This window comes from Harpia harpyja, chromosome Z (genome assembly GCF_026419915.1).
Source record: "Harpia harpyja isolate bHarHar1 chromosome Z, bHarHar1 primary haplotype, whole genome shotgun sequence".
In the NCBI taxonomy this organism is placed as follows: domain Eukaryota; kingdom Metazoa; phylum Chordata; class Aves; order Accipitriformes; family Accipitridae; genus Harpia; species Harpia harpyja.
In genome coordinates this window covers 27,959,464-28,101,489 of record NC_068969.1, presented here as the reverse complement: position 1 = coordinate 28,101,489, position 142,026 = coordinate 27,959,464, and the positions used below count along the sequence as shown (strand labels likewise).

Genomic DNA, 142,026 nt, shown 5'->3' with positions numbered 1-142,026 from the left:
GTCCATCTATTGTGGATTTGTAACGATCCTGACAAACGAGGAGGTAACAGCCAAACCAAAAAAAAGCCCCTGTACTTCTCCTAGATTAGCACAGAGTGTCACCCTTGCTCCATGTGTTACTCTGCTAGGTTGCATTTGTAAGGAGTTAGAAAGGGGTGTGAACTAGCTGCGTAGGCAAGTAGTTTTCATGTTGGAATCTGACCTTCCTTACTGCTGGCTGGCTTGCTCTTGTTTGGCTGTTCTCCTCTGCAGGAGAATATGCAAAGACTGGAAAAGAGCTCAAAAGTCCTTACGTACATGTACCAACACTTCTTAGTCCTCAAAGCATCTACATAGTTGCAATAAAAGCCTGTAGCATGTATTAAGGATTAGATATTATAAATTGCAAGAAAGGGACAAACGTTGAAAAAGTTGGCATATAACCACGACCCAATACAGCTGCCATATGTCCACTGGAGTCCAGATGTCTCACTTGCAATGACATTGGTGCTTCCAGTGTAAAATAACCAGAATGAAAGAATCAGTTTCATCACTGCATGCAAATTGTTTCATGCAAATTAGATGCAGATTTAGTTTCAATGCATTGACAAGCAGAATGAGAACTGTGATGATAGCTAGAGTTACAGTCGCTCTGGGGGAAACAGCCTGTGTAGTACAATGATATGTTGGTACCACCTAGTATTGGCAATGTATGTGGCTGTTCATCACTGCAGCTGTTTTCTCTTTTGTTCACCAAGAAAAAATGCCTAAAAAATCATCTCATTTGATTTACTTTGAACTATTTCCAAAAAAAAAAAAAAAAAGTTTTGTGAGGTTTTAGTTTAGGCAATAATTCCATTTTTATATTAAGGACCAATGCTGATCGGCATAGTGTTTGTATGTATCCGCTGAGCTCAAAAGCCTCTGAGGGAAAATGCCAGCTTTCCTCTGATTTTTGAACACCAATCTTTGAAATTGAGTCAATATATTCACACTGGAAATGTCATTATGATTTCCTCCCCTTTGCTATTGTAAAGCAGTGACCAGATACATCTCTTAGTGGTCACTAAACAGAAGTAATGCCACAGAAAGTCTAGGAGTGTAAAGTAAATTACTGACAAAATATAACAAGGATCAAGCTTGCTGATGATTTTAAAAAACAAGTTATTTTACACTAAGCAGAAACTACAATTAATTTCCTGGCATGATATAGTTACAAAATATTTATACACTACTGCATGGCTCTGGTGACTACAGCCACAGATATATAGTAGTTGAAAAGGCTTATTCTATAAGCACGTGGGAGAATTCTCACAGTCGCTAGACCTTGTTCTCAGGGGTGACTTCAACTTACCAGATGTCTGCTGGAAATACAATACAGGAGAGAGGAAACAGTCTAGGAGGTTCCTGGAGTGTGTAGAAGATAACCTCCTGCCACAGCTGGTGAGTGAGCCGGCTAGGGAAGGCTGGTCCTGTTGTTTGTGAACAGAGAGGGACTTGTGGGTGATGTGATGGTTGGAGGCCGTCTTGGACACAGCGGTCGCGAAATGATAGAGTTTTTGATTCTTGGAGAAGTAAGGAGGGGGGTCAGCAGAACTGCCACCTTGGACTTCTGGAGGGCAGACTTTGGCCTGTGTAGGGGCCTGGTTGACAGAGTGCCTTGAGAGGCAGTTCTGAAGGGCAAAGCAGTCCAGGAAGGCTGGACATTCTTCAAGAAGGAAATCTTCAAGGTGCAGGAGCAGACTGTCCCCATGTGCTGTAAGACGAGCTGGCAGGGAAGAAGACCAGCCTGGCTGAACAGAGAGCTTTGGCTGGAACTCAGGAAAAAAGGAGAGTTTATGAACTTGAAAGGAAGAAGGGGCAGGCAACTCAGGAGGACTACAAGGATGTCGTGAGGTTATGCAGGGAGAAAATTAGAAGTGCCAAAGCCCAACTAGAACTTCACCTGGCTACTGCCATAAAAGACAATAAGAAATATTTCTATAAATACATTAGCAACAAAAGGAGGGCTAAGAAGAATATGCATCCCTTATTGGACATGGGGGAAAACGTAATGACAAAGCATGAGGAAAAGGCTGAGGTACTTAACGCCTTCTTTGCCTCAGTCTTTAATAAGACCAGTTGTCTTCAGGGTGCCCAGCCCCCTGAGCTGGAAGACAGGGAGAGGGAGCAGAATGAGCCCCCATAATCCAAGGGGAAATTATTAGTGACCTGTTACACCACTTAAACACACCCAAGTCTATGGCTGAATGGGATCCACCCAAGGGTACTGAGGGAGCTGGCAGAAGTGCTCACCAAGCCACTTACTTACCATCAGTTACCAGTTATCCCTGGCTGACCAGGGAGGTCCCAATTGACTGGAGGTTAGCAAATGTGAAGCCCATCTATAAGAAGGGCCAGAAGGAGCATCTGGGGAACTACAAGCCTATCAGCCTCAGTGCTGGGGAACGTCATGGAGTAGATCTTCTTGAGTGCCATCACATGGCACATACAGGACAACCAGGTCATCAGGCCCAGTCAGCATGGGTTTATGAAAGGCAGGTCTTGCTTGACTAACCTGATCTTCTGTGACAAGGTAACCCGCTTAGTGGATGAGGGAAAGGCTGTGGATGTTGTCTACCCAGACTTTAGTAAAGCCTTTGACACCGTTTCCCACAGCACTCTCCTGGATAAACTGGCTGCTCGTGACTTGGATGGGTGTACTGTTTGCTGGGTAAAAAAACTGGCTGGATGGCTGGGCCCAAAGAGTGGTGGTGAATGGAGTGAAATCCAGTTGGTGGCCGGTCGCAAGTGGTGCTCAGTTTTGGGGCCAGTTCTGTTTAATATCTTTATCAATGATCTGGACAAGGGGATCAAGTACACCCTCAGTAAGTTTGCAGATGACACCAAGTTGGGCAGGAGTGTTGATCTGCTTGAATACGAATGGATAGGCTCTGCAGAGGGATCTGGACAGGCTGGATCAATGGGCCAAGGCCAATTGTATGAGGTTCGACAAGTGCTGGGTCCCACACTTGGGTCACAACAACCCCATGCAACGCTACAGGCTTGGGGAAGAGTGGCTGGAAAGTTGCCCAGCAGAAAAGGACCTGGGGGTGCCGGTGGACAGCCGGCTGAATATGAGCCAGCAGTGTGCCCAGGTGGCCACGAAGGCCAACGGCATCCTGGCCTGTATCAGAAATGGTGTGGCCAGCAGGAGCAGGGAAGTGATGGTCCCCCTGTACTCAGCACTGGTGAGGCTGCACCTTGAGTCCTGTGTTCAGTTTTGGGCCCCTCACTGCAGGAAAGACATGGAGGTGCTGGAGCGTGTCCAGAGAAGGGCAACCAAGCTGGTGAGGGGTCTGGAGCACAATGCTTATGAGGAGCGTCTGAGGGAATTGGGGTTGTTCAGCCTGGAGAAAAGGAGGCTGGGGGGAGACCTGATCACTCTCTACAACTACCTGAAAGGGGGTTGTAGTGAGGTGGGTGCTGGTCTCTTCTCCCAAGTAACAAGCGATAGGATGAGAGGAAAGGGCCTCAAGTTGCGGCAGGGGATGTTTAGATTGGATATTAGAAAAAATTTCTTCACTGAAGGGGTTATCAAGCATTGGAACAGGCTGCCCAGGGCAGTGGTGGAGTCACCATCCCTGGAGGTATTTAAAAGACATGTAGACGTGGTGCTTGGGGACATGGTTTAGTGGTGGACCCAGCAGAGCTGGGTTAACGGTTGGACTCGATGTTCTTACAGGTCCTTTTCAACCTAAATGATTCTATGATGCATTTGTCCACCTTCACAAGACACAAACAGAGCCATGGCAGAGGCACAAGCCTCTTCTGTTCTGTGTGTTGGCACTGATAATCTGCCCACAGACTCCTCTCTTTGGAATAATTTAATATCACCCTATGGATTGCTATCTGTTTTACAAGTGCCATCTCTTTTTCAGCCAGACCAGTCTCTTCTTCCCACCTCTACTGTCATAATGCACGTGTGAATCTGCAGATTTGCCCTTTTCCAGGGATATCATTATATTAGAAACAGAGCTTGGTGTGAAACCCAGGGGTGGGTACTTGGGCACATAGAAATATCAGTACTGCAGTCTATGAGCAATGCAGATCTGAGGCTCCTGCACAGCCTTTTTGCTGGCTTTTGGAAGTGTTGTTCTGCAGGCGCAGCATTGCCTCTTCCCACAAAGCCAGAACGGCTCCCCAGGGAGCAATGCAGAGACTTCTGGAGCTGCAGCTCCTGATTACAGCAGTGCTTTTGGGTAGCGGGAGATGAACTGCAGGAGGTGCACGTCACGGACAGAGCCATGCCTCATACCAGCCTGCTCCCGTGCTGGCTTAGGTCAGGATATCCCTGTGATTTCCACCCATCACCTCAGGCTTCCTCAAGGGACCTGCCCCCAGTTCCCCTCGCAGCCCTAAGAAGGTGTTGGGATCAAGAGAGTGTGTGAGTTTGCTTTTCCCTTATGTCCTCTGTTTCTTCAGGTCCTCAGAGGAGGACTCCTCAAGGCAATGAAAAGAAAGTGTTTGGGCTGCCCATATGAATAAAGAGAAACTTATTGGAAACCTTAAGTAAAGGTTTTCATTATGAAATCTTCATTAAGAAATTTTCACTAAGGAGGGTTGCTGCCATAACGAGAAGGTATCTTAAAGGACAACCGGACTAGTGCAAGGTATAACAAATATCTGTAATAACAAACAACAGCAAAAAGCCTAGCAGCAAAATCCCAGGTTGTATGACTCCATCCCTTTAACACCTTTAAGCTTGCTGCTGGAGCAGGATCAAATGCCTTTTTCACCCCAGAATATACATCTTAATGGGACACTTTTTGAGACAGAGAGAATGTGTACCACAGCAAAGGGCTGTTCATGACACCAGCAAACCCAAAGGTTGATAATGGCCCTTCCGAGAAGAATGGACCTGTTCCCCTGCTCAGATTTAATGGGGAGTCTCGTCCAGCGTCTCTGGCCCCGCACCCTGGGTGGATGTGTGGGAGCAGCCCACGAAGGGATGCTGTGGCTCACGAGGGGATGCTGCAGCCCACGAAGGGATGCTGCAGTCCACGAAGGGATGCTCCAGGTTGCTGCGGGTGGGAAGCCGCAGGTAGAGCCAGCTGCGGGGCCTGCCTGTGCCTGGCAGCAAGTTGCCATGGCTACAAGGTAAACCACTATGGGGGAAAAAAAGGAAAGATGAACTCTGGCAGGGCTGCCAGTCTGCAGCCTGCCCTGCGTGCGAGCCGGAGCTGCGGTGATACCTTGTGCGAGGTGGACAAGGGCAGGAGAATCTCTGACCCCTTGAAAAGCTGCTGCCGGCTCCAGGATTCTCAGCTTTGCTGTCGAACATGATTTTCCACATGCAGAGGGACCCCTAGGAAAAAATTATTAATCCAAATATGATTAGTTCATTTTCCTATTCCTCACATGCATTCCTCAGCCTTTCAAACTTAGTTGAAAAGGGAGGTAGAAAGGTTATGCTGGCAAAGGGAGCCCACAGTGTCCTCCTCACAGCAAACACCAGAATTTGCGCTAAAAATAGGGGAAAACAGCCCCCATGTCACAAGGCAGCAAAGACCCTGCTCCTTCCCTATGCTGGATGTCCAAGCCTTGTATGCTGCTGAATCTTCAGTGATCCATAAGTTTGAGGTTGTTGTGCTTTAATTTTATTCTTTTTCTTTTTTTTTAATATTGCATTTTTAAATATATTTAGTGCTGTGAAAACTGTCATGGCATTCACACAGACTCTTTCAGTACAGAATGGGTACCTCCAGTGTGTGGGACAGGAGCATCGCTGAATGTAAAACACCATCGAAGCCAATGAACGGCAGACGAAAAATGCCACTTCTCCTACTCCTAGCAAATGTCAGTAAAATCATTCTGGGTTACCTGGACTGAAACCCATGCAGTGTTTTGCCATTGGACCCCATGGGTTACCCTTCCTCTCCCTGCCTCGGTTTCTTCCCCGGCCTCCTCAGTCTCTCACATTAAGCTCATTTTGCTACAGGGTTGATCCAGCAGAGCCCTGGCCCCCCTGCATAGCAGCATAAATTGACCCAGGGCTCCTGGCAGGAATTTCAACCCCCCAACAGAGTCCAGCAACAGGAGACCACTGCTGCTTTGCTGCAGGCAAGGGGCAGAAAGCAGAGGAGTATGAAGATACAGAGGTTACAGCTGTGGGGATTCAAAACTGTCTGAGGGAAAGATTTCAAGACTAACATCCATCAATCAACAATAAAAAAGACTTAAAACTTCAGGAAATCTTCATCTGATGAAGGAAAATGCAATGGAAAAGGCTATAATCCCATAGCAGTTTTTCAATCCTTTTTTTCCCTTTTCCTCTGTTTTTTTTCCTAACCAGTTCCTATCCAGGACCCTGGTTCTCCTAGAGCATCCACCTCCATTCAGGTTGGAAGCAAAGATCCCTCTTACGGGCACAGCCATTTATCTTCATGCCCCATTACTGGACCTTCAGGAGTGAGACGAAGAGGATGCTCTGAGCTGTCTAGCAGAGGCACTGTCTTCAAATATTCTCTTTGTAAACCCTGACATTCCCCTCTGAAAACCTCTCTCAGTCTTTCTTCAGCAAAGCCAGTGCCTCCCTGAATATTTCTTAAGGACTGAGATGGATTACTTCACATCACCCAGGAATAAACCTCAGCTTTGTCACTGTCTTATTCATATTTGATAGCATGAATTGCTAACGGGCTTATATTTGCATATTAGATTAATGAGATGCTGTCTTCCTGGTCTTGCCTGAAAAACTTTATGATGTGTCAAATTAAAGTCTACACAGATTTGTTTCACGCTTGAGATTTTTTGTAATGTGTGTTTAATTTTCATTTTACTGGAAATTAATTAATGCTGAGTGCAGAGCAGGCAGGTGACAGACACATTGCCTCATGTGAAGGGAGGACGACGAGCGATGCAAAACACACATTTCTCAACCAGACCCACTGCTTCTGCAGGTTACAAGGCTCACACCAGCTGGGTGGATGCCAATAGACATGTGTTACCCATAGGAAGGTCGTGTGGCTGAAATCACAGAGGTCCCCAGCAGTACACACAGAGCACTGCCCAGTTCTAGGGCAGGAGGTTTGCTACAACTGGGTACCTCCGGCTGCCTCTTTCCCCAAGACTGGAGGAGATGGGAACTGATGCACACCCATCTCTCATCCCATGCTTCCCCAGGCTTGTTTTCATCCAGACCTGCTGACTCCATGGCTTGTATGGTAATGCAGTAACTGGCCCATGGTAGATGTTTCCCTGTGTACCAACAAACACAAATGATCCCAAAAACACAGAGGGCAGGAAAACCACGGAGGTCTGACACTAAGCTAGGACAAGAGGATATTTTGCCTCTTATTCACAGTTTTTTCTACTGTGAATATGTATTTACATCACATAGAGAGTCCCTGCCACTACTCCTCTAATGGTCGGGTGGGACAAGGTTCGGGCACAGCAGCCTGCTGCTTTTGACAAAGTATCACAACAAAACACTGATGCTCTGCGTCACTCCTTGGTTTGGGCTTGCACTAGTTGGCAGTTCAGCTAGCCATCTCGTTTGTTTGCTTCTGGAAATCCTTTGGCCATGCCTTCACTGCAGGACAGCTCGTAACTACTACTTCTCCCCAGAAGCCCTTCCTGGGAGGGCAGGTCCTGGGGATGGCGCATTTTTGCCCAACCTATTGATAAATAATGACAAAGAAACTCTGATTATTGCATTGCAGAGAGCCCTGGGGAGTGTAACCCCAGAAGTCCTCCAGGCACACAGAGAGGAAGGACAACATCGTCAGAGGGTTTCCAGTGCTGCTGGTCACCTTGGGCAAATGCTCAAAACGGGCTGCAAATCACGTCAGAAGGCATGGCACTGAAAAAATATTCCTTATTGCCATACTGCCTAGGAATTCACACATCTAAAGCAGTCTATAATCTGTATGTATTTTTAAATGGATTGAAAATAAGCTTTTTCAGTTTTAGGCTTGTAATACTGTTTTTACCTTTAAGGATACGGTGTAAGCACAGACTCTTTAGAAAAGACCACACTCTTCTGTGATGCTCTACCTGACACAGAATGTCAACTGGTAATAATAATAATAATAATAATAATAATCAGATATAATCTATATTTCACAGGGTCTTATCTTCATTGATTACATGGGCCATATATTAGCAGATCCCATCACTCAACCGCAGTTTGAAGCAGTGATTAGTCTATAAAAAGGATCAAGAGAGGACCAAGATTATAATGCCAGATTTCTAATATGATAACTGAGAACAGTCAGGCCAGTATGAAAAGGTCTGTCTGGTGATCCAATGATCACTTTTATTTGGATTGGGGGACCCCGACGTCCTCCTCCCAAAAGCAAGGACAACCTTTTGATATGTCTTAGCTGTCATTGTGAAGGAAATACAGGTTTTAATGGAAGTCCACCTGTGCTATTACACAACGAAAGAAAGAACTGAGCACTTCTTTAAAATGTTTTGTCTTTGGACAATCCAAAAAGACTCTTCCCTTGCCAGCACCTGGCAGTGAAAGAGCAGTGCCTGTCCCCACCAGCTTGCTAAATCTTCTGGGCACCACAAGAGCAGAAGCACAGCAAGAGTCTCCTTGGGCTGGCTCAGAATTGCCAGAGCTCTGCCTCATTTCCCAAAACTGCTTGGCAGGCTCAGCATTTCCCTCACTCCAGAGTGCACCTCTGCCAAAATGCTTTTTCTTGGCTCGCATCAGCAAGAAACCGAAAGCATCTCATCAGGGATGAAATGAGTGCACACACAGAGATGCACATAGGAATCTCCTGGCCATGGATCAGTTTTTAGCTGTTTACCCTGCCTCCAAAAGGAAAGAAAAGAAGAAGAAAAAGAAGAAGAAAAAGAAAAAGAAAAAGAAAAAGGAAAAGAAAAGGAAAAAGAAAAAGAAAAATAGAAGGAAAAAGAAAAAGAGAAAGAGAAAGAGAAAGAGAAAGAGAAAGAGAAAGAGAAAGAAAAAGAAAAAGAAAAAGAAAAAGAAAAAGAAAAAGAAAAAGAAAAAGAAAAAGAAAAAGAAAAAGAAAAAGAAAAAGAAAAAGAAAAAGAAAAAGAAAAAGAGAAGGAAAAAGAAAAAGAAAAAGAGAAGGAGAAAGAAAAAGAAAAAGAGAAAGAAAAAGAGAAGGAGAAAGAAAAAGAAAAAGAGAAGGAGAAAGAAAAAGAAAAAGAGAAGGAGAAAGAAAAAGAAAAAGAGAAAGAAAAAGAAAAAGAAAAAGAAAAAGAAAAAGAAAAAGAAAAAGAAAAAGAAAAAGAAAAAGAAAAAGAAAAAGAAAAAGAAAAAGAAAAAGAGAAAGAAAAAGAAAAGGAAAAGGAAAAAGAAAAAGAAAAAGAGAAAGAAAAAGAAAAAGAGAAAGAAAAAGAAAAAGAAAAAGAAAAAGAAAAAGAAAAAGAAAAAAGCAAACAAAAGCCATGACCCCACCAGATGGCACGTTTCAGTGTTTCAAGAGAAAACAAGGAATGAACTAACAGACTCTGCCAACATGACCTAATCTCTCTTCTGCCAGTTCGACTCCAGTTTATAATTAGTAGTAAATGCATTAAGAGAAATGAAATGGGCTCTGCAGTACTGGCATTTTAGCTGTGTCTTCTCACATATACTGGAAGAACTGCCTCTCTCTGTGCATCAGATTTTAATTGCAATCAGCCTTGAAGTTGGAACCCTGAAGATAAACACACTAGCACAAACATCCCCTCCAAGGAGTTTTCAACCTTGAGAACCACTCCTCTGCTTCTCGTCAGATGTTATTCAGTTTGTTTACCTCCAAGGCACCCTGCAAGTATGATTGATTTATTTGGATGGTTCCTACAGAAGTGAGGTGCCTTGTGTTCCAATTGGACAGTTTTAATTTTCCCAGGCAGCACAAAATTATGTAAATGCACACACACTGAAGCACACTATGGTAGCTCACACTGCTTCAGTCTCACATCTGACCACATCTCTGGTGTTTTTATTTATAGCAGCGAACCTTCACTACTATAGTGCCATGTTTTATCCGTTAAAACTGAACTGAAGGCTGTAAAAAAATGGGATGCATCTGATAGAGACAACAGCAGTTTGTTGTTTCTCAGCGCTAAGGACAGCACATCCATAGGATAGGTAGTTTCCAAATGTGGGTCTCTCCACACAAACTGATGTCAGCCTGGACACTGACTTTGCAGCCCAATTTCCATTTCTGTACCCTTTCACCATCCTGTGCATCATGTGTTAGGCCCAACATGACAACAGTCCTTCAATTCCAGCCACAGCATCCATGAGTGTGTCTCTTTGGATGTGGCAAGGTGTAATAACTTTTCACAGAAGCACAAAAACTCAGTGGCACATCACCAGTGGGCTATTCAAATAGATGAAGAACTGGAAAAAACCCACCCTTATCCTTATTTTCCCCTATAGGGGTAAGAAGCTAAATCCCAGAGTTTAGTTATGCTAAATGAAGATTGCATTATATTCAGATTCCCACCATTGAGGTTTCATTGCCTTCTGTCCTAAAGTTGTTATAAATAATGACACAAACTGCATCTGAGTGACAGGTGAAAAATAATCTAAGAAGGGCAGGAGGATAACTAAAACTTTCTTGTTTTCAATCCCAGAAAGGATTGGTTTCTCTGGTAAAGAAAGGATCACATATCTTGAAAAATATAAAGACTGGATGTCTGCTGTACTATGCATATACGAGGGAAGGGTCTCACACACAGAGCAGGAATGCACACACCCCGATTTCCCTGCCAGCTCGCTTTCGGGAAGCGTGCCTCCCACCACACGGACCGCAGCAGGTGGCACTGCCAACCCAGCGATTTCTGCCCCCACTTGCCACTTCAGATCTTCATTTATACTAAGATTTTGAGACTGAAGTTTGAGGCTACTTGACTTTTTGAGTTATTGTTGCTGGCACCTCTCTGCACATTTGCACAACAGGAATATAAAATGGCTCTATATGCAGATAACTGGATTTTTTCCCCACCTTTCCTTACATATCAGACTGTATATGAAGCCTCACCGAGGTGCCTACAGACAAGGCTCTCTGCATGCTGCGGAAAAAAAAGCAAGATTTTGGACAACATGATAGCTTCACTTGTTTTTGTAACAAGTTTTGCTGCTGCAGAGGGGAAGAGCAAGCTATAAGCTCTGGCAGCAGGCAGGATGAGATGAGCCATACAAGGAAATGAGTCACGGCCCAAGGGGGGCAAGGGAGTTCCCGAGAGAAGAGACAGCAAAAAATCAAAGCCTGCTGTTCTAGTGGGGCATCCTGAACAGGAGGAGATGAGAGCTGGGGCCAAACATACCATGGGACAAGGAGAACCCAGTACCACCATGCAACTGATGTTTGGAGCCATTTTAAGCAATAGAAAGGGCTGTCTAGGTCTTACAGCTTAAACTCCTCCGATTCTGTCTTTCTGCCACATACTTGGACATTTCTCAGTACAGGGGGGTGCTTGAGACTCCCGGGGGGTGCTTGAGACTCCCAGATGTCCTCAGAGTATAAGAAAAAAAGTTGAATAATATTATTTAACCAAATTAATAAATGTTGCTTAGTTGATGCTGTTTTGATTCCCAGTGGGAGTGGTTGAAACCAGGGTACTTCAGAGACCACTTCCGAAGGACTTAAATGATGAGAAGAAGCAAGCCTGTGTACAGCAAACACTAACCTACGTATGTGTCGCCTTGAAAGAACCTGCACTGCCAGTAGGACATTTCTAAGCATCCAGCAGTCCAAAAAGAGGTGAAAATCACTGAGGTGAAATTTATTTAGCAAAACCTAGAAGGGTCTTAACAGAGAGCTGCAACTGTGAAAGGCAAGGGTATAAAACCTGGTACCTCGGGTGGGGATTTCCTGGGTACAGGGTATAGCTGAGGGCTTTTTGGGTGGTTTACAGAGCCCTGGTACACATGGTGGGGAGATGGAGGGGACGGGAGTTGGCACAGCCCCAGCGACTGGCGGGAAATCCCCCCCCAACAGAGCAGGCACAGCAGTGTCCGACTTGCCCCAAACATGCTGTTGCTCCACGCTCAGAAATTCAGAGCCAACCCAGAATGACTCTTGCAAACCTTTCCGTACGAGATTTCTGGAAGACGAACAACAAAAACAAGGAGTGCAAGTGCAGTCACATCAACAGGTCTGTGCAGAGGGACCCAGCTCATCTGCAGAGTCAAGGTACAGAAAGGAAGGTTTTGGGTTTAACAACCCACCACTGCGATAGTCTCTGCACCACCGCAGATGAGTCACGCTTTGTGCATCTCTTAAAGATCTGGTCTGCAACCCTGCTGTCAGTAAACACGCCAGAGTGCAGAGAGAGAGGAGCGGAGGAGAATAGCAGGATTGCAGTCAGAGGGAAGAAAATCAACTGGCAGCCATCCGCCAATTCCAGCAAACCCTGGAAACGGGGCACAAACGAAGTTCTCCCCAGAGACAAGCCATCGCCCTGAAAGAGTGGGGCTGGGCTGAGCAAAGGGCGATTCTACCCCCCATCTCAGACTACCGTCATGATTTCTCCAAGCCCTCCTGTGCTTTGGGAGTCCCTTTCGCATTTCCAGCTTTATAGGCTGTATTCAGTTTCCCCCCTCCGGTGTGTCCTGGTTCCCCAGGGATGGGGGATTATCTCTCTTTGGCATGTGAAGCATGTCCCCTGACTTTAGCTGCAAACCACATGTTTTGGCAGCAGAGGCAGAGGATGTGGAGGAAATGTCTGAGCTGGCATCAGGGCACAGATACAGGCACGCTGACACTTAACTGTTTGTTCACCACAAATATCAGCATGCTAGCAACCTGCTGATAGCGGGTGTGAGTGTGATCGGTCTGTTAGAAAGGATATAGTATCTTCTGACAGCAGTATGCAATGCTGGCAGAGCTTTTTGGAGTTTTGTGTAAAAGGATAATGGACTTTGGTATCCTGCTTTATACAGATTTTTCCAATTTTCCCACTACAAGAAGGAAAGGGGATTTTCATACATGCAGTTATCTGGACCTAGCTCATGTAAAGTACCGTTTACGTACTTTAAAGTTGCAGAAATAATGTTTTTTGGACTTGATCTAAAACTCACTTGGGGCAGTGGGAAGCCATTATTTGCAGTGAGGTTTGAAGCAGGTCCCTGGCAAGCACAAGTGACCACATTTCCTCCAGTTATGCCAGATTCTGAGCGGTGGAGGAGGATTTTAATTTCCCCAGTGCCTGGTGTAGGAGGCAGGCACTTGTGCTCATACACTGTTTGCAAAAATCTCATCTGAGTTTTCAGGGTCTTACGGCAGGGAGTGTTTATTTTCTCACTCGAGGCCATTATTTTTGCCACATTTAACAATCACACATTAATTCTTTGGCTTATTACTCCACCCTGAAGCTGCTGTGCCGCTGGACTGGGGCCCTTCGAGAGCAGAGCAGGACAGATTTTTCATCGGCACTGGCTGGCGGTGAGTCACAGCAGAGGCATGAGGGGAGCAGCAGGCATGGGGCGAGGGCATGATCCACCTCCCAGTGTGGGCGCCCGTGGTCCAGCCCCTCTCTCCTGCCAGGAGACTTCCCTGACTCTCGTCCTGGCCATCAGGAGGTAGCCGGGGCACCTTGGATTTGGGGAACAGTGCAGGGGTGTGCTTCTGGTGGGGGGAGGCAGCTGGGGAGCGGGCAGAGCACACTCGCTGCAGCCAGGAGACAGGCTGGTTTGGGCAGGACAAGCCCGGGCATTGGTGTGGCTGTCCTGGGCAGTGTCACCGCAAGTCACTCCGCAACAAACAAATGCATTTCCTCAGGCGGAGAACTTTCCCTCAGATGTTACTGCTCTGCTGCCCCATGGAGACTTGTAATACTTTGCATTTTGCGATGCTTGGGGCTGATGCATACAAAATGTGAGTTCCTGCAGAGCCGTCGTGCGTTTGCCACCCACCCCCATTTGCTACAGTCGTTGTGCATTTGTAAATGGAGTTTCTGTCGCCCACACCTGGGAGGCCCTGGGCAGCCTGTGTTCTGCGGCAAAGGGCACCCGGACACCCGCGCACAGCGTTCGGATGGTCACTGTCCGGGGGGAGCAGAGCATCGCTTTGGCTGGCGGGGCTGGCTGGCTCCACCAGCCTGCCTTGGGGGAGCATCACAGTCCTCCAGGTAGAAATGACAGATTTGGGGTTTTGTGATGCGCTCGGGACTCTGTTACCTCTCATAAAGATTTGCACATCGGCTGGACTGAGATTGTGCTGGGTTGCTCTACCAAGCGGTTTCACCACAAACCAAGTCCCCTGCGCTCCTGCACTGATGCCTGGTCCTGAACATGCGTGGAAACTGGTCTTGCTGCAACGCAGGGCTACCCCACCGCACATCTCTGGAGAAACATGAAACTAATGTGCAGGTTGAAATAGGAAGGAGAATTAATCCCCAGAGAGAGCGATGCGTGCTGAGGGGAAGTTACCTGCACTTCGGCTCCATTAACGAACGCCGTGTCTGTTTTGAGAGGAGCATGAGCAGGAAGGGGAGCTGTTGCAAGCAGGGATGTCCCTGAGCACCGCACCACAGAGGCTCTCGCCCTGTCACTGCTGCTTCTTGGCCACCCAGGAGAATCAATCGTTTATATGATCGTGCTACTTTGCAGCTACAAAACAGTTGCAATCAGTTACCAAGGTGGGAGCTATCTGTTTAGCACACAGTGAAACAAGCAAAAGGTGAGAGGTTTGGTTTTTTTTTTTCACTTGCTTTGAACTGAATGTCGAGCCATGCTGCACAGAGTGCTGTTGTCCTACTTCCAGATGCTCACTTATATCTGGTTCTGTCCAATGTTAGCCCAATTTGCTTTCTTTTTTTATTATGAAAAATGTATACTGCCTTCAAAACAGCATATGCCTGTAAAATATTTTCTGTGTTATCCACGTTTCCCTTCAGACCAACCCCAGTTTCTTATTTTCTCACAGTTCTGAAACAGGAGAGAATTTCCTGCAAAGCATTGTTGCAATTTTCCATAGAACATTTCTGTACCAGCCTGTACTTACTTTGACTTCCTTTCTGTTGTTTTGACTGGAAGTTATGCTTCTTAAAAGGCACAGATTACAGTATTAATCTAAGAAGAGACCTGTGAGACTCAGTCCTGTAGAAAGCATACAGTCGCCAGTGATGAAGAAGAGCTTTAACCACGCAACTGAGAAAACATTTGAGCAGGGAAGTAATGGCAAAGCAGTAGATGGCTATAATGGATTCAGGGATGTCACGCTGTAAGCAGAGTTATTTTTTGAAGTGGTTATTAACATTAATGCAGCTTTTAACATCTTAGTCTCACTTTCAGATGAGGCAGTAGTCAGCCAAGTTAAGTACAGGATGAACCAGACACTAACAAGGCTGCTAAATGCACAATATCCACCAACCCTGATCAGGCCAATCTGCAATTATTCAGCAATGTGGTGCTCTTCTAAGGAACAGTACTGTCCGCTCTTATCCCTGTTTCTAGGCAAAACATGCAACTCTAATTGGCAAAGTATTTGACAATGTTTTTTTCTAACTCTACAGTGTAATTAATAAATTATTTGTGTGCGTGTGTACATTTGAAATGTGTGTATGATTGCACAAATACATGCGTCTGCATACAAATACATCTTGCAGACATAATTATGCCATTACGCATGAGTGCATGTTTAGTCGAAAACCACAGTTAGGTTTCTCCCAGCCGGCACACTGGAGGGGACAGGCTATGTAGCAACTTTTCTTCCTGGTTGATATAGCCCCCTTTTTAAGCTTGATAATCAGGTCAGAAATGTGTGTGACTGAAAGGACTGTACATAAACAAAACTCAGGGTCAATGCCGTTATCTGCTACAAGCACCCTGTGTGACCCTGGACATCCCGCAGTCCTCCTGAGCCTCAGTTTACCAGCAGCAAAGGCAATAGCCTCCCCCAGAAATGTGAACAAAAGCCTGGGCTCCTCAATCCCTGCCGTTGCAGGGGTTGCATCGCTGTAGGAATGGCATATGTGTTACAGCTCATGAGAGCTGCCAGAGCCCAGCAACATAATTTCCTTCTTCTCAACAGGAATTTCTTGTTTGCCAGAGGTTACTTCATAACCTGTCACAAGTGCAGAGGGAAATACTATGGAAGTACTCTTGTAATTACTGACATCTTGTTTCATAGGCAGCTGCTGAAAGTATATGAGAAGAACCATCACTGCCTAGCCAACACAGCATTGGGGAAGAGTTTTCAAACCCTAGCAGGGAGCAAAAAAGATATTTAGCAGTGTTGGCAAAAGAGCATTTCATGTTTTCTAACAAGCAGTTGTGTCCAGTACGCTCCCAGCAGCATGCTCCTATAGTGCCCCAAAGAACAGCCACAAAAATGACCGTCTTTTGTGGTATTAAAAGTCATGGACACTGTGTGCTGCTTGTGTCACTAGTAGCTGCAAGGGATATCCAAGCACAGGCTTATGCTGTCACTACCTCTTAGGAAAGCTGAGTAGATTCAGGTGGAGGAGGTACTTTTCTCCCTTTCCTGGCCCTAGAGATTCTCTGAAGTTTCTATGAAAATTCTTAATATTTTGTTGTGTAAGTTAATTATATCTTTCAGTGCCGTTTTGCTTTAAATTATTATTGTTTAATCTTTAGTCAGTAGTCTTTTATTTTACCTGGGAATCATGGGAATACTGGTTAGTAATACAGTTCATTACATCAAATACTTGTATAAAATAGTTGCAAGACAGACAGACAGACATGTATGTATGTATGAATGTATATACATACCATATATAAAGTAGTCGAGTGTTGGGGTGGGTTTTGGGGTTTTTTTTTTTGCTTTTGGGTTAGTTGTAAACTATACTTTGATCTGTCTTGGGCTTCTTCAGCCCTAATTGTGTGTGTATCTGTGCATGGGTAAGACAGTGAGAAAAAGAAAACATAAACCAAAATACAAACAGAGATGTTGTGTCGTGTAAAACCTTTTCTTCATTACCCTGGGATGACTCATCACAAGTCACCCACATAAATTATTTACTGCATCTTTGCAAACCAGTACAAACAATTTTTACCTTGTTTTACAGGATGCGTTTCAGAAAACCACGGCTATTTTTCATAACCCTTCCCCTGTGAAGTCTCTATTAATAACAAGAATCTTAGGATTACTTTAATCTGAAGGAAAGTATTGCCCTGAGGGGACCATTGCACACATCGATGATCAGGGGTAAGTGCAGCGTTGCACTGGAGGGAATGCTATTACTCTCAAGGAAAGCATTGTTTCTGTGGTAAATGGAGATTAAGTAAGAAAATATCCAAGTGCATGAAACCTTTAATCTCTTGCATGGGTTTTATGATTTGCAAGATACAGCATTGACAGAGATAAAAACATTTTGCAAAATCCTGCATGTTGAAAATGTAAACTGTGCTTAAAAGGTAAGTATTTTATTTTACTGGCATGATTTTCTACTGATTTTGAAACTTTCTAGTGTATAAAGACTTGAAAGTTTACTTCTAAACACATAGATTTTTTTTGCCTCACCTCACAGAGAGCTCTACAAAGTTTTCCTTATCTGCAGTTTCTAGTTATAGTCTGATCTAAGCCTACAGGTTGAGAATCTGAGAGAAATGGTGTTGTCATTTTCACATACATAAATCTTGCTTTCAGCAGAGTTCCTCCAGGTTTATAAAACTCAGAAATGTCTAGGACATACATTTTACTGTAATTTCATAATTTAGCTTACACTTGAGAGACTAATACCTCGTCTCAGGGAAATTCTTTTTAGACAAAACCAGCAGACAGAAATGAGCTGCAGGTTAGCCACTCCTACATAGCTGCAATGTTTGATATTCATTGGGGTGACGCCTAGCTTGTCGTGCTGTGCTTCCTTCTGGACCTCACATTGGAGTCATAGCCTTGCACTGTTTGCATCTGTATCCAGTCCAGAGAAATGCCTGTGATTTGCTAAAAGCTGAATTTATACTGAAACAAATCAATGACTGGAAACACAAATTCCCAAACCGTTTCCAAATCAGCAGCTAGAACTATTCTGGGGATATGGTGGTCTCACCTTAGCTGCCTCAAATCTCTGCTGACTCCCAAAACTGACAAAACTGTTTGGCTTCCCCAGTAGAAAGTGGCTGTGGAGAAAAGAGAGGACCACACACACAGGGGTGGAACAAAGTCCTGTACCATAAAGGCTACAAACATGTTTTTTTCACTGAGGATTGTATGTGATACATTGTGCCAAAGCTTTGGGATCTGCTCTATTTCAGTGTAACGAAATAGAACTTCTGGATAAATAAAACCTTTTGTGCATATCACCCAAGTTCAGCTCCAGTAATTATTCAAATTTAATTTCAAAGTTGGGTTTTTTTGTTTGTTCGTTTTTTTTGTTGTTGTTTTTTTTTTTTTTATTAAAGCTCGGCTCAGTATTTAGGGATTTACAAAACAAAAAACCCAAAGAAGACTATGGAATCAGTGCTGATTTTCTCGTGGTTGGTGTCAAAGCTTGGGACTTCTGTCTGTGGAAAGGAAATTTCCATTCAGCAGTGGGATGGAGTCCAGCAGGAAATCTTTAAACCACACTAAACAAGCAGAGGACGTACCGTTTATATGATATAAGAGAACATGTTTATAACATGTGCAAATATATGTATCAATATATATGGAAAGAAACCTTTCTTTTCAATAGTAAGGATTTGAATTATTGCTTTATAGAGCAAGGATGCTATCAAACTATTTGCTCTTATCAGCAAATAGGATTTCCATTTACTGAAAATTCCAGCCTCCATTTGCTGAACACTTTGTGAACAAAAACAGTAGAAGAAGAAATGAAATTTACTTGTCTGTCCTCATTACGGTGGTGTGTTAAAACAGGGTGGGACTGCGTGCATCAAATTTAAAAAAAAAAAGTAAATCCTGATAGTTTAGGTTTTGGGAGGAAGAGAACAGAACGAAAAGTTGTGAGAAGTTTCTTGGGAGACCAGAAGAAGAAGAGGAGGAAAGAGATTAAACAAACAACTTGTATGACTGGTTTTTACACTTACTTTTAGACTTTTTTTAACTACCCTAGATAAAAATCCAGTTACACAAGAGACTTTGTGCTTTATTTTGTAAATTTGGTAAATGACTCACAAGCTTGCAGTAGTACTATTATGCAAGTTATACTAATAAAATATGTATGCTTGGCAAAAATTTCATCTGATCCTGCCAGAATTTTGAGCACCTTTTTATTCAGAGGCATTTGATATCAACTGGTGCCCTTTGGAGACAGAGTATGGTGGGGAAAAATGAGTCTGTGAGTCTGGATTCCAATTTTGGACTTCCAATACCTTGAATTACATGTAAACATAACCATGAAATGTATCTCTAAATGACTATTAAAAGCATATGAAATGTTTTTTAAACACTTGTTTACATTACACATTATCACAGTAAAGAACCTGTGTTCCTGACGTGGCCACCTGCTGTTGTTCCAGCCCATATACATTGAACAAAGCTATGTCTGGACTATCCATCATCTCCTGCATCTGTTTCTGATCAGCCCTGCGCAGAACTCCACTACCAATGCCACATAAAAATCTCAGCAGGCATTAGTGGGTTTGTTTGCTTGCAGATGCTGTGAAGGAATAAGTAGAAAATGCAACAGAAAACACAAAGTGACTTTGAAATTGACACACCTGTATGGTACAGAATGCTGCAAGAAAAACGTATTTTTTCCTGGTTACAGATAATAAGTGTCAGACTGACCTGGATAATTAGTAGCAACTCCTCCACTCAAATACTCAAATCTTTACCCAAACAAGCAAACTGTCGGAGTGGTGTTCAGGCCTGCGGTAGTTCAAGAGCTGACTCAGGCACCCATCAGCTGAGATCACTTCTGTTAAGAGGAAGAAGTACCTGCTTTTCCATTCCCTGGTAAATGTGTGCTGTCTACATCCTTCACATATCAAAGCAATCTAAACTAGTTAAGAATAAATTTATGCAGAAATTGCCAATAAACAATGGTTTCTTAAAGCAGTGGCAGACTACAGGAGCCTTCTAATAGAAACACCAGTGCCAACCCTTTCGCCCCAGAGCAAGATTTCCTTGCAAGGCTGGAGCCCAGTTGGTTTCCAAAACAGACGCATGCAGTGGCTTTGGGAACTGGAGTTTAGTGTCCGGGCAGCTCTCCTCCTTCCTGCAGCTACCCAGTGTTCAAATCTCATCTGTATACCTAACTTCTTACTAGGATAGCTTAGAATCGATGATGTGCTTCTGGATCAGCAGAACCCTCAATGCCCAGCATGACACAGACCGACATCACCAAGGATTTCATGTATTACTGCCTCATTACTGCGGAACTCCACAGTTTCAATTACTGTCAGCTCCAGTTGCTTGTCATCAGGCACGTAGCAGTAAGAGTGGTGAAGCTCACTGAAAGCTTCCTGGAGCACTGTGTCAGCAGGGAGGGTCTGCTGCCTGAGGCCGAGGAATGCAGTACAATCTGTTAGACCTGTCAGAGTGACCCTAGATAAAACAGCACACAACAGCCTTGTGTGAAAGCCATGCATTAAACATGGCCCTTGCCTTCACCTCCGCTGGAGCACTTTGCCTAGATGCACACCCTTATAAGACGGTCCTGTGTAACTGCTTTACACTTCCATGGCCAAATGTGATGCAGAGCTCAGGTAAAGGCTGGGTACTTAAAATTTTAGGCAGGTGACCTGTCGAGTGGAATGCAAAACCCGTACATGTCACAGGCTGAAACACTTCAAAGGCCAGCCGTAAACCTGCATGGAGCTAATCAGAAAGGAAGAGCAGGGATGGCTTTAGGCAGACAACACATCTGAACCGTCCTTCCTCTCTGGAGGTTGAAGCCATTCCCCAAGGCCTCGAGGGGTTCACCCACACCCACTCGTCTCCTTCTTTCTGTCTGACAGGAGAGGGCAGAAGCACTAATTGGGTTTACAGACTTCCCACTAAGTGACATAGTCCTACTGCCTCTTCCCCGGAGGAAGCAGGGAGTAGCCGCTTCGGTGGTGAGCACTCCCTAAAGACTCGGGTGCTTTTGCTTCCTCCTGCTGATAGACACGGCCTCCTCGCACGTGCCCGTGTCCAGGAACTGCTGCTGCTGTTACGTCTTCGGAGTAGTACAACTCATCCAATGGCTGTTCCACCCGGCCAGCCTAAACCTGGGATCCCCTAGCACAGAACACCCCGAACGCCTATTTCTTTTACTTAATCTGTGCACAAACAAGACCCAGGGGGAGACAAAGCGGGTGAACCGTGCCAATTCCTGCACACAACCTCGGTGTTTGAGTGTGTGTGCACCTACACGCAGCTAGGCAAGTGTTGCATTTTGGACCCCTTTCACTGCAGGTTGACTTCATGTTATTAATCACATCGTTTGTGCCATAAGGCTTCAAGAATATTTGCCGCACCCCTTCAGTTTCTTTACTGAGGCGGCCTCAGAGAGCCGCTCTCGGTGAATGATGAATTTTTCATTCCAGCTACACATCCACACGAACAGGAGACTTGGCCAAAGCGGGCTCGGGACTGCACCGTTCCTGCTGACGGAGGGTTTTCCAGCTGCTGATCAGGGTGGTTTGGTTGTGCTTAATCTTCCTTCAGCTTTGACTGACCATTACCTGTTCCTGCGGTGTTTTGGAAGAGCCACCAGTACATCTTGGGCAGGTCCTTCTGTGTAAAGACTCACACGGGCCAGGACATTCGGGACTCACTCTTAAAAAACCATCAGACCTCATAAGCTTTCCCATTTCATAACCCCAGCTACGGTAAATCCCCCAGACGTGAGCGTTACCACCACACCGACCCACATGATATGTGACCGACTTCAACACTGAGGGCATTTGCGCGGCGCGAAGGCATCCCTTGCCTTTCGGGCCGGTTCGGGCCGAGGCTGGCGGAGAAGCCGGGCTGCCGCAGCACCTGCCGCCCGGCTCCCTCTCAGGTGAAGCCATGACGGGGCAGGAGCTGCCCCCGGCGCCAACCTCCAGCTGAGGGTGGGCTGTCCGTACCCAACGCTTTTCCAAGGGGAAAGACTTTCATGAGGAAAAGGGAACTGTCTCTGCATTCCCCCCCCCCCCCCCCCCCTTCAACTTCTGAGTAAAGCCACTCTTGTCTCGGGGGAGCGTCGTCGGCCGCCGGGGGCCTCCGCCTCACGCCCCGTACCCGCCCGCCCGCCTTCAGCCCCGCGCCTGAGCCACAGCCGCCGGCTGCCGTCCGCTTCCCCCCCCGGGCCCCCCTCCCGGTCCCAGGCCCCGATCCCGGCCCGGCCCCAGCAGGAAGGGGAGGGACCGGCCGCATTGCGAGAGGCCTGCGGCGCTTGGGACAGCTCCTCGCCCCCCCCCCCCCCCCCCCGCCCCGCTTCGCCCGGCCCCCCGCAGCAGTGCCGGGGGCAGACGGCAAGGAGCCCCGCCGCCATGTCGCAGCCCGGGACGGGGAGGCAGCCGCCCCCCGCCGCGGTAAGGTGGGGCGGGAGCGGGCGGGGGGCTCGGAGGTGGGTGCGTGGGGCGGTGGCGGCCACACCGACGCGACGCGTTGCCCCCGGGCCGCCCCACGGCCTACGGTGGGGCCGCGGACGCCGCCCCGCCGTGGGGCCCGGCGGCGGGAGGCCGCTGGGGCGGCGGGTGCCGCCCTGGGGTGGAGGCGGCTGCCGGGGCGCGGCCCGGGCCGTGGCGTGGCGTGGCGGTGAGGAGCTGCGGGTAGCGCCATGGCCTTCGCGCGGTGGTGGTACGCCATGGTAAATAAGGGATTGCGGCCGCGGGGCGGGCGGGGGCTGCGAGCGGGTGGGCTGCGCTGAAGGGTCCCTCCCCTCGGGGGTATTGAGGCTGGAGGAGGGATAAGGGAAGGTTTTTGTGGGGACCGGAGGCAAATCGGCGCTTTTTTTTAAGCGCTCGTGTAGGGAATAGTCTTTCAGGGCAGATGAGAACGTGGTGTTCTCGGGGCGTACTTCCAGAATCCCTCCGCGGTCTTTTACAAGCGGCACTGAAAAACGGGGTTTTTCGTGCTGTTGGCTGTTTTCGTCATCTTCCGAGTCACGCAAGCTCGCCAACTGACGAAACTGTACCGCCCGGTCAAAACACGGCGATTTTCGACGTAGGGCAGAGTTTGTATGGGATTGTTTCGGCTATGGAAAGAACTCCACCGTGCGCCTTTTTTCAGAAGCATGATCTTAACTGCAGGTGGGTTGTGGAGTTGCCAGGAATAGTCGTCGCTTGCTAGAGCAAACCACAGCTCTCTGATGGCTCCGTGCAGTTTGGCTGGCCTTGGGTTGCTACCCATTACTGTGACAAACCTGCGATTGCTTTAAAAAGTCTTCTTCATAATTTATTGGTCATATGAGGAAATGGTCTCTCTGCGGAGTGGTGAAAAAAGGTTTGCATAAAGTTTTTCAGAAAGTGTGCATTGTGTAAGGTGCCTTTCAGGGAAAACATCACTTTAATGTATTTCCTAAATATATAACTAGGGAGATGAAATCTGTTGAACTTTTAGCTGTACTTTTAAATTGCTCTAAGTAGCTTGGATCAGTGTTAAGTAATCTTTTCAAGTATCATGCATTGTGTCAAGTCAAATCAGTGATACAGCGTGGTGGAGGTGACACAAAGTCACAGGGAAGAAATTTGGGAATTGCCGCATTACGTGATGACACAAATGTTAAAGGCCTTGGTAGTCCTGGGTCACTGAATCCAGGATAGGAAAAGACACTAAGACAACGTGATTCTCTCTGATCAGGTAAGGAAACCTCTCCTCCACATGCTCCGTTGGAAACCCATCGTTACAGTTGTTGGCAGCAGTGTAGGACCTGCTGGCCTCCACGTGAGACTGGAGTCCTCCCTTGTCCAGTGCATGTGCATCACACAGGGCAGTCTCTGCCTGGAAGACCTTACGGTCTAAAGGATGAGTAAGCAAAGCAGAAAAGGTGGGAGAGAGGAACAGATGCAAAAGAGGTTCACCGGTTGCTCTACCAGGGTTTTTACTGGCTGGTTTGTTCAAAGCAGAATGGGATGGCTGTAAGAAGAACCTAATTTTCACCTTTGCATTCCATGCATTGCTTAGTGGTAGTTCCCCGATACCTCTTTCTATCTGGCAGTTCTCTGAGCAGCATCAAAGATCTCCATCTTCTTCCCAATTTCACCTGAAAATGGAAGGTCAAATTCCTGTTCACATAAAATGACATGTCTCCTTTAATATCTGTAATGCAAAGTTGCTTGAATTCAGCTGAGAATCTTGCAGGGAGACTTCCCTTCTCACCCAGTTACCAAGCACGTCGTCACTGCAGTCCTCTGAGATGCTGCACAATGGCTTTGAACCAAAGGCTCATTAATGCTGATGGGGCTCCCGAGGTCTAGAAGGAATTTCTTGAAGCAAGACCTTTAGTTGAGGTCTGATTTTTGGAAGCGCGGGCTGAGAATGTGGTTGTGTGTTCAGTTGTTAGTATTTTGCTCTGTGCTTTTCACCTAGACCAGTTACTTTCTGGTTTACGAATGCTCTTTGAATCAGAAGTTAAAGGTGTGTCTATAAAACAATAGTGTCGTGACATTTTCATGCAGTGTAGGACAGGGTGAAGATCTCAGGATAAACTTTCTTATTCATGATACTTCGTTGTGTATTTTGTGAAGCTGTGATTATGGGTGGGTTTGCATGTTTTGTTTTTAGTTAGTAAAGTTGGAAAATATCTTTGGCCTACTTAACAACTGTAAGGAATTGTTGTTAGCTCGTTAGTTAAACTAGAAATGTAGCTTCAACTGTACGCCCACTGTTTGTGTGCCAGAGCTGGAGCTGGTCCTGTCCACTGGCTTGGTTATGGATATGTTTTTTTGGCATTGTAAGGAAAGATGAGCAGAAAAAGGAAAGAGCGCCCGAACAAAAGGTAGACTCTCTCATCCGCTTGGGAATGTAAAGGAGCAATGCGTGCACACTGTTCCAGAAAACCTGAGCTTAGTCTCTGGCTAAGCAGATTGATTTCTTGGCTTTATTCTATTTAAGTATTTATTTTTTTACTAGAAGGTTCGGTGCTTGGAAATACAGAGCAGAAAAGAGCTGTGGAAGGGCATTTTTGAAACAGGGTCCCTTCTCATACCTAAAGCATCAGCCGTTCGGGGAAACAGCATGGTCTTCTCGGAAGGTGTATTAGGAAGTTGTGCTTTCCAAGATAACCTCCTCAGGATGGCAGACTTTCAAGTGAGGTAATACTTTCATAGGCTGTTTTATAATCTGAGGCCAGAGAGTGTCAGCGCTTAATGTGTACACAGTGCGTGACTCCAACTTACGGGATAAAAAATTACTTTGGTTGAGCCATACGCGCTTTGCTCCCACAGTTCACATAAACAGTATTTGGCCTTTAAGTCAAAGTCTCATTATTATAGGTGCTGTTTGACATAGCCTTCTGGAGGGAAGACGGCATGCATTTAGTCTCTCTCCAACATGAGTTTAGGGGTGGCAAAGTTGTGGTCCTTGTCCTGGTCCATTCCTTCTCCTCTCTGACCAGTGAAGCTGCCCTGGGGTCCCTCAGGGACGTGGAGTTGATATTCTACTTGAAGCGTGGTTGAAGGAATCCTGCCAGCCCCCTTGTCCTGCCCTCTGCAGGCAGCACAGGCTGCTGTACCTGACCGCCTGGTCTGGGGATGGGAAAACAGAAGTGTCTGCCGAGGCGGGCAAACGCAGCAGCCTTGACACCCACGAGGAGATGCTCCAAGCTCTATCCACCAGCTGGGACACAGCGTATCCCCTTCCTCATAATCCTGGACTGGGTGCCCTATTGATGCTGTGTCCTGCCTGGTACGGGTTTCCTTGGTGTGAAGATGATAAGACGGACTTAGGGAGGAAGAGTAACACCAGATTTGGGCCTGGTAAAAGTCTGGCACGCTCAGTAGGAGCTAAGTAAGGCTCCTGTACTCAGTGTCTTGGTTTAATAAAAGAAAAAAAATTAAAACCTGGGCTTTAATTGGCATTGCTGTTTCTAAAGCTATGTCCAAATTTGAAGAAGCAAATGAATAAAAGCAATAAAATACATGCAATGCACAGAAAGTTGTGCTTGCTTTATTAGCTGAATTGCCTGGATTCAGGGCAGCGCTTGGCTTGGCTTTTAGAGTGCTGTGATGCCAAGGGTATCCATTTAGGAAGAGAGCCTGTCCTACACAACGGAGTTTTGCTGGGCAGGTGCTGTAGCTCCTGAGCCTGGCTCTGGAGATACCATTTTGTCAGCAAGAGCACGCTCACTGATGTTGCTTTTACTGGTATGTATGTGGTGTGCTTTTATTGTAGCAATAAAAAGCACAGATAACTGGGTTAATTGTGTCTATACTGAAAGTGCTATTATGGGGCAGTGAATCAATTCATCTCTCACCTGAAAAGACAAACCTGCGGGGCTTGTTATTCCTCTGAAGAGGCACAATTGGAATATGAGAATAGCATTTGCAATTTTAAAACTTGTCAAGTATCTTAGTCATGCCCAAATTAATTTTAAAAACTTGAATTACTAGAGGTTGTCTAACACAATTTTTGAAATTTTTGTCGTGGAACACCATAATGGAAACAGATTAGAGACGTGCTGGTTTTTTTAGTTTTAGTTTTATTTGTTCATTCAGCTATAGTGTTTTCCCAGTCTGTCTGCTGATGTGCTTGAACACATTCCTGTTGAAGATAGTGCAGTGATACATGGATCATTACTTTCTCCCTATAGCCATGTAAAGAAAAATCCATAGGAGCTCATTACTTTAGTGGCTTAGCAAACTTTACCTCCTGCTGCTCAGCCCTCAAAACAGAAGGGGATAAATGGGTCTCAAATCATCTCCTGTCTTTACTTAAAACAAATCAGACATGAATCCTCGTTCCCAGATGTCTCAGTTGCTGTGGGAAGTTACACTAGCTGAGATATTAGATAATAGATATATTATGTTGACTTTTATACTCACGGTAAAATTTCTTGCTTTTTTTTTTTTTTTTTTAATTCTAAAGATTAAACAATATGCTTTTGAAAAAGATTTTTTCAGGGACTGTGTTCACCACTTTTCAGAGATGCAGAGAGTAAAATATGTGCTGGATGCCAGCATCCATGCTGAACAAACTGTATCTTTCTGTACATTGCCGTGCATGGGGAGCAAATGGGATTGCACATCAGATTAGATGAAAACAAGAGGTTTAAAGTCTTGGAGGGGGAGAAAGATGCAAGAGGTTTGGGGAACCTGGAAGAACTGTATTTCCTAAAGTGCACCTGTGCCTGAACTGTTACAGCATTTACTTTTTGTATATCAGCAGCAGAATTCTAGAAATTGTAGTAACAGCTTTCTTCCAGGTAAGGAGGGCTGGGCATAATGAGCATTTTAATGTGTCTGAGGAAAGTTTAAATGTCAGAGTGGGTGCTCATGATTGTGCATGTCGTGTTGGTCTCTCTGAGAGTTGTTGAGTTTCTGCTGAAGCCTGTGGCGCTGACAGTGTTTCTGAAGCAAGTATCGGAGAGTGCTGTGCTGGTGAGGAATGAGTTGATAAGCTTAATATCTTCTAGAACTTTGCACAAGAACAATCATGTTATTACGTGTAGTGCCCTGGAAGTCATGACTTTACGACTGTGATTTCACTTGAAGGTATCCAGCAGGTCATTTAGAAATCCTGTCCATTAGTGAGAAGGGAAGCTTAAAATGTCCCCTTCTGTCATATCGTGGTAGGTGAAAGGAATCACATGTGCACTAAGATGTTTGGGAATTTCTCTACATAGAACGTATAATTTAAGATCTTAATAACTACACATCTATTTTCTCTACTTACAGCATGGTGACAAGAAGGCAAGTGGAGCTTCTTCCAAATTGGGAGAGAAAAAAGCAGAAGTGGCAGAGGTAAATTCAAGTGTGTTAACATATTAAGAAGAAAAGTTGGTAATAAATTTCCTCCTGTACAGATTTTTGTCTTTTGCTATCAAAAGTGCTAGTTTTCAGGTAATTAACTGGTGACTATAGTCACTCATTGTTCATTCCAGGAATGTACAGGTTTTGTCTTGTGCTGCTGTGCAGCCTACTGAAAATATTTCTTTGCTCTGTTCATCCTTTCATGAATACTTCATGTTAGTATTGGTGGAAATGATCTCAGTCGATGTGTCTGTTCTGCAGTGCAGGTACACTGTGGGACACATCTGATGGTTCTGGTTTTTCAACTGTCCAGAAGTATGGATGAAGTGAGTGCGCTGTGATGCTTCCCACCTTGTCTGCATCCTGGCTTTTCTTCCAAAGATACAAATCCAAATTCATACCTAGATGTTGCGTGTCTGGGCCATCTCCTCACACACTTGCAAATATGTGGTCAGTGCTGTATGTTAGAAAAAATACTTATTTTTCAAGATGCTGCCTCCTCAGGAACTGGTATTTACTCCTGGGTTATAACATTGAGCTTACACAAGCAACTTTATAGTCTGAGCATAGCGGCTATTGTTGACAATCAGAAGCCTTGTGGGTTGCAGGCAGTGTTAGGATCAGTACTTGGAAAGGTCACCTCTCTCCCAGCAGCTGCAAGCCCTGTTAGCCACTTGGGGGTAGGTCCTTGTGTGCGACAGTGAGTCAGGCTGGTATCGCAAAGAGGAGGTGCCGGTACTGATCATTAGTTCCCCAACAGCCTCTGCTATTGCAAGCAGGAGCAGTGCTTCCCCAAGGAATGCTGATAGCAGATTCAGAATAAGAAGGAACTCCTAGAAAGGTCTGGTACTGGTTGTCTACTTGTTGGCTTCAAATGTCAATCAGTGGTATAGGGAAGCCAGAAGTAGGTGTGCCTGATACTTTGTTCATAGCAGAAGCTGTTTGGAAAATAACTTTGTCTAAGCTGTGGTGTGTTTAACTGCACTGCAAATCAAGGCCAGTGAGTGCTTTTATTACTGTCCTCTGAAGTAGATGATTAAAGCAATTACCTTTCTTTCCTGTCCAAATACCAAGGAAGGCTTGTCTAGCCTGGGAACATGTTCCTCCTTTTCTCTGTAGACAGTTTAGTTTTTTCTTAAAAAGCATTGTTGTTTTATACATTCTTAGTTCAATGCCAAATTCTTTGCACATTGTTGCTCTTAATATAGAAGTGCTGACTTCTTTGTGGGAAGTGTGGGAGTTGAAGCCTGTGGTACGGGTTGTGGAGTTACTGTTTCTGACCTCTCATTGAGAAGATCTGTTTCTAGCTAGCAAAAGAAGGCTGTTACTAAGTTTATTGTCCTGATGCTTTTGCTTTTTGAGTCCTTAGAGTACTGTGTGTGTGTTTCCTCTTGTGAATTTCTTTGTATATTTGACTTGTTCCATTGACTCTACAATGCTTGAAAGTGAAAGTAGATCAAAACACTTCTCCTTAGGCCCATTGAACAGCATTAGCTCCACCGTGGTTCACATCTACCTTCAGAACACTCTGATTTTTTAAGCAGTTGAGGTAGCAACTCAGAATCTTTGTACAGCTTTCCCAAGAGTCTGCAATGTTACATTTTTGTTTAAAAGTCAGAGGTTATTCCTGTAGTCTTCAATTTTTGAACCTGAAATTTATAATCTGTCTGTAGATAGCTGTGGACAACCTTGTCTAGAATATTGAGTTTGTTCCCTACTAGAAAAGGTTTGGTAATGCATTATAAAAATGACAAGGAAATACAAAGGTCTTTGAAGAGTTCATATTCATATTGAAGGGAAAATTGGAAAAGCCCGTATGCTTATTTAGCTAAAAATAACAATAAACGACTCTGTCTCTCAGATTCTTTGGGTATACAGTCCTGAAGGAGTGAGAGAAGAAGAGTAAAGCGTTGAAAAGTACAGGTATGAGAGGTCTGACACAGACCTTTGAGTAGGAGTTGCTAATTAGGCACGACATCAAGGAGAACTCACAATGAGTACTGTTAAGGTGTAGAATAGGCTTCTTAAACCTTTCCTTCTTGGAGACATAAAAGTAGATTGAAAAAAACACAGCAGGTTTACTGTAAACAGAAACCTGCTTGGTAAGACATGCATGTGTACAGAGGTGCTGAGAAGATTAAATGGCTCCATAAGATTTTTTCCATTTCTAGCATCATAATACAATAAAATAAAATAATGCTTTAAAAGAGTTAGGAGTTACCAGTGTGAATATGATCTGTTTAATAACACTGTAGTTTTGGAATTACATGTAATCATAGCAGGGAGTATGTGCACTTTATCTATCATGTACCAGGAGACATTACTTCCTAAGATTGTTTCTTCAGGAAGTACTTACTTTTTAAGTTTGCAGTGACTTACGGCTTAACTATCACGCAGTACTTTCATCCTTAGATCTTAAAGCACTGTATAAAGGAGACTAGATGCATTACCCGAGTGACATAGATAAAATGTGGGGAAGGGGAGGCGCTGAAGCACAGAGATGGACTTGCCTTACTTAAGGTCATCCAACTGCTCAGTAGGAGAGAAAAGAAACCAGGTCACCAGGTACCAGGCTGGTGCATGCAGCTGTGTGATAAACAGCATCCTCAAAGCTCAGAGGGGAAGCTGTGTACTCACTGAAGGCAGTGAGCCTTTCCCTGTGAATCATGGAGCAGGCTTCCCTTCCTGCGTGGTGTCAGTAGTGTAGCTGGCAGCTGTGGCTTGTATCTACTCCTCACTTAAAAATGAAGCTTCTAAAATCCATTGTGTTGTACTACACTGGAGTGGCTGACAATGAATTCACACAGCTAGAGCTTGCTGACTGGCTGGTAGAGACAGGCATCAGGTGAGTTAAGCAGCTGTTTCCAGCAACCTCCGTTCTGCTTGATGGCTGTCTAGCTTGGAAAGTAAAGGATGCACACAGTCCTTCCCTGCTGCTCTTCCCAAGGGTCCACACTCACCTCTTCTGCTCAGTGGCCAGAAACATAAAGCTTGCCACAGCACTAAGGTTCCAACTGTTCCTTCTAGAATGCTAAATTTAGTCTGTTCAGTTTCTGAAAACAAGAACTAAGATGTGGCCTTAAGGCTATATACCCATTTTACTTTAACCCTGATCCTTCATAGTAGCCTATGGTAGTTACTTGGAAGCGTGTTGGTTACGCTAATATTCAGTGCCATTGCATCTAGCACAGGAGAGAAGTATCATGGAATGGTTTGGTAAGGACAGGACTGTCATACTCTGCTTTTCAGGGCCATGTTCCTCTTGGAAAGATTGATCTCCTCCATTACTTTATATATGTTATCAAAGGAAAGGAAAGAGCAACTGATATCATCTACCTGGACTTGTGCAAAGCATTTTGTCACTGTCCTGCATGACATCCTTGTCTCTAAATTGAAGAGGCATGGATTTGATGGATGGACCACTTGGTGGATAAGGAATTGGCTGGATGATCGCACTCAAAGAGTTGCGGTCAACTGCTCAATGTCCGAGTGGAGACTGGTGACGAGTGGCGTTCCTCAGGGGTTGGTATTGGGATTTGTAATCCAAGTAAGATTTCACAGTACGTTGCAAAAACCCCTCTACTCTGCTCTTGTGAGACCCCATCTGGAGTACTGTGTTCAGCTCTGGGACCCCCAACAGAAGAAGGACATGGACGTGTTGGAACAAGTCCAGAGGAGGGCCGTGAAGATGATCAGGGGGCTAGAGCACCTCTCTGATGAAGGCAGGCTGAGAGAGTTGGGGTTTTTCATCCTGGAGAAGAGAAGGCTCCAGGGAGACCTTACAGTAGCCTTCCAGTATTTAAAGGGGGCCTACAAGAAAGCTGAGAGGGACTTTTTACAAGGGCATGTAGTGATAGGACAAGGGGTAATGGCTTTAAACTGAAAGAGGGTAGATTTAGATTAATCTAAGGAAGAAGTTCTTTACTGTGAGGGTGGTGAGGCACTGGAACAGGTTGCCCAGAGAGGTAATGGATGCCCCATCCCTGGCAGTATTCAAGGCCAGGTTGGATGGGGCTTTGAGCAACCTGGTCTAGTGGAAGGTGTCCCTGCCCATGGCAGGGGGGTTGGAACTAGATGATCTTTAAGGTCCCTTCCAACCCAAACGCTTCTATGACACTGAAATCTAGTTTACCTCATTTCAGCAGTGCCGCTGAAGCTTCAAGTCTAGACAGACTGGGGGAGCTACTTGCTACAGGAATGGTCAGCTTTAGGTTGAGATACACATAATCTGTCAATGTAATGATGAGCAACTGAATATGTATCTGTACATGGTGTCTTGTGGAAGTAGGCAGATTTGCTGGAGGGACAGAGTTGGAAACTGCAGATGTGTTAGAATATGTAATCAAAAGAAGATACAGGCAGTTCTCTATCAGTGTAATGGACAGTGAAAGTGTCCATGTGTTATGGTTGTATTGGGCACTGCTCAAGGACAAAGGTTCAAGTCACAGGGATATACCATAACTCTTTATGTCTTCATTTTCAGAACCTTAGATTTGTTGAATTCACATTCTAAGGAGAATCAGACAGTTTTTGAGAATCTAAATCAGCTTTAATGAAACGTTTTCATTCCTTCTGGATGTGCGTATGGTAGATGTTAACAGAAAAGAATTGATCGTTGCTGGAATTGGTGGTTGCTCTTGCCCTTGAAGCTGTTGCATATGTTTGCAGCTGGGATGCACCTGCCATCCAGTAAAAGTGAGTGATGTGCTGCTATTTTCCAGTATCTGTCTCTCTGTTTTCTCACTGTGTTTTGACATCATGGTCCTGAGTCAACATATTTGTGCCATGCCACTGCAAAGTGTATGAAATGGCAAATTTCCTTTTTTCTCCTTCCCTCCTGATGTTCCAAGGCTTTTAGCAATTTGTATGTAAAGTGTTAGCATGTGAGAGCCAGCTGGTGTGGTTTTCCTTTACCCCTCATCTTGACATCTTCAGCTTACGTGTGCCCCTCCACCAATTTCAGATCACTTCAGATTTTGTATGCCATCAAGGCATTAGTGCTCTAGAAGCTTTTGGATGCTAAAATATAAATACTTTCAAGGGGAGATGGGATGAAATCACTGAAGAGAAACCCAGGACAGTTTATAATATACACTGAAATTAAGAAGTCCCTGGGCCACAAATTGTTTGAATCCGTGAGAGTATTTAGAAGGAGTATCAACATGTACCTGTGTATTTCTACATCACTGTACTGTGTTGTATCTGCTGTTGGCTACTGCTAGAGACAGGGAAATGGGGTAAGTGAAATTTTGGCTGGACTCAGCAAGGCAGGTCTTGTGTTGTAATGAGTTGCATGGTCCTGCTGTCCTGTTCTTGAACGCTGTGTTCAGTATTGCTCCTCAGAGGGCTGCCCTTGGGGGCACAGTATGCTTTAGTATATAACCATGTGTGTAATTTGCAAGATCAATGCAAACCAAACATTGCCATTGTGTGTGATTCTGCTCTGAAAACCCCCTACTCTGTTTTGAATCGATTCATGCTTGTGTTATTAACTGCATATGATCTGGAAAGACCTATCCTCTTTTTACTGTTATAGAGGGGAATACCCAGGAGAGCTTCTGTATCAGTTTAAAAGTCCAGCCTGTGGATTGCTGGTATGAATGTAAAAATGTGATATTAAAAGGAAGATGGAGCCGTATTGTCTAGGAATTTGAAGCCCCAGCTTAGAGTGGAGCCAAGTTTTACCAGATATGGTATGAAACGACCCTCCCTAACACACCCTGCCATGTCGAGTCATGCTTTACAGCGTGTACTATGTGCTGCTTGCTCAGCTCATTATTCATAACAGGAAATACATTCTTTACTTTGAAGAGATGACAGTGATAATTGGCGCTGAAGCATTATTATCCTTATAGAATTGATTCTTTGCTCTGACATCAGGATTTCTGTGACAGTTTTTAATCCTGATGCTTGTTGTGCAGGATTCCTTATCTAGAAAAAGCATTAAGAGTTACTCAGAGTCCAGGGGCATAATGCTGAGTAAAGACATTGTGACTGGTAAAATCCATTGGGGTGCCCACTACTGGTCTGAATTATGGAGGTGCATAAGTAACTTTGATTGGAGCGTTTGTGAGGTTACTTTCTAGTTTGGTACCAAATCGTTCATTTTAAACTGCATTGTTTGTTTGTGTTTTTTTTTCCCCCTGCACTGAGGGCTGGGGGGCTGGCAGGGGTGTCTACCCCCTCGGCCTGGACATGCCAGGGACACCTGGTGGCCGCAGGGTTTCTTCTGCCATCCTTGGTGGAGGTGTGGAGGGCTTCTGAGGACTACAGCACTGGCCGTACTTGCCTGTTTTCCTTTTCTGTTTTTGTTCTTCTTTGGCTGAGGTGCAAAAAGTAGTTGAAAAATAGCATTATTTCAATTAAGCTTTGGTACTCTTTGGGATCTGTTATGATCTGAGGCTCTTCCCACCAAAGGAAGAAATAGAGTGTGATTGCTGCTCAAACAATTCTTGAATGAAAGATTGAAAGGTAGAGGCTGAAATGCTGCTTATGGTTGTCAAAAGCATTTCCAGGACAGAGATTGCATGTTCTTTCCTCATGTGATTTTTTTTTTCCCCACCTATGTGAATGCATGTACCATATGCATTCTCATTGCAGTATTAAAACAAACACTTGAATGTTACAGTCTGAAATGAATATTTAATGTGTATTTCTAGACACCAGTCTTAATGCATGTCTTGCCTTGGAAAACCTACATATCAAAGGGACATGTATTTTATTTGTCCTTTATTAAACATGAGGGAATTAATATTCCACTATGAAACAGTGTTTTGGCTTTTTTTTTTGAAGCACTGCTAATAAAGAAGAGTAGATTATAAGTACCTGTATGCCATGGCTTTTATTCCTTCACACACAATTCTGTACAGGCTTTTGATTCTTCTAATTCATTTCATAAAGAAGATATGCTTTGGTAATTCATTAGCTCTGTTATTACCAGGTTGGGAAGCGAGGTGTGGGTACAGCTGCAACGTGATTTTTCAGCTGATTGTGTCTGAGACTGTCACAGAGAAAAAATACTCTTCCACTTCTTGTAGGGGGAGAAGATGGGAACAGCTCTGATGGATTTGTTGATAAAGGGTGCCAGAGCTAGTTTGCCTGGAGGGAGCATTGTGGAGAGGATGCTGGGAAGCACATAACATCATTATTTTAATAAGCGTAAAAGAAGGATGAACCAAACATTATGTGGCCAATTTTTCTGCTTTTACAGGTGTATTAGGGGGTAGATACCAAAGAAGTTAGTGTTGGAAGATGACCCTGGAAACTAAAATGTATTACTCTACTTAGCCTATCGTGGTCAGTATTCGGTAAAGAATACTGATCTGATGTGGTGGCTTAACTTTCCACGTAGCTTATCTCCAGGTAGTCTCTCTGTACTCCAGAGGAGAATTTATTTGCTTCTTTTTCTTCTCTCTCTCTCCTACCTTTATTGCTGTACCACTTACCATGAAACAGAGAAACATTTGCATTAACAATTTTTTTCTTTATACTGTTTAATTGATTAACATAAGCTCATGCACAGAACAAGGATTTATTTCACTCTTTTAGTTTTTTTTCTAGTTCAGACTGGGGGGAGAAAAAAAGGCTAGCCTTGTGCCTGAAATTTTTGAATATGTTGGCAGGTGTCATAAAAACTCCTTCTGCAAAACAGTACTTTATTTGTGGATTTTCAGAGCATCATAGTTATGTTAGACATAGTCTTAGGTACCAAAGGTAAGTCCTGAACACCATGAACCATGAGGTCCTGAACCAAAGGCTGAGCCTAAGGCGGAAATCGATAGCTGTGGTACTGAAGGCATACCCAGAAAACCGATTGCTCTTCAGAGGTCTGCTCTTTTTTGACGACTTTTTTCTTCTTTTCTTCTTGAAAATGGAAGGGTAGCACTTAAAATTTTGCATTCCTTCAGCAACTTAATAACTTATTTAAAAGTTGAAGCATTTGTGGATAATGCTTATTACTGAGTCTTTAATGCACTACATCAGAGGTAAAACCCAAGGCGTTCTGCATCTCAGTACTGTCGCTACAATATTGTAATGCTTCACACCTCCGTCACCTGCCTTCAGGAGCATTGCCACTTAGGGCTGGAAGACTGCTGCTTTCTTAAGGGAATTTAAAATGTTCATTGTAATGGGGGTTGAAGGGTATGTGGAAGGAGAATGCTCCTTTAAGGGTATCTGGCCAAAGGAGCCATAAGAAGAAAATACCAAGACAAACCTGACCGACATATGATGAGGGAGGCTATGATAAGAATAAACCTGGTCAGTGGCACTAGTTGGACATGTGGAGAGTGAGGATGTTTATCTTCTCAGCTGGGAGGATAAGGAAAGGGAGGGAGACAGATGGGCAGAGACATAAAACCTGAGTAATTAGTGTCAACGAAGGCAACAGCCAGAAGCAAACCTGGTCAGTGGCAGTAGTGGATGGGCTCTTGAGTAACTGCAGCAAACCGGGACTTTGCAACTGGTGAGGCTGGGAAACGCGAGGGTCCAGGGTGTTGGAAGGGGGTGCCAGCTGATGGGGCGATGTGCAGGGCTCACAGCCCAGAGCCTGGTGCCGGCTGCTGGGGGGGGCAAGGGTCTGTGTCCTCTCCAGACCGGGTGTGCGTGTGTATCCACCGGCAAACGTGAAGCCGGGCCAGCGGGTGAGTAGGAGTCCCCAGGTCTGGGCAGGGGTGCCAGTGTTGTCCCACAAGTGGGGTCGTTTACCAGGTGTGCAAAATGCCAATATACACACAGAGCAGAGGTATTTTATTCCAATTCATGTTTGTGCAAAGATGGGGACTAGGTGGTAATCCACAAAGCTAGCACACCTCATGCCTAAACGGGCAAGCAGTTTATACAGTTCAGTTATACATACTCAGTTTCCAAAGTTCTTCCCCAAAACTGTTACTGGTAGTCGCTTATCTAGTACAGTTTCTATTGGGTTAAAGTTTCCCCGCTTCTAATTAAAGGTACAGTGTTCTTTTATTCTACAGCACACGCTCAAGGAGGGGGAGGGGTAAGTCTTTTGGTCTTGAATTGAGTCGGTGGTCGTGATCTCCCCCTGCCGCCTTTACCTTTCCTCCAGTTATCAAAGATTTTTTTTTGCTGACTTCATGCCTATTAGCAATTATTCAACTTCTAGGTGCCTCCTGGGGTGGGATGTTCCCTTCTTATCAGTCTTGTAGTTCTCCTTCAGGGGCACAGTCGTTAGCAAGGCATGCCTTGTGTATGCAAAGGATATCTTATTTCACAGGACCTTTGTGGTCTTCTCAGGTACATCACCAGGGGGACAGGGGGGCCATGCCTGTGCCCAGGGGAACACACAACTGTGCCTGTGCTCGTGACCTCAGGGGGTCCCGAGTGTGTGCTTGCACTAGTGACCTCCTGCCTCTGCCAGGCCCAGAGGAGGGGACGTGGCTGTGGGTGCTGGTGTGTGATGTGGTCCTGTGTAGGGGTGCTGCTGACAGCGATGTAGCTGGCCGTGTCAGTGTCCTGTGTGTGTGTCTGGGATGTGTGCTCGGCTTTGCCAGGCGCTGGGCTGGGCTCCAGCAGCTGGGCAGGTTGGTACTGGGTGGTACTGGTCTGTAGTGGGCAGCACTAGGCTTCAGCAGTGGTGCATGAGGGTCCTGTGCTGGAGCATCTGGTGGAGGCAGCTGTGCTCCTAACATCCCTTTAACAGGAAAAATCACTATTCCACTTGGGTTTTGCAACATACTGTGAAATCTTGGATGTCATTGCTTCCAGTGTGGCCAATACTAAGTGTGAAATCCTTGATGTAAATATCCCAGTTTGTGCCAGTCTGCGCTGTTGGGCCACGTTTTTGTTACGTAAATGGCCACAGAAGGTGGCCCACTGCCCAAGGCTCTGACTGGAGGTTGACTGTTGAATCTGCAGCTTTGTTTCTTCGAGGTGCTCTCCTGGTTTTGGAGCTAAATCAGAAAGAGAACAGGAGGTGGAATTACCTTAATGACAGAGGTCTCTGAGTCTCCCAGTCTGTAACAGTACCTAGTCTCCCATCAATTGCAAACTGGTGCTTCTGACTTTGCATGCAAGTTTGCTGATTGAATCTCTCATCATTCTGCAGACTTCCCTGCTTGTAGAGAGTAATTAAATGGTGAACGCTTTCGTTGTGTTGTGAATCTTGAGCTTCCACTTACCAGAGAAAATGAATAGGTCTTACCCATCTGCTGCCTCCAAAAATCTGATGCTTTTTGCTGTGTTCATTACTAACAGCTTATTTTCCCAGTCTTCATTAGATGTGATTTCAGCAATCGCTGAGTTTTTGCAGTGGTATTTATTGGTACTTGATAATAATGGCATTGCATTGGTCGAAAACTAGAGGTTCAAAGGGGGCGTAATGGTTTTGTTTCAGTTGCAAGAGTATCTATTAACTAGAAAAGCCATCATTTTGCCCTTAGCTTTGTATCTTTACTTCCCTGCCTGAGGTGTAATGTTAACCTTCTGTGTTGTCATTCAAGTTATGTCCGTACAGCAGTAGCTTTCCCATCTTACTTTCACTGAAACTTTTCATTGAAGTATATATGGTTACTGTTGCTTTAAATTAAACGGAGTTGCTCTGCCACAGGAAATAGCACAGATTTATATATTGTCCATAAAACAGTACAAGAGAACTCAGCCTATTGTGGGCTGGGCAAAATTGTCAGAAATGAGTCTATGTGAATTAAAGTTACATAGGAGAATTTATTTTTGGATTACTTGCTTTGCATAAAATGTTCTAATGGACTTTTTTTAGTGTACCTTTTTTCTGTACTGGGGGTTTTGGGGGGGTTTACAGTTTTACTTGGCTTTTCATTTTCTTCATCAACATTTCTGATGTTTATTATGTCTTTCTTTTATTTTGTAGAAGAAACCAGCAAGTGCTAATGTCAGCCAACCCCCCAGAACACAGACAAGTGGAGCACCTTCTGCTGTTAAGGTAATGCATACTTAAGGAAGTGGTCTCTTTTAAAAGTGAAAAGGATATGGTATGACTTCATCCCCTGCAATGGGATAGAAAATGGGTTTGCCAGCATTCAGCAACACTATGATGCTCTTCATGTCTTGCTAGAAATTGTAGTGAATTGAAATGAAAGAGGAACATAGATCAGCAGAATGCCAGCATGGACTTCTTGAGGAGATAGACTTGGTAACACTCCCCCATTTCACTTGTTCTTGTTAGTCTCCTAGTTATTTTAAAAAATCCTGGTCCCATTTATATCAGTGGCAAACTTGATTTGACTGATAGGGTTATGGTTCTTTTTTGAACCTTAGGTATTGTTTGTATGTTTGGATTCTGTTTACTCGGTGGGACCTGATGAGATCCAAGCACCAATAAGCGTCTTTGCTTTCATAGCCCCTGGAACAGTTCAGTCCTTCAGGAAGTTAGTGTAAGAGGTGTTATAAGGATGACTTGCATATTGGAGTGCAGTTGACGCTCCATGAAGAGAAGTGGGGATCACATTAAGTGTGCTCAGGTCTTGCAAATTGTTGAAAAAGTGTGTTGAAAATACACTTTCTGATGGCTGTAGTTGGTAATCCTTGTTATGGATGAGTGGAATGCATGTCACTCAAAAGGGAGAAGCACCGATATATTTTATTGAGGTAAAATAATAATTTGACAGAGTTCAGTAAGTTTGATGGAGTTTAACAAAGTTTAACAGTGGTTTGACATGGTTCAGTAAGATTGTTGGCAAGGTTCACCTTATTAATTACTTCATGGAAGAAACATGCAAAGGAAAATAGAGTTAGAATTGAGTTAGAAGGATTCATAGAGAGACCAGAGATGCAAAGAGTAAGGAGGACCCTCCTGTTGAGTCACAGGGTTCAGAGTGGACCCCCTTGCTTTCTAAACTCCTTATGGGGCCTAGCTGTGGCTAGGTTCAATCTTAAATCTCAGACTTGGTCAATGGTTTATGTCTAATGGAATAATCCATACAATATTTGTAATAATACTGAGTAGCTACATAGATGAGGAATGTTTCATAGTATTAGTTCAGCATGCTACCAGTCACTTACCAAGGATCTGTGTGGGTAGGGGATCTCTCTGCCTTGGGCAAGGAAGGATTTCTTAGTCTCGGGTAAGGAATTTCAAACCTTGAGAGGCGTCCCTGCTCAAAGGGAGACTTACCTAGCATGCAGTCCAGCTGCAATTCAGGGAGAACTCAAATGGGGCCCATCCTGATGGTGCTATTTATAGAGTGAAGTAGTTGGCTGCTAGTCAGTAGTATAGGCAAGAGAGATGCCTTTGTTTTAGCTCTGGTGTCTTGTTCTGTACTTTGGTTGTCTTGCACTTCTGGATTTCCAAACCACCTTTCAAAATATTTTTCAAGACACCTTCACTCTCTTGTATGTGAGCCAGGGGCTTTCCAGCTTGCCAGTTCACCCCCAGGATGTGAGGCCGGTTGCTCCTTAGTCAGCTGAACTAAAGTATGGCGAGGAGTCAGTTGAATCTGCAACAGCATTCCATATCTGGAGATACCCCATCATTTGAAAGATCCTACCAGCAGCAAGTGTTCCTGCTTTTGAATGGGATTTTTTATTTTCTTAATCAATGCTTTTGTAAAATAATACTCCTAAAGATATCTCTATGCTACCTAAGTAATTATTTTTCCTTTCTACTCAATGAAGGAGGACACAAGGATATAAGTCCTGTTGTTCCTTTCTTTCAATGCTTTTGTCACTAAAGACAGCCCAACGTTTTTGTTGCTTTCCTTTCTATTCCTTGCAGTTTGCCAGGGCCTTTCTCCTGCTAGTTAAGCTGGATGTAGTTGTCTGTACGTAGTTCCCCTGACAGCTGTACAGGGTGGGACTGTCTTGCGTATAATCTTTCTGTGTTTCAGTCACCAGCTGCATGGTCCTGTGGGAGCTCACATCTAATTTGCTAACTAACACATCTTTGAGTCTTTTTTTCTGTATGTATTCTTTCTATTATAAGCCTATCTTTTACATTAAGTGTGCAAGGTACAATTTCCAGTGACAGTATTAAGCATAAGAATTGGAAGGTACTGTCATGAAAAAAATGCGACGTAATGCAGTTGTCAGGAATTGCTTTATATTAGGTTATGGCAACTTAGGCTATGTGTTTTAATTCAGTACTTGGTGCTTCTCCAGCTTCTGTGACATCCCAAAATATTTATTAGTAAAGATTACGTACTATGAAAATACTTACCTCATGCTGTCTAATACTGACTCTTAATCAATAGCTATTTTAAGTTTAACCTTTTTAGTTCCCACCTGGCTATGACTACCTTTCTTCAGTTAGGCTAAACCTTCTCTTAACTATATCTTTTAACAATCTCCTGTGATCCTGTGGTGTTATTTAAAGTAGAACAGAACTCAGAGATTTATTGCTCTGGTCTTGCAGTTTGTGCCACCCATATTTTTTTTTAAGCCATTTGGCTAGCTGTATTTTTTTTCTGCCCTTCTTTTTGTCTCTAAAAATACCTATTCTAAAGAAAAATTTTGCAGGGATTTGGTTTTTTTTTTTACAGGAATTTTACAGGAAAGGAAGTATTTCTTGAAAAGGCAAGGCAGCCTTCTCTCTTTTGCTGAAAAAATAGATCAGATCTTTTAATGCAATCAAAGATATTCCACCAGTTTTTAGACATCTTTGGGACTGCTGTTTCTTCCTTTTAATTTTTTCCCTGATGTAGCTTTAATGTGTCCTGCGTGCAAAATCTCTTTTGATTCCATAGTCATTTTGTGAGTCAATAATATTTTTCATTAATGTACCTTATCCCAGATAAATTTCTAACTTCTTTGATTTTTGATGCCTCTATTATGGCCTAAGTAATTTTTCCTTCAGTTAGTATGTAATAATAACTGATGGCTTGCATTCTGCTTGGGTCGCCTGTATTTCTGAGTTTAAGATACGGGAACTTGCGTGATGAATGTTTGTCACTGCTTAATGCCTGGCTAATATGTGGGTAGCTTAATTTTCCTGTGATGCTATCCTGCAATGTGGACTACTCCTAAGAGCAAGCACTTACCTGTCTGGCTTCGTTTTCGTTGCACTGTGTATCTGAACTGCCATTCTCTTTGTGTCTTAATTCTATGCCTGTGCTCTTTATTATTTCACTCTTAAGTTCCTGGCATTGCAGACAGTATTTACTCACAGCTTCTGCTCAGTGTTGACTTACAGGGATTTTATTCAGCTGCGTATGTGTCCATGTGGTATAAGGAATCTTGTCTCCTCTTTTTTTATACCTGTACGGCTTTTGTGTTCTCTGTGTTAAGGGCACCTAGGAAGTTTAATCGGCAACCGTGATGTGCCCAGTTTCTGTATGACGCAAATGTAAATGAATAATTTAAAGATAGTTAACCGAAACAGATGTTCTGACTTCTGTCTGTCACAAGTCTGTCTTTTCTTTTTGATGTGAAGTCCTGTTTGACTGTTACTTTGTACCAGGGTGTTTTCAGTAAACATGTGCCTTGTACTAGTACCCTGTCGGATAAATGGAGTGAAAAGTTAGATTCAAGTAAGGTTATGATCATCAGGAATATTTACTGGTTGCTCATGAGCAGTCTTTTCCATGTATACATGAACTGCCAAGGTGCACAAACCGGGAGGTCATTGCTACCATTATTAGCAGGCAGCAGTGAAGAGGAAAAACTGAACTAACCTTCTTCCTCTGCAGAAGGTACTCTGGAAGCGCTGCTGTGTGTTCTTTTACAGCCTTTTAAATTGTTTTTGCCAGTTCCATAGCCAACAGGAAAGCCAATTTCTAGCTCGGTGTTCAATCATAGCTACTAATAGAAGGCACTAATATTTGAACACAGCTGGATCCAGCTATCTTCCTTGTATCTTTGTGTTCTTATGGTAATTCGATTTGATATCAAATGAAGTTTTGCTGCTTTTTATGTAGCAGATTTTTGGAATTGGTCTTAATGAGTTCTTAATGAGTAATTATTTTCTTTTTGTTGCTGGCTGCTATAGCTTAGTGAGTGAGAATCTTTGTCCATATTCCTTTAATGGACAATTTATTGAAGCAGTGCTGGAAGAAATCAACAACAGTGGAAATTCAGTAAGAATTGTATTTGTTTCAGACTTGACTGATCTTGAATATTTTCAGAAGAAGCTTCTTGATCTTAATGATTTAAGAAATTTAAGGTTAGTTACTTTCAGCTGGCATCCAAATTAACACAGTTTTAAAGGGGGATTCAATCTGCTTTCTTGTGCAATAAACAGGGAAACAACAAGAAAAAAAAAGAGTAATTACTAAATAGCTTTGAGTGAAGTCCCTACTATTTCTGCAGCAGACTGGAAATTCTGTCACAATTTTATCTACATTATGATCAAAAGTGATTCCTACTGTCAGTATATTTGCAGGGTGGGGCGGGGGGGGTTCTGCTACATACCTTACTTAACTGTCACTAAATTTTTATTTTGTGAGTTTTGCACAGGCACCTTGTTGTGAAGGAAGATATTTTTGAGTAGAAGGCATCTGAAGTCACAGTACTGGTTGGGAATGTCCATGGAAATGCGTGAATTTATTCCTGTGTTACCACTTATATTGTGAAGGTTGGAAAGGCTATCTCTAAATTTTGAGGTTATTCAGGAAAATATTTTAAAGGGCTGAGGACTTCCTTTCCATGTTCTCCTTAGAGTAGATGTGTGTCATGGCACACAGATCCCCAATTTATAGGTGTTTTGCAGCAAGACTGTGGCAAATCATGGGGCTGTTCCTACAAGCTGCCCTCAGAGCTGTTGCCAACATGTAGTCCTGCATGTGAAAATCACGAGAACTGTGTCAGTGCGGAGAGCAGTGCTGGTTTTCTTGGTAGCAGAGGCAGGCTAAAAATAGACCACAACATTAAAAATTGGAAGCTGTAGGAGTACAGAAGCTGCCTCCTGCTTGGAATAGCTGGCTTTGTGTAGCGTTACGGGATGTGGCGTCCGTCACCCGAGGTCATCTTCATGTTTGAAAAGTAGGGCTGTAAAAGAAGCCTCGGATACGGAGACCACTGCAAAAGTTGCAAGGTGTAAAGCTATGCAATGGTCAAAATAATACAATCATTTCACAAAAAAAAAAAAAAAATCTGTACTTCACTCAAAAATTGTGTTATTTTCCTCATCAGTCTGTGTCATATCTTTGGGTGTTTTCCCCTTTCTACTTCCCTTCTAGGGCAGACTTTTGTTTCTTGTTCCCTTGAGATAAATGGCAGCATAGAGGCTGTTACGAAAAAATGGTTGAAGGGTTTGTTAGTGGTGGCGGGGCTTTTTCCTTAAAAAAACCCCTACAGCCCCCCGTCCTATACTACAGGTATTGAGAATTTGCTTCTATGGAAAAAAAAATAAAAATTCAAGAGCAGGTCACTATTGGTATTTCCAGAAGCACGTTTTAACTTGGAAACTCACATAAATTATTTGGGTTTGTTACGCTTAAAAATAGTCCTAATCAGCCAGGGTTCAGTGGCGTTAGCTGGTCCAGCCATCTCAGTTTCTTGTGATTAATAACATTTGTGTACTCGGGGGAATTTGGACCATCAGTCCGAATTCAGGGCGGGGGTGCCCCATAAACTTCCACTAAAAATATCGGTCTGCTGAGGGGAGCCGAGCCCGTTCCTTCCCTCAGCCCCAGTGCTACCCACTGAGAAGGCGAAAGAACGAATACCGCTTTCTGGAAGCTAACCGTAAGCTCCCTCCCCGAACCGCGCCATCCCGGCCGGCATTTCGTCCCTGTTTGTGCCGTCGGCTCGGTGACAGCCCCCTCTGGTGGTGCTGGGGGTGGCGGGGAGAACCCGCTCCGGCCACCTCCAGCAGCGCCCTCAGAAGCGGGAGGCGGCTTTCCTCAGCCTCGCCTCGCTCCCGCCGTGAGGGGACCGGGGCGGGGCGGAGGGCCCGGACCCGGCCGTTCGGCTTCCCGCCCTGGCTGCGGGCAGCGGCGGCGGGCTGGGCCGGAGGCGGGACCCCGGCCGCGCCTGCTGGGCGGGCAGCAGCCGCTCGGCACACCGGCTCGCCGAGGGCTGGGCCGGCACTTCCCGCGAACCGAAACCGCAGCGAAAAAGCAGCCCTGTCCTGACGGTCGTGCTGGGAGCGGAACGCACCAAGTAAGTTAGCCGTCGCTGCTGGCTTTGCTTTCCTGCCGCCTCTGCTGTACGCCTGTTGCAGGACACGCCTGTTGCAGTCCTCTTTTTTTTTTTTTTTCTTCCCCCTCTTCTGGGAATTTTGTGGGCTGAAAGAACACGAGCTGCTGACTTCCAGGGCTTCAGATGCGATCCTGACATCGGCAGGCTTGAAGCGCTCCAGAGCTAGCTGTGTGCAGTGAATTGGCTTCTAAAATTCTTTTAGCATGTTGGGAACTGTCTTTTTAGACGCTGTGTAAGACTGCGTGTTTTACACATTACACAACTAGTAGTTTACGTGACATAAGCAGTCTCGAATAAGAGAGGGACAAGGAAGAGCAGACTTTAAAAGTACTGCCTGAGTTATTCTGTATTTATGTCATTTATATTTTTGTTTTGGGCTTGGGTGGTTTTCTTTTGGTTTGGGGTTTGGGTTTTTTTTTTTCCTCATAGCCCACACTGTTCTCACTTCAAAAACCCGTATCATTTTTTTGGCATAAAAATGCAGAGCTTGCTATGCTTATGGCACATACAGAATATTGCATAGTCAGGGTGTGGGGATCTGTAAAAGCAGCTTCTTTGTTGAAGCGTGCTTAGGTATCCATAACGTGTTGACAACAGGAGTTATTACATTGATACCCAAAAGATGCTAAAATACCATATACAACAAACATGGGGAAAATAATACTTTTCAATAAATTGTGTATTATTGTTTTTTCTGTAGTAGTAGAAATTAGATAGACACGTGTTGCTTTGGTTAGGCCACTATGTGATTATTGTTGCCAGTATACTTATTTCTTCTCTTTCTTTCTTCAGAGAAAGTGAAAATAGTGTGTTAACTAACACAGGGCTCTTAAGCATTGCAGACACCTCTGCTGAATTCTTTATCTGTTATCTTCTTTTGACAAGTTTTCTCAATGCTGTATTTTTTTAAATTGATATAAAACATTCTGGATAATAATTTCTTCAATGTAAGACATTTTCTTTTCTAGACAAATGTATTTGCTACTGTCAGGCTGTTGTGTAAAGTGGTGCTTTTTTGGTTTTTGGTTTTTTTTTTTACAGGAGTGATTAGATATGTGGGCTATGTAGAGCTTGCAGAAAATTCTGCAGCTGATCTTGGAGTTTCAGGGACGAGTTCCTTGGCCAGTGTTTCTTACAGCGCTAGTTCTGGAGCTTTGCACCTTAAGCAGACACTCCCAGTTTGAAATCTAGGCAAAGTTGTGTTGCCCTGAAGGTGGTGGCTGTTGGAGGACTGGGAATGGGGGTAGATGAGAAACCTCTGTCTTCAGAAAGTAAAGGAACTGCCTTTTAGTGAGTTGGTCTCCAGGGTGTTCATTCTCCTCGTTTCTGCTCTTTGTTTTCCTGAGGGAGGAAAACCTGCACTCACAAAAGCCTGGGACTTTGTCCAGAGTCTCTTCTGCCAAAGGAAGAACCTCATAGGGATGCAGGGAGGTTGGTGGCCTTGTGAGCTCCTCAGGAGCTCTTTAAGGCTCAGAAACCTTCCTTGTTCTGGAAGAAGTCAGCTCTGTGCCTGCCTTTATGCTTTGCTTAGTAGAAGCGCTTGAACCACCTGGAAAACTCACATTTTTGATCCCTAGGAATGAAGCCTCTGTGAGGCAGGACAAGGCCTCACGAAGGTGGAGATTTTACATTTTTTTAATTGAACAAGGATGTGCTTATTTCTCCACAGCATGCAGAGAGCCCTTCTGAAGCAGTTTTGAGAGATGCTGAGTTAAAAGCCAATGCTGAAGCAAGAAATGCCCAGTCTGGCTCTTTTAAAGTGGGAATAGTAAAACAATGTTGAGTTTTCCTAAAATTATCTAAGAACAAAATCCAACAACACACCCAAAGGTTATGCAATGTTATCTTTAGATTATATTTTAAAACCAAAATTCTATTAAAATTCCTTGACTTGGTGATTTTTGTTTATCCTCCTATCTTATTTTCTGTTCGTTTTCATAGCCAACACCACTGTGACAATGTGTTCATGTGGCTTCATGAGTAATATTTTGTTTCTGCATCCTGGGGGTGAAAAATCGAGTTTCTAACTCAGAGTATCGCTCACTAGCTCTTGTGACTGCCAACTCCCCATTTTAAATATTGTGTAGTTTGATTATTGTAATAAAAATAACCAAGCTTATAACCTCGGAGACCTTCTGTCTTAAGATGAAGTTGTCTTTTATATAACATTTCTATCTTTTTAAACCCCTCTTTAAAGAATACTGGTTTTGTTTGTAATTCGCTATTTCTATTCCAGCTCTGATGAGAAGGGCTTTGCATGCTGTCCCTTGGTGATACTACAGACCAAGTGACACAAATCCTAGCTGAGCTCAGCAGCTGTGTGTGGCATGTAGCTGGCACCTAATCGCGTGTTTTCCTGGTGTTTTCTTATCAGCTTGCAGTTTGGTGCTGCAGATAGCTTTGGAACGTTCTGGTGTTTAAAACATGCAGAAATGGAAGCAGTTAGCTGTAGTAATTACAGCTAAATACTAACCTTCTGCAGGACGTAGAACTGAAAAGAGTTTTTTTGAACTATCTACAAAAAAGGAGACCTCTGCTGCAGTGACCAGCTTGTACGTTACTGTAATGCTCTGTTGTGCAGAGTGGGAACCTGAGAAGAGTGGTGACAGTACTGGTGCGCTGCTTCTAATATTTGAATATGACTAAATGAAAATGAAATTTCAGTATGTGCCGACTTGGAGAATTTATTGTGATGGAAACAGGAAGTTTCCAAAAGGAGGTAATCGAAGAGCTCATTTCAAGGAGAAATAAGAATGGAGAGTTCAAAACAAATTATTGATGTCAGAACTCTTTTCATGACATCTCTCTCTACATGCCCAGTGAGGAGTTTTACCTGATGCTCAAAAGTGTGGCTTTTCTATTTTTCCATGCATAGCTGACAGAAGTTTCAAGTTAGGTAACCCATTCTGTGATCAAGTGGAAATACTGAGATCACTCTTCATCAAAATGACAATAAAATGAACATCTTTGACAATGAAAAGTAAGTTTGAAAAGAAAATGCTTTTATTTGCCTGATAACGTGAGTTGAAAAACTTTTCCAGTGAAACAAAGCCTCTGTTTGATTCTGGAGAGGTATAATCTGGATACAAAACCAGAGCTTTCTTGCAGTCTTTGCTTTTAACTCCATTTAAAAGAAACAAGGAGTGTTTAGCCAGTGATACTGAAGTGGTGGTCTGTTTGCATACATGCAGAATCTGAAGGCAGCAGATGAACTCTGTTACCCTGCTTGGCATATACTGGCTTTCTTTCCAGATCACTTGCAATAATCATGAAAGGACATTAAGGAGAAGTTGCCCTTGTATAGTAAAGGTTATAGAGCAGTAGCCATGCTCCATACTTAAGTCTAAATAATTTCTTTGGGCCACAAACTGAACTGTGTGTATGTAAAGGTTCTTTGTGTTTAGGTATTGTGCATGCATGCTCTGTGACCAACTAGCAAACTCTATTCCTCTGCTTCCAAATGAAGTAAATGACCAAACAAAAAAAACTGTGAAAGCATTAGACGCAGTAGGAGATAGTAAGGAATGTGTAGTGCTTCTTACAGTCAGCTGTGGGATAGTTTGAAATTTTTCTCCATATCTCTGACTTCACATGTGTAAGTAAGCATAAACTGAGGTGTTGGAAGTTTAAAAAAAGAGTCAAAGGGTACAAAAATTATTTAAAGTCAGTTGTCATTCACTGTCCTCGGTTGCTTTTTGTTCAAGCATAAAACTGTTTCATAGTCTTAATAGTGACTTAATAGTGATTAAAATGAAGAAAAGCAAACATACCAGTATTAAGCTTTGGACTTAGCATAGGTTGCTGAAATCCAGAAATCTTAAAACAGACTTCTAACCTAAAGGTTGTTTAGGAGATCAGTTAGTTTCTAGGTGGTATGAAGCCTTGTTCTACACTGTGATAAATATAATACTGATCTTATTCACAGATTGTGCTTGGTAATGCTTGATTTAGTGTGACCAAATTCAAATGCAAATAAGTTATCTCAAAAAACACTGCTTAAAAACCTATTACTTTAAATTTGAGTAGTATAGTTAATCAGCTTTAGCTGATACGTAAAATTCAGTGATTAAATATCGCCAAGTTTATCTTCTCTGCCAAAATGGCAGCAATTTTATTTTAGTAATCAAAATAGAAGAAAACAGTGTGAATCTGTGTTACAGAAGTTGTCTGGGTCAATGTGCTGCGATTGTCAATAAATTTAGCAGCACTCGAGGCTGCAAAAATGCTTCATGAGCTAATCGGCTTTTCAATTTCTTGGTTCAAACCAGTCTCTTTAAAAAATTCGTCATGTTTTTATTTCATGAGAAAATGGGTTTATTTCCGATGTGCTATTTTACCATCTCTAAATGGTGGTTGATCTTGCTCCTGGGTATAGATTAATATTTCTTGCAAATACTTACTCTGTGTGGTGAAAAAATTGCAAAAGAAGGAAATTTCAGGGTTAATCTTTTCCACCATAGTAACCCTGATCATCTTTTGAATTGAGTTTTGCAGAGAGGCATGGTCCTGTGTTACCAGTGGTCTTTGGGTTTTGTCTCTGAATTACTAACAGTCAACTTTCTGATCTGGAAAAAAAGCACCAACATAATCCTACTATTTGTTATTAGTTTTACTATCATTTAGGAGGAGGGCGTGTGTGAAGGTTGAAGGTTGTCAGATAGCAAAGCCACTCCAGGAGCGCTCCAGAGATCGCGCTTCAGACAGGAATGATGTCCTGATGAGGCTCTCCTGATGGTTGAGTTCTCTGCGTAGTCCTCCAGCCACTCATCTCCTCGCACACCGGCCCTTTCCCAGTCTGTACCAAGAGTCATGGTGCAGTTTCGTTTTGATGCCTAGCAAACTTACCTGCTGAGGTTTGTCTGTCCTTGGCAGATGAATGTACTTTAGCTCCACTTCATTTTCTTCTTCACGTTTGCTCTGAACTGAGAGTGCATATTGGAACAGAACAATACTATTTCCAAGTTTCTTAGCTCTAAGGAGGAGTCAGTTTATCTCTAAAATTACTGTTGTTGTTATCTTTGACAAGTTGTGGAAATTTAAACTATTATTATAGTAATAGTTTTTACATATTTTTAGGTTATTTTCACGCCAGCTGAGTTTATGAATGTTAAAAGCACAGGAAGCACCCCTAGAGATAGGGGGTTTTTTGTTGTTGTTTTGGGGTTTTTTTAAGATAGATATTTAAAACCATGGGTACTGAAGAACTGAAGCACAGAAACATGAATTCAACAAACTCTGTATTGAAATGAATCTCCATGCTTACATATAAAAATCCTGTTTGGTATGGTTTGCTTTATGGCAACCAGTGCAGCGTTGGGGGGCTTTGCTAAGTTACAGCTGCAATGAGTTCAGTGACATCACAGTAAGAACACTAGCAAAGAATTTTGGGTTTAATTAGAATTCAGCTACAGAAAAAGTAACTGTCCTCCAAGGATTTTTTTCCCACCCCCTCTCAGTAGCTGGCATGGGCACTAGGCTTTGTTTGTGACATGCAGTGTTTGTGAATTTCAACAGTGATAATAGGCTTTAGAAATGAAAGAGGCATGCTGGTAGTCACATGTGGCAAAGTCATTAGAAATTGCAGTGTAAATTGTTCAGGAAAGAAATCGTGTTGATTACTTCTACAGAGAAACTCATCACAACAGTGTTGTCCCACAAGTGGGGTTTGGTACCTGGTATGCAATAAGCCAATCTTACACACAGAGCCAAGATATTTATTTATTTCTTGTTTGCGCAAAGATGGGTGCTAGGAGATAGTTCCACAAAGCTAGCACACCACATCAAAGAACTGCAATGTATTTATCCTGTTACATGATTAGTAAAAACCTGCCTACATTTACATTCATTGGTTAGTAGTCACCATCTCATCTACTATTGGTTGGTGTCTTGGTTTCGGCTGGGAGAGAGTTAATTTTATTTCTAGTAGCTGGTATAGTGCTATGTTTCGGCTTTAGGATGAGAAGAATGTTGATAACACACTGATGTTTTCAGTTGTTGCTAAGTAATGTTTATTCTGAAGTCAGGGATTTTTCAGCTTCTGATGCCCAGCCAGCAAGAAGGCTGGAGGGGCACAAGAAGTTGGGAGGGGACACAGCCAGGACCCAAACTGGCCAAAGGGGTCTTCCATACCATGTGGTGTCATGCCCAGTATATAGACTGGGGGCAGTTGGGGGGGGGGGGGGGGGTTCAGATCGCTGCTCGAGAACTGACTGAGCATCGGTTGGCGAGTGGTGAGCAATTGCATTGTGCATCACTTGTTCTGTATATTGCAATTCTTTTGTTATCATTATTGTCAATTTATTGTTGTTATTATTTTCTTCCTTTCTGTTCTATTAAACTGTTCTTATCTCAACCCATGAGTTTTACTTTTTTTTCCCTGATTCTTTTCCCCCATCCCACTGGGTAGGGGGGGAAGTGAGTGAGCGTATGCGTGGTGCTTAGTTGCTGGCTGGGGTTAAACCACGACAGTTAGTTATGTATCAATTAGCCTTGCTTGCTTTGTAAATTAGCAAGCATGCTCGTGCAGGTGTGGGTGGGCAAGTCTTTTTGGTCTTGAATTGAGTCTGTGGTTGCGATCTCCCCCTGCTGCCTTTACTTTTCCCCCAGTTCATGCTGCTTTGGCAATCATCCGGCCTTTGGCGCCTTCTGGATCAGGATGTTTCCTTCTTACCAGTCTTCAGTTCCTCTTCGAGGGTATAGTCCTTAGCAAAGCATGCATTATTTAGACAAAGTAACCAGGCCTACACAGTGAAGCTACTGATTAATGGTCATCCTAAATCAAGCAGTGTCACTACGACCTAGGCATTAACCAACATATGGCTTTGCTTAGTTTACATTTTAGCTAAAATCAGATTGCAATATAGTATTGGACAACTATTCAGACAACTATTCAGCAGCATTTCCACATAAAATACTCTCAATGCTAAACTATATAAATTACCCAGACTACAACAGGACAACATAGTGGCATATATAGTAGAAATGTTTCATGTATAGATACCAGGTACTAACTGAAAACCTGCATCTTGCTATTCCATTTCATTAAATTTTTAATATTAAACCTCCAAAAAATTAACTGAGAGCCTGAAATCTGGGAAAGAAGATTTTTCTCTTGGTTGTGTGGGGTTTTTTTATCTTTCTCTTAAAAAGGTGTTGTTTTTCTTAACAACTTAATAGTGGAACTATGTATAAGAACAGTAATTACAAAATAATTGGGTATTTCTGGAATTACTTGGGATGGAAAATTACACATAAACACTCAAATTTGTAATTTTTAACTCGGCTATTATAGGTACTGTAATAATAAAATTTATATAAAGAGGTAGTATCAGTGCTACATTTTTTTCCAGTTTTAAATTACTGCTTATCTTAGCTGCTGTGTAGCTTTAAATATATAAGTTTATATATTTTTATATATATATTTATACATATACACACAGAGAGATGTTGGCTCAGATTGTGTCTTGCAGCTCCACTTGGCTGAATGGAAAATTAATGGAATTGTGTTTATGCCATGGATCGCAGTATTGATTCTTCAGCGTGGATGTTTTTGGACGACTGCGCATTGCTTTGCTCACAGTGTTATGAAGTACACTGTGAGATGCTGGAATGGCCTCTCAGTGCCATCCTTGCCCTACCTTCTGCCTGCTGACAGCCTTTGAGTGTCTGATGGGGAGAGGGTTGCGTAGCCATTACCACGCGCCATCAAAGCAAGTGAGAGATTTAACCTATAACAGCTCAAGTGGGCTTTGAGCAACCTGGTCTAGTGGAAGATGTCCCGGCCCATGGCAGGGGGGCTGGAACTAGATGATCTTTAAGGTCCCTTCCAACCCAAACCATTCTGTGAGATTCTGTGAAGTAGTACTTTACACTTAAGTGAAATAATCCATTATTTTTCACCACAGTTCTCTAAAGAGCAATTGCTGCCTATGTCTTACAAACACTGTTAATTAAAGCTTAGTAACAGAAGCATTCATGTAAAGAAGCAACCATTTGTAGTCAGGCAGATCAGGTTTTGCCTTGCATTACACAGCTGTATTGAAGTAACCCTGTAAGTTAGTAATGCTGAAATAATAAAGTTGATGTTAGCTTTAAGCCTGAGAAGCAATCCCAACTCATTCATATGTAAGGTATGTAAGCCCAAAAGAGTACTCAGGTGGCTCTTCAGTCCTCTGTCCTAGACTGAATACAGCTAGATCACTCAGGAAATATTTATATAAGCTGGGCTAAAGGCTGCCAGGGCTGGAAGTGCCTGGTTCATCTAGGTAGCCTCTGCCACGGAGTGACTCTTCTCACAGGAAGGAAGATCTTTGAGCTCTCACTTGAGAGATTCTTTGCTATAGAATAAGCCAGTTTCTTCTTCTTTTCCTGTTTTCTTGGCCCCCTGCCCAGAGGACAAAACATCAGGTGCTGACTGGCTTTTTCTGTCACTAAGTCCCTCACATACTTTTTCTTATTTTTTTTTTCCTAAACCTGTCCTCAGATCTTTCTTCATTCGTCTGTACTGCAGTGTGATGGCCAAAACTGTCCTAGCACTTGACCTAGAGAAGCTCAAGCCAAAAAGATGGAAAGTTATTCCTGTGTTTTACATTTATATTTATGTTGTCATAGCAACAGATTTTTAACTCTGATTCCTCTTTCCTTGGTTGTTTTTGGCAAGAGTATCTCGGCCTGTGGCATTGTGACCTTACGTGTTTTTGGCAGTATTGCTGCCTGCTTAGCTTTTGGGTTTTTGTGTTGTTGCATCTGATCTCCTTCAACCTACCACCAGCCTGTTGGAGATCCCTTCAGGAACTCCCTGAAACATTCAGGCTGGAAGCTGACTGAAAGCAAGATCATAACCCATTGTTACACACTTATTTCCCTGTTTCATTCGAGCAAATGTCGCCTCAAGTACTGTGAGAAGTTGCAGTGACAGCATGTCCTCCTCTGGAAGCCCATTCATTCTTACCCACCAGGCTTATTTCCATGTTTGAGTGTATTGAGTGTTGCATTGTCTTTACCTGCTTTATTCTTGACCAATCTGTTGATACTTATTTATTCTCTTGTTATCATCTAAGTGTTTCTGTATTGGTTGCTTGGTAAATGATTTCAGTATCTCTTCTGTTTTTGAAGGTAGCCGATTGCTGCGTTGTGCTCCTTTCTAAGGGTGGGCAATGACCTTCCTCAGTCTGATTAATCTTCTCCATGAATTTCCAAAATTTCTAGTTTTAGTTGACAATAGCTCTCGCTACATTGCATAGGGAGTGGTTTCAGTGATTTTCAGCTTTCCATAACCGAGAGCTCTCACAGATTTCTTCACCTACTGTTTTCTTTTTCCAAAGGATGTTTGCATCCAATTCTCTGAACAGTTAAAATTATTTTCTTTTGATGTTCGTCACCTTTACTTTCTTTTTCGTCTCCTGTTGCACTTTCCCTTTTACTTCCAGATTTCTGAGGTACATGCAGTGAGACTAGATAGCCAATTTTTGGTAGGCTTTTTTGTTTTGTTTTACTTTACTAACCCACTTTTTGGCTTTTGTGACTGTTCTCTCTCAACAGTAGCATGAAGACTGTCCCACTAATTTGACAAATGAGTTTCTAAGGGCATTCCTTCTCTTACCAAATTAGATCCCAGGTGTCTTCATCTGCCCTTCCTGGAAAGCCATCCTCTAACTCATGGACAAGAGCACCTGAGATCCGTTGGTCAGTTCCTGTGCTTGTCTGTCTGTCTGTGCTTGTCCTGCCTGCCGAGTGGGCTGGTGAGAGCACGGGCTGTGACACCGCAGCTGTCATGCTGCCTGTCAGCCCTGCTAGCAGGGTGGGGTAATTAACAGGTACCAGTCTTCGCTTAACCAGTGTTAACCTGTAACCTCTTCTCTGAGCCCCTTCTGTGCTGGTCGTGGGGGTCTTGTGCTGTCAGTGGGTTCCTCTGCAGGCAGCACCTCCATGTGTTCCCTGCTGGTGAGCTCCATGTGGTCCTGGATGCTTTGCCGTGGATTTTGCCTCCTGTCCCTTTCTGAAGAGCCATGCAGCAGCCGTCCCCCAGGCCGGGACCCCCGGCTGCCCCTTCACTCACAGGGGACCTTCCCCGTGGGTCAGGACCAGGGCTGGCACGGCATCCTCCACCACCTGTACCTCCGTCCGGGCAGGACCCACGGGGGTGCAGCCGCTGGAGGAACAGGCGTCAGCGCCGATGACGCTCGTTTTTCCATCTGCTGCCGGCTCTGCCCTCCGGTGCACAACAAAAAATTTCCTCTCTCTGTGGGAGCACCTGCCTGGCTTTCTCTGCCGAGGCCCAGCCTCCAAGGCGAGTTGAACTCTCCCTGTTCTTGCTTTTCTATTTGGCAGCGTAGCCCTTTTGCGAGGGCGTGTTTGGCCCAGGCCGCGGCGGGGGTTTGCCACCCGTGGGTGCAAGCAGGGTGTGCCTGCCCGGGACAGCCGGCGGGAGCTGTGTGTCAGGCAGTTATTACGCCGGTTGCTAGGCAGCTTCTTAATATTTACCTCCACGCCTGACACACGTCGGTGTGTTGCTTCTCCCCTTCTGTGGTCCGACTGTCGGCCTGCAGCACAAGCACAGCTGGGCATGGCTGGCCATGGCGCACAGACCTCAGAAGAGGAAGACCAGAACAACCCGCAGTAAAAAGAAGTCTCCCAGAGTCAGGCTGGTGTTGACAGGCAGTGTGGTGTCTACCAACGAGGGGTTGGACCTTGGCAGCTTCTTGTGCTGTCAGTATGCGAGGCTCAGCGGGGTTGCAGACCCCGCGTGCTAAAGGGCTTGGAAGGACAAGGACCCCCTTCTTTGTTGTACTGGCTCTTTTGGGGAAGAGAGTGGAAAATCAGAGGCCTTGAATATTGCAGAATTCAGGCAAAAAGTGCTGTAAATGAGGCGAGGCACACCATGCCCCTGAGGGAGCCAGACGGTCACAGTGGTGCAGCACTGCCTGCTCCCATAAAGGTGGTCTGCTGGAGGGTGCCCTTCCCGCTTCCCCCCTCCAGCTTCCCAGGACAGGGTTTTGTTTCCCCGAATCAACCCTGAGTGTTTACAGGGAGGGTGGCTTGGCATTCTCCATAGCCACTAATCAGCAGCCATGCATTAAACTGTTTTCTATCCCCAAACTACTCTTCTTCCTCCACAAGCATTTAAACTCCTCATCTCTTAGTTTCTGCTAGTTACTGCCATCCAGCTGGACAGGCTAGAAAGAAGCAGCAGCTGGTTTCTTTGGGAGGTTTTCACTAATCTCTGCAGGTTGTAGCGGTGCTGCTGTACTGGAAATTGAGAGAGTTTTTCAGTGTATTGTAAGAAAATGGCTTGGTAGGAGTTTTCTGAGCAGAGGTAGGGAGAAGGGCTCAGGTAAATGTGTTTTTATTAAATGGACAGGGACTAGGGTGACTAATGTGAAGGTGTAGAACAGATACCTACTTCTTAGTCATGTAGAAGGAATTCAGATTAATTCCATGGAGAAGAAAGAAAAGGAAAGGAAAAACTTAAAGAGCAAATTAAGAAAAATACAGTGTTGCCTACAGATCACCTGGTGGTGGTAGTGGAAATACATAAAAAGGTTGTTCAAAACCTTTTGTTCCCTGTCCTGATGTAGGAGGCTCTATACATCCTGCATATGTCTCCGCCTGTACAAAAGTTCCCGTCTATTACTTAATCAGTCTATATGTATATACATATATGGAAGCAGATATTATTTGCTTACATTTCTGTAGTGTGACAATTGCACATTCTCTCTAGTACATATTTAGAGTAGTCAAACCTCTTCCTGAGGTGTGCAAGATACCAGATACGCTGGCGGGGAGAGCATGTCATCGTCATAATGTACCTTTTAAATTCTGTACAACTGTTACCTTATTGTTGAGAAAGGCTTGTACTATGAAAAGTTACGGAAATGAGAAAATTTTCCATGTGGAAGTAAGAAGTCACCCTAGGTGTGGAATAGTAACATGGCTTCTGAGTTCATTCAGACAATGCATTTTCATATAGCAAGTGGCATGGTAAACATGAAGAGAAAATCTAGAAAAATCGATAACTTATGCTGTTCATTTAAATGTAAACTATGAATGTGTTGCTGTGATTGAGATGGCAAATAGAGCTTTGAGCAGAGGAACATGAAGCAGGAGTAGAGAGGTAGTATTACATCTGCATAAAGTATTGATGAAACAATTAGAATATTCATTTCTAGGCTTTGAAGTTTGATACAGTCACAGCAAAATTAAAACATGCTGTTCTTGGATTAACATCACTGAAGCTAGGAGAACAGACCATGTCATTTGCAGCTTTTCCAAAAGGGTCACATGATATCTAGAAACACTTGTGTGTGTGTTACATACAGATTAATTGTTCCTTTTTATGTCAAAAAATTTGATTTTGCTAATTTAGTATTAAATAATTTGTATGACAAACTAGTAAATCCAAAAGTACAGTTTTTGTTGAAAAGAAAAGAAGAAATGTGGACAAATCCTGCACAGTAAGTATATGTGCTTCAGTATGAGAGCAGCATTTGAGTTTGTATTGATCCTTGATATGAAATTTGCTTTCAGTACATGTCAGAGAAACAAAATAATGTTGTGAGAAGATCTATGGACGTTATGTTGTCGAAATCTACATACATGTATTGTAGAAATACAGGCAAGACAGAAGATCTAAAGTCATAACTCTAATTTTCTGTAATAATTTATTCTTAGTTTTTAGCTGGTTAACTAATGAATTCAGGTTGCTTATGCTTGCTTAATAGAAGTATGTCTAACAAAGGTGAAATTAATTAATTTGCTTTTTTTTTTTTTCTCTCAGAAGCAGTCCCCCTCTGCGGATGAATCAAAAACACAAATTATGAAGCCATCTGAAACAAAGGTATGAATTCCTGAGAAACTCATGCTTGCAGTTAAGCACAAATATATGAAGCAATGGAGGTTGGTTTTTTTTTTAACACTTTGATACCGAGTAACTTTACTTTGCATATTTCTTGTCTGCAGCTTAGTTTCCTCTTAAAAAAAAAATCTAAGAAATGCTATATAATGCACTCAGAGGATTTTATGACAGCAGTAAGAAAAATTTTAATTAAAATTTCTAATTTTAGCTCAGTCACACTTTGTTACATGTTTATAGCTCCCCCCAGTGTGATTACAGGGTTATTTACCTAATGATAATTTTTCACATATTCAGAGAATTCAGGGCAAGTTTCAGCTTTCAGTGTACGTACAATTGCATCTTCTCATTCATCTCATATCTTTGCCTGTCTGACAGCTTCCTTTCCTTTGTCCTTTACGCTTGTTCTGTCTTGTCTTATGACTAGAACTTCTTTAGTGTTGAAGCTGTGTCATCAATCATGTACTTTATGTGTTAGAAGACAGTCATAATCCTCCCTTATGCCTCTGTTGCCTAACAGAATTTACGTATATTATTTAAACAAATGATTACTGATTCTCTCCCTCTTTCATTTTCCATAATTGTCGCAGTGAAACCAACAAAAATACTGAATACCAAACTAGACCCGCAGGGACTTGTGCAGTGGTAAAAGTTAGGACTACCTGCACCTTGTGTAAATATGAATAAAGGAACGCTTAGAGTAGTGAGGTTAGTAGAGGCCGCTGGAGATCATCCAGTCCAGCCCTCCAGTCCAGGCAGAGCCAGCTCTGCAGGTAAATCAGACTGCTCAAGGCCTTGCCAGACAAACTTTGAACACCTGCAAGTGTGGATTGCGCAACATCTCTGGGTAGCCAGTTCCGGTGTTTGGTCACCTTCATTATGATGATTTTTTTTTTTCCTTTTATCAAATGGAAAGTTCCTTTGCTACAACTTGTATCTGTTGCCTCTTGTCATTTTAGCATGCATCTCTAGAGACAGCCTAGCTCCATCTTCTCTGTATTTGAAGTTAGCTGTTACATTCCCCTCAACCTTTTAAAACCCTTTTCCTCCATGCATGCATGTAAGACTTAGACTTGTAGCAGTGAGCTGGACGACAATTAAACCTTTTCCATTTGTGTACGTTCATCATTACTCATAAATGAAGGTATCTGCAACTCTCCAGTTTCATCTTCCTGTTACGTTTGTGAGCAAACTCATTTGTATCATGTCTGTTACTGTTGCTGTTCTCCATATGGTTTAACCCAGACAGCTATCTAAAAATCGTTATGGTCTTTCCCTACCTGAAATTTGAAATAACTCAGAAGAATGTGGTGAATTTCTGATCAGATCTTTAAAACTGGTAGTTTTCAAGATGAGACAGAAAGAGAGCAGAGGCATACTTCAGCACTGTGAGACTTGGTAAACACAAATCCCTTTGAAACAATGTCTTGCATTTGCATGTGTAAGACAATTAATGTTTTCTTTTACTGTCTGTTGCATTATTAATGTCTTCCTCCTACTGGATTAAGCAAGACATCTGCATTTTGACAGTAGACTTCTTTGAAAAGAAATAAGGTTGCTGAGTCACTTCCATTTCTAGTCCTAAATTTCTTGCAAATTAACAACTCTTTCCTAATTGCCTGCTATAACCACGTCTCATTTGTCTTAGAATCTCTCTATTGTGCAGCTACTCTTAAACATGCCCTGGACCCCTCTAGCTTTCAGTTCTGTGTGTGTGAATCCTGTGTCTCAAATGAACCCTCAGTATTATGCCCCTCCGAGAAAGCTGTGAGTTACTGCAGCAGAGGAAGGAATGTGGAACTTCTTGTTATATAGGCAAAGCCTATAGGTGGAAAGCTTGGAGGCCCAGGTTGGAGAGCAGGCACCCTGTGGCTTTTGCTGGAGGAACGGAGGAAGCAGGGTGCTGCCACTGTCCTGGCACCCCCTCAAAACAATTCCCATTCAGCTTTCTTCCTTTTGCACACATTTGTGCAACTGCAGTGTAAACTAGGGAACTAGTTAAAAAATATTTTTCTTTTCCAGGCTATTTTCAGTTTCCAGAGTCAGTTTAAAATGCGGCCTCTCAGATAGTGGCACAGTGCAGGTGGAAGCAGGCAGTAGAAGGGGAGGTAGAACGTCTTTTCCTCCATAGGATTTCAGCGTATGCTGTAAAGTGATGCTATGGCTTCAGGCTGTGACTGCTCACAACTGACTCTGTTTAAAGGATGACTGAATGTATGGTCTTATACTAAAATTGTTGGTTTGACTTGCCTGGTAATAAATTTTTTTTATTGGATTTGAACTTTGTTATTGCTAAAAGCGTATCTATATAGATGTGTTTGTGTTTGTATGTGAGAGCATGTGTGTGTTCGTGATCATATGTTTTAATGTGGCCTTAGCATCCTCATGTGTGTGCCAGTCTTGAATCAAAGCATTGCCCATATGAGTCCATATATTCTTCAGCTTTGTCATAGATAAATTCACAGTATGAGCAATTCTGCACATTTTAAAAAGCATACAAGAAAATGAATAATGCATAGCCTACACAAAAAAATACATTAAGTATTTAGTAAAATCATATTTACAATATATTTTTTTTAAAAAAAGGCATGCAGTTGCTAACAGCTAGTTTGATAGGCTCAGAATTTGAATTTATGTTCTGTACAGCTGCTATTGGTTGTTGACAGAAATGCAAGTAAATACATTTTATTGTCCTGCAAAAAAGGTGTGTGTACTTTTCTTCCAAAAAGCACATAAGGAATTTGTGCAGAAGTGGCAGCATATAAAGTATGACTGAACCTGAAAAGTACTGTGTTTTAATCAGGGTAGATGTCAAGAGAAAATCCCAAGGGGGGAATCTGAGTAGTCAAGTGATTTTTTTCTTTATTTTTTTTTTTTCATTCTCTCCCACCACTACTTTGGAGTTTGGGAAATTTTTGTCCTCCCTCTATCAATATTTTACCTGTTGTGACTTACTTGTGTGTGGTATTGTGTTTTTTACTGTGGTCTGCAGCTTTGAGACCTTTGCCAAGCTTATGCCTGGGCATCTACGTTTTTATGCCTGTTCAGGATTTCCCAACCAAGTGTCTGTGGTTCAGTGAGTGGTTGTGAATACTTGCATAACAAATGGTAAACAAATTTAGGAAATTTCTCGATGTGGTAAGCTAGCAAACAGAAGCTGGATATATCTATGTGGTAATTAATGTTCTGCAGCTGAAATTAAAAACATTACAAAGCAATGAAAAAATTTAAATTACTGCCTAATAGTTGGGGGTTTTTTTTTGGTTGTTCACTGACTTTCAATAGGCTACTGGGGAAAAAAACCTATTGTCTCTTAGTAACTTTAAATATGCTCAGTGTATTAGGTTGGAGGAGATAAGGGAGGCTTCCGTCTGTGGCCCCTTATTTCCTAGGTAGAGTTCAAAACTTCTCTGCTGCAGGTGGACAGAGTGCAAGGAGACATGACACTGGTGTCCCCTGCTGGCTCCAGAGGAAGCGTAGGGATGCCAGCCCCAGTGGGGGAAAGGGCCCAGGCTTCAGGGTCTGTATCTCCCACTGTGTATTCTGTGCACCCAATGCTGTTCTAGCAGATCAAATCACGCTCCCCTGGCTGGGTCCGTGTGCTCCCCTGGCCGTGCAGTGGCCAGAGCTGCTGAGGCTCGTGCAGTAGGCAACAGCCTGCTCTTTGGCATCTCTAGATGACTTTCCAGTAGCCACATAGGCTCTTCCTGTGTTAATCATAGCACAGCTGAAGTAGCAATGGCAAGAAAAAATATTAAGAAAAAATACAGTGAGGAGGCTGGCATTTTCATTTCTCTTTCTTCTTATAAAATACAACTCTTCTTTAATTTTTCAGTGTTTGTCCTTACATGTTTCTACTAGTAGTAATTTATTGCGTATTGTACTTTGACTTGAGGTGAATCACAGGAATCAGTTTTGTGGCATGGCTGCAGAAAATTTCCAGGTGTAGATCAAACTGTTCATTACATTTGTTTAATATCTTATTTCCCTCTCTTTTTGATCCTTCATATGAGGAGCATGTGTGCGTGTTTGCACACGTTTCAGTGCTCTTCGATCACTGGAGTGGAGGTCTGTGCCAGGATGTTGTAAACTGCAGGATCAAAGCACTGTATATTAGTTACATAGCATGTGTGCTCACAAGTGTGAGCCTGTCCAATATTCTTCTTTATATAAGCCAACCCTTTAGAAATAACCAAGCATATTAATCTCTGAATATATGTTGCTTATATTTCAGTCCACACCAACAACCAAAACAGAATCTGGAAAAGACACCCAGTCAACCAAGGTAAATACTTACCTTTCACCTTTCACAAGTTGTACTTTGGCCTTCAATTAACTTTGAAAAAAGAGGCTAAACTCTTTGCTACTGCTGTGCCACATGAAACTGCCATGTAATTAGTAAGACACCTGTGTGCAAAAGAGCTAGTTTCTGACTGGTGTGGAAATGCAGTGTTTGGGGGGAACAGTCAGAATGCTTTATTGCTTCACCACAGCTTAAGAAGTGTTCTGTTAACCATCTTTAAATGTCTTGTGCTTGTTTGAACTAGTGTAGATAATGTTCCATAGCATTGAATAGTGGTAAGGTTAAGTGGTCTCAATTTTTTATTTTATGACAGCCAACAGATTCTCAAAATAAACAGCCATCTGAAGAGATGCAAAAGGAACCCAGTGGTGTAAGTTTTTTTTCTCTCTCCCCTTTTTTTTTGTGAGGGCTTCTTGTGGTATTTTTCTTCTTTGTTTCTTTCTTTTATTTAAAAAAAAATAAATTAAAAAACAAAACCAAACAAAGCCAGCCATAAGTATTTCAGTATCTAATGATAATAGTTTATCTCTACACAGGCAAAAAGCCAAACTTCACCTTCTGTGACAACAACTTCTAAACCAAAGAATAAAGGAGAAGTAATTACAACGCAAGCTGACCAGCCTCCACAAGCAACCTCCATAGAGACAGCAAAGGTACAGTAGAAGTAGCAATCCAGTTTTTATTATGTTATTGTAGGTGTTAGAAATCCACATCAAGACAGATTCTTATGCTGAATATTGTAAAGTGAGACTGAGCCCCCAAAAATCACAATGTAGAAAAGCTTAAAAGCTGTCCTGTGTTTAAAGGTGTGTATGACAGACCACCTTGTGGTAGTTTAAAATCTGGGACATAGAAACTTAACACTTCACCCGCTAATTAACTTAAACAACATACTGAATATACCACTTCCAGCTCACCCAGGACAGCATTAATGGATGAGCATCAACTGCAGATAGAGCTGCCCAGCCAGGTGGTATTAGTAGTTTGTGCTGGTTGTTTGGTGATCCTGATGTGCATCAACCTCTTGTGGTCTTCTCCGTACATCTGTTTTCATTGTCCAACACACTCTGGCTGTTAGCCAAGCAAGAGATACTAAGATTATTACAATTGTGGGCCCATTCCCTTGTGTTATGTGTTTGGGTCTCCTCTGTTATTCATGCAAGCTTTTGGCAAGTTCCTTGCAGGTACATGGGTGTAATTGGTTCTCTGTCAGTCTCTTCCCTTGCCCCTTCACTACAGAAGGTAAGCAGAAGGGACTGTCTGGTCAGTCAAGCAAATGTATGGTTTATATGAGCATTGCCATCGTGGAGCTCCTTCACCTGTGGACTTTCAGGCATGTTTGTAGTAGGAATGTTGGCTCCAAATGCAGCAGGTCAGCGGATTATCCGTTTGCAGTAGGGCAGCCCATATGCCCTGACTGCAAGACTCTGAAAAAAAGTGGGAAGAGAAAGGTTGGGGAAAAAGTTGGGGTGGGGTCATTTCAGAGGGACAAGCTGGAGCAAAAGTGTGTAGTAGAGTCAGGATCTAGATCTTTTGGTCTTCTGGTCGGCATGTGTCTGGGTGACAAGGCCAGAGTAACATGAAGGACTCCTGCAGCTCTGCTAGAACCCACTTCTTCTGCAGTAAATGAGAATACAGTAATGCAGAAGTCTTCATTTTATTTTGGTGATGCTCCTGCACCTAACTCCCTGAAGCAGCTTTTCACCCTATGTATTTGAGCAGTATTTGCTGCTGGTGTTAATGGTGTATTGAGAACTATCGGATGTAAATGGAAGCTTTCAAAAGAGACTTGGAAGGGGCCTCATAGTCTTTCTGCACTGCAGATTTCTTTTACTGGCAAAGTAAAAGAAAGAGGTGGAGTACTTAAAATAGCATGTTTTCTTTCTCACAGCAAAATCACACTGGAGACAGAGTATGTCTCCACAGTATTGCAGGTAGATGGTAACTTGCTCTGCCCAAACATCTGGATGTGGTGCAGGTGCATTAGCCAGCTGCTGAGTCAAAAAAAATATGTGTGACCTCAGAGTTGGATGTTTTAGGCTGGGCTCAGTATCATGCAAGCTGCAGCTACTCAACTTCCAGACCACTTGGCCAGTAGGCAGAACGAGCTTATCATTTTTATTCAAAGTGTAGATTAAAAGGGACAATAGATATGCATGCTTGAGTACTGAACATCTCTGTTTTACTTTGTTTTATCTCTAGAATTTTTAACATGGGGCCATATAATAAAGCTGTCTCTTAATTTTTCTCTTACTTCTCCAGCCTAAGTCTGAGAAGATGTCCGTAGCGGCTGGTGCAGGCACAGCTGGTGCAAGTGTGGTTGCTGCAGCTAATAAGTCAAGTACTGAGGTTGGTAAACACAGTCCCAGGCAAATGCTTCCCTCGTAAAAATGTCTCAGAGAGTGTTTCTCTCTCTGAAACACTTCAGTTTCAGAAAAAATAAATTGGTAACTGCTGAAGTATTGCTACTTAGTAGTTATGTATGGTGGTGAAGGACTATCTGAAAGAATAGGTAACAAACTAGTGGTGGGTCATTTGTGTTTTGTCAAATAGGACTTGTTTATAATCACTTTTACCAAAACTAGCATAAAATTAATTACTTTTGATCTTCAGTTATGTTTGTATGCATGTATATCAGCTGGTATATAAATACAAATTATCTTGTTACTGACGCTGGGGAATGAGTTTAAAAACAGTTCTCACTGAAAAATTTGGCAAGTGCAGGACCTACTGAAAGAGAGCTTTTGGTTTGGTTTCCAGGAGTTCTCCACAGATTCACCAGATGATTCAGATTTTTTTTTTTCTTTGTACAGCATGATAAAATCTGTAATGGTTTGCTTACTTTTTAGCCTGGTATGGATGAGTCGGCACTAGATAGCTTAATAGATACCCTTGGTGGACCTGAAGAAGATGTGCCTACTAGTCCTGTTTACACTGGTCCGGAAGTTACGGTATTTTGTATTTTTAATTTTTATTTTTTAGAACATTGTCTCTAAAATATGTCTGTAGTTGCTGACTCCTACATTGATCCAGTATTTGTCGCTTTGAACTGCTAAGAGGTAAAATAGAGTTTGCACAGTTGCATTATAGCGTTGTTTTCAGTAATACAGAAATGATACAGCTATGTATGTATTGCAGTAGAAAACAGTAAAGTGTCAACAAAGAAAGTTTTTTGCTTTTTGAACTGACTTCCAGGCATGGTCTCCAATGGATTTACAAAAGGCAGTGATGAAGGTATAAGAGAATGTAAACAACCTAGGAGATTTCATTTCTACTTGAGAAAGGGTAAAACATTGAGAATTTGGGGAAGAATGCATACTTTTCTGAGTTAGAATGGGAGAGGAACAGATGAAGGATTAAGATTACAAGCTCAATGCCTCAGTGCAGTACTCAGCTGTGATAAAAATTTTGGAATTTATAAATATTTAAAATTCAGTCTAGGTACAGCAGTACATTCTATGGTCTGAGACTCTGAAATGGCTTATGTTAATGCAGAAGGAATCTGGCAATGGAGATGCAGTTTTGCTAGATGACATGCACTGTCGAAGCTAGTCAGGATGCATGTGCGTGACAGTGGGTTCTGAAAGACACTTTATAGTCACGGTCCAGGATTGGCCCTCTGACCTAGTCAACCCTTGCATTTTCTTTCCAGAAGCATCACTGTAGATAGCTCTACATTAGAAATTTCTGTCAATAAACAAGAGTACAAAAACATTCATGTGTGCATTCTATTCATAGGAAGATATATCTTCAAGATACTTGGAAGAAATGGGTAAACGGGAAGGTAGTCTCCCTCCAGAGTATGTTAAATTGTTGAAGGTTAGTGAGTTAAAAAAAAATTACTCTTCATGCATGTTTTCTTTCATATTGTATGGTTTTTGCTTCCCATTTACTATGAAATTAATTCTTGTTTTAGAGCAAAGGGGATGACAAAGATGGAGTCCCACCAAAAGTAGATGAACGAGATGAAGTAAGACTTACTTTTTTATATTGAAAGGTGAAAATAACGCAGTTATCACTGAATTCCTAGGAAAATTTAAATGTCACTTGTCTTCCAAAAATCCCAGGAAGTGGGAGAGGGCTGTGGGGTGCCAGATAACATAGATACTGGTAAAACTAAATAGAACTTGGCACAGATGTTTTTAATAAAGAAGTAGGAATTTTCAGGACACTGACTGAAGCTGGAACAAGTCAAATAAATGCACATAGAGATAATAGTAACAAAGGGAAGAAATAGTAGCTGTGTATGCAGAGGTCTCTTTGTAATATCTTTAGCAAAGATGACTTGAATTTCTATGCTTAGAAAGAGAATTCTGTAAGCCAGCTTAATTTTACTGTTTATAAGCTTAACATATAAAAATGAAAGCTTATCTGAAAAATTAATTGACCAGTGAGGGGAAATATCTTTGTTTTTTCTGTGCTTATGAGGTCATTGTGTGAGTAAGCATGGAGCACATTCAGATTTTAAACCAAGTTTGACAGCTTTGATTTTTGAACTTTAGTAGTCGTAACTTAGTTTGTGATTTCTTGCTCAGAAACCAGTGACAGATGATGAGCTTGCAGAGGCCCTGTCTTCTGACTTTACCTGTAGTACTGCTTCTGCTGAAGAAAAGAAGACAGGTCTGACAGAGGTATCGATATTTTTCTTGCCATTGCATGGCTTTATTGCAATGAAACATTGCCATTATTGTCTAAATACTTCACTTTAAAATGATCTTGACAATTTTCCCCTTCTTTTTATTTTTGCAAATTTGCCTGTAATTTCATATATCTTGTAGAAACCAAGTAAGGAAGGAGAAATTGTGCAAGCACAAGCAGCAAGTTCAGTCAAGACCTCAGTTCCTCCTAAGGAGAAGAAAACAAAATCAAAAGAGGTATACATAGTAATTCTTTGACTAGTCAACTTCTAATTAAAATATACAAGCACTTGTTGCATTTTATATGTGCCTAACCTTGTAAAGATGCTCATCATCCTCATTTTCTGTTGTAAATCCTGTTTATCGTAGAAAGTGTAGGAATAATAGGAATTGCCATTGCTCAGACTCTGCTGTACCTTAAAGATCTGGCCTTTGTGGGTCAGATGATTTTCCTTCTGCATTCTTCTGCAGAATAACTGTGGTTCTTCTGACTAGAGGCAATAGAGTAGAAAAACGTATGTGTTTTCTTAGCTATGAGAGGTATGTTTAAAACTTGGATATGATGTAATTTTCTCATGTTTTACAAACCTTTCTTTTTTCCGATGTAGAGAGCAAGTGTGACCTTACACTTTCTGGGTTTGCCATGTCAAAGCATATGCAATTATGTTATGTGATACTGTGCACTTTTTTGCTTTTCTGGTTTTTGGGGGTTTTTTTTTCCTTTTCCCCTCTCTGTAAGAGGAGATATGTCTTGATTAGACTGTACTAATCGTATCACATAATTTGCTGTATTCTGCAATGTGATGTTAAGGAAATCAGGTAAAGCCAAACAGAAATGACCAGTCTCGTGCTGGCTATTAGCTTCATATACAGTATAAAGGATATGTAAGATAAAACCTGTGTCAGTTTCAAGAAATACTGACATGATTTGCATATTATCTTAAATACAGGAAATTAAAGATGATGCAGTGGAAGCTCTTCTTGATACTCTTGGTGGACCTGAACCTGAACCTGAACCTGAAGAAGATCGTACCCCTGTTGTAGAGGTGTCAGAGGTATAATCTTACTCCTTTTTACAGCAGCTTTCAGGCTCTCCCATGGAATCCAGAGTACTCCTTATTAGATAGTGTACAAATGTGTAAAATAATATCAAAGGCCTAAGGAACGTCTTGAGTCTTACCTGATTAAGAAAATTAAGAAATGAAGAAATCCTGAGTGGGTACTGGTAGAATAGAATATAGTAAAATGGTCTGGAAAATGATAAGCATTTCATTTGGCTATACAAGCATACATACATACACCTTTCCTTGTGTTAGCTATAGTTGCTCTGTTTTTTTCCCCACGCACTGGGTACAATTTATAGCAAGCTTTTGTTTTGCACATATTTGATGTTTGATTTTTAATTAACTTTTTTCGGGTTTTAGTGCATGTACTCCTTTCTCCATCAGACCCCATTACCTTTCTAATTTGGGTCTTGCCTTTTGCTGTGTCTTGTAAGACTGTTTTTCTTCAACAGCTGGACTTTAACAGTAGCCCTGTTTTTGCATGTTAAACTTTGACTTTTTAGTTTAGTTCTGCAAACTCTGCCTATAAGCCTACTAATACCAGTTATTTTCCCCTGTCTTCACTTACAGCTTAGAGCAAATAAATGACAGGGAAATAGTAGAAAATCATTTGTTGCCGAGGGAAGATGTTGGAGCTCAATTTTGACAAAAAAGAGCATGTTGTATTGGCGATTTAGTCAGTCTGGGCCTTCAGATAACTTGGTGGATGGATTGCTTTATGAAGGAGGTCCAGAGAATTAAAAGCTGTGTTTCAGTAGCAGTGATGGAGAAAGAGAGAATTATGGCTTGTGTAATCCAAGTAATGAAATCCAAGGAAAACTGAGGATTTTGTACACCCCAAAAATTCTGAAAGTACCTGCCACAAAGTTACGGCTCTGAATAGCATCCAGAGGTTTTTTAGAATTTAAAATAATATAGCCATATTCACATACGGTACTGATTCTTAAACCATGGTGATTTTACCACAGAAATTTGATATGAAGAAATTGAGGAATTTTAATATCTTGATATATGGAATAATTTTATCTGATGCTAGTACTTCTTCAAACAGTACGCTGAAGAATCTTGATAGTGAAGTTGAATGTACTTCGAGTTTTTATTTTAATTTTTCTAAGTGATTTTTTTTGTTCTTTTAAGGCAAAAGCTAAAGAGAAAAAAGAAAAAAAAGCTGGGGAACGTGATGATACAATACCTCCAGAATACAGGTTAACACCAGAGCTGGTAAGTTTTTCATATCTCCATTGCTTTGTAAATAGGGCACTACATCTGACACTTTCTTTCATCACAGAGAGGGAGAGAACGTGGGGAAAACAAGCAAAACTAGTATTTAATCAGTGGCTTTCTCCTGTTGGTGATTTTTGTGTCTCTAGTTTCCTTCCCTTCCCTTGTGGGCGTGACTGGGTTTTTCAGGTATTCTGAGCAAAGATCTGATCTTCCCAGGTCACATATTCCTTCTCCAAGAGTGGTGTTAGTTGTTTCTGATACTAAACCTCAGTGTTGTAAAATCCATCCCTTTACAGAAGTGCCCTTGGGTATCACTTTGTAATGTAACCTTGAAACACTGTTGTAAAATGGTATGAAAATTACACTCATTTTTTAAGACCATCACTTCAAGTGATGGAGTTTTGTTCAAGGTTAAGCAAAACAACAATAGAACTGAAGTTCATAAAGTCCATAAAGTTCAGAATTTAAAGTTTTTGTGACGGTTGTTAGTATAACTGATATTAGCAGGGTTGCTATGTAAACTGGCCTTTGTTCAAGTGCAAAAGTTTGTCCTTTGCACTCAAAGCTTGTTTTACTACTGGATGAATTGCTGCTGGTTTACTATGGAATTAATTCCTGCCACATATTGATACTGATAGGAATGGACACTTTTTGATCTCTTGGTCCATTTGTTCTGTGCTGACATCACATGTGCTTTTTTTATCCACTTACCTGGCCATGTAAGAATTCCCCATATTTAGGGGAATTCCTCTTACTGTGTCACTGATTTAATCTTGTGTGTATCATTTATTTTATATTGTTTTGCTGGTGATTATGGAGTATGGCATCTCATATAACAATGGAAAAATGTTAATAATACTTACTTTACTTTTAGGATAAAGATGGAAAACCAATATTGCCAAAGCCTGAAGAAAAACCTAAGGTTAGAAAACTGACAGTATTGTAGGAGTGTGAATAGATACCCTGTTTTTTCCCTCTTTGTCATCACTTCTCTCTGTGCCATTATGTAAGTCTCGTGGTCTGCTTGTGTGTTTACTTCCTTGCACAAAAGCTGCTGATCTGAAGTGTCAGGTGAAGATTGGTTTTTTTTGAAATTCACTGGCCGTGAATTAAGAGCTCATAGTAAGAAAAAGGTTTAGAGATTACCAAGATAGGAGAGTTACAGAAATGACTGCTGACACAAAGAAAAGCTGTATGGGGAGTTAGTGTAAGGTATTCCGTAGAAGTCTGTTGGAGCTTTTGAAGGACAGAGAGGCGAGGCAGGAAAATCTTCTGTTTTCTTGACAGTTTCCTCTCATTAGTCATCAAATATAAAGGAACACAACTGGAAAGAAGGAAGAAGCTGCTGTGGACATTTTCCTAATCACAAAGAACAATTTGGACTTTGCAAAAAGTATCCATTGTGGCCTAGAAAGTGCAAGATAGAATGAAAAGATTGAAAGAGAAGGTTAGAAAGATTGATTTAAAATGCAGAGAAAGAAAGAAAAAATTAGGAGAAGCAAAGGAACTGTGCACTGAAGAAACTGAGGGCTTCACTTTGGAAATACTGTCGTCGAGGAGTGCTGCCAAAATTGGAAAAGTACAGAAAACCTCCATTCTTCTGAAACAAGTGTGAAGGTCAGGACCAATCTGAGCAAGAATGACACTGTGCCTTTTTAGCAGAAATGTGAAGTCATTTGTGTTATTCAAGCTTGAAATATGGAGGAATGCAAAGGCAGTGATGAAAAGACTTTAAGTCTCTAAAAATTTGTGTGTCAGGGTGATATATGAGAACTGCACAGAAGGAACACCTGCCAAGCATGTCATAAGGAAAAAAATAGAGAGCAGCTATGCTCAGAGGGAACCAGGCACTAATGTTAGGAGACAAGCCTTTCTGTTTCACAGGGAGCACAAAAGAGATGGCACAGAAAAAAAAAAGAAAAGCTCCAGAAGAGGAATGTGGCATGAGTTAAGGGAGGTTGGTTCATAGTTTGACTAAAGTCCAGTACAAAACCAAAGCAGAAGATAAGCTCAGAATCATGAGGTCTTATGCCAAAAGAATTAAGTGGTTGGTAGGAGAATAAGTATCCCTATCCTCTTCCACCTCTATCAATCAGAGACACACATATAATTGAATAGTTGTTCTGTAAGTGATTTACAGGGGTATTGAAGTCATATGTTACAGTATTTTTCTCAGCCCTATGTCACTATTTGTAATTCGAAGAACGCGATTTTGAACAACATGTGTTTGCCAGTATTGCTGTGATATCACCTGTAGTTTAGATCTGTGAAACCAAAACCAGCAAAACAAAGAAGTTAGGTCAATGGCTGAAAAACCTTCATTCATTTACAGTTCTTCCTTGATGCCTGGTGAATGCAAAGTTCTTCTTCCTTCATGATTTCAACTGGGGTTTCTATTACTTTGGGCCCTGACTCAGCATACCCTTAAGCACATGCAGTGGCATTACTTTTGTGAAAAAAGTTATTATTGCCTAAATGCTTTTTTGATTTAGTGGTTGCAAGAGGAATTCAGACATTATGAAAAGTGGGGCCTTATGTGATGAGACATTTTATAAAGACTTAGGGGCACTAATCGACAAAGGAAGGGAAGCAGGAGGGAAAATAAGAGACTCTCATTTAGAAATGTCATTTTACATATGAATTTGACCAAATGAGCCCTAACCAATTAAGTTCCATGTAGCAAGTGAATAGCAATCACTGCTAGCAAAGATTTGAACATTTAGGTGTAAACAATAGCTTGAAGGATCCTAGGAGCTTTAGTAATAGGTCACAGAAGTTTATAGATCACATAGTACTAGATCACATAGTACTAGATCACATAGTATCAACACGTTGTAATAGATCACGCAGTCGGGACCTAAAACTGCAGTTTATTCACTTTTCCCTAAAACATGTGCAGTGAAAACCACTGGGTGTCAGCAGTCAGTGCACAAGCTAAGAGAACTTCCAGGTGACACTGCCTCCGAGGGAACTCTACTTCTGCTGGAAAAAAAGAAATAAAATTAAAATGGGAGAATCATAATCTGATGGTGCTGCTTTCTACTACCAATATGTAATTGATACTTGAAGTATTATAAGAACATGATGCTGTTACAGTAAATACTATCTAGTAAATATTAGCATTCCTTTTTTTTCTCATTAAGAGGTTGTATTTACCTTTTCAGTAGCTGTGTAAACAGTATTGAACATAATGTTCTCTACATTATATTGACTTTTGGTAACAAAGCAACTGACTCATTCTGAAAAGTGGTTTTCTTAATTTTATGCACTGCGAAATTTGCTGTTTTGTTGCACGTAAATGTGAAAGGTTATTTCGGTGTAGGCTACAGAAGTTTTCCTGCTTTCTGAGTAGTTGAAATATAATTCTTGAAAAAATAAATTAAAACCAGGCAGTGAGTCACCTGTACCACATATGTCTTTTTTGCAGCCTTTGAGTGAATCTGATCTTGTTGATGAATTTTCAAAGGACTTTGCCTGCCCTGCACAGCCTGCAGTCCAATCCAAACCATCAAAGCCCAGCAGCACATCCAAAGTATGTCTGTCTACTTCACTGAAGATGCTAACACCTGATAGTTTTGCTAAGACTGGATAATGCTACTATTCTTTCAAGAAAAATATTTTCTTCTGTTTCTGTTCCCCCCCGGCCCCGTTGTCTTCAGTGGAACATGCAGTATTGGCACTTAGTCTTTAATTGAGGGGCTTCTACCTTTAAATTTAGACTTTTCTGTCTTGTTTTGTACTGTATTTAAAAAAAAAGCTACTTAACAGGTACATTTTGGGTTTCTCAGTGTATTCAATAAAATGCAGTAAAATTTTTGTTTCAGAAGCCTTCGGATCCTGTGTCTGCAAAAACTACTAAGGATGAAGTAGTCCCTCGTGCCACAGCTTGCACTGTGCAGTCTTCAGCTCCATCAGCTGTGTCTTCAGTGAGTAGTGTTAGCTGGAGCTAAAGGAAAACTCAGTGCTTCGTTTATGCAATGGTATAGCACATTTTCAAGATGCTTATTTCAGCATTGCATATTCTTCCTCCATAGAGGTAAGCCACAAAGGCTGAGTGCTTTCCAAAAAAATCAGGTCAAGCACAAACTGAACAAGGAAGGTCAGTGACCTTCGTAATAGAGGAAGTCAAACTAACAGTTCTTGTGGTCTACTCTAGCTTTTAATGCTCTAAAAGGGATGCTGTTCGTGAACATAAGAAATGCTGCAGGAAAAGACAAATTCTACCAAAAAATCATAATTGTTGTACTGAATGTTTTGGAAGATTGCATTAATGGCTGACATTCTTGCATGTCTTCTCAGAATATATATGCTTCTATTAAAAAAACAAAACAAACAAACGACCCCCCTGTGGAACATTTTAGCTGTGAGTAAATCTTTAGAAAGGAGAAGCCTGTTTACAGAGCAACCTCTGTCAAAGTTTCCTTATGCTTTGAACTCAGCAGATCCCAAGTATGTGAAGACAATTAGGGAGAGAAGCATTACAGTTTTTTAGTTTACTTCTCAATTTTTACCTTAAGTAATGTGTGGGTGGTGGCGATAATACAGGAACAGGTTTCTTCAGCTGCAGCTGAACTCCAAACTAAGAATTGTTTTTTATTATATTGATACCCTTACAGGTTGGTCACGTGGCAGATGAAGCCCTGGAAGCCTTGTCCAGTAGCCTAGGAAAGAGGGAGCCTGATCCAGATGAAAAGAAACCTGCTGTGGACAAAGTTAAGGTAGAGAAACAATCAGACCTCCAAAAATAGACTGTTAATGTAATTATCTTCAGCAATACTGTATTTCCTCAGGCTAGAAACAATCTAGAGATAATATTTTCACTTTTTTAAAAAACAAAATTTCCTTGTGAAACCAGTTGTGTTCTGCTTAGGAAGTACTAGTAGGATTTTAACACAGTGAGTACCTTTTCTTAATAATTTTGCCTATTAACAGTACAGTAGTTCTCTCAGTTTCTGAAAACTGCATTTGCATAGTGTTTTACTGCTGAACCAAAGCAGAACTAACATGCACATTAGAGGTAGCATACTGTATGGTCCTTTTTCAAAAGGAACCAAATTTATGATGAGTTGTTTAAATTAGGAATAATTCATAAAACTTTGGGTTTTGTCACTGATCCTGTTATTTTAACAGGGAGCCCCTTAAGTAAGTCACTGAAATATGTATATTCTGTCTAAGGGAATGCTGTTCATAGTCACAGTCTGAATGCCCCCATTTGCCACCCCAAACCATGGACCAGATGGTATTGACTGGAGCCAAAAATAGAAAGGACAGCTCTTCTGCTGGGCTGGAGTTCTATCAAACAAAAGTTCCCACAATTAGCTTTACTACCTTTTCTTAGTTGTCATCTTCCAACATAACTTGATGGGGGCTAGTCCTTTTTGAAGTTGGCTACTGATTTCTCTGTTCAGCCTTCCTTTGCATGCAGCCCAGATAGCTGTTAAGTGGATTTCACAAAAAATCAAGAATTAAGGCTCAGAGGTATAATGCTATTTTGTTATTGGTCCATGCTTGTCTATTTACTAAACTCTGTTGATCTTCGTTGAAATAGATGGAGCTACTTCTGACATACACAGGAAGAAACAGGCAGAGAAATGAAGGCTTTTTCAAGAGAAAAGGCTTTCTTTTAGTTTTCATGAGATTTTTATCTGGTAGTTGGATTGAATTAGACTAATTGGAATCAGTAAACTGAAGACTTTGAAAGCTTGCTCATATGCATTTCTGTTGGGATGTACTAATTTGTTTTTCTTAATACTGTTTTTATTTTGCCTTCATAGGAGAAAGCCAAACAGGAACAACACAAAAAACTGGGTGAAGATGAAGAAACAATTCCTCCAGAGTACAGATTAACAGAAGCAAAAGTAATTTATTTAATGTCTTGTCTTAGTCTTACTTTCCTTTCATTCTTCAGAATATGTGGATGAAACTGAAACTCCATTTCATTTTGAAATGTTGATGTTTAGTTCAGCCATTTTTATAGTATATAAAAATTGCAGTTTATAGTTCCTGAATATCTGACATCTAGCATTAGATGCCTACATAGGCACAGAAGTGGTTTAGATGTAAGTACCTACACATGAACAATTTTGGCTGAGATCAGTGCACTGGAGTCTTTCATTAGCTTTTTGTATTTTAGAACTTAATAAATTGTGATTGGTCAGAGCTGTTAAAAAACCCAGTGCTTCAAGGTGGTATCACTACACGACTCATTTGACATAAATGGGTTGCTTAGGTATAGCCAAGACTTGCACAACACCTGCCACAGCTGCCATTGTGAAAAGATACGGCCTTTGTGGACTCTGCATCCAGGAGTACTGTTACCAGTCTGGAAGCTGGGATTTTACTTATTGATTGTGCTATTTCCATGGAAATTGAAACATGAAGTAGGGAAGCTCAGAATCCCACACACTGAACCACTTTTCAGCACTCAGATGTTCTTAAGTTACAGGACCTGGATTTTTTTAAAGGACACCTAGAGTAACAGCAGTAGATGCTAGAGATTACTAGATCTGTTGTTCAGTGAACGCTCTCAGAGTACTTGTATTGCATGGTCATTTAAGGACTGCTTAGTTTAATATAAGGGGATTTTTGTTTTGTAGGATAAAGATGGGAAACCACTCTTACCAAAACCGGAAGAGAAGTTCCAGGTAAAAAAGTTAATATTCAGATAAATGTTTCATTCATGAATTACTTACCCAAATGTCAGGAAGGTTTCCCAGTCTTCAGTTGAAAAATGGAGATAGAGTGTGTTACCTGCTCACTTTTTAATAGATGAAAAGGCTTAAAAGCCTCTTCTTTTTTTCTTTTTAATCATAGCCCATGAGTGAAAATGATCTTTTAGAGGTTGTGACAGAAGGATTTTCCTGTTCTCCGTCGCCCTCTGCACCATTACCTACACCAACTGTAACAAAGGTGAGTGTATGTGATTTCTGAAAATCTGTTTTATTTTCAAATTTTTTAAACAATCTTGATAATTTATTTGTTTCCCTTAAAGTTTATGTAAAATTTCCTAAGTAAAATTCAATAACTAAAAATTAAATAAGTATTTAATAAATAAGTAACTTTTGCAAGAAATTAATAGGAGAGCAGGACTTTAATAATAAGAAAAAAACTAGGTAAGTTAGTTGTCATATCTTTTTACCAGTTGCTTGCGTAAGTAATGCTTTGGAGTTGAGAATTTTAGAAGTGTTACTTGGGAATATAGAGGGGCTTGGTGAAATCTTACCTCCTCTGAAGTCACATTAAACCTGCCTCTGACTTAAGCTATGCCAAGGTTGAGATGGCAGATTGAACGTGAACAAACTGAGATGCAAAACAGTTGCAAAAGCTTCTCAGGGAGGGGTTTCAATCTGAAATAAGTAGAGCTTCTAGGAAAAATAAAGTCCTAGAAATAAACTGTATGGGCATTGCCTTTTCGATGCTTGGAATTTGATGCATATTTTTCTCTTAGTCCTCTGTATTATTAATAATGCTGTGTCTTGTTTCAGAAAACCAAGGAGGGTGAAAAGCCTGCAGATTCCTTGGACATTATCTCTGCTGCGACAGTTTCTTCAGTGCACTCAGCAGCTCCTCTAGCTTCTACCTCAGTAAGCAACCTCTTCTGTAGATCCTGATCTCAAACTAAGAACTGACTAGTGAAGAGAGAGAGGAGCATGACCCGGCCAGTTTTACCAATATAGTCTGTTGCGAAGTTGAATAATTTATTGCTAACACTGGCTATTGGGGGGAGGAAAATGTTTCCTCTGGGGGGAAAAAAGTGTGAGTTTCTGGACACTTCATGTTCAACTGACTGCAAAGACTGGTGTGCCCATTTTGTCCGAGTTCTGCTCGCTGTCGTATTTCAGCCTGCCTTTGAAACCTCCTCACCTGTGCTTGGACAAGGAAGTCCCCAGTCCTGTGCTGATTCTTCCAGAGTTACTGAGGACGTCAGAGGATGTGTGCATTTCCTTGCTATGGGTCGATGCGGGTAGTTACCTATGTGCAAGTGGTTTCATTTTTAGGCTTGGGCCTTTAGCCGAACCACACCTTTCTTTTCCTGGTTAGGTAATGAGAACATTTAAAATAATAACAGTGTAGTCATTACTGTAGTGGCAAAGTCATCTTTTAAGCCTATAAGAGGAGGAGTTTGAGGTTAATGGCGGGACAGGCAGCGCCATGACCTCATTTTAATAGCAGGAGAACTTCCCTTCTTTGCATTTAGTGGCAATGTTGCGTGGCTCACTTTCTCCATTTTGATCTGTGCAGTGGGAGCTCCCTCTAGTGTTGCCAGCCTAATTTGAAAGGGGAATACAAAGCTCCTCCCACCTGGGTTTTAGTTGATTTTAAAAGGGCTTTTTTTTCTAACTCGTGTTTGAATAAAACTGGTGTAAATTAGCAAAAGACCATAAATAATGTGAAGATAAAAATGTTAGTAAGTTTTAATTCAGATTGACACTTGCTTAGCAGCTAATCTGCAGTGATAATGTTGTTTGCAAGATGAATGGCAATTACCAAAACCAATATTTTCATAGAACTGTGCTCATTAGATCAGTTAGGCTTATGTGTAACAAAAGAAAGCCATTAAAATAAATTCCATAACCCCTTCTTGAAATTATGTTTTCTGGAGGTCTAGATATTCTGTAATTTTTTTCCCCAGCTATTGCACTACATTGTATTACAAAGGGAGAGCTGATTGTTCATTGTTCACTGAAGTTGACAGTTCATTAGTCAGTACTTATATTAGCTTGCTGAATTAAATTATTTTTACAGCAGATTTGCTTTCATGAATGTGTTTATACTTTGTTAGGGAGGAAAAGAGATGGATGAAGCTTTGGATCTCCTGTCCGATTCCCTGGGAGAGAGGGAACCTGACCCTGATGAGAACAAACCAGTTGTGGATAAAGTAAAGGTAACAAAAGACATTCTGAAGCTTGTGCAGTCTGGGGAAAAAAAACAAAACCAAACAACAACAACAACAAACCCCAAATCTGAGATACTTACCTTACTTCTTAGAGAATTTTTTTTTTTAATGGTATACTGCAATACTTCTATAGTTGTAGGAGTATATGACGTGATTTTTTCAGATGTAGGAGGAAGTTTACTAGGAAAAAAACCCATACCCTTGTGTTGTCCTACATGTAGGCATATCAACCACTCTTCAGTCAGCTGCATTACTGTGTTTTGTGACAAATGTTGAATTAGTTAATACACTTTAGCCACTTGGAGGTAAGTGTTGAAATATTACAGGAAGTTTGCAATAATTTGATTTCAGTGCTTTTTATTGTCATTATTCTAATTATTTTTCAGATGTCTTCTCTGGCCTCTGTTTCTAATATTAATTTTGTGGCCTTCTTTTTGTCAAACTTTGACATCTATAACCCCCCAAATACCAAGTTCATCAACAGATGTGTTAATTTAATCAGTACCATTTTTTAACTTACTTGTTTCTGCTTGTTTTGTCTTCATTCAGTCTTTCTTCATACAATTGTATAAAGACCTTTCTGCTAATAAGAAAATCAGATGCATTTCTGCATAATAGTGGTAGTAATAGCAAATTGTAAACTGAAATACTTAAGGTAAAGGACATTACTGGGGATAAAAAACACCATAAGCTGCCAATGAATAAATTTAGGCTGGAATCTAGAAGGAGATTTCTAGTCTCAGACCAGGCTCCATTGTGGAGGTTGTTGGCTGCCTTAGGAACAGGTTTATACAGTCTGGGTAGCATTGTCCCTTGCCATAGCAAGGGAGTGAACGTTTGAGGTGTGAGATCTCAGCAGCTCCTGTGCTTCAGTGGAGCTGTAGGAGCCCAGCTTTCTTCATGCGTTGTTCTTTACAAAGGCATGGAAAATGCTTATATTCAAAAAATGCAAAATAAAAGATAAGAGATCCTTAAAATGTCTGTGTTAACAAATACAAAAATATTCTTCAACGATATCCTTAAGAACCTACTTGTATCTAAACCAGGTGTCTTGTTCGGCATGTTTCTGGTATGTTTGCCAGAAATCAAAGCAGCATAGATTGAAAAATAAATGTACTGGAAGGAATGCTTCCCTCCTTGATGCAGTATTCAGGAGCTTGTGGTGCTCTGCCTTCTAGTTGTGTTGGATTTGAAACTGACTCTGGCTCCTAAGTCTGATGGGAAATACAGGTCACTCTTGATCAGTTTGGGTGTGAGGTGGATAAGTGCCCTGGGTTCTGCTAAAGGTACTCAGATGCATTCACGGGTAAGACATTGCAGGAACATCAGTTTTGTGTTAAAGCTACAGTGCATGGATGAGATTTGATGCAGAAGTGTGGAATGACTCCTTTTAGTCATATTGTTGAAAAGCAGAACTGAAAGTTGACATAATTATTTTTTTTTAATGTTGGGATGCTGCTGTATATATATGGTTTTTTTTTTAACTTATTAAATGTGAACACTAATTGAGAGCTAGTAGTTTAGAACTTTCAGGCATGAAACACACTTCATAATGAAATAAATATATGGGGTTTTTTCTGGTAGTTTTAAAATTTTAAATTCAAAAAAGGCATCTGTCCTAAGTTTAATGAGCACTCTGACTTACTGTTTGCTAATATTTCTAACATCAGTATTAAATGTTATTAATAAATCAAGTGCTTTCAGGAAAAGGCTAAATCTGAACACAGAGACAAACTTGGAGAAAGAGATGATACTATCCCCCCTGACTATCAAAAACTTCTGGAGTCAGGTGAGCAGGTAAGAAAAAGCATTGTTAGTTTTTATTTGCAACACCAGAAATTTGTGCATATGAGCCAGTCTGTCCTCTTTGGAATTACGAGAAGAACAGGGAAGCTGAATAAGTGAGTAAATCTGTGTACTATATTAATGTATTTGGGTTAAACATGTAAATATCCTATACTTACAGAGTAGCTCTGTATATCCTTGCATGCATTTAATTCAAAAAACCAAAGGAAAAAAATACTTGTGGTTTGCTTTGGTTTTTTTTTAATGAGGCAATCTGAACAAATAACTCACTTTGAACCACCCAGTAGCAATCAATATCCTGGAGATTTAGCAGTATAGATTCCAGTTACACTGGCTCAGTGTTTTAGGTGCTCCAGAAAACCAGGTGAAAAAATGGAGTGTCTCCCTTTAAACAGCTTGGCTCTGTAGTCTGCTTTTAAACAGGAGAAGCTTGCAAACTGTGGGTAATAACACTTATTCATTCCAAGTTGTTTCGTTCCAAGTTTGGGGACAAAGTGCACATACAGGTATTACCTTGGTGGTATACCTAAAGCCCTGTAAAACTGCTATTCACTGGAGCACATGACTGCTCTGACAGTGATTTGATCTTTTGTGGATCAGGAAGCTGTTTTTACAGTACACTACAAAGATAGAAAGATGATACTGCAGATGTAGTCAAAGTAACAGACCATGAAAACACATCATGAACTGACTTTGACTACATAGCACGAGAAAGAAAGAAATCTGTTCAGAACGGTGCAACTTTATGGGTAATCTGTAAACTCCCAATGTCATATGTAAGTATTTGTATCTTAAAACTAACCTGACCAGTTCAAAATGAGGATGTGATTTTTCTTCTTCCCAAGGGTGAACCAGTAAAGCCAACAGCAAAGGATGATGTGAAACACAAAGAACAAAAGGTAACATTTCTGATATTTTTGTTCTGTGTTTGTTTCATGCTGTGTGCTCTGATCTTTTCTTTGAAGTACTGTCATTGTAGGCTCAAGGTGTGATTCATTGCAAATTCTCCTAAATGTTATTGAATGCAGTAGGTAACAGTAACAGTGTGGACAGTAAAACTTTTGTGAAGAGTAAGTCTTCACAGTAAATACAGGTTTTATGCACAACTACAGCATGAACATTAAGGTCCAGCATTCAAAGAAATTGTCTATCTTGGAAACATCAAATAGACATCTCTGTTCTAACATATGTGTAGAGCTCAGGTATGTTTTTTTTTAAGAAAGGGATATTTAAAGCAGACATAAATTCCTGAAACAATTTGACTGTGGGATGTATTGCATATTGTGTGACATCAGAATTAAAATTATTGCAGAAGCCTACAGATGACTCTGCAGCTATTGATGCCCTGTCAGGTGACTTTGATACTTGTACAAAGGCTCCTGCCAAACCACAGCACTCAAAGGTAGGATATTTTCTGCTAATAACTTGCAAGACAAACAGTTTTTCACTAGTCCATTGAAGTTCCTCACTTTTCTTTGCAGTAGCTCAGTTTAGGTTTAGAGCTAGCCTCTTTGGAAGATGCTGTCCAGATGCGGTGATTGTCTTACTACTACAATGGAAATTTGATGCGTCTTGCTGTATACTAAATGTTTGGAAGAAGGAAGGTGTGTGGTATTTAGAGTCTTCTAGAGAGGTAAGACAGGCTTGGAGAAGTAAGTGGAGCAGAGAATTGTGGTAACAGTTTTTGTACAGATTAGAGTGTCCAAAAATTGTAGAGAAGCAGGGAAATCTTTCTTCAATGATTGCATGCAATACGTAGCAATAGTTGTAGGCTGGAACAGAAGAACAGTTCAAGACGGTTTTGCAGAAAGAAATGCTAGGAGTAGAAAAGAGTTTTAGTTGTGTTAGGGAAAATAGTAGAGCTGAGAAGAAAGGTGAGGAAGAAATGGACTGGAGAGGTCTTGTAATGAGAAATGGAGCATGCGTTTGTCATATAATCATCTTAAACACAGCTGACGGACAGCTGTCAGACTTTTCCCAGCAAAGTGCTGCACATGCGAGGCTATATGAAATGAACTAGCAGCAGAAGCTGCATAAATCTGGAGGTCACCAACAAGAGGATGGTGTTGGAGAAAGGATGGTTGTGCTGGAAAAGAGTGTGAAGGAGGGGACGGAGGTTTAGTCCACATATGAGAAGAATGACTGTCAGACGTGTTTTCTGCTTGCTCTTAACTTGGCATTTGTTACCTTGAGTTTGGACAGAGGGAGAGGTCTTGTATGGCTTTGAGACATCCACCATGCCACTACGGTCACCTTACGTGCTTCCTTGGCAGAGGAGCCCAAGGGTGCTCTGGGGCAGCTGATGGGTTATCGGTGTGAAAATCATGAACTCCTTTTGTTTCTACAAGTGCTCAAACTAGTTAAGAACCAGTAACTCCCTCCTGTTAGCCTTTTGCTCCCTTACTCTCTAGTATGTGCTAAGCAGAAAGGAGGCTTGCTGTCAAGTAAATTAATGTGCAAGGCCCAGTGCACCTGGGTTGGGACAGCCCCCAGTATCAATACAGGCTGGGGGATGAAGGGATTGAGAGCAGCCTTGCAGGGAAGGACTTGGGGGCACTGGGGGATGAAAGGTTGGATGTGAGCTGGCAATGTGCGCTCGCAGCCCAGAAAGCCAACCGTATCCTGGGCTGCATCAAAAGCAGGGTGGCCAGCAGGTCGAGGGAGGGGATTCTGCCCCTCTGCTCCGCTTTGGTGAGACCCACCTGCAGTACTGCCTCCAGCTCTGGGGTCCTCAGCACAGGAGAGACAGGGACCTGCTGGAGCGGGTCCAGAGGAGGGACACAAAAATGGTCAGAGGGATGGAACAGCTCTCCTATGGGGAAAGGCTGAGAGAGTTGGGGTTGTTCAGCCTGGAGAAGAGAAGGCTCCACAGAGATCTTACTGCAGCTTTTCAAAGGGGGCCTATAAGAAAGATGAGGACAAACTTTTTAGCAGGGCCTGTCGTGATAGGACAAGGCGTAATGGTTTTAAACTAAAAGAGGGTAGGTTCAGACTAGATATAAGGAAAAAATTTTTTACAATGAGGGTGATGAAACACTCGAGCAGGTTGCCCAGAGAAGTTGTGGATGCCCCATCCCTGGAAACATTTCAAGGTCAGGTTGGATGGGGCTCTGAGCAAACTGGTCTAGTGAAAGGTGTCCCTGCTCATTGCAGGGGGGTTGGAACTAGATGACCTTTAAAGGTCCCTCCCAACCCAAACCATTCTATGATGTGACATGTTCTATCCTATGCCCTGGTCCCTCACTTGCAGGCAGAGGGTATGGTACACACTGGTTTGAATGGTGAGTAGCTTTTGTACTCAGCTGGGTAAAGCAGCTGCTGTTGCCTCTCATCTGCTACTGACTCCTGCCAGCCCGTCCCTGCCTTTTTCCTGCAGTCGTGACCTCCCTGCTTCCTGCAAGGAGAAAGAAAAAACAAAGCTCGAATTTACAAGATCTTTGACAGAACCAGTATATTAGCAGTCAAAAATTAAATCCCTTGGACAGACACAGCTGTGGAAGCATACATAACCAGTTCTCCACTGAAATTCTGCACTAGCTTCCTTAAGCTTAACCTACAAGGCACCCAGTTACCAAGAGCGAATTATAAGTTTGTCCATAGTGAAAACATTGATTATGATCATCTGTGCTTTTATGCTGTGTTTGTTCCTCTCCTGGAGGGCAGAGAAGAAGCAACTTTGAAACTGAAGTTCAAATCAGATGTATTTCCTGGGAGGAAATAGCTGTGTTTCCAAACTGCTCTTCTGACCACTGCAGTGCTTCCCCAGGTGCTTCCCTGGACACAGAATCCTCAGGCGGCTTAAGGCAAACTATTGGTGTTTTAAGTGCTGTTTTGTTTGGTTATGAACTTCAGAGCTAAATCTTCTGCTGCAGCGTTACTGCTTTGTAGTAAATCTGCCCATGCATACCAGCTTTTTTATAAGTGTATGCTTTCTGGTGCTCTAGTCTCCCCAGTGTTAGACAAGGCTCCAGATTCCAGCATGCTGTGGACTACAGGCAGTAATTACATGCACATATCCTGCGTTGAGCTCTCTCTCACCTTAGCAACCACATTTAAAATAATGTGTTATGGCAGGTGAAAAAGCAGGAGCCATCAATTCTCTATTCTGTTTGTAACTGTAATTTTTTTTTTTTCTTTGGAGTGTAGGACAAAAGTGGAAAGGAAACCGTCACCACTAAACCAACCCCAAAGGGTAAAGGAAAACCAAAAGACCCTAAAACGGTAAAAACATACATACTATAATATGGACAGTCATAGTTACCACACACTATAAACATGAAAGATGGGCAACTGGATTTTGGATTCATAATACATGAATATTACTTTGGGGAGAGTTTTACATCAACAGATTGAACTTGATCCATTTTTGTAAGCGTGTAGATAGGAGAAAAGCACCTGTCTATTTCAAGGGAAATTTTCAATAAACAGGGGCTAAAATATGTTTCTTTCAGAGAGAGTGTGGTCTTCTACAGGAGGCTCAGTGCATGCTCCACAGGCTTCTCATTCCCATATTTGCTGATCTGAGAGTCACACTTCACATGCCTATAGCTGACTTGGGATCCCCATCACTTCTCTCTTTTCTTCCAGTTTTAAATAACAGCATTCTAAAAGTGATTAGAGTGTACTCCTTCAACCACACATCTATTTCTCCAGTTATTATCATAATTTATTTTAAAATAATGAATTAAAACTTACATACATTCATAAATAAGTATGCAGAATGAATCTGGTGGGAAAAAGAAGGCAGCTGTTTCTATATTAAAAAAAAAAAAAAAGAAAAGGTTGCTTGGTTCTTGTCATCCATAAATACAGAAAATGGATTTAGGTGAGGGTGAAACTTTCCCATCACGTTGTTCTCTCCCAGGATGCGTGCAGGTAGATGCCTGAATCAGATGGTAATAACTGCTCTGGAAATTTTATGTTTCACGTTTCAAGTGTGAGGGGATTTTTCATTTTTACAAAATTGCCACACATGCCTTTTGTCTTACAATTCTTGATGTAAAAGCGGGGGGTGGTCTTTAGCTCCTCTTCAGAAGGACGTATTTTTTTAATGTTCCAAGTTGTGACTGGATCACTAGCATGAGTAAACAGATGTTGAGAAATAGGATGTGAAGAGGTCAGTCACAGCCCTCTTTATCTGAAACAAAGTAAGTGATGGTAGAAACATGAAAATACATATACAAAACAGAAGTTACAAATACTGTTGCTAAACTTTCTGCGTTTCAAGTGCAGATCCTGTTTATGTCTGAATTGTGATTTCTGATGAGTATGTGTCACTGGTTTTTTGGGGGTTTGGGTTGGGGGGGCGGTTCAGATTTTTAGCTTACTATGTCATGCTTCTCTTGCTTTTTAGGCAAAGGGACAGTCCTCCAGCAGCAAATCTGAGAAGCAGAAAACAAGCTAAACGTTAACATTTTGGGGTGAGATTTCTTCCTCTCTCTTCTCCAAACTACCACAAACAACTCATGCTAGTGTTATTAAAGCCAAGTTTTATTGACAGTCTTTCAACTGGACCAAGACATGGTTAGAGACGCTGTTAGACACAATGCTTGGAATGACTGAACTTTGGTGTTCCTAGGCAGAAGAGGACTTACTTTTTTTCCACACCCTTTGTCCATACAGTTTGTACAGAATTACTTCATGTAGCTAAATTCCTTTAGGTTCATGTAACAAAGAATTGCAAGGCATGACACACTGCTTCCCTAGTAAGACCTTTTTATGGAGTAATGAAGACCAAGCACATTTCAGCTGGTTGTTTCTATCTTTAGGACAGTGAGTTTATGTTGTTATTTCTGCACCAGGCTAATTTTGGAACAGGGTCCAGAACAGATATACAAAGCCCCACAGCTAAGCTGGCAGGTAGAGCAGGTATCAGTGTTCTACTCTCGGCTTTCCCGGCACAAACACAGCCTTGTTCTTTGCACATGTTCCATTGCCACCACGTAATTCTTTGTACTTAGCTTGATCACGCCCTTAACGTAAGGGTAAGTAATGGGAGTCTTTCATCATCGTCATTAGTTCATGGAAGTATTTACTTCGATGCTTGACACAAGTGCTTCAGGCTGGAGGGTCTCCTGGGGTCTGGAGGAGATAGGCAAGGGCATGTCCAGTGCTCAGCACCATCCACCCACGTGCGAGCCAGCAGGGTCTGAGTTCTGGCTTTCTGAAGAACCTGCAGAGGAGCCTCTCTCCTCTGGCAGCAGAGGCAGTCCTGGCTCCTCTGAGAGTGTGAGTAATTATATGCAGCGAAATGCCCTGCGAAGATTTGGCAACTGACTTCGAATGGGCAAGAGAAGGATGCATCGTTACTGCCTATCTGCAGTGGACTGCTACCCTACCTGCAGTATCACTTCCACATAATAAGTGATCTCTTGTGATATTAAGTCTTCCTGGATTTCTTTCTGCCACTAGAGACTTATGTTTCCAATAATTCTTCCCAGATTTATTCTGTGGGGTTTTTTTTTCCAATTTAAAGAATATAAAGCACTCTAACTTTTTTTTCTTTTTCTTCCCCCCAGGATCTTGGTGCATCATGTTAAATCTCTTCTTTCTGTTGGTGGATAAATATTCCTGAAGAACAAAAGCTGGTGCAAAAAGCATGTGGTTATTCTGGGTGGTTTTTGTACAGCGATACTTGCTGGACTTTTTTCATATTTTCTTCTTTCCCAGTAGTAGATTAAGGTGTTTGGTTTGTTTTTTTCCCCTAGCCATTCATTTTATTATACTCATATACTTCAACTTTTTTGTAATTTCTTCAGTTTTCAGAGGGAAAGAATGCTTTATATTTGCAAGAAATATATTTCATAAATGAATAGCAATGCCAAAAAAATCTGCAGACTTTTGCACATAATCTCCACATAGTGCCTGTAAATCTCAGAAGAATTTGTATGTGCTAGCATTTTTAACACTGCAGTGAATGCATTAAGTATTCTGGAATATAATGAGCTTTAGTTATCCTCAGCCCACCTCAGCCTGGCTGTGCAGTCTTTTCTCAAGCCAGTTCCTGGTAGGAAACCATGAGTAAGCTGTGGGTAGCTAAAGACTGAGAAACTGGGGATTAACCGTTTCATCAGGCGCATCCAGTAATAAGTATTTTGGATGCTGCCTTAACTGTAGTTAAAACAACAAAAACACCAGATAAGGATTTTAGTGGCTTTTTTTTTTTCTTTCCAATCGTATCTGTACTGTTATCTCGTAATTTCAGGAGTCTCCTGGACTGAACAAATACAAATCCTAGTGTAACAATGACACCGTTACCATCACAGAAGAGGAAATAAAGAAGGTACATGAACCTTAGCAGAGATCAAAGAGAAGTTCAGGTCAACAGGCGGACTTTTTTTTTATCTTACTTTGCACTGTTTCTAGTCCTTGCTTCTGTTCCTCGCACTCCAGAAGGGAATGCAGAAATAGGGCAGAAGTTAATGCTGCAAGGAACAATGTCACGTTCACCTGCTCTGCAAGAGAACAGGCACGAGTAGGTGCCTCTCGTAAGTCTGCTGCAGACAGGGCTGTCGCGACCGAGGTGCACCAAGTGCCTCCATGTGTTTTCCTCTGTCTTCATAACCTGCAAAACATCTTTTTGCACATCCTTATACACGTACTGCTTCACCTTTAGCTTGCAGAGGAAGGTCATACCAACGTTTGTACTGATACCAAAATCAGACTCTAGTATGTAGCGTTGCAGACAGAGACAGCCCGGAGATTTAAGTTGGGGATATTTAGACTTTTGACTGTACTTCACAGTCTGTACAGAGAACCTGTGTCACACTAATAAAAGTTTTTAAGAATGCATTACAGTGTTCGTAACTTTTCATTTATTACTGCTGTTATCTGAATAGCTATTGTAAGACAAAAGAAATCCTAGAAATAATTAAAAAATCCCAAACATTGGCATATTAAAACAATACCATGCGTTTAAAAAAAACCTGCAAAATACTTGTCAGTGATGCTTCACGAAGGCCCTCACAATCTGATCAAGATCCAGCTACAGGTTTTTCCCCTTTCCTTTGGTTTTCAAAGCTGTGTCACAGTTAACTGGGACCAAATTTAACTTGTGGGCTCCCATTGTGTAGGGAAGCAGCTAAAAGATTAAGACCTAAGCACAAGAGACAAAGTGATTATTTTGCTGAAAAATTCCAATTAGAGTATTTGTTGAAATGTACAATATACAAATGGTTAACAGTCATTCTCAGGCAACAGAAGAAACACTGTGTTTTAATGAAGCATGTGAACCCTGCCCAGCATCCCCATGTCCTGAGTGGTTTGGACCACTTAAAGAATCACCATCAAAGGTATTGGCAAAAGTGATTTAATAGGAATTTATAAAAGTGTGACTTCACAAATTTCAATGGCAAGGTTCACTCTATTACTTAATACATGGATGAAGCATACAGAGAAAAATCAAGTTGGAATCAAAACGAGAATGATTTATACAGAGACCGAAGACGCAAAAGGGTAAGGGAGAAACATACAAAGGAAAATATTAGAATCTATTTTTCATGATTTGCACGGAGATCTGAGGTGCAAAAAGGTAAGGGAGACCCTCCTGTTGAGTCATGAGGTTCAGGGAAGACTCCCTTGCTTTCTAAACTCTGATGGAGCTTAGGGGCGGCTGGATCCACTCCTAGTCCCAGACCTGGGTAACGGTTTGTATCTAAAGGGATTATGTGTGTAGCAGCAGTCTGAGGTTCATTCACATTTTGAGGTGAATTACAAAATTTAGCAGAATTTGGCGATTTTAACATTTACAGAGTGATTCAATAGAATTTACTACAATCACAACAGTGACAGTTACAGATTCAAAAGGGCAGTATTTATACTATACTTGCTGTTGGATACCTGGGTCAAGTCACACACGCACACACACGGACACCAAGATATATAAACAGAGGTATACCTGTTAAAAATTCCCCTGGAGTTCAGTGAAATATTCATGTGAAATGTCTCGGCATTTTTCTCAACGGGCGAAGGGTTGAGCCTTGAGGAGCAGAGGGTATCAGCCCAGTTCCTGTTGTCGGCTCTCACTGATGGTCCTCTGATTTTTGCTAACTGGAGAGTTTGCGAGTTCTGAGAGGCATCCCCCGCAGAAGGAGCGGCTGGTCGCAACCCGCTGCAGCCCAGGAGAGCTCCAAGGGCCTCACTTGGTACCGCTGTTCATAGGATCGGGAGCAAATTACTGGAATTCCAGTAACACTGGCACCATTTCTCTCAAGCTATGTTCCAGACAAAAGGGATGTTCCAAGGGATGGCAGGGGATGACTGTTCTCACTCTCATTCCCTGCGTCTGCCAGGCAAAAGGAGTTCTTGGTACGGCCAGTGCTGCTCCCTGCCTTAGCCATGCAAGAGTTCCTGGCACGGTCGAGGGCCGCTTAACCACGCAACTCGTTACACAAAGGCCAAGGCCTAACGGGAGTTCCTGAGGACGTGGAGCGGCCCAGGAGGTGGAGGGAAAGGCACCTCCGCAGCCTGTACCTGTTTGGATTCTCTCTGGACTGTGCAGACAAGCAGTTCAGTCTTATGTGCGTCTGGTTTTGTGAGCGCGCTTCTGTCACAGTGCACAGAAGTCCCACATGTTTACTGCGTGTCCGCTCATACAGCTCGATCACTGAAATTTATTGTGTTGAGATAAATGACATATCAACATACCTGTTTCTGATGCTGCCTTTGTTCCGTAGAGATGGCTGCAAGGCATCAGGATACACACTGGCTAATTGATGCTTCCTCAAAAAAAAAAACTTCTTGGGCAGGTGTAATTTCTAGTTGCAAGAAGAGCAAGCAAGGCATAGTCAAAAGCTTACGAGTAGTTCCAGATTATGCATTTTTCCCAAGTCTTTGTTAAAGTTTCTGGCTGCTTCAGCATATCAGTGAGGAAACTGAGACAGGTCAGACCTGCAGAGGAAATAAATGCTGTGGAATCATGTCAAGGGCATGGTTCTAAAAGCAAAGAAATCAAGTGTATTTAAGCACATGTGGTCATTAAAAAAAAACAAAACAACTAAAGTTTTGTACAGAAATAAAAGGTTTTTGCAAGCAAACAGAAGGCCATTCACAACTGCCTTTTTAAAAAAGAATACCCTCCACCAAAAAAACCTCCCACCTTCAAGATTTCAACTTAGCTTTCTTAAGTAACTGTCCCTTCCAAGCACATGATACTAATAATTTCTCTGCTTAGAGCAATTAGCTTACAATTCTTATCATTACCCTACAGGTAAGATACAAAGACCATTATGAATGACTGTCTGTCCTTTTAAATGTCAGTGAGTACATGTGACAACGGTTGCATTTCAATTAAGTGAATCGGGGATAATGCCAAGTAAAAATTTCTGCTAGAACAAACTAATGGTTAATAATCTAAAGTAAAATTCACGTGAAATATATGTGCTTATGACCTAAAAGCACAAGAATATTACCAGTGCCCACAAAGTATTACGTCAGCAGCAAAAGGAGTTGGGCAGAGCTCCTGGGAGAGGGGACAGAAGCACAGCTGGGACTCGGCATCACCCCTGGGCAGCATCCACACCACCCCAACTACCTCCAGCCCCGAGAGACTACAATAAAGCTTGCACAGACATAGGCCTTCTCGTACTTACTTTGACAGATGCAATTACAGTAGATACTTGGGGTTTTGTTAATTACATGACGCTCGATCTGGAGTACGTTTGTAAATATTACTCTCTGGAAACATGAAGCATAAGGATAAGGACACCTGCAAAGGTGGCTTTGCTCCAGAGCTTTAGCGCACTTCAGCGTTCAGTAGAGCTGCCAGTTGTACCTTTGTAGGAAAGATACTGGAAGGGTCAGCATTTGCGGGTGAAAAGTTTCTCTTGGTTGGTTGTCTCCCAGTACCTTCTCCTTTCTCAGAAGCAACGTATTTCAGATTTCTAGTAGCCGGCCTCCCCTACACCTCAGTACAATGTTCCTTGTTCCTCTTCTCTTACAAGTGTTACCTGGTGAAAAAGATCAATGAATGGTGTAGTTCTGTTCCCAGCAAACCACAACCATCAGAGAGAAAAATACTGAGCAGCAGCATTAGGCTACCTTACAGGTCCTTCCACGGAAGTTAATTTATACAACTGAGCTGTCCCTCCAGCCCTGAATTTTCACTGCTTTTCAGTTATTTCTGGCAAACATAAGCAAGGTGCCTTAATTTACAGATGGTTGTTTTGCAACCTTGTTTTGAGTTTCTTAGAATTTCAATCCATCCATTGTATATTGTCTCAATGGTTTCAATAGCTTGCTGGACACAGTGAAGCCATGCACTTTTTTCCCCCAGAGAACTGAAGAATTCTACCAGTGGACAAAAATGTGGAAGAACAGTTGATGAAGAGGCAGCCATATCTCTCAGGTGCACAGGAAGACCAGCAAGAAATCTGTGATCCTCGAACTTGACCTTGGGTCTTCCACCCACACTCCACCCAACCAAGAACCGTTTTTTATAAAGGTTTCATAGTGGCTGGATCTCACAAGCTGAGGAAGACTACATTTCAAATTAAATTGTAAAAAAAACACTGCTGAATTAAATTGTAAAAAAAAAACTGTCATGTCGGGTGTGGGGACGTGTCCAGTTCGTGCTCATTCAACAAACCCTTACAGCCATTTAAGCCGCAGCACCCACAGGCAGGACGGCAGCGTTTCAGTGCAGACATCGCTGGGGAGAATGAGCATCCCCTACTCTGCCTCATGGCTGCTCTGCCTCATGGCTGCTCTGCCTCGTAACACATCTTCACCTGATTAAAGCTGGTTAATGTCCCAGACTGTGAGCCGAAACAGCTCTTGCTGCTGATACAGGCAACGGGGTGGGACAGGCACCAGACCTTGCAGCTGTTCTTAGGGTGACTCCGTAAAAGTCATCTACCTTTGCCTGCAAGCCACTTGTTCAACCCATTTGGAGGAGCAGCAGTAGCATTAAGTGTTGATGGTAAAGTACTTCCAGAAGTTTTCCCTACACAGGGAAGTCAGTGCCTCTTTTTAGTTTTCTAAAAAAAATCCCTTCTGAGTCCCCCAGTGCTTGGGAAGCCACTAGTCTCATCCTTGAAGCACCTGGGAATGCAGCCACTGGGAATCTGGAGGCTGCTTCCACCCCTGGAAGCCACTGTGCTCCCTGTGGCTGCTCGAAGTGTTAGCAGATGCCCTCCTCACCTTTTTTTTCTTCCTTTTTTGTTTTTAAAGGCAGCACTCCTACTCGCAAGGCTCATTGTGGAAACTTAATACAACCTCAGACTTGAGTTAGTGTTAATGGTAGACAGATAATTTCAAAAGATACAGTGAGTGTACATATTGTGTAAATTAAAAACTTCATTTTCTGATAATTTACCTTGATGAGTACGATACAAGATGCAAATACTTGTACAAAGTACAAGAAAGATACCAATAGGATACAAGGAAGGGAGCTGCTGGATTTTTCTCTCTCAACCTTATACTGACTTTGCGTCCACAGATGTGTACGTAAGTCCCACAGGTCCCCACAGGAGATGCGGTCACATTTCTGGGTAGGACACAGAAACATCCCTGCAGTCCGTGCCACGGGCCAAGACACTGCTATTGACACACTGTGAGAGTTCACTCAGATGTAAATGAAGACTGAGAACTAAGCGCAACACAATCTACTGCTCCCTATATCCTTTCACTTTATATTTACTATGGTTGCATTACTTATGGCTGTGTTTTGCCCTAAAGGAGAAAATTTCAAACTTGCAACAAAAGCAGCAGCGCTTGAAAAGAAATTGTCAGGGATGCCACTAAATCTGCACGTTGACCAGTCTGGGTTTTTTTTACAGAGATTGTGGAATAAGTAGACAAAATGATTATCATATATGACATCCAGGACCGTGGAGGATTTTCCCCAGAACAGAAGATGTAGAACAGTGGTGTATTTCTCACTGTCCTTCAGCATTTTTCTTCTGTCCACTCAGTGAAAACACCTACTTTTTTTTTCCCCACTACTTTCCAGAGTGGGCAGAAAATATCAATAGAGGCAGGTAAACCATGAATGCTTTGGCAGACAAACATTCACACTCCACACCCAAGCCCACTGCTTAAACAAAGAAATCTTTCTCCTTGTCATTGGCTTAATGCTCTCCCTTGAGAAATCTAACTCATCACCACTATAATCTTTTTTCAAGGAAAAGGCAGGACATTACCCTAATGCTTCATAACTCGTCATGCTTTTACCATGCTAAGATTTAATCCAAATTTTCATTTCAGTTATACTGCAACTATTTTTTAAAACCAGAATCTGAATGGCTTACCTGTGCAAGCTGTGACCTTGTTGAGTACTGGCTTGTCACTCCCCTGACAATTCTTGCTACGGAATTTGAACACTGTCAAATCTGGCAAAAAGAATCACCTCTACTCAGAAAAATGTCTATTTTTGTGGAAAGTAGAGTTTTAAAGTACAATTGGGTAGAGAGAGCAGTACAACAACTTACATTCCTTACTTTTCTACAACTTTCTCCCAATTTTCTTTTAAAAATGTCCAAGGTAGATGATAGCCAGATGAGGTTTTGGCAACAAATACAACATAATAATGGAAGATCCTGAGTTCTTATGATGTCACCACGCAGACCTTGATCCATTAACCTAAGAATTAATAACAGAAATGGAAGTCATTTAGACCAGTAGATAAAGTTAACAAATTACCATTCCCTTACTATTTGGTACTACGGTTGAGAGTTCACATTTCTCAAGGTCCTGACACATCATTTCTGCTGGGTTACTTCCAACCTGTCACAACGTACTCCTCCACCACATCCATCTTTCCCATTTCTGTTACTTTCACAATTACAGTTACTTGGCAGACCTGTATTCTGAATACAAAGGATAAAAATGAGGCTACATTTTGCTCCTACTCAATTTCCAAATTAATATGAACCTCACTGCTGCTCATGACTAAGGTGTCCGAACAGCAGTGCAATGCAAAGAATAAATAGTGACATTACAAAACAGCTAACGTATGTCTCCAGTGATGTCTGAACACAGCTACATCAGTTTCCCATACCATCACCCCCATCAAATGGCAGAAATCAGGTTCACAAAATGTATGGTTTGAAGCTGACACCTGGAAACCTCAGTGGTGCTCAGCTCTGTTAAAAGCAGGAAACCTCAAATTTTTATTAGAGATGTACAGCATATGTACCTGTAATCAAAACAACGACTAAGGTAAATAAAGAAGAGTCTGCCAAGCAAAGATAAGGTATCTGAATAGCTGTTTTACTGTATTTTGCCCTAGTTTGCTACTGCAAATTCTGAACGCATTGACTCCTGACACCAAAACACAGAAATTAAAAGGTGCAGCCACTTCCCCTGACCATATTAACTCTGTAAAGTACTTTATACATCATGGAATTCAAAAGCTATAAAACAAGACTCTGAATAATTCTATTTCCTGTTTCAGCATTCATAAATTTTCTCCAAACACATTTCTGTTCCTGTGTAGCTACTTACCACTGAAGTTTGTCCTTACTTCTGCTGAGGTTGAGAGCTAATTTCATGTTTTCTCTCTCCACACTGAAAGAGTGCATTCTGTATCTACTAAGGAGGAAATCCCGGCCTTCGGATGTTTGTGCTCCAACAGCATACACTGTTGTCTTCACGTCTGCTGGCAAACTACAAGAAGTTGAATACCAAGTTACTCTCCACATCGTATTTGTGTAATGCATGTAGAAACACAACCATGTCACTTTCACACATCAACTGGCGTAGCAGACAATTTATTAAAAAATACTGGTCCCTCAGGGGTATTAGAAAGTGATCCCTGTGCCTAGGATACGGTTAAATGTATCAGGCTGTATCTTAGTATTGTTCCTGCCTTGGAAATGACTTCCAGAAATTCTGGACTCGGCATTCCTTTTTTTTTTTCTTTATTTTTGTATATTCCTTTCATGACTACACCCAGTCAGATACTGATACGGTCTTCTTTGGCCTGCCCCAGACAATCTCTCAGAGACATTTTGGAGGGTGTTTTAGGGAGTTCTTATGTCATGATGAGAAACAAAAATTAGGTGAAGTTCATGAACAGCAGCTACCTGTTTTTACAGTGGGTATAGGTCAATCTTTAGACACAGAAATGAATGAATACCTGTTATTTTCACTTTTGTGAACACCTTTAACAGCCCAAGTTGTGGAATACCACATGATGTATGTGCTAGTCTGGGCACATATTATGCACTGAACTGTGAAGGCACTGGGAAGCTAAAGTATAAGATACAAAACTAAGAAGCTCAACTTCAGAGTGTGGAAAGGACTGAAGTTGTGCTCTTTTCATCAATTAACTTAAATTGTAATTAATTTAATTGGAATTAACTTAAATAATTGTAATTAATATATAACTTAAATTACTTTAAAAATAACTTAAATATAACTTAAATTAATAAAAAGAACAGACCTCAAGGTTCCATTGGATTTCTGCCATTCTGTAAAATACCCTTTGGCTTTGTCCACGCATGGCTGGTACCTGTGCACGCACACAACAGCAGGAGCGAGTGCCTAAGCAATCTCTCAGACACTGAGCCTTCATCACGCTAAGACTGCTTGTCAATCAGGTATTTAAACAGACTGACTATATACTCCTAAAATAAGGTAACAATAAAGATATATTTAAAAGTGCATTTTACAGGGTACAGGCAGAGTTAGAAAGTTCTAGATACTTACAACGTTACCTTTAACTGTTTTTCTGTACCATCCATATCCCTCCTCTCCATGAGCCTGTATATAGCAATTAGTTCATTCATACCTTGGAGTACAGGCACGATTTGTCTTTCATGTTTCAGATATAAAGTTAAATCAAAAGCTTTGGAAACTGACCTTTTTTTTTATTGTAAGGAAGTAGAAGAAAGGGGATAAACAAGTTGTGAATAAACTTAAAAGGCAAACTTAAAAGCAAAATCCAAGCCAAATGTTTTCCAGAAAACTATACAAATAGGAAAGCCTTATAGGTATTTCCAAATCCCTTCTGACTTTGCTTTTTGGAGTGAAATGTGGCTGAGCAGCTACAAAAGCTATAAAACCTAGTATTTAATCTTTGCAGTAAGAAATGGACTGTAAGAGAAAGATTTAAAGATCAACATTTTTCCCCCATCTCTCACATGCCAAGGTTATCCCAGCACAGCCTCTCCCTCGTGCTCTTTCCTCACTACTGCTTTTGCTCTACAAACCACGTACATACGGAAGGAATCCAATGACTGAGATAATTTCCTCATCAACACCTTTCTAGCTCAACATGTAGGTATTTAGCCTGCAGTAAACCTCAAAGCTACAATCCTAGCTGTTTCTTCACTGTCTTTACCTGACTATGCAAACTGCCTTCTACCTCTGCCAGGACACGTCTCAATGATTTCTTCCAAGAGCAGAGAAAATGCAAGACGTCTTTTCTCAATCGCCCTGTTCATTTTTTCATCCTTCTGCGAAACCTGTTTTCTGCATCCTTTCCATGTCAGTTCCCTGCACACATTCTCATTTTGTCCTTATTCACCTGCCTATTCTGCCTTCAAAATACAAGCATGTTCTAGTCATCCATCATAAAACAAACCCTGCTTAACCCAATTTGCATCTCTAGTTGTCCCTTCTTCCTTTTCTCTCTAAGCTCCTTGAACATGCTGAGCAATCTTTCTTCACTCTCCTCTTTTCAAGCTAGAAAGACCTTTCTTCTGCTGTCCAAACGAAAAACTTGGCTAGCCCCACTGACATTGCCTTGTGAGGTGCCACCTCAAATTCCTGTGATCTTAATTATCTTCCAGCTCTCCCCACTACCCTCTTTCTTGAACACCATACACTAAGACCCATAGTTACTCCTGTTGGTTCTTTAGGTCTCTGTGCCAGGCTATGCACAACTGTTTGCAAAGCACCTCTAAGACACAGCCTTTTCTAACACTCCACAGAACAAAGACTAATCACAATCACCATTGCGTCACATCTTTATGACTGTAATAGCCTTGTTTCTAACTGAGAAACGGCAGCAGCACCTTTCCAGGTGCAAAAACATTATCCTAGTCCATCACTTCACACTGGCATCCTTCCATTAACATGTCTTTACTGAAGACGACACGTTTCACTTAGCCGGCTTAGATAAGTCCACTGTAACCAAGAGAAATCCTGGGTTTACACTGCTGTAAGCAAGAAAAGAATATGCTCTCAGTCTATTTAACAGATTTAATGAATACTATATACATTATCAACACTTCCTTCTTCAGTGGTATATACTCACAAATACAGAATTAGTATGTTTTTCAGGCTTGGACAGAAGGCCTTACCTCACGACCTGGATACACTGTTAATGAGACTTGCTCTGTCTTTGCTGCTAATCACTGTATAGTTCTCTTTCAAAAGGTTGATCAGATGATCCCACCCATCATCTTCATAGTGCACCATTCCCATTCATGTCCCCCCTGAATTTAACCCACTCCACCTCTTCCGGAAGGATAATAACGTCTGGAAACAAAAGGGTAACTCCTTTTTTTCTTAGTGATTCAAACACATCCTAGTACTATACCCAGTAATACTGTTACTCTCATTTCAGTGATTTAAAGAACACAGCAGCACGGTTTCTGAAAATATTAAGAGATCGTTATAGTGATATTATTGAGCTGACAAGTATTTGCTTCTCTGGGACTAGTTGTTCCAGTTCCGCATTCTGAAAAAAAACCTGCAAAACTAAAAGGCTTGCAAACAAACTTTGAATAAATTAATCGCCTAATTAGTCAAAGAAATTACCTGCTTTAGTTGTCATCAAAAATCTCTGAACAGTGTCAGATTTACTGGTAGTGGAGGTTAGTGGAATGTGCCACAGGTACCTACTGCAAAACAGAAGTGCTTTGTTTAATGGAAGAACTTTGCAAAAGTTTCTCCAACTTGTCCCAGTCTAACCACCGAGTAAAATCTTTTGCCCACACAGTAGCAGCAACAGGCTGCGCTCGCACTTCTGACTTCAGTGCAGTGCCAGGTGCATCTCGCTACCTTTCATTTAGTTTGCCTGGCAGATCGCTGACACTGAAGCTGCCACAATATGAACTTTCCAGCCTAGTTCCACTAGCACGTCTCCAGCACAGGCTCACCCAGCTCACCCAGAAGCCCAGGCACTGCAGCTCTGCAGCTGCTGGCACCTCGGCCAGGCACGCAGGGTCCAACGACGCCTACGAGTGCTGCTGATCCTGAGCTACACAGGGACAGACTCACAACCAAACAGCTCAGGGAGCGTTCCTTAAGAAACAACAGTAAAAGCTCTTAGCATACATCACTGTCTGCCATTCGAGAGTACTTCCGTTTGCGTGCTGAGATTTCCCCATTTTGTTTACCCTGTGGATGAAGGAGAATCTACCCCTGTCACGTAGTACTCTTGCTGCAGGTGGACATTCTTCCCTCTCACTGTGAGAGTTAGCAGGGGAAAACCTTTCTGCAGTGTCCAAGTGCCCATCGTTGCCCTCACATCAAGAGTTTCTCCTTTAGTCCAGTGCTTGTTTTTAGTAGCAAGGGAAAAAGCAGACAAGTAAGAAGTGGAAGACGGGAGTACACTGACAGTGAAACAGAAATGACGTGCAGAAAACAGACTCCGCAATCAGTGAGATCGTAAAGTAGGTATGTTCATTCAGCGTTGGGCCGCACGGGGGGTAGTCCCACCCAAGTCGTGCGCGCCCGACTCGGCAGTTTGTCTCAAGTTTATACAGTCAAGTGTTACATATTCACAATACGCCTATACATATGCATGACCTATCCCCGCTTCCTATTAAAATTAGCTCCGAGAGGTCATTTCCATAGTCTCCTCTCAACTGCGCTCACGCAGTGCCTCTTTATGGTGGTCGTCTGGTGGTCGCAGAGATGAAGATAGATGACTCCTCTTCGTCACCGCTAGTAACCTTTTTTCTTGCGCAGGCTCAGCCATTTCTTGCTATTCACCCAAGCCGCAAGACCAGTCTTAGCTGGCTCTTGGGGCCTGCTCCTGCTTCTTATCGGGAGCTGTCTTTACCTCATTGGCTGGTCCTTGGGACTAGCTCTTCTTATCAAAGACTGTCTTTGCCTCAGCTAATTTCGACAATGTAAGCGCTAAACATCATCCTTCATCCCCCCTTATTATGTCTACTGAGATTCTTTTGACTCCCCTTGCCTCAGAAATGGGTGTGTAAGAACTCTGTACAAGCTGCTGGGTATTTGTAAGCTCTATAGAGGTATGTTTGGACTGGATATCATGACGTCTCCATCTGGTTTTCTTGTGCACACTTTCATGGAGTTAATGGCAACTCCTGAAGTACTGCTGTTTTTCAGTCAGCCCTGGGCACAGGAGCAGAATTTCTGTCCAATCACAGAAAAATACAGATTTCCAATGGAACTGAAGAAACTTACACTCTCCCCAGAACCATGCTTAAGTGGCAAAGAATGCTTTTGGAAGGTGCATGTATCAATGCCACAGCACAGAATAAACGTGAGGGCACAGATACGTGTCAAATTCCTAAATACTGACGGATAAAAAACTAGATGCTTACTGCATATGAAGATGACTGTTGGCTTCTTCTGCAACAGCCATCACCTTGTGGTTCATTTTTGTTAGTACCTCCTGTAGGGCAAATCTGAAAGGGAAAAAAAAGTTTTGGTCATCTTTCTTTGATGTCATAATCGTAAGTACTGGTCGCAGTCTTCAGGAATATATTAGAGAGACACATCATTCACGAGAAGTGATGAAATCTAAAAACACAAATAAGAAAATGAGGAATACTTGCATTCATCATGCTGTTCCACAGATCTTCATTTTTTGTATTTCAATAGCTGTATTTCTGCAGGTACTGCACAAGTCCAGCTTTAAACACATCAGCAGTCAGGTAGTCCCTCAGCATATTTAATATACAAGATCCCTGAGAAAAAGAGTGACAAAGTGTTTACAAAACTACTCCTTCGCTAGCAAGAGGCTTGCTTCAGAAGAATTTCAGAATGCCACTCATCTGCATAACGGTACACTTTTGTATGTGTCTCTGATTAAAAAGTAATTGGGTTTTATGTATATTGAAACAGTACTTCTTTGGGTTTGTGTGATCGTCACTCTTAAAAATATCACTGATTGAGTAAGTTACGCTATTATTTTTCTAATTACTATACAAGCCAGCACCGTATAATGCTCCAGTGAAAAATGCTCCTTGGGTTAAGAGCCCCCCAGAATGGTTTAAGACTAAGTTGTTACAGAACAGATAGAAGAAGTAAAGGCTTCCTCATTTTAGAAATCGAAAAGGCAACTGCCATTTGAATCCACCCAGGTGTTTTGGACAAGGAACTATTCAAGTCATAAACCCATTAATACCGTGTGCCAGGTATTCTATGTAGGGTCGAAATCAGTAAAATACAACTGTATAGTACAAGCAGTACAACTGAAATCAGTAACAGTTTTGTATTTTACCTTCTCATAAGAAACATTATCAAACATCTCTAAAATTTGAGCTGGACCTTCCACAGGAGTAGACAGAGGTTGTGAGGAATTTAATGCATCCACTGCCATGGCATAAAAACATCTCCTTAAGAAATAGTCTTCCTAATAGGAGGCAAAACCAAATATTACTACTACATTTTGCTCAGTGACCACTGAACCCCTATTCATTCACTTTTCAGTCCATTCCACGTGATCTTTAAATCATACAAAGAAAGCAAACCATATCTTTCTTTTATTCCAGAGCATAATCCCCCCCCCAACAATAATACAGCCAAATAAGTCCCAGTGTTCTAAACTAACTTAAGTAGCTGATCTAGTTGAAGATGTCCCTGCTCATTGCGGAGGGGCATTGGACAAGATGACCTTTAAAGGTCCCTTCCAACCCAAACCATTCTGTGATTCCATTCTATCATTCTGTGATTCTAAAAATAGTTGAGCTAGTGAGACTTAAAGACACCTGCACATTCCGACAGAGTGGTCAGTAACCACAAAACAAATTACGCCCCCCCCCCCCCCGCCAAATGGTGAATTTCCCTATTATCATGCCACTGCAGTGCTATGGCAAAATTCTGCCCAGATGCATTGTTCTTCTCACTTTGGTAGAAAATTTCATGTATCGGACCTCTGATAAAGCTAGTGGAAGGATTTTCGTCTTTTCAACTCTCACCCTATTTGATGAAATAAGATAAAATAATTTCGTTACACTTTTGGAAGTCTAAATGTCTTTGAAAAAAGAATACACTTTCACTGCAATCATTAAATTCCATCATAAGTTCCTGAAAACATGTACATGTAGGCAAATCAACATCCCTACTCTTCAGAGTTAACATCAGATAATCCTCACAAACAGAAATTTAAAAGTAGTTCACAGCAAAAATCTGCTTGGTCTTTATCCTTAACTAGTGGATTTAGAAGGCAGTTACAAAATAAAAATACCATAACTGCTGCTTACAACTCTCAGTTCTCAATGGGTAATGCTGACTGACACGAACTCCATAAACTTTGCAAACCCTACATTTAACCACAGATCATGCCACCGCTCCGTGGTAACGAGGTTGCCAAACCCCTGCGGGAGGGAGGGGGGAAGAGCTTCTGAAATTAAATACACAATTTATCCTAAAAGCTGCTACTGACCTGTAAGAAACTGCATTCATAGTATGCTATTGACCTCTAAGGAACTTTTTGTAGTGATACAGCTTGCTCTGGCGTCTTCCCACTGCATTTCTCATTTTAATGGTAATACGCTAAAACACTGGCTTCCACTCACGTTCCAAGAAACCTTGTAAAGAAACCACTTTTGGCAGGAGAGCCACATACGAAACAGCTAACCTTTCCAAACTTTTATGTGCCTATTTTGGTGGCCTGCAATTAATTTCAAGGGCTGACAGTGGTGCAAAGGCCCCGCAGCATTGCAGCCGCTGAACTGAACACATTTACGTTTACAGCCCTCCGCGTCTATGCAGCCTGCCGGGACTCCTTCACCAGAAACAGTCCTCATGATTCACAGAAGAGCACCTTCAAGCCAAAGCAACTATTTTCAGCTTATAGCTCCAAGATCCCCCTACCCACACAGAATCCATCGTCCCTGACCCCTCCTCATGCCCATTCAAACTCCTTATTCTTCCCCAGATCCCGCCTGACGAACCAGCTCATGGGCTATTACCATACTACTAATCCAAAGTTTAGAAGATGCTGAGGACTTTTCAGGGTTGTACAACAACACAGATTCCTGGTATGTGGGCCATCCCCAGTTTTCCATAGCACCAGACCGACAGTCAGGAATAGCTGCTAAACCTAGAAAAAACATTAAAATAGTACTAGTATCATTTTAATCCATAAAGAGCTCGCTCATCCCACTTCCTGATTGCTCCCACACAGGCACATGTATCACACACACTTCTAAGGGCTCTCTTAAATGTAATCACAAAAGCATACTTTAAAAAAATCTCCAGACAGAGCACAAGGATTTGAAGTTCTCAGTGAAGCTTTTCAATCTGTCCTTAAGTTCTGTGAAGCAGCCAGTTTAAAAGCCTGTGAGCCAAACTTTGCCCAGTCTTAACACTCTAAATTACTGATTTTTACTGCTATTTTACTCTCTATGCTTAATAATGTTCTCAAATACATTAAGTTATTTAACACTTATCTTGCTTAGGTAGAGGATATGGAATGCTGAAGTAATCCTCGTACAAGTCTAAAAGTTTCACTGCCGCATCCAACGCATAGTCAGCTTGGTTGATCTTGTCTGGCACCGTGGACATGGAAATCTACAGCAGACAAGAAGGCAGCGCTTCCAATACCAGCATCAAAAGCTGACAGAAGTTGTTCTTCATCCCAGTTACTTAAATGACCACAAAAAGGGACCCTAGAGCACACACTTAACAGTTCTCATACACCAGTTACTAAAACATTTGCATAAAAATATTATCAGAATTAGGAACACAAGTTTTAAAACTTGCCCACCAGAACCACTATGCCCCTACAAAGACTTCTACAATTTCCACCCCTACCACGTTAGAGTCGTTCAACTGACACAGGTTTATTTTAGTGCTGATTCTCCATGAAAACTGTATTTCATTTGCCCTTGATTATATAATCTTACATGAAACAAACTATGTTACCAATGCATATAACGATACAAAAAGCAAGCCCGTTACCAAAATCTTCTGCAACTAACAAAGCTCAGTGTGCAAACTCATCATCCAATTACAAAACCAATTTAATTCTCTCCTTTCATTCCTGTAAAACATCGAGATACATAAATCCAATGATTTAACTGAAAAGGAAACCATTATGTATTCACACAGACTTAAACACAAAAAAGCTCTTACAAAATGAGACACAGTTACCTTAGCTCCATGACCGGTTATTTTGCTGATGGATTTAAAATCTGAAACAATAAAGGCCACAAGGTACGTAGTCATCTTGACGGTGGTATCAAAATGGTCCTTAACAAGCCGGGGCATTATATTCACAGACTTCACCTAAAGAACAGGCACAGCTCATCACCCAGTAGCACCACCTGTGAGGACCTTGGCGCCACCAATTGTTGTGTTTCTCCTCAGTTTAAAGGGACTACCTTTTAAAGAGACTACATTTTAAAGAGACTACATTACATTTCAAAGATACATTGGAAATGAGTCATCCCCGTGGCTATTCTTCCCCACACAGAGAACAAAAACACACACATGTTGTGGCGGGTTGACCCTGGCTGAACACCAGGTGCCCACCAAAGCTCTTCTATCACTCCCCCCTCCTCAGCTGGACAGGGGAGAGAAAATATAACAAAGGGCTTGTGGGTCGAGATAAGGACAGGAGAGATCACTCACCGATTACCGTCACGGGCAAAACAGACTCAGCTTGGGGAAAATTAACTCAATTTCTTACCAAGCAACCAGAGTAGGGTAATGAGAAATAAAACCAAATCTCAGAACACCTTCCCTCCACCCCTCCCTTCTTCCTGGGCACAGCTTCACTCCCGGATTCTCTACCAAACCCCCCAGCGGCGCAGGGGGACGGGGAATGGGGTTTACGGTCAGTTCATCACACGTTATTTTCTGCCGCTTCATCCTCCTCAGGGGCAGGACTCATCACACTCTTCCCCTGCTCCAGCGTGGGGTCCCTCACATGGGAGACAGTCCTCCATGAACTTCTCCAACGTGGGTCCTTCCCACGGGCTGCAGTTCTTCACAAACCGCTCCAGCATGGGTCTTTTCCACGGCGTGCAGTCCTTCAGGAGCACACTGCTCCAGCGTGGGTCCCCCACAGGGGTCACAAGTCCTGCCAAAAAACCTGCTCCGTGGGCTCCTCTCTCCACAGATCCGCAGGTCCTGCCAGGAGCCTGCTCCAGCGCGGGCTTCCCACGGGGTCACAGCCTCCTTCGGGCACCCACCTGCTCCAGTGTGGGGTCCTCCATGGGCTGCAGGTGGAGATCTGCTCCAGCGTGGACCTCCATGGGCTGCAGGGGGACAACCTGCCTCACCATGGTCTTCCCCACGGGCTACAGGGGAATCTCTGCTCCGGCGCCTGGAGCATCTCCTCCCCCTCCTTCTGCACTGACCTGGGCGTCTGCGGGGCTGTTTCTCTTACATGTTCTCACTCTCTCTCTGGTTGCCGTTTCTGTGTCTGTCCCGCAACCTTTTTTTCCTTCTTAAAAATGTTATCACAGAGGCATTACCACTACCGCTGATGGGCTCGGCCTTGGCTGGCAGTGGGTCCATCTTAGAGCCGGCTGGTGTTGGCTCTGTCGGACATAGGGGAAGCTTCCAGCAGCTTCTTACAGAATCCACCCCTGTAACCGCCCCTGCTAGCAAAACCTTGCCACACAAAGCCAATACACATGTGTATATACAGGCAGTTTCATTCGTAAGCATTACTTAGTTCTACATTGGCAAAACTAGAAAAACAAAAATACTGTTCACTGCTTCAGTTATCCTCAGTGTCTGCCAGCGCACTGACTGAATTAATCTCACACAACTTCAGCTGAGTAGAAGCGGTATAAATCTCAGCAGACGTTCTTACACGAGAGAAGTGAACTTCTCCAGATCGTGAATCAGGTACCGCAGATATCTAGTTAAGCATAAAATGGGTCGTGTGGTGGAGGTATCCATTTTCGCCTCTTGGTTACAGAGGGCCTTAGCTAACTAACTTAGACCTGGAACCTGTTTAGCCACACTGAACTGTAACACTGGCACCCACTCCTTATTCATTATTTTATCCATTTCTCTACAAAAGAATTGATTTCTTATACCAACTTTCAAAGTGTTTCATATCTGAAAAGTACCGGGCGGGGGTGGTGGTGGTGCTGTTCCCTCAGCTATAAGGCTTAGTTTCCTTGCAAACTAGCAACTAGTAGTACAGAAGAAATTATGAAGAATCTCTTACACCCAAAGTAAGATCAAATGTACAAAATGTAGTTCACCCTCTATAGGCATACATATTTATAATGGCAAACAATATTTGTTGCTATTACATATATGGCACTTTCGTGCCGAGATTTTTGTTGAGCTCCAAAGTTTGGTTTTTTTTTTCACAGAGACACTCCTGCTTATCTGACAAGTAAGTTAATACACATGAATCGTGTACTTATTCATATGTATTTCATCATTAATCTTAAAATATAAGATCAACATGGAAAGCATTTTGTGAGTAAAATAAAGATTATAGACACACATTGTGCTGATCATTCTTGCACCTCTGCTGAGAAGCAGGAAGCCACACGCATTATTTTATTCATTCCTTTTCAACCTTGTGCCAAGACCACCAGCAGCAGCACCACACACTCCATAAAAGACCTGCGGTAACGTTCAGATCACCATTCCCATTAACAGCAACTGCCTGGATATTCCGTTCTCCTTTTGCTTTCTCCTTTCAATGGTCATCAATCAACAGCACACCATTAAAAGTATCCACCTACAACTGGGGTATTGGACAGTGCGAGGTGCTTTGGTTCCCTCCTCACCTTAATTGAAAACCTGGCTTGGAAGGCTGGTTCGTCGAAACATGGGGGTGTGGATTGTCCAGCTCATAGTTCACAAACGAGTTTCACCATGTCTAGTGCACACAGGCGACTCATGGGGGGCGGGGGGGTTACAAAAGCGACCCAGCCTTGGGTTGCCTTGAGGCCCTGTCTCTCTGCAGAGACGACTCACGGGGAGCTGTGTAGACAGCTTAGCCCTGGGTTGTCTGATAAACCCTAAAGTAAACAGGGCAGTGGCCGCACCATTCAAAGAACCAAAACCTGAACTGAGCCTTGAAATCCCTTAACAAACAGTATGCCCTGAGTCTCAATCCAACCACTATTCAGTTGCTGAGGAAGCAAGGCAAAAAACCCCCAGTACCGGAGGGTTTCAGCTTCAGTTTCAAATGACAACCTTGTGTATTCAAACAATCACAGACCAATGAAGGAAAGGGGAAACTCCACTCAGATACACATAATCCATTTAGGCATCTATCATAATCCACTCAGACATGGTTATACACACCATTCCACAAGTCGGGGGATTAAAACTCTAAGATTCAGGTTGGAAATGGGGGGAGTCACTTCTCCAACTATGCAGTTGGCTTGCGAAGGAAACACACATACACCCCCCCCTCCCACCCCCTTGATCGGGACGCCAGTCAAGGTAACTTCCCTGGGATTGAGAGCCGTTACCTGCAGGGGTAAGTGAATATTGTTCATGCTTTAAGTTTGTAAATGCGTTTGTGGTTGTGAATTGCTTGTGGTTGTAATAATGTACTACTCCTGCCTTAAAAAATTGCAGTAGTGCATTCCTCCATTGTATCTGTATAAACCTGTAATAGTGGCGTGTTAAGTCTGTAAGTGAAGTTCAAATAAGTTGTTTGTTTGAACCTTGCAGTTAAGTCTGTGAGTGAAGTTCAAGTCGTTTGCTTGAACCTTGCAGTTAAGTCCTTTTCCGTCACAACGGGAAGGCCATTCGTGCAGCTGTCGGCTCAACTGTGTTGCTGCAAGCACTCTAAGCAGGGGAAAAACAAAGGGTTTCAGTCACAGACCTTTGTAGGTGCAGTGCTCGCTCCCCCGAGGTGTGAAAACAGAGCCGTTTCCCACCTACGAAATAACCAGAGGTACTCCCAAAAACTTTTGCGTGTCAAGGATTACGCGAGCGCTCCATCCCAGAACTCTGCCAGGTGCTGGATGCCGAGACCGCAGCAGTGCCCGCCGAGGAAGGCCACCTGCTCCAAGGGCTGCTGCTTCATTCCCGACGCCTGCCGCGCCGCGCAGGCGCTCCCAGCCTGGACGGCAGCCTGGCTGATGCGCGGGCCCTGGCTGTGCCGCACAGCTGGAACCGCTGCGGTGGTGGTCCCGGCGAAGGCCGGGGTGGTGAGCTTTGCATGGACGAGGAGGAGGTAACGCAGCGGGACGACGTGCTCGGGGAAGACTCACTGCGTCCCAGGGCAAAGGCCTGCTGCCGCCCCTGGCACCGCCAAGCTTCTCTAGAGGGTCTGCCTGGCCCCATGAGTGCACCTCCAAGGGCTGCGAGAGACCCTGGGCTTCTCTGGAGGGTCTACTTGCCCTGACTCGTACCCTGATGAGGGATTTGAGAAACCCTGGGCTACTCTGGAGGGTCTGCTTGGCCCCACGTGTGCCCCTGAGAGGGGTTGGAGAGGCCCTGAAATTTTTGGAGGATCTGCTTCGCTCAAGGTTTATGCCTGTGAGGGCTGTGAGAGGCCCTGGGCTTCTGTGGAGGGTCTGCTCCTCCCTGCGTGTGCCCCTGACAGGGTTTGGAGGGACCCTGGGCTTTTCTGGAGGGTCTGCTTGGCCCCACGCGTGCCCCTCCGAGGGCTGTGAAAGGCCCTGGCCTTCTGTGGAGGGTTTGCTTCTCCCTACGTGTGCCCCTGACAGGGTTTGGAGAAATCCTGGGCTTTTCTGGAGGGTCTGCTTAGCCCCATGCGTGCCCTTATGAGGGATTTGAGAAACCCTGGGCTTCTCTGCAGGGTCTGCTTCGCCCCACACCTGCTCCTGCTAGGGCTGTGAGAGGCCCTGGGCTTTTCGGCAGGGGCTACTTGGCCCCACGTGTGCCTCTGCGACGACCTGGACAGGCACTGGCCTTCCTTGGAAGGTCTGCTTGGCCCCATGAGTGCCCTTCCGAGGGCTGTGAGAGGCTCTGGGCTTCTCCGGTGGGCCTGCTTTGCCCACGTGTGCCCCTGAGAGGTCTTGGAGAGGCCCTGGCCTTCTCTGGAGGATGTGCTTGGCCCCACGCTGCTTGGCAGCTCTGTGTAGTCAATCCACTTTTTATATCGAGGGCAACTCTCCCACCTCTCCTTCCTTGCCCGTCCCTTCTGAACACTTTATAGCCATCGTCTGCAATGCTCCAGTCGTGTGATTCCTCTCAGCACGTTTCAGTGACGGCGACTAGATTGTAGCTTGTTATCTGCAGCACGGCTTCCAGCTCCTCCTGTTTGTTACCCGTGCTGCGTGCGTCAGTGCAGAGGCACTTCTGATGGGCTGTTGACCATGTCACCTTCCTAGAGGAGCGTGCCCTAATTCCTCGGAGGCGCCTCACAGGTGTTCCCCTGCTGCCTCCTAATCCATCAGCAGCACCCGGCTCCTCTGTCGCTCAAAACTCCATCCCCTTCCCCTGCTAACTCTAGTTTAAAGCTCTCCTTATCAGTCTGGCCAGCTTGTTGGCAAAGACCCTCTTGCCCCACTCGGTCAGGTGAATCCCATCAGCTCCCAACAGACCCAGCTTCTCAAAGGCAGATCCATTGTCATAGAAGCCAAAACCTTGAGTATGGCATCAGCCACACAGCCAGGCATTCACCTTTTCGCTTCATCTCTTCCTTCCTAAACCCATTCCTTTCACTGGGAGGACAGGTGAAAACACCGCCTGTGCTCCAGCTCACTTTCACATTGCTCCAAGGCACATACAGTCTTGTTTTGTTCCAAGTTGCCTCGTCGCAGCGTTGCTGCACCCTACCTGGAAAAGTAGGAGCGGATGACAATCCGTGGGGTTCACCAGGCTCGGCAGCCCCTCGGTGACATTGCGAATGCGAGCCCCTGCTAGGCAGCAAAGCCCTCGGGAGAAGTTGTCTGGACGGCAAGCGGGTGCTTGCCGAGTGCCCCTCGGTAAGGAATCTCCAGTTACTCGTACTTGATGTGCTTTTCTGGTGGCAGGGGTTCTCGTGCGGCTGGATGGGTGGATCAGCTCTGTGTGGTCGGCTTCTCCTGGATCCTGTCTCTTACTCGTGCGGTCTTCATCCTCCGCCCCAAGAGCACTGAATCTATTACGCAGGGGCACTTCAGGGGAAGGTTCTTCCCTCTGCTCGCAGCAGAGACAAGGAAGGGTCCAGTCTCCTTTGCCTTGTGAGTTACTTGGGTGTTTTAGGGTGGTTTTGAGGATTCCCAAGAAGGTAATACACACACACTGACTATAAGGGAAAAAGCAAGCTTTTTATTAACTACGCACGTGTGTTATGCTACGGGTGTTTTACAAAGCGAAAAAACTATTAACATACCGACCCAAGGACTGTGAAGAAGAAGATGAACCATCCGTACATTCCGTACATTCTTGTGCCGTCTTGCGCCGCGAGCCCAGTCCAGCAGTCCGTAGGTGCCAGCTTTACGTGGGTGTCCCCACGGAGGCAATGGTGACCCTGCCATACACCAGCCCACTGCTCTTTGGAAAACTCCGGTATTTTATACATTTGCAGAGGAACGGGTGTCGACACTCGCGGCCAATGAGTGTTGAAACATGCCTCGATTGCAACATAGGAAGCCTATGGCACATGCGCCCGCTGGCCAGGCACGCTGCACGTGCCATAGTCATCCCTTCTATTGGTTCATGGGCTCTGTGCACGCGGCAAATTACCATAATCCATCAGTCACGTCCACTATGCTCTAACCAATAGCAGGGCTTTTGCAAGGGAAGCAAAATTACGTGTGGTGCCTTGTATTCCTCCATTATTGCACGTACTACCTCCCCTAACCTTGCTCTACTTTCTTATCCCTATGGTCAGCATTTCAAACAATAGGCAATAAACTATCTGTTCCCTGTGCTGACTGCGTCTTTAGGTATCTATTTCTTACTCGGTGTTCATCCACGGACCAAAATTCCATCTTTTAACCCTTCCATACACGTTGGGTCAGTCAGCTCGAGGCTGAATTCAGGCTAACCTTCCCCTTGTAAAGCCCCGAGGCAGGGCTGTCGCTCAGCTTGGGACAGCGCGCGATACCACGGATCGATCTCCCGCTCACGTTTCCAGAGGCTGCGCTGCCTGTTGAGCTCCTCTTGTGACAGAGCTACTTGTTTGGAGAGTTCTTCCAGCTGGGCACACTTGCAGCTCGGAGATCCACCGCTGCCTTCAGAGACTCCCTGGCAGCGCTGGGAACACTCTGAGGGACACGGCCCAGTTAGGCTGTCTAAAGCAGAGGAACGGTCAGACACAGATGTTTCCCGGGTCTCTATGCCTGCCACTGCTTGCATCCCTCCCGACTTATTGTTGAGAGATCCTTCCCAGATCCTCCCCACCCGTTCTCCGGGTGGAGGTCTGCTATCCCGTTAGAAACTCCCTTCCAACAAGGGAAATCCTGTCCGTGACGCCAACTAAGATGTTGCGTCCCAAAGTTGGAGCGTCTCAGGTTTGTGGATTTCCTTTGTCAGAATTAAGGTGAAACAACACCAGGGGAGTTCAAACAACAATCAACATTGATTCAGCCGAGCTAACCTTGCCCAAGTACAAGTGAACTCATCAACATGAACCTTGCATCATGTCATTAAGCCGCTGTTTGAAAAGAGAAGGGAGGTGTAGAAAAAGAAGTGGACAAAGGAACGTGAAACTGTGTCAGAAGGAGAGCCCTCCCGTTGAGTCACGAGGTTCAGAGCAGACCGCCTTGCTTTCTGGCCTCCTTCTCAAAGAGGAGCCCAGGGGCGGCTGGATCCGCTCCTAGTCTCAGACTCGGTCAACGGTTTATGTTTGAAAGGATGAGGCGTAGGGACTGTGGAAAAGAGAGAAGAAAAAGAAGGAGAGAGAGAAAGAGAGAAGGGAAGAAAGGAAGGAAGGAAGAAAGAAAGAGAAGAAAAGGGTTTCACCAGTCCCAGGTCCAGCGCTGGTCCAGCCAGCGTAGAGATCCAGTTCCCGAGGGAGCGCACTGAGAACTCGTTCTCCCTTCTTTTATAGGGTGTTAGTCGGTGGTCTCGACACGCGCAGTTCCCGTTCCTGTCGTTCTCTGGAATTAGTCGGTGAGCTTTGCGGGGGGTTCATTGGGGCGTTGCCTCTCTTTCCCTGCTGGCATGACCGCTTAAGCTAGAAGCACAGTCCCATCCTCCGTGGGGCCCCCTCCTCCAGGCGCATATGCTGTGCTCCTTCTCCTGGTCCCTTAAGACAAGGAATTGCGGCTCGGGAGAAGCGCGGTCCGCAGGGCCCTCTCCTCCGGCCACATTGTCCTGTTGCCAAACCTCCGGCGTTTTTACAGAGACCGCCTTCTCCACCAAAGCTCTTGAACGAACGTTTGAGACATTGACTCTAATTTGTCAGACCGTCACAAGGCCTCCATCCAAAGGGGGAGCGCCAGCGCTGGGGAGTCCCGCCTGTGGCAGGGGAGGCGCGCAGAGGGACCGGAGGCTGCGGCCGGAGACAGCGGCGGGTCAACTCCCCTGGGAGAGCCCGTGTCACGGGGGGGACGCCCTGCCCCGGTTGGCGGGTAATAGGGCCCTTTGTGACCTCCTCTTGCGGCAGCTAGTGATGCCCAGCGCCGGCGCGGCAGCCCCACAGCGTCCGGGACTCTGCCGAGGACAGGACATGAGTCCCGCAGCTCGTGCGAGAGGCTCTATGCACAGAGCACGTGGTTCCCTTCGGCCCCTGGCGCACCGGGGGTTTCCCCAAGGTTCCGCCGTCTCCACCAGGTAAGAATGCAGGGCTGGGGCGGGGCCAGCGCCACAGGGACCCCAAGGGGCTGGGGCCCAGCAGGGAGGCCCTTCCAGAAGGGGCTGGGGGCAGGAGAGCCGGCGCCAGGGCTGGGGTGGTGCCTGCTGGCAGACGGCATGCTGCAGGAGATCCCCCCCGTCCCTGCCCGGCTCCTCCGCCCCACCACCTGCCTGCTCCAGCCAGGCAGCGCTGGGATGGGGCCGCTCGCCGTGGGCTGCCCCCTCCCCACCCTCAGCCCCTTCCTCCGTCTCCCCACAGACGTTCCCCCCGCAGGAGCCATGCACCCAGGGCGGCAGAGGGTGAAAGGGCTAGGGTGGCCGCAGAGGAGCGGCGGCGGTCAGAAAGGCCTGGGCAGCGTGAGCTGCACAGCGAGGACTTGGGCTCCACTAGCCCTGCTGCACGTGCGGAGGAGGACGAGAGCTCCAGCATCCCCGCCACAAGTGAGCATCGACAGGACCCCGGGGGACCAACTCCTGCCTCAGGACCCAGAGCAGGGCAGGGAGAGGCAGCCAGGCTGGCAGGAGGCAGCGCAGCTGCAGGGCTGGGAACTTTCCTGCCCTGCTGCTAGCGGCGTCCTGGGGGAGACGCCAGGGGCATCGGCACCCTGGCCCGAGTCTCGCTGCGTGCCGGGCAGCGGGCGCAGGGCCGGAGAGAGAGCCGCTCTCTTCCCTCTGCCTCCTGCCCCTGCCTACAGCTCTCCCCGCTCTTGTTCTTCATCAGGTGCAGCTGCTACCGCCTCCTGCTGCCAGCTGGAGGGCGAGGAGAAGGAAGCCCTCGACTGCTTCTTGGCCTTTCTCCACAGCACCGGCAGGGTAACTGCAGACTTTGTCAGCAGCGAGGCTCTGCCGGCAGCTCCCAGCTGGGTGCTGCCGTGCCTGCTGCCTGCGCGCGGGCTCTCGGAGGGCTGCTGGCCGGGCAGAGCTGCTCCCCTGCCGGCCCCCGCCGCCATCCCTGCAGCCCCTTGAGCCCCTGCTCCTGCTGGCCGTGCTTCTGCCCCCTCACCCTCCCTCTCTGTCTCTCTTCTCCCTCGCTGTCAGGAAGAGGCCTCGAAGCGGAGGTTTCTGGCCGCCATCCGCACGCTCTGCGGAGCCTGGCTGCAGGGCAGGTACCGGCCCAGTTCCTCGTCAGCACGTGAGCTGCTGGAGAAAATAGAGGTGAGGGAGCGCCCCGTGGGGCTGAGGGAGGGGGGCAAAGCTGGCCGAGCACCGGCCCGGCGCTAAGGGCAGCCAGCACTCGGGCATCTGGGCACAGGGAGAGGGCGAGACAGGCCTCTGTGGCGACAGCCCTGCCTGCCACGGGGCCACCGCTCCGGGTGCCGGTGCCGGCTGCAGACTGGGGCCGGGCACCGGCAGCTCCCGTGCCCCATCCCGGCCGTGCTCTCCCTCCCCAGGTGCTACGGCGAAAGGAGGCCCCTCGCAGCACAGACGCCGTGATGTGGCAGCAAGCCGGGCTTGCCGTCGCTGCCGTGAGGTACCTACCCCAGACTCTGGCCGGGCCAGGGCCTCCCCACGGCGTGGGCCCGATGGCACCAGGCATCCCCTCTCCTGGCAGGACCCCGGCGGCACTGTCTTGGGGCCGGCGCTCTCCCTCGCGCTCGGCCTGTCGGTGGGCCAGGTGGGAGGGCGGAGGGTGCTCCGGGGCTCCCTGGTGCCTCTCGGCTTGAGAGGCTGCGTTCGGGCTCCGCCGGCCGGGACTGCCCTCTGTCCCCGGCTTAGCGGCAGAGGGGAGGGAGGAGATTGCCTCCACGCGTCCCTTCCCCGCCTCGTACGGGTACCACCCTGGGGACTGCCAGCCCCGATGGCTGCGGCCACCTTGCCGGACGTGGAAGCCTCGGTGTCCACCCGGCACCTTCTCTCCTTGCAGCGAAGAGACGGAAGGCCTGCTGGCACAGCACCTCGGCCCCTGCATCCACAGCATCTGCCATCTTCCTCCAGCGCAGCAGATGGACAGCGAACATGCTTCGCTCGATGCTGAGGTGAGCGTGGGCTGAGCTACGGAGAGCCCGCCGGTCAGTCCCTGTGCTCGTCTTCCGAGTTGGCTTTGGCTGCTGGAAGACGACAGGAGAAGAAGGAAGAGCAGGGAGACCCGGAGGCCTGTCCTGGGCATCAGAGGGCGGGCAGCTGAGGCCCGCTTCAGATGCAAGCAACTCGAGCCAGCTTCCTGCAAGGAAGAAGGGCCGGTGCAAGCACCTCACCCGCTGTGCCCCCTCACAGATCCTGAGAACTCTGGACAGCGTGCTGGAGGTGCTGACGTACGGCGCTTGGCTGAGCTCCAGCGAGGTGACAGCGGAGAGGATCCTGCAGGTCAGGCGCTTGCCGAGAGCAGAGCTCGCGGGCTCTCTCGCTTGCCTTACCCTGCAGCGACGCGACCTTCTGGAGCGTGCGTGCCCCAGCCCCGAGCCAAAGCAGCGGAAAGAGTCTTGAGCGTCCTTCCCAGGCCCCCTGCTCCGGCAGCTGGCACCGCCGAGCCACTGCCCTTGCTGCCCACCCCCTTCACGCTCTCCTCCCCAGACAGCAGCAGGCCGGAGGTCTGCCAGGACGTGGCCGCGGTGCAAGGGGAGCCCGGCCCTGAAGCTCTCTTCTTCTGGCCTCCCCAGGGGCCGTGGCCCGGCCTCCCTGGCGCAGGCCCCCCTGCAGGTTCCCGTCCTCCTGGAGAAGGGACACGCGGCTATTTTTGGGGTAGCGCGTGGAAGGGGACAGAGGCGGCTGGGGATCCGGCTGCCTCCCTGAGCGCAGCAGGTCACCAACGGTCGGCAGCGGTCCCTGAGGTGGCGGGGCGGCCGCGCCGCGTTCCAGGCCTTCCTCCTGCCCGGGGGAAGCCTTGGCAGCACATTGCCGAAGCCCCGCCAGGTGCTTGGCAGAGCCACCGCTCCAGGAGCCGCCGTCGTTTCCCAAGGCCAACAGCTTTTCCCTTCTCAGGTCCTGCTGCCCTTCATGGCGTCCCAGGAAGTGGCTAGGCGCCAGAGGGCTGTGGGGAGGGTTGTCCGCCTGAGCCAGATCTGGATGTCCTCTTTGATGCTGGAGGTAAGGGGCCTGTGGCGCAGGCCACCTCTTAGCACCCCTCGCCCCTCCCCGGTGCCCCAGAGTAGCCGGTAGCTCTGGGCTGCCTGCGAGGGAAGCCTGGCCGCAGGGCAGGGCATTCGGTAAGGCTCAGCCGTGTGCCAGCCTCTTTGCCCCTCTCCCTGGGAGCTGCTCTCTCCCGTGCCTTTTCTCTCGGGAGCCAGCTCCGTCCCGGGCCGTGGGAGCGTTTTGCAGGCCCAGCTCCGGCAGCCCTCCTTCCCCTGGGCTGCTGCCCAGCTGCTTCAGCGTGGAAGGCCTGCGGGGCGCTCAGGCCCTTCCCCTCCCCACTGCCACTGCCCGCTCCCGGCCCCCTGGCCCCGGGGCTCCTGCTGCAGCCCCGCAGGTGCTCCCTTGCCTTGCCTTGCCTTGCCTTGCCTTGCCTTGCCTTGCCTCGCCTCGCCTCGCCTTGCCTTGCCTTCCCTTGCCTTGCCTTGCCTCGCTTCGCCTCCCCTTCCCTTCCCGGGAAGGACGGTGCCAGGCCTTGAGACAGCCTGCCAGAAGGACCCGGCAGGAGGAGAGGGTGCGTGGCTGCACACTTTTGCGGAGGTGGGCAGTCCCGCAGGTGGGGAAGGAGGGCTCCCGCAGCTGAATGGGGGTGTGGAGGACCAGCAGAGCCAGGGTCTCAAGTCTCCAGCAGGCACCCCAGTCCCACAGGCTCACGGGGAGGGAAGGCAAAACCCTTCCAGGGCTCCCTGCGTGGGGAGGCAGCACGCTCCTTGCCCTGCCACAGCTGCTGCAGGCCGTGCCTCCGCGGGGCGCAGCGCAGGGCAGAGCCCTCCAGAGCTCTGGCTCACGCGGCACTCGGCCCGGGGCCCGCTCACGGGGGTGAGGGCTTTCGTCCCATCGGCTGCAGCTTGGCCCTGCTACCGCTCCTTCCTCTCTCCCACAGGCCGTGCCCTTCAGAAAAAGCGACTTCTTCCTCTTCAAAGAGGAGCCTGTGGAAATCCTGGGGCAGCTGATGGGGCACGTCACTCTGTGCTGTGCCGAGGAGGACCAGGAGATCAGCTGCGCGGCTGCGGAGGCGCTCGGTGCCTTGCACAGCTTCATTCTGCTGCGACAGGGTGAGAGATGCTGGGGCCTTCCAGCCACACGGGCCCAGGCGAGGCGCCGCACCGCCTCAGCCCCCCTCCTCTGCTAGAGGAAGGAGCGGCAAACTCCTGCGAGGCTGGAGCAGGGGAGCAGCCGTGCTGCGCCAAGCCCAGGGCCTAGGCAGCCCGCCTCGGACGGGCGGCTTGGGGCCCGTCCCGAGAACCCTTGGGCTGGAGACCCTGCGGCATCAGCCTCTCGGGCTTCTCTCCTCCTCCCGAGCAGGCAGCCAGACCCAGCTCTCGTGCCCTTCTGCAGCCTAAGAGGGAGGGTTTCCCCTCCTCCCCCTGGAAGCGGGCGCACTGCCACGTGTCTGGCTCCCCACGGAACGGAGAGCCAGGCGCAGAGCTCTCCCTCGCACCCTCGCCTGCTGCCTCCAGCTCACCGTGTGTTTCCCCTCCTGCCCAGGCTGCCAGGCAGCACGGGAGGATCGAGAGCTACCGATGCAGTGGGAAAGCGCTAGCACTTTTTGGCCCAAGGAGCCCACTGATGAGACGACGGTAACGAGCTTCTCCCGCGCTTCTCTCCTTGCTCGGGCGAACCGCTGCGTCAGCCGTCGCGGGGAACGGCACGGCCTCCCGCCGATCGGGCTGCGGGGTCCCACCGCCTCTCCGCAGGGAGGAGCTTTCCTGAGGCTTTAACCCAGCATCAGTGCAGCAGCTCCAGCTGCCCTGGCCACCGCGAGCTCTGGTGGCCAGCAGAGCTAGCGCACCGTGACCTCGCCCCCCTGTGCCCCTCCTTCAGCCCACAGGGCAGCTCCCTCTCCTCTCCACACACCCCATGGCTGCAATCCCTCCGGAGCAGCCCCTGCTGCTGGCCCTTGTCCTGGGGCAGGAGGCCAGCGCCGCCCCCGCTTCCTCGCTCCACAGCCACCCCCGCTGCTCAGCCGTGCCCCGCCAGCAGGGCACTCACTGCGACACCTCTTCCCTCCCTCCCTCCCTCCCTTCCTCCCTCAGGTGTTTGGGAGCTTCCTCCTCCCGAAGGAGAGGAGCGACTTCCTCCTGACGGTCTTGAGCAACATGGGGCACCCCAGGGTCTCTGACACCCAGACGGTTGCCAACGTGCTGGAGGTGGTCTTGAGACACTCGTGCTCGGAGCTGGTGGAGGTAGGCAGCGTGCGGCCGGGTCGCCCTGTGCATGTGCCCTGCGGGGGCCGTTTCCCCCGCCCCAAGTCCCGGGCTCGGGAGCGCCCGACGGGCGGGCGGGTGGGCGGGCGGGCGGGCGAGCGGCCTCTGCGGCCAGCAAGGAGCGACGGGAGGGAAGCGGTTCTCGGTGGCAGCTGGGCCCGTGGCTGCGCTCCACCCCGCTGCACCCCACTGCCTCCGCCAGGTGGAAGAGATCACGCAGACCATCCACGTGCAGCTGGTGCACCTCAGCGAGAAGCCGCTCCAGGACATCCTGAGGACGACCCTCGTCCAGGTGGCCCACCTGAACCCTTGGAAGGTGACCGCCGGCCTGCTGCGGGCTTCCCCGCACTGTGACAGGTAGGTGGCCCGTCAGCCTCGGGGGCAGCTCAGGACCTCTGGGGCCTGCCCGGGCAGAAGGGCAGGTGGCCGAGGCGGCCCCCCTGACGGCACGCTCGGTCTCTGCAGCACTGCCAGGGCCATGTGGAGGATGTTGGCCTCTGAGCCCTGCCTGGTGGAGAGCGTGCTGAGGAGGCTGCTGCTCCAGCAGGAAGACGCCAGCCAGCGCGGCCACACGGAAGAATGCAGCCGCTGGCCTTTCCTGGCTGTGAGTGTCTGGATGAGGCCTGCTCCCCCCGCCCGGGGCTGCGTGCCCCTCTCCAGCCTGTCCCCCCCTCTCCGCCTGCCCCCAAACCCGGACCTCCCCAGGGGCGCCTGGGCCAGGGGCCTCGGGGCCACAGCCGGGCAGGGCAGCACGTGCTGCTCGGCTCCGCAGCACATGGGCAGGCAGCCTGCCCCTGCCTCTGCTGCCCTCGGCAGCTCTCCTCCCTCCTCGCCGCCGCCACCTGCCTGCTCGGCCGCCGGGAAGCCCGGGGGGGGGGGGGCTGCCCGGGTAGAGCAGGCTGTGGCGCTGGGGAGGGCGAGCCCCGGGCAGCCAGCAGGGCCCGTGGGGCCGGCTGGGCCCTTCCCTCTGGAGCACGAAGGCTCGGCTTGCGTGCCTGCGCTACGAAAGGGAGCCGAGCCCCGAGAGCCCCCCACGGCTGGCCTCCGGGCTCTGCCCTGGCATCTATCTCCTTCAGCTCAGGGCAGCGCCTGAGGCCCCCAGCCCCAGGCAGTGCCGCGGGACATCTCTGCGGCGAGAGCGCTCCCTGGTTGTTTTCCGTAGGTAGCTGGTGCCATGCACGAGATCTTCCTGGTGCCCTCCAGCCGAGACTGCGTGCGTGCACTTGTCGACGAGCTCTTCATGGCCGTGGTCCTCCAGACCTCCCTCAGCTTGAAGAGCCCGGGGCGGGGCTGCTGCACCGCTGGCAGCCGGAGCAGGGAGGCCAGCCATCCTCCAGTCCGCCCCATCAGGTGCTCTGTCCCCGCTCCCTGGTCTCTGCCCCGGGCCCAGAGCTGGGGCCGGGGCTCCACGGGTGACCGTGGTTTGCTCTGCGTGCAGGAGCACGGTGAGCACCATGCGAGCCCTGTTCCACTGCCTGGGCGGCGCCTCCCTGGCCGAAGACGTCGGGAGGCAGGGCGCCTGGGACGCGCTCCTGAGCCCCGAGACCTACTCCAGCGGTATCGCCGTGCTGACCAGGTGAGAGCCTTCTCAGTTGTCCTCGTCTCCCCCGGCGTTTCTACCCTCGGGCTGAAGGACCCCCCCGCAACAATCGCCTTCCTCACGGGCGGTGGGGCACAAGCAGCCAAGGCAAGGCACGAAGGCAGCCTTGCCCCGTCTGGCCTGGCCTGGCCTGGCCTGGCCTGGCCTGGCCTGGGGGTGAATGGCTGGGGCTGGCGGCACAGTCCCAGAGAGGTTTGCCTGCCCAGCTGGCTGCCGCCAATGCCTTTCTTCCCCCCGGCCAGGGTGCTGCGGCGTGAAGCACTGGCCTGCTGCGCCTCCCTGTCCGCACAGGTGCTCCGAGGCCTCTGGGCCTGCCAGGACATCGGCACCATGGCCGTCTTCATCGAGGTGGGCCTGGTGGCGAGTGCTGCCTCTCTGAGGGCAGGCGGGGGAAAGCTGGGCTGCGGGCATGAGGCAGAGGGCAGAGGCGAGGCGGTGAGGGCCTTGCCCCAAGCCACCCGGGAGCTCTGCTGCTGGCCGTGCCAGGCTCTCACTCCGCTGCCTGGTGCGTTTCAGCTCCTGGACGACGACGACTTTGAGCGTGTCGATGGCGACGCCCTGCACATCCTCCAGTTCCACCTGCGGAGCGAGAGCTTGGTGCTGCGCAGGATGGCAGTCACGGGCCTCGCCATGCTGTCTGGGAGACCCGAGAAGGTGAGCAGGGGCAGCCGGGCACAGCGAGGGTCTCCGCCTGGGGCTGGGCTGCGGGTGGTGGTGTGTGCAGCAGCTTGCTCGGGCTGTGCCGGGAAGCGGGAGCGGCGGGAGCGGTGGGAGCGGTGGGAGCGGCAGGAAGGGTGACCGCTGCCCCCTCGTCCCCCGTCCCCCGTCCCCCGTCGGGCGGCCCCCGAGCGCTTCAGGCCAGGTCCCGGGCTGTGCCGCACACGGACGTCTGCCCGACCGGCGCCGCACCCTCTACACACAGAGCGGGTTTGCCAGCGCGGTTTCATTTTGCGGCCACAAAATGAGATCGCCTGTTTGGCGTAGGCAGCGACTCTGCAAGGCCTGCTGCCAGAGGTCACGCAGCGACTGCAGGACGACGACTGCGGCATCAGGACGGCGGCCCTGACTGTCCTCAGGAACACGCTCGGCCTGGTGGACAGGCAGACGGCTGTCCCCATCGCTCCGCAGCTGCTGGCGGCGCTCCTGCCGCTCTTTGAAAATGTAAGGCGGCGGGAGAACAGAGGCTCAGTTAGCATGCCTGCGGGGGGGGGCTCGCGTGCGCGGCCCGGGGCCGGTGCGTCCCTCTCCGCACGTGCCCGCCGGCCTGCGAGTTCCTCTCCTCGCCGCAGAGGGAGGGCCACAAGCGTTCGTCTCCTCACCGTGGGCTTGGAGGAGCCAGGACTGAGGTCCTCCCCTCCTCCTTCTCTCCTCCTAGGAGTCCAGCTCCGTGCGCGAGCACTCCATCCTCCTCTGCAGAGATGCGGTGGAGGTCGCAGTCGGCACCCACGCGAAGCAGATGAGCAAGGAGGTGCGGAGGAGCCTGATGCCCCTGTTCTTCCACCTGCACGACGAGGACCACAGCGTAGCTCAGGTGGGCATTTCCAAGCGCTTGGAATGTGCCTCAGTCGGGGCCCAACCTCCGGAGTCCCTGGGGAGGGCTCAGAGCCCCTCCCTGCCTGCGGCCGCAGAGCTGGCAGCAGCTGAGAAGGCGGGCAGGGGCTCTTCCTACCCCTGCCCTGCCTGACGCAGCAGAGCTTGGCAGCAGTGCGCAGCCACAAAGACCTACGCCCCGGAGCCCCCGTGGGCTTCCCAGCGTGCTGCAGGTGTCTAAGGCCAGGGTGTGGACCCCCACCCCTTGCCAGCCCCCCGCTCTCGCTCTGCCCAGGGACCGCCAGGTCCTGGCCCCTGGGCGGCGGTGCCATCTCCCAGTCTCTGGTGCTCTGCAGGCCTCTCGGGAAGCCCTCCTTGGAGCTGCCAAGCTCCTGAAGCGGAGGCAGCTCCGGAAGCTGCTGGAGACGGAGCAGACCTGGAGGGTTGCTGAGTGCCTGGTAAGGACGGCCCCGAAGCCCCACAGCCAGCCTGGAGAAGCCCCTCTCCCCCGGTGCCCAGCGCGTGGGGCTGGCAGCCGTGCCCCTGCGCTGCTGGCAGCCGTGCCCCTGCGCCGCTTGCCTGCACCGCACACAGGCTCCCTTTCCCCCCCCGGAGCCCAGGGGTGCCCCGCTGGGCCTTGGCAGCAGGGTGGCACCGCAGCACCCTGGGGAGCACCCTGTCCTCTGCTCCCTCCAAAGCCCAGCACCAGCCCGCTGCTGGCTGGACGTCGTGGGTGTCCGGGCACGGGAAGGTCGGGGAGGCCAGCCTGGGCCTCAGGGGAGGCTCTGCGCCAACCCTGTCCCCTGGTGCTCTCACCAGCCGGCAGAGAACAGCAGCAGAGCGGAGGAGTACCTGGACCAGAGCCTGCCGTACCTGCAGAGCCCACAGGAACCCTTGCGCGAGGCAGCCGTCAGGTTCCTTGGTGAGCCGAGGGTCCCTCCCTGCCCGCCGGTGGCTTAGCTCCAGCCACGGCTGCTGACGAATCCGCCGGGCGGCTGCAGAGCCCCGGCTGCCCGATGCGGGGCTGGGCGTCCACGGGGCTTCCTGCCGCCCTCTCCCACTCCTGCCCACGCAGGGGGGGCTGGCGGGAGCCTCGTCGGGTCCCTGGCAGCCTTCCTGGGCTCCACGCTCAGGGGACCGCCCTGGGGTCAGCCTTGCCCAAGGGGAGGAGGGCGCGTGGCCAGGCCTGTGGGGCCGGTGGGGGGGAGCTGGGCCGGTGGGGCGGGCAGGCCAGCGGGATCTGTGATGGGCTGCGTGTGCCTAGGGCTCGCTGGGCAGCGGCTGAGGGATGGGCACCAGGAGAAGCTGCAGGTCATCTACGAGGGTGAGTGGGGGCTGGCAGGGAGGAGGAAAGACCCTGGGTAGGGAGCTCAAATCCCTGCCCCGGCCGGGGAGGGCTCTGCTCCCTGCGCGGGTGAGGGGTGGCGTGGACATAGCTGGGGGAGATTGCAGGGGCACGTGGGGCAGCGGTGGGCAGCCCCTTCTGGCCGATGCCGGTGCCCCTGCCTCCCTGCTGGCCCTGGCCGATGCCGGTGCCCTTGCCTCCCTGCTGGTCTTGGCAAGAGCTGCGGGGGCGGGGGTGGCCCTGGCTGGAGGGGCTCCTTAGGTCCCCGCAGATCCGGGCTCTGACCTCGGCTCCGTTCCTTTTCGTCCCAGCCCTTCAAGGCAAGGCGAACGACAGCAGCCCCTCGGTCTCTTCCCTGGCACTTCAAACCCTGCAGATGCTGGGCACTGCGGTGGAAGAGCCTCCCTCCGGATTCAGCCTGCGAGCGCTGCGCTACCGGTTCCGGAGGGCATGGAGGAGGACGACCCGCGCCCTGGGAGACGGCTGGCTGTGCTGCCGGAGCTGTGTGCAGAGCTGAGCCCGGGGTGCTCTGCACGCTGGCTCCACCTGAGCAGCTGGAGCTGCCCGCTTGCCAGCAGCCCAGGGCCGTGCAGGACACACCACCGCACCCTGCGTTGCCCAGCCCTCTCCAGATCCCGGCCTGGATGGCCGCCCGCACTCCCCAGCACTCCCGTTTCATGGGGAAGGGGACAGGAGGGCCACGGCCTGCGGCTCCCGTGGGCGTGCTGGCTGTGAAGCCGCAAGCAGCAGCCACGTGCGGCGGCGCTTTGGACTGCGACCCAGGAAGGAAACGCGCATCCTGCAGGGCGCAAGCAGAGCCCCGAGCGCAGCCGGCCTGCGTGTCTCCCCACCATTGATAAAGAGACTGTGGAACTTCATGTGCTGTTTGAGCTCTTCTCCGCCGTACCGCCACGTCCCTGTCACCCCCCAGGCACCCGTAGGAGACCTACTCCGCCAGCCCCGCACGAGGAGCCGTGGAGCCCTGCTGCCACCCAGACAGATGGAGGGACTGCACTGGGTCCCACTTGCACCCCTGGGGAGCCCTGCTGTCCCCCAGGCCCCCACAGGAGCCCCAGCAGGGCCCGCACATGGCCCTGTGGAGCCAGGCTTCTCCCCAGACCCTTGCGGCGTCCCTATAGCACCTTGCAGGGGACCTGCGAGGGCTGGGAGCGGCCGTGGGCTTCCCTGGAGGGTCTGCTTGGCCCTGTGAGTGCCCTGTGAGGGCTGCGAGAGACCCTGGGCTTCTCTGGAGGGTCTGCTTGGCCGCACGCATACACATATAAAGGCTGTGAGAAACCACATGCTTCTCTGGAGGGTCTGCTTGGCCCTATGTGTAGCCCTGAGTAGGTTTGGAGAAACCATAGGTTTCTCTGGAGGGTCTGCTTGGCCCCACACTTCCCATTGCGAGGGCTGTGAGAACCCTTGGGCTTCTCTCGAGGGTCTGCTTGGCCCCACACGTACACCTATAAAGGCTGTGAGAAACCATGGGCTTCTCTGGAGGGTCTGCTTGGCCCCACGCATACACCTATAAAGGCTGTGAGAAACCCTGGCCTTCTCTGGAGGGTCTGCTTGGCCCTACGAGTGCCCCTGAGAGGTTCTGGAAAACTCTGCCGCTTCCCTGAAGGGTCTGCTTGGCCCCATGCGTGCCCCTGAGAGGGCTGTGAGAGGCCCTGGCCTTTTCTGGAGGGTCTGCTTCTCCCTACGTGTGCCCTTGACAGGTTCTGCAGAAACCCTGGGCTTTTCTGGAGGGTCTGCTTGGCCCTGTGTGTGCCCCTGAGAGGTTCTGCAGAAACCCTGGCCTTCTCTGGAGGGTCTGCTTGGCCCCAGGCGTGCTCCTCCGAGGTCTTGGAGCGGGCCTGAGCTTCTCTTGGAGGGTCTGCTTTGCCCTGCGTGTGCCCGTGAGAGGTTCTGCAGAAACCCTGGGCTTCTCTGGAGGGTCTGCTTCTCCCTACGTGTGCACCTGACAGGGTTTGGAGAGATCCTGGGCTTTTCTGGAGGGTTTACTTGCCCCCACGTGTGCCCCTGCGAGGGCTGTGAGAACCCTTGGGCTTCTCTGGAGGGTCTGCTTGGCCGCACGCGTACACCTATAAAGGCTGTGAGAAACCACGGGCTTCTCTGGAGGGTCTGCTTGGCCCCACATGTACACCTATAAAGGCTGTGAGAAACCACGGGCTTCTCTCGAGGGTCTGCTTGGCCCCACATGTACACCTATGAAGGCTGTGAGAATCCAAGGGCTTCTCTCGAGGGTCTGCTTGGCCCTACGAGTGCCCCTCTGAGGGCTGTGAGAGGCTCTGGTCCTCTCTGGAGGGTCTGCTTGGCCCTATGTTTGCCCCGGAGAGGTTCTGGAGAAACCCTGGGCTTCTCTGGAGGGTCTGCTTCTCCCTACGTGTGCCTTTGACAGGGCTTGGTGAAATGCAGGGCATCTCTGGAGGGTCTGCTTGGCCCCACACGTGCCCCTGAGAGGTGCTGCACAGGCCCTGGGACTTTTGGAGGATCTGCTTCGCTCAAGATTTATCCCTGCGAGGGCTCTGAGAGGCCCTGGCCCTCTCTGAAGGGTCTGCTTGGCCGCACGCGTACAGCTATAAAGGCTGTGAGAAACCACAGGCTTCTCTGGAGGGTCTGCTTGGCCCTACGTGTAGCCCTGAGTAGGTTTGGAGAAACCATAGGCTTCTCTGGACGGTCTGCTTGGCCCCACATGTACACCTATAAAGGCTGTGAGAAACCACGGGCTTCTCTGGAGGGTCTGCTTGGCCCCACATGTACACCTATAAAGGCTGTGAGAAACCCTGGCCTTCTCTGGAGGGTCTGCTTGGCCCTATGTTTGCCCCGGACAGGTTCTGCAGAAACCCTGGGCTTCTCTGGAGGGTCTGCTTCTCCCTACATGTGCACCTGACAGGGTTTGGAGAGATCCTGGGTTTTTCTGGAGGGTTTACTTGCCCCCACGCGTGCCCCTGTGAGGGCTGTGAGAACCCTTGGGCTTCTCTGGAGGGTCTGCTTGGCCGCACGCGTACACCTATAAAGGCTGTGAGAAACCACGGCCTTCCCTGGAGGGTCTGCTTGGCCCCACGCGTACACCTATAAAGGCTGTGAGAAACCACGGGCTCCTCTCGAGGGTCTGCTTGGCCCAACACGTACACCTATAAAGGCTGTGAGAAACCACGGGCTTCTCTCAATGGTCTGCTTGGCCCCACACGTACACCTATAAAGGCTGTGAGAATCCACGGGCTTCTCTCGAGGGTCTGCTTGGCCCTACGAGTGCCCCTCTGAGGGCTGTGAGAGGCTCTGGTCCTCTCTGGAGGGTCTGCTTGGCCCTATGTTTGCCCCGGAGAGGTTCTGGAGAAACCCTGGGCTTCTCTGGAGGGTCTGCTTCTCCCTACGTGTGCCTTTGACAGGGCTTGGTGAAATGCAGGGCATCTCTGGAGGGTCTGCTTGGCCCCACGCGTGCCCCTGAGAGGTGCTGCACAGGCCCTGGGACTTTTGGAGGATCTGCTTCGCTCAAGATTTATCGCTGCGAGGGCTGTGAGAGGCCCTGGCCTTCTCTGGAGGGTCTGCTTGGCCGCACGCGTACACCTATAAAGGCTGTGAGAAACCACAGGCTTCTCTGGAGGGTCTGCTTGGCCCCACATGTACACCTATAAAGGCTGTGAGAAACCCTGGCCTTCTCTGGAGGGTCTGCTTGGCCCTATGTTTGCCCCGGAGAGGTTCTGCAGAAACCCTGGGCTTCTCTGGAGGGTCTGCTTCTCCCTACTTGTGCACCTGACAGGGTTTGGAGAGATCCTGGGCTTTTCTGGAGGGTTTACTTGCCCCCACGTGTGCCCATGCGAGGGCTGTGAGAACCCTTGGGCTTCTCTCGAGGGTCTGCTTGGCCGCACGCGTACACCTATAAAGGCTGTGAGAAACCACGGCCTTCTCACGAGGGTCTGCTTGGCCCAACACGTACACCTATAAAGGCTGTGAGAAACCACGGGCTTCTCTCGAGGGTCTGCTTGGCCCCACATGTACACCTATAAAGGCTGTGAGAAACCCTGGCCTTCTCTGGAGGGTCTGCTTGGCTCTACGTGTAGCCCTGAGTAGGTTTGGAGAAACCATAGGCTTCTCTGGAGGGTCTGCTTGGCCCCACACTTGCCATTGCGAGGGCTGTGAGAACCCTTGGGCTTCTCTCGAGGGTCTGCTTGGCCCCACATGTCCACCTATAAAGGCTGTGAGAAACCACAGGCTTCTCTGGAGGGTCTGCTTGGCCCCACGCGTACACCTATAAAGGCTGTGAGAAACCCTGGCCTTCTCTGGAGGGTCTGCTTGGCCCTACGAGTGCCCCTGAGAGGTTCTGGAGAAACCCTGGGCTTTTCTGCAGGGTCTGCTTGGCCCCACACGTGCCCGTACAAGGGCTGTGGGAGGTCCTGGCCTTTTCTGGAGGGCCTGCTTGCCCTGACTCGTACCCTTACGAGGGATTTGAGAAACCCTGGCCTTCTCTGGAGGGTCTGCTTGGCCCCGTGCGGGCCCCTGAGAGGGTTGTGAGAGGCCCTGTGGCCTTTTCTGGAGGGTCTGCTTCTCCCTACGTGTGCCCTTGACAGGTTCTGCAGAAACCCTGGGCTTCTCTGGAGGGCTGCTTGCCCCCATGCGCGACCTCGAGAGGGCTTGGAGCAATGCAGAGCTTCTCTGGAGGGTCTGCTTGGCCCCACGCATGCCCCTGCTAGGGCTGTGAGAGGCCCTGGGCTCCTCTGGAGGGTCTGCTTGGCCCTACGTGTGCCCATGAGTGGTTCTGGAAAACTCTGCCGCTTCCCTGAAGGGTCTGCTTGGCCCCATGCGTGCCCCTGAGAGGGCTGTGAGAGGCCCTGGCCTTTTCTGGAGGGTCTGCTTGGCCCTGTGTGTGCCCCTGAGAGGTTCTGCAGAAACCCTGGGCTTTTCTGGAGGGTCTGCTTGGCCCTGTGTGTGCCCCTGAGAGGTTCTGCAGAAACCCTGGCCTTCTCTGGAGGGTCTGCTTGGCCCAACACGTACACCTATAAAGGCTGTGAGAAACCACGGGCTTCCCTCGAGGTTCTGCTTGGCCCTACGAGTGCCCCTCTGAGGGCTGTGAGAGGCTCTGGTCCTCTCTGGAGGGTCTGCTTGGCCCTATGTTTGCCCCGGAGAGGTTCTGGAGAAACCCTGGGCTTCTCTGGAGGGTCTGCTTCTCCCTACGTGTGCCTTTGACAGGGCTTGGTGAAATGCAGGGCATCTCTGGAGGGTCTGCTTGGCCCCACGCGTGCCCCTGAGAGGTGCTGCACAGGCCCTGGGACTTTTGGAGGATCTGCTTCGCTCAAGATTTATCCCTGCGAGGGCTGTGAGAGGCCCTGGCCCTCTCTGGAGGGTCTGCTTGGCCGCACGCGTACAGCTATAAAGGCTGTGAGAAACCACAGGCTTCTTTGGAGGGTCTGCTTGGCCCTACGTGTACACCTATAAAGGCTGTGAGAAACCCTGGCCTTCTCTGGAGGGTCTGCTTGGCTCTACGTGTAGCCCTGAGTAGGTTTGGAGAAACCATAGGCTTCTCTGGAGGGTCTGCTTGGCCGCACGCGTACACCTATTAAGGCTGTGAGAAACCCTGGCCTTCTCTGGAGGGTCTGCTTGGCCCCACGCGTACACCTATAAAGGCTGTGAGAAACCACGGGCTTCTCTCGAGGGTCTGCTTGGCCCCACACGTACACCTATAAAGGCTGTGAGAAACCACGGGCTTCTCTGGAGGGTCTGCTTGGCCCCACACGTACACCTATAAAGGCTGTGAGAAACCACGGGCTTCTCTGGAGGGTCTGACTGGCCCCACGCGTACACCTATAAAGGCTGTGAGAAACCCTGGCCTTCTCTGGAGGGTCTGCTTGGCCCTGTGTGTGCCCCTGAGAGGTTCTGGAGAAACCCTGGGCTTCTGTCGAGGGTCTGCTTGGCCCCACGCATGCCCCTGAGAGGGGCTGCACAGGCCCTGGGATTTTTGGAGGATCTGCTTCGCTCAAGATTTATCCCTGCCAGGGCTGTGAGAGGCCCTGGCTTTCTCTGGAGCGTCTGCTTGGCCCCACGCATGCTCCTCTGAGGTCTTGGAGAGGGCCTGAACTTCTCTTGGAGGGTCTCCTTGGCCCCACGCGTGCCCCTCTGAGGTCTTGGAGAGGGCCTGAGCTTCTCTTGGAGGGTCTGCTTGGCCCTATGTCTGCCCGTGAGAGGTTCTGCAGAATCCCTGGGCTTCTCTGGAGGGTCTGCTTTGCCCCATGCGTGCCCCTCCGAGGGCTGTGAGAGGCGCTGGCTTCTCTGGAGGGTCTGCTTGGCCCCAAGCATGTCCCTGAAAGGGCTGTGAGAGGCCCTGGCCTTTTCTGGAGGGTCTGCTTCTCCCTACGTGTGCCCTTGACAGGTTCTGCAGAAACCCTGGGCTTCTCTGGAGGGCTGCTTGGCCCCATGCGCGACCTCGAGAGGGCTTGGAGCAATGCAGAGCTTCTCTGGAGGGTCTGCTTGGCCCCACGCATGCCCCTGCTAGGGCTGTGAGAGGCCCTGGGCTCCTCTGGAGGGTCTGCTTGGCCCTACGTGTGCCCATGAGTGGTTCTGGAAAACTCTGCCGCTTCCCTGAAGGGTCTGCTTGGCCCCATGCGTGCCCCTGAGAGGGCTGTGAGAGGCCCTGGCCTTTTCTGGAGGGTCTGCTTCTCCCTACGTGTGCCCTTGACAGGTTCTGCAGAAACCCTGGGCTTTTCTGGAGGGTCTGCTTGGCCCTGTGTGTGCCCCTGAGAGGTTCTGCAGAAACCCTGGCCTTCTCTGGAGGGTCTGCTTGGCCCAACACGTACACCTATAAAGGCTGTGAGAAACCACGGGCTTCCCTCGAGGTTCTGCTTGGCCCTACGAGTGCCCCTCTGAGGGCTGTGAGAGGCTCTGGTCCTCTCTGGAGGGTCTGCTTGGCCCTATGTTTGCCCCGGAGAGGTTCTGGAGAAACCCTGGGCTTCTCTGGAGGGTCTGCTTCTCCCTACGTGTGCCTTTGACAGGGCTTGGTGAAATGCAGAGCATCTCTGGAGGGTCTGCTTGGCCCCACGCGTGCCCCTGAGAGGTGCTGCACAGGCCCTGGGACTTTTGGAGGATCTGCTTCGCTCAAGATTTATCCCTGCGAGGGCTGTGAGAGGCCCTGGCCTTCTCTGGAGGGTCTGCTTGGCCCTATGTTTGCCCCGGACAGGTTCTGCAGAAACCCTGGGCTTCTCTGGAGGGTCTGCTTCTCCCTACATGTGCACCTGACAGGGTTTGGAGAGATCCTGGGTTTTTCTGGAGGGTTTACTTGCCCCCACGCGTGCCCCTGTGAGGGCTGTGAGAACCCTTGGGCTTCTCTGGAGGGTCTGCTTGGCCGCACGCGTACACCTATAAAGGCTGTGAGAAACCACGGCCTTCCCTGGAGGGTCTGCTTGGCCCCACGCGTACACCTATAAAGGCTGTGAGAAACCACGGGCTCCTCTCGAGGGTCTGCTTGGCCCAAGACGTACACCTATAAAGGCTGTGAGAAACCACGGGCTTCTCTCAATGGTCTGCTTGGCCCCACACGTACACCTATAAAGGCTGTGAGAATCCACGGGCTTCTCTCGAGGGTCTGCTTGGCCCTACGAGTGCCCCTCTGAGGGCTGTGAGAGGCTCTGGTCCTCTCTGGAGGGTCTGCTTGGCCCTATGTTTGCCCCGGAGAGGTTCTGGAGAAACCCTGGGCTTCTCTGGAGGGTCTGCTTCTCCCTACGTGTGCCTTTGACAGGGCTTGGTGAAATGCAGGGCATCTCTGGAGGGTCTGCTTGGCCCCACGCGTGCCCCTGAGAGGTGCTGCACAGGCCCTGGGACTTTTGGAGGATCTGCTTCGCTCAAGATTTATCGCTGCGAGGGCTGTGAGAGGCCCTGGCCTTCTCTGGAGGGTCTGCTTGGCCGCACGCGTACACCTATAAAGGCTGTGAGAAACCACAGGCTTCTCTGGAGGGTCTGCTTGGCCCTACGTGTAGCCCTGAGTAGGTTTGGAGAAACCATAGGCTTCTCTGAGGGTCTGCTTGGCCCACATGTACACCTATAAAGGCTGTGAGAAACCACGGGCTTCTCTGGAGGGTCTGCTTGGCCCCACATGTACACCTATAAAGGCTGTGAGAAACCCTGGCCTTCTCTGGAGGGTCTGCTTGGCCCTATGTTTGCCCCGGAGAGGTTCTGCAGAAACCCTGGGCTTCTCTGGAGGGTCTGCTTCTCCCTACTTGTGCACCTGACAGGGTTTGGAGAGTTCCTGGGCTTTTCTGGAGGGTTTACTTGCCCCCACGTGTGCCCATGCGAGGGCTGTGAGAACCCTTGGGCTTCTCTGGAGGGTCTGCTTGGCCGCACGCGTACACCTATAAAGGCTGTGAGAAACCACGGCCTTCTCACGAGGGTCTGCTTGGCCCAACACGTACACCTATAAAGGCTGTGAGAAACCACGGGCTTCTCTCGAGGGTCTGCTTGGCCCCACATGTACACCTATAAAGGCTGTGAGAAACCCTGGCCTTCTCTGGAGGGTCTGCTTGGCTCTACGTGTAGCCCTGAGTAGGTTTGGAGAAACCATAGGCTTCTCTGGAGGGTCTGCTTGGCCCCACACTTGCCATTGCGAGGGCTGTGAGAACCCTTGGGCTTCTCTCGAGGGTCTGCTTGGCCCCACATGTCCACCTATAAAGGCTGTGAGAAACCACAGGCTTCTCTGGAGGGTCTGCTTGGCCCCACGCGTACACCTATAAAGGCTGTGAGAAACCCTGGCCTTCTCTGGAGGGTCTGCTTGGCCCTACGAGTGCCCCTGAGAGGTTCTGGAGAAACCCTGGGCTTTTCTGGAGGGTCTGCTTGGCCCCACACGTGCCCGTACAAGGGCTGTGGGAGGTCCTGGCCTTTTCTGGAGGGCCTGCTTGCCCTGACTCGTACCCTTACGAGGGATTTGAGAAACCCTGGCCTTCTCTGGAGGGTCTGCTTGGCCCCGTGCGGGCCCCTGAGAGGGTTGTGAGAGGCCCTGTGGCCTTTTCTGGAGGGTCTGCTTCTCCCTACGTGTGCCCTTGACAGGTTCTGCAGAAACCCTGGGCTTCTCTGGAGGGCTGCTTGGCCCCATGCGCGACCTCGAGAGGGCTTGGAGCAATGCAGAGCTTCTCTGGAGGGTCTGCTTGGCCCCACGCATGCCCCTGCTAGGGCTGTGAGAGGCCCTGGGCTCCTCTGGAGGGTCTGCTTGGCCCTACGTGTGCCCATGAGTGGTTCTGGAAAACTCTGCCGCTTCCCTGAAGGGTCTGCTTGGCCCCATGCGTGCCCCTGAGAGGGCTGTGAGAGGCCCTGGCCTTTTCTGGAGGGTCTGCTTCTCCCTACGTGTGCCCTTGACAGGTTCTGCAGAAACCCTGGGCTTTTCTGGAGGGTCTGCTTGGCCCAACACGTACACCTATAAAGGCTGTGAGAAACCACGGGCTTCCCTCGAGGTTCTGCTTGGCCCTACGAGTGCCCCTCTGAGGGCTGTGAGAGGCTCTGGTCCTCTCTGGAGGGTCTGCTTGGCCCTATGTTTGCCCCGGAGAGGTTCTGGAGAAACCCTGGGCTTCTCTGGAGGGTCTGCTTCTCCCTACGTGTGCCTTTGACAGGGCTTGGTGAAATGCAGGGCATCTCTGGAGGGTCTGCTTGGCCCCACGCGTGCCCCTGAGAGGTGCTGCACAGGCCCTGGGACTTTTGGAGGATCTGCTTCGCTCAAGATTTATCCCTGCGAGGGCTGTGAGAGGCCCTGGCCCTCTCTGGAGGGTCTGCTTGGCCGCACGCGTACAGCTATAAAGGCTGTGAGAAACCACAGGCTTCTTTGGAGGGTCTGCTTGGCCCTACGTGTACACCTATAAAGGCTGTGAGAAACCCTGGCCTTCTCTGGAGGGTCTGCTTGGCTCTACGTGTAGCCCTGAGTAGGTTTGGAGAAACCATAGGCTTCTCTGGAGGGTCTGCTTGGCCGCACGCGTACACCTATAAAGGCTGTGAGAAACCCTGGCCTTCTCTGGAGGGTCTGCTTGGCCCCACGCGTACACCTATAAAGGCTGTGAGAAACCACGGGCTTCTCTCGAGGGTCTGCTTGGCCCCACACGTACACCTATAAAGGCTGTGAGAAACCACGGGCTTCTCTGGAGGGTCTGCTTGGCCCCACACGTACACCTATAAAGGCTGTGAGAAACCACGGGCTTCTCTGGAGGGTCTGACTGGCCCCACGCGTACACCTATAAAGGCTGTGAGAAACCCTGGCCTTCTCTGGAGGGTCTGCTTGGCCCTGTGTGTGCCCCTGAGAGGTTCTGGAGAAACCCTGGGCTTCTGTCGAGGGTCTGCTTGGCCCCACGCATGCCCCTGAGAGGGGCTGCACAGGCCCTGGGATTTTTGGAGGATCTGCTTCGCTCAAGATTTATCCCTGCCAGGGCTGTGAGAGGCCCTGGCTTTCTCTGGAGCGTCTGCTTGGCCCCACGCATGCTCCTCTGAGGTCTTGGAGAGGGCCTGAACTTCTCTTGGAGGGTCTCCTTGGCCCCACGCGTGCCCCTCTGAGGTCTTGGAGAGGGCCTGAGCTTCTCTTGGAGGGTCTGCTTGGCCCTATGTCTGCCCGTGAGAGGTTCTGCAGAATCCCTGGGCTTCTCTGGAGGGTCTGCTTTGCCCCATGCGTGCCCCTCCGAGGGCTGTGAGAGGCGCTGGCTTCTCTGGAGGGTCTGCTTGGCCCCAAGCATGTCCCTGAAAGGGCTGTGAGAGGCCCTGGCCTTTTCTGGAGGGTCTGCTTCTCCCTACGTGTGCCCTTGACAGGTTCTGCAGAAACCCTGGGCTTCTCTGGAGGGCTGCTTGGCCCCATGCGCGACCTCGAGAGGGCTTGGAGCAATGCAGAGCTTCTCTGGAGGGTCTGCTTGGCCCCACGCATGCCCCTGCTAGGGCTGTGAGAGGCCCTGGGCTCCTCTGGAGGGTCTGCTTGGCCCTACGTGTGCCCATGAGTGGTTCTGGAAAACTCTGCCGCTTCCCTGAAGGGTCTGCTTGGCCCCATGCGTGCCCCTGAGAGGGCTGTGAGAGGCCCTGGCCTTTTCTGGAGGGTCTGCTTCTCCCTACGTGTGCCCTTGACAGGTTCTGCAGAAACCCTGGGCTTTTCTGGAGGGTCTGCTTGGCCCTGTGTGTGCCCCTGAGAGGTTCTGCAGAAACCCTGGCCTTCTCTGGAGGGTCTGCTTGGCCCAACACGTACACCTATAAAGGCTGTGAGAAACCACGGGCTTCCCTCGAGGTTCTGCTTGGCCCTACGAGTGCCCCTCTGAGGGCTGTGAGAGGCTCTGGTCCTCTCTGGAGGGTCTGCTTGGCCCTATGTTTGCCCCGGAGAGGTTCTGGAGAAACCCTGGGCTTCTCTGGAGGGTCTGCTTCTCCCTACGTGTGCCTTTGACAGGGCTTGGTGAAATGCAGGGCATCTCTGGAGGGTCTGCTTGGCCCCACGCGTGCCCCTGAGAGGTGCTGCACAGGCCCTGGGACTTTTGGAGGATCTGCTTCGCTCAAGATTTATCCCTGCGAGGGCTGTGAGAGGCCCTGGCCCTCTCTGGAGGGTCTGCTTGGCCGCATGCGTACAGCTATAAAGGCTGTGAGAAACCACAGGCTTCTTTGGAGGGTCTGCTTGGCCCTACGTGTACACCTATAAAGGCTGTGAGAAACCCTGGCCTTCTCTGGAGGGTCTGCTTGGCTCTATGTGTAGCCCTGAGTAGGTTTGGAGAAACCATAGGCTTCTCTGGAGGGTCTGCTTGGCCCCACACTTGCCATTGCGAGGGCTGTGAGAACCCTTGGGCTTCTCTCGAGGGTCTGCTTGGCCCCACATGTCCACCTATAAAGGCTGTGAGAAACCACGGGCTTCTCTGGAGGGTCTGCTTGGCCCCACGCGTACACCTATAAAGGCTGTGAGAAACCCTGGCCTTCTCTGGAGGGTCTGCTTGGCCCTACGAGTGCCCCTGAGAGGTTCTGGAGAAACCCTGGGCTTTTCTGCAGGGTCTGCTTGGCCCCACACGTGCCCGTACAAGGGCTGTGGGAGGTCCTGGCCTTTTCTGGAGGGCCTGCTTGCCCTGACTCGTACCCTTACGAGGGATTTGAGAAACCCTGGCCTTCTCTGGAGGGTCTGCTTGGCCCCGTGCGGGCCCCTGAGAGGGTTGTGAGAGGCCCTGTGGCCTTTTCTGGAGGGTCTGCTTCTCCCTACGTGTGCCCTTGACAGGTTCTGCAGAAACCCTGGGCTTCTCTGGAGGGCTGCTTGGCCCCATGCGCGACCTCGAGAGGGCTTGGAGCAATGCAGAGCTTCTCTGGAGGGTCTGCTTGGCCCCACGCATGCCCCTGCTAGGGCTGTGAGAGGCCCTGGGCTCCTCTGGAGGGTCTGCTTGGCCCTACGTGTGCCCATGAGTGGTTCTGGAAAACTCTGCCGCTTCCCTGAAGGGTCTGCTTGGCCCCACGCGTGCCCCTGAGAGGTGCTGCACAGGCCCTGGGACTTTTGGAGGATCTGCTTCGCTCAAGATTTATCCCTGCGAGGGCTGTGAGAGTCCCTGGCCATCTCTGGAGGGTCTGCTTGGCCGCACGCGTACAGCTATAAAGGCTGTGAGAAACCACAGGCTTCTTTGGAGGGTCTGCTTGGCCCTACGTGTACACCTATAAAGGCTGTGAGAAACCCTGGCCTTCTCTGGAGGGTCTGCTTGGCCCCACGCATGCCCCTGCTAGGGCTGTGAGAGGCCCTGGGCTCCTCTGGAGGGTCTGCTTGGCCCTACGTGTGCCCATGAGTGGTTCTGGAAAACTCTGCCGCTTCCCTGAAGGGTCTGCTTGGCCCCATGCGTGCCCCTGAGAGGGCTGTGAGAGGCCCTGGCCTTTTCTGGAGGGTCTGCTTCTCCCTACGTGTGCCCTTGACAGGTTCTGCAGAAACCCTGGGCTTTTCTGGAGGGTCTGCTTGGCCCTGTGTGTGCCCCTGAGAGGTTCTGCAGAAACCCTGGCCTTCTCTGGAGGGTCTGCTTGGCCCAACACGTACACCTATAAAGGCTGTGAGAAACCACGGGCTTCCCTCGAGGTTCTGCTTGGCCCTACGAGTGCCCCTCTGAGGGCTGTGAGAGGCTCTGGTCCTCTCTGGAGGGTCTGCTTGGCCCTATGTTTGCCCCGGAGAGGTTCTGGAGAAACCCTGGGCTTCTCTGGAGGGTCTGCTTCTCCCTACGTGTGCCTTTGACAGGGCTTGGTGAAATGCAGAGCATCTCTGGAGGGTCTGCTTGGCCCCACGCGTGCCCCTGAGAGGTGCTGCACAGGCCCTGGGACTTTTGGAGGATCTGCTTCGCTCAAGATTTATCCCTGCGAGGGCTGTGAGAGGCCCTGGCCCTCTCTGGAGGGTCTGCTTGGCCGCACGCGTACAGCTATAAAGGCTGTGAGAAACCACAGGCTTCTTTGGAGGGTCTGCTTGGCCCTACGTGTACACCTATAAAGGCTGTGAGAAACCCTGGCCTTCTCTGGAGGGTCTGCTTGGCTCTACGTGTAGCCCTGAGTAGGTTTGGAGAAACCATAGGCTTCTCTGGAGGGTCTGCTTGGCCCCACACTTGCCATTGCGAGGGCTGTGAGAACCCTTGGGCTTCTCTCGAGGGTCTGCTTGGCCCCACATGTCCACCTATAAAGGCTGTGAGAAACCATGGGCTTCTCTGGAGGGTCTGCTTGGCCCCACGCGTACACCTATAAAGGCTGTGAGAAACCCTGGCCTTCTCTGGAGGGTCTGCTTGGCCCTACGAGTGCCCCTGAGAGGTTCTGGAGAAACCCTGGGCTTTTCTGCAGGGTCTGCTTGGCCCCACACGTGCCCGTACAAGGGCTGTGGGAGGTCCTGGCCTTTTCTGGAGGGCCTGCTTGCCCTGACTCGTACCCTTACGAGGGATTTGAGAAACCCTGGCCTTCTCTGGAGGGTCTGCTTGGCCCCGTGCGGGCCCCTGAGAGGGTTGTGAGAGGCCCTGTGGCCTTTTCTGGAGGGTCTGCTTCTCCCTACGTGTGCCCTTGACAGGTTCTGCAGAAACCCTGGGCTTCTCTGGAGGGCTGCTTGGCCCCATGCGCGACCTCGAGAGGGCTTGGAGCAATGCAGAGCTTCTCTGGAGGGTCTGCTTGGCCCCACGCATGCCCCTGCTAGGGCTGTGAGAGGCCCTGGGCTCCTCTGGAGGGTCTGCTTGGCCCTACGTGTAGCCCTGAGTAGGTTTGGAGAAAGCATAGGCTTCCCTGGAGGGTCTGCTTGGCCCCACGCGTGCCATTGCGAGGGCTGTGAGAACCCTTGGGCTTCTCTCGAGGGTCTGCTTGGCCCCACATGTCCACCTATAAAGGCTGTGAGAAACCACGGGCTTCTCTGGAGGGTCTGCTTGGCCCCACGCGTACACCTATAAAGGCTGTGAGAAACCCTGGCCTTCTCTGGAGGGTCTGCTTGGCCCTGTGTGTGCCCCTGAGAGGTTCTGGAGAAACCCTGGGCTTCTGTCGAGGGTCTGCTTGGCCCCACGCATGCCCCTGAGAGGGGCTGCACAGGCCCTGGGATTTTTGGAGGATCTGCTTCGCTCAAGATTTATCCCTGCCAGGGCTGTGAGAGGCCCTGGCTTTCTCTGGAGCGTCTGCTTGGCCCCACGCATGCCCCTCTGAGGTCTTGGAGAGGGCCTGAACTTCTCTTGGAGGGTCTCCTTGGCCCCACGCGTGCCCCTCTGAGGTCTTGGAGAGGGCCTGAGCTTCTCTTGGAGGGTCTGCTTGGCCCCACGCATGCCCCTGCTAGGGCTGTGAGAGGCCCTGGGCTCCTCTGGAGGGTCTGCTTGGCCCTACGTGTGCCCATGAGTGGTTCTGGAAAACTCTGCCGCTTCCCTGAAGGGTCTGCTTGGCCCCATGCGTGCCCCTGAGAGGGCTGTGAGAGGCCCTGGCCTTTTCTGGAGGGTCTGCTTCTCCCTATGTGTGCCCTTGACAGGTTCTGCAGAAACCCTGGGCTTTTCTGGAGGGTCTGCTTGGCCCTGTGTGTGCCCCTGAGAGGTTCTGCAGAAACCCTGGCCTTCTCTGGAGGGTCTGCTTGGCCCAACACGTACACCTATAAAGGCTGTGAGAAACCACGGGCTTCCCTCGAGGTTCTGCTTGGCCCTACGAGTGCCCCTCTGAGGGCTGTGAGAGGCTCTGGTCCTCTCTGGAGGGTCTGCTTGGCCCTATGTTTGCCCCGGAGAGGTTCTGGAGAAACCCTGGGCTTCTCTGGAGGGTCTGCTTCTCCCTACGTGTGCCTTTGACAGGGCTTGGTGAAATGCAGGGCATCTCTGGAGGGTCTGCTTGGCCCCACGCGTGCCCCTGAGAGGTGCTGCACAGGCCCTGGGACTTTTGGAGGATCTGCTTCGCTCAAGATTTATCCCTGCGAGGGCTGTGAGAGGCCCTGGCCCTCTCTGGAGGGTCTGCTTGGCCGCACGCGTACAGCTATAAAGGCTGTGAGAAACCACAGGCTTCTTTGGAGGGTCTGCTTGGCCCTACGTGTACACCTATAAAGGCTGTGAGAAACCCTGGCCTTCTCTGGAGGGTCTGCTTGGCCCCACGCGTACACCTATAAAGGCTGTGAGAAACCACGGGCTTCTCTCGAGGGTCTGCTTGGCCCCACACGTACACCTATAAAGGCTGTGAGAAACCACGGGCTTCTCTGGAGGGTCTGCTTGGCCCCACACGTACACCTATAAAGGCTGTGAGAAACCACGGGCTTCTCTGGAGGGTCTGACTGGCCCCACGCGTACACCTATAAAGGCTGTGAGAAACCCTGGCCTTCTCTGGAGGGTCTGCTTGGCCCTGTGTGTGCCCCTGAGAGGTTCTGGAGAAACCCTGGGCTTCTGTCGAGGGTCTGCTTGGCCCCACGCATGCCCCTGAGAGGGGCTGCACAGGCCCTGGGATTTTTGGAGGATCTGCTTCGCTCAAGATTTATCCCTGCCAGGGCTGTGAGAGGCCCTGGCTTTCTCTGGAGCGTCTGCTTGGCCCCACGCATGCCCCTCTGAGGTCTTGGAGAGGGCCTGAACTTCTCTTGGAGGGTCTCCTTGGCCCCACGCGTGCCCCTCTGAGGTCTTGGAGAGGGCCTGAGCTTCTCTTGGAGGGTCTGCTTGGCCCTATGTCTGCCCGTGAGAGGTTCTGCAGAATCCCTGGGCTTCTCTGGAGGGTCTGCTTTGCCCCATGCGTGCCCCTCCGAGGGCTGTGAGAGGCGCTGGCTTCTCTGGAGGGTCTGCTTGGCCCCAAGCATGTCCCTGAAAGGGCTGTGAGAGGCCCTGGCCTTTTCTGGAGGGTCTGCTTCTCCCTACGTGTGCCCTTGACAGGTTCTGCAGAAACCCTGGGCTTCTCTGGAGGGCTGCTTGGCCCCATGCGCGACCTCGAGAGGGCTTGGAGCAATGCAGAGCTTCTCTGGAGGGTCTGCTTGGCCCCACGCATGCCCCTGCTAGGGCTGTGAGAGGCCCTGGGCTCCTCTGGAGGGTCTGCTTGGCCCTACGTGTGCCCATGAGTGGTTCTGGAAAACTCTGCCGCTTCCCTGAAGGGTCTGCTTGGCCCCATGCGTGCCCCTGAGAGGGCTGTGAGAGGCCCTGGCCTTTTCTGGAGGGTCTGCTTCTCCCTACGTGTGCCCTTGACAGGTTCTGCAGAAACCCTGGGCTTTTCTGGAGGGTCTGCTTGGCCCTGTGTGTGCCCCTGAGAGGTTCTGCAGAAACCCTGGCCTTCTCTGGAGGGTCTGCTTGGCCCAACACGTACACCTATAAAGGCTGTGAGAAACCACGGGCTTCCCTCGAGGTTCTGCTTGGCCCTACGAGTGCCCCTCTGAGGGCTGTGAGAGGCTCTGGTCCTCTCTGGAGGGTCTGCTTGGCCCTATGTTTGCCCCGGAGAGGTTCTGGAGAAACCCTGGGCTTCTCTGGAGGGTCTGCTTCTCCCTACGTGTGCCTTTGACAGGGCTTGGTGAAATGCAGGGCATCTCTGGAGGGTCTGCTTGGCCCCACGCGTGCCCCTGAGAGGTGCTGCACAGGCCCTGGGACTTTTGGAGGATCTGCTTCGCTCAAGATTTATCCCTGCGAGGGCTGTGAGAGGCCCTGGCCCTCTCTGGAGGGTCTGCTTGGCCGCACGCGTACAGCTATAAAGGCTGTGAGAAACCACAGGCTTCTTTGGAGGGTCTGCTTGGCCCTACGTGTACACCTATAAAGGCTGTGAGAAACCCTGGCCTTCTCTGGAGGGTCTGCTTGGCTCTACGTGTAGCCCTGAGTAGGTTTGGAGAAACCATAGGCTTCTCTGGAGGGTCTGCTTGGCCCCACACTTGCCATTGCGAGGGCTGTGAGAACCCTTGGGCTTCTCTCGAGGGTCTGCTTGGCCCCACATGTCCACCTATAAAGGCTGTGAGAAACCACGGGCTTCTCTGGAGGGTCTGCTTGGCCCCACGCGTACACCTATAAAGGCTGTGAGAAACCCTGGCCTTCTCTGGAGGGTCTGCTTGGCCCTACGAGTGCCCCTGAGAGGTTCTGGAGAAACCCTGGGCTTTTCTGGAGGGTCTGCTTGGCCCCACACGTGCCCGTACAAGGGCTGTGGGAGGTCCTGGCCTTTTCTGGAGGGCCTGCTTGCCCTGACTCGTACCCTTACGAGGGATTTGAGAAACCCTGGCCTTCTCTGGAGGGTCTGCTTGGCCCCGTGCGGGCCCCTGAGAGGGTTGTGAGAGGCCCTGTGGCCTTTTCTGGAGGGTCTGCTTCTCCCTACGTGTGCCCTTGACAGGTTCTGCAGAAACCCTGGGCTTCTCTGGAGGGCTGCTTGGCCCCATGCGCGACCTCGAGAGGGCTTGGAGCAATGCAGAGCTTCTCTGGAGGGTCTGCTTGGCCCCACGCATGCCCCTGCTAGGGCTGTGAGAGGCCCTGGGCTCCTCTGGAGGGTCTGCTTGGCCCTACGTGTGCCCATGAGTGGTTCTGGAAAACTCTGCCGCTTCCCTGAAGGGTCTGCTTGGCCCCATGCGTGCCCCTGAGAGGGCTGTGAGAGGCCCTGGCCTTTTCTGGAGGGTCTGCTTCTCCCTACGTGTGCCCTTGACAGGTTCTGCAGAAACCCTGGGCTTTTCTGGAGGGTCTGCTTGGCCCTGTGTGTGCCCCTGAGAGGTTCTGCAGAAACCCTGGCCTTCTCTGGAGGGTCTGCTTGGCCCAACACGTACACCTATAAAGGCTGTGAGAAACCACGGGCTTCCCTCGAGGTTCTGCTTGGCCCTACGAGTGCCCCTCTGAGGGCTGTGAGAGGCTCTGGTCCTCTCTGGAGGGTCTGCTTGGCCCTATGTTTGCCCCGGAGAGGTTCTGGAGAAACCCTGGGCTTCTCTGGAGGGTCTGCTTCTCCCTACGTGTGCCTTTGACAGGGCTTGGTGAAATGCAGGGCATCTCTGGAGGGTCTGCTTGGCCCCACGCGTGCCCCTGAGAGGTGCTGCACAGGCCCTGGGACTTTTGGAGGATCTGCTTCGCTCAAGATTTATCCCTGCGAGGGCTGTGAGAGGCCCTGGCCCTCTCTGGAGGGTCTGCTTGGCCGCACGCGTACAGCTATAAAGGCTGTGAGAAACCACAGGCTTCTTTGGAGGGTCTGCTTGGCCCTACGTGTACACCTATAAAGGCTGTGAGAAACCCTGGCCTTCTCTGGAGGGTCTGCTTGGCTCTACGTGTAGCCCTGAGTAGGTTTGGAGAAACCATAGGCTTCTCTGGAGGGTCTGCTTGGCCGCACGCGTACACCTATAAAGGCTGTGAGAAACCCTGGCCTTCTCTGGAGGGTCTGCTTGGCCCCACGCGTACACCTATAAAGGCTGTGAGAAACCACGGGCTTCTCTCGAGGGTCTGCTTGGCCCCACACGTACACCTATAAAGGCTGTGAGAAACCATGGGCTTCTCTGGAGGGTCTGCTTGGCCCCACACGTACACCTATAAAGGCTGTGAGAAACCACGGGCTTCTCTGGAGGGTCTGACTGGCCCCACGCGTACACCTATAAAGGCTGTGAGAAACCCTGGCCTTCTCTGGAGGGTCTGCTTGGCCCTGTGTGTGCCCCTGAGAGGTTCTGGAGAAACCCTGGGCTTTTCTGGAGGGTCTGCTTGGCCCCACACGTGCCCGTACAAGGGCTGTGGGAGGTCCTGGCCTTTTCTGGAGGGCCTGCTTGCCCTGACTCGTACCCTTACGAGGGATTTGAGAAACCCTGGCCTTCTCTGGAGGGTCTGCTTGGCCCCGTGCGGGCCCCTGAGAGGGTTGTGAGAGGCCCTGTGGCCTTTTCTGGAGGGTCTGCTTCTCCCTACGTGTGCCCTTGACAGGTTCTGCAGAAACCCTGGGCTTCTCTGGAGGGCTGCTTGGCCCCATGCGCGACCTCGAGAGGGCTTGGAGCAATGCAGAGCTTCTCTGGAGGGTCTGCTTGGCCCCACGCATGCCCCTGCTAGGGCTGTGAGAGGCCCTGGGCTCCTCTGGAGGGTCTGCTTGGCCCTACGTGTGCCCATGAGTGGTTCTGGAAAACTCTGCCGCTTCCCTGAAGGGTCTGCTTGGCCCCATGCGTGCCCCTGAGAGGGCTGTGAGAGGCCCTGGCCTTTTCTGGAGGGTCTGCTTTTCCCTACGTGTGCCCTTTACAGGTTCTGCAGAAACCCTGGGCTTTTCTGGAGGGTCTGCTTGGCCCTGTGTGTGCCCCTGAGAGGTTCTGCAGAAACCCTGGCCTTCTCTGGAGGGTCTGCTTGGCCCAACACGTACACCTATAAAGGCTGTGAGAAACCACGGGCTTCCCTCGAGGTTCTGCTTGGCCCTACGAGTGCCCCTCTGAGGGCTGTGAGAGGCTCTGGTCCTCTCTGGAGGGTCTGCTTGGCCCTATGTTTGCCCCGGAGAGGTTCTGGAGAAACCCTGGGCTTCTCTGGAGGGTCTGCTTCTCCCTACGTGTGCCTTTGACAGGGCTTGGTGAAATGCAGAGCATCTCTGGAGGGTCTGCTTGGCCCCACGCGTGCCCCTGAGAGGTGCTGCACAGGCCCTGGGACTTTTGGAGGATCTGCTTCGCTCAAGATTTATCCCTGCGAGGGCTGTGAGAGGCCCTGGCCCTCTCTGGAGGGTCTGCTTGGCCGCACGCGTACAGCTATAAAGGCTGTGAGAAACCACAGGCTTCTTTGGAGGGTCTGCTTGGCCCTACGTGTACACCTATAAAGGCTGTGAGAAACCCTGGCCTTCTCTGGAGGGTCTGCTTGGCTCTACGTGTAGCCCTGAGTAGGTTTGGAGAAACCATAGGCTTCTCTGGAGGGTCTGCTTGGCCCCACACTTGCCATTGCGAGGGCTGTGAGAACCCTTGGGCTTCTCTCGAGGGTCTGCTTGGCCCCACATGTCCACCTATAAAGGCTGTGAGAAACCACGGGCTTCTCTGGAGGGTCTGCTTGGCCCCACGCGTACACCTATAAAGGCTGTGAGAAACCCTGGCCTTCTCTGGAGGGTCTGCTTGGCCCTACGAGTGCCCCTGAGAGGTTCTGGAGAAACCCTGGGCTTTTCTGCAGGGTCTGCTTGGCCCCACACGTGCCCGTACAAGGGCTGTGGGAGGTCCTGGCCTTTTCTGGAGGGCCTGCTTGCCCTGACTCGTACCCTTACGAGGGATTTGAGAAACCCTGGCCTTCTCTGGAGGGTCTGCTTGGCCCCGTGCGGGCCCCTGAGAGGGTTGTGAGAGGCCCTGTGGCCTTTTCTGGAGGGTCTGCTTCTCCCTACGTGTGCCCTTGACAGGTTCTGCAGAAACCCTGGGCTTCTCTGGAGGGCTGCTTGCCCCCATGCGCGACCTCGAGAGGGCTTGGAGCAATGCAGAGCTTCTCTGGAGGGTCTGCTTGGCCCCACGCATGCCCCTGCTAGGGCTGTGAGAGGCCCTGGGCTCCTCTGGAGGGTCTGCTTGGCCCTACGTGTGCCCATGAGTGGTTCTGGAAAACTCTGCCGCTTCCCTGAAGGGTCTGCTTGGCCCCATGCGTG

The 142,026-nt window shown here is 47.2% G+C and overlaps 2 protein-coding genes across 7 annotated transcripts; one reads left to right on the top strand and one right to left on the bottom strand.

Annotated features, from left to right (window-relative positions):
* Positions 1-22,244: 22,244 nt before the first annotated feature.
* Positions 22,245-87,368, top strand: CAST (calpastatin). 6 transcript variants are annotated; one of them, XM_052777320.1, is made up of 30 exons: positions 22,245-22,348; positions 27,653-27,718; positions 38,574-38,645; positions 57,576-57,632; positions 61,882-61,932; positions 62,264-62,320; positions 62,487-62,603; positions 64,213-64,299; positions 64,800-64,901; positions 65,689-65,769; positions 65,867-65,920; positions 66,486-66,581; positions 66,729-66,824; positions 67,538-67,642; positions 68,789-68,872; positions 69,750-69,797; positions 72,303-72,407; positions 72,700-72,801; positions 73,492-73,593; positions 74,650-74,733; positions 75,472-75,519; positions 75,689-75,784; positions 76,360-76,458; positions 77,658-77,759; positions 79,476-79,568; positions 80,423-80,476; positions 80,890-80,979; positions 83,719-83,798; positions 84,931-84,997; positions 86,096-87,368. In XM_052777320.1, exons 1-29 carry the CDS (start codon positions 22,307-22,309, stop codon positions 84,986-84,988), a joined length of 2,328 nt encoding a protein of 775 aa, XP_052633280.1. In that variant the 5' UTR covers positions 22,245-22,306; the 3' UTR covers positions 84,989-84,997; positions 86,096-87,368. The 6 variants fall into 6 exon arrangements, with proteins under 6 accessions (XP_052633280.1, XP_052633278.1, XP_052633281.1 ...); XM_052777318.1 differs by having other exon boundaries at positions 57,573-57,632; positions 72,703-72,801; XM_052777321.1 differs by having other exon boundaries at positions 57,573-57,632; positions 83,724-83,798.
* A 2,002-nt stretch (positions 87,369-89,370) lies between these two features.
* On the bottom strand, positions 89,371-109,919 carry ERAP1 (endoplasmic reticulum aminopeptidase 1). Its single transcript, XM_052776565.1, is given in 24 exon segments — positions 89,371-89,465; positions 92,825-92,905; positions 93,094-93,155; positions 94,020-94,181; positions 94,960-95,041; positions 95,044-95,143; positions 95,234-95,378; positions 96,829-96,942; positions 96,944-97,001; positions 97,284-97,363; positions 97,865-98,022; positions 99,047-99,130; positions 99,281-99,412; positions 99,949-100,080; positions 100,931-101,044; positions 101,615-101,766; positions 102,116-102,242; positions 102,825-102,959; positions 105,392-105,482; positions 106,405-106,451; positions 106,669-106,821; positions 108,582-108,755; positions 108,952-108,962; positions 109,610-109,919. Coding segments are annotated over 24 exon segments (2,799 nt in total).
* Positions 109,920-142,026: the final 32,107 nt, after the last annotated feature.

Bases quoted from the DNA above. Each gene is read 5' to 3' on its own strand.
- CAST (XM_052777317.1), top strand. From the start codon at position 22,307: ATGTCGCAGCCCGGGACGGGGAGGCAGCCGCCCCCCGCCGCG. The intron at 57,633-61,881 runs GTATGAATTCCT...CTTATATTTCAG, and splicing joins TGAAGCCATCTGAAACAAAG to TCCACACCAACAACCAAAAC. The intron at 79,569-80,422 runs GTAAGAAAAAGC...CTTCTTCCCAAG, and splicing joins TTCTGGAGTCAGGTGAGCAG to GGTGAACCAGTAAAGCCAAC.